The 144,179-nt window shown below is 40.4% G+C and overlaps 1 non-coding gene and 1 pseudogene across 1 annotated transcript; both read left to right on the top strand.

Annotated features, from left to right (window-relative positions):
• Nucleotides 1-8,821: 8,821 nt before the first annotated feature.
• On the top strand, nt 8,822-8,928 carry LOC131250320 (small nucleolar RNA R71). The gene has a single exon (XR_009173243.1). It is a non-coding gene; the product is annotated as a small nucleolar RNA R71 (small nucleolar RNA).
• Nucleotides 8,929-71,329: 62,401 nt separating this feature from the next.
• Nucleotides 71,330-137,686, top strand: LOC131249657 (uncharacterized; annotated as a pseudogene).
• Nucleotides 137,687-144,179: the final 6,493 nt, after the last annotated feature.

Raw genomic sequence — 144,179 nt, 5'->3', positions numbered from 1 at the left:
AGTGAAAACTTCCTCACATTGCTTAGTCCACTCATATGGTGCATCCTTTTGAAGTAGATTACATAGCGGATGAGAGAGGTGACTAAAGTCCTTTATAACTCTCCTGTAAAACCTGATGTGTTCTTGGGTGAAGGTAGGTTAGAGATAAGGTGAATCTTAGCCTTATCTACCTCAATTCCCTTGGATGAGATGATATATCTAAGGACAATTTCCTTACAAACCATGAAATGATACTTCTCCCAATTCAGTACTAAGTTCTTTTCCTCACATCGCTTCAACACATTTTTTTTCAAAATTTCCAAGCATTCATTGAAGGATGGACTAAAAACTGAGAAATTGTCCATGAAGACCTCTAAATATTGTCCCACCATATCAAAAAAAATACGCATCATACATCGCTGAAAGGCAGCGGGAGCATTATATAGTCTAAATGGCATCCTTTGGTAAGCAAAGGTGCTAAAAGGACATGTGAACGTGGTCTTTTCTTAATCTTCAAGGGACATCTTAATCTAATTGTAGTCCGAATATCCGTTAAGGAAACAGTAATAGGAATGACCAGCTAACCTTTCTAAAATTTGATCAATGAAGGGCAAAGGAAAGTTGTCCTTACTCATGACGGATTCAGCTTCCTGTAGTCAATGCACATTCTCCAACTAGTAGTAACTCTAGTTAGCACGAGTTCATTATTGGCATTGGTTATGATGGTGATTCCGGACTTCTTAAGAACCACCTGAGTGGGACTCACCCATTAGCTATCGGATACTGGGTATATGATACCTACATCCAATAGCTTAAGAACCTCGGCCTTAACCACTTCCTTCATGTTTGCATTTAGTCTACGTTGTGGTTATCGGGAGGTCTTTGCATTTCCTCAAGATGAATGTAGTGAGTACAAATCAAAGGGTCAATTCCTTTGAGGTCTGCAATCGACTATCCAAGAGCTCTTTTGTGATCAATGAGAGTAGAGATGAGCATACTCACCTATTCTTGCTCAAGGTGAGAAGAAATCACCACTAGGTATGTCTCATCTTGACCTAAATAGACATATTTCAAATCAGAGAGTAAAGGTTCTAGGTCAAGCTTCGGTGCCTTGAGGTTAGACAGTAGAGGCACTACATAAATTTAGGATAATTCTTTGAATTGTGGCCTCCGTCGGTTAACTTCAAATACCGGCATGGTATCCAGCATGGTCCCCATCTCCCTAATAATGTCATTAACAAAATCATGGGAGTGGGCCAAGCATGTATTTAGAGGGTTAGAGGATAAGGTCAGTAGTGCTCTATCTTCCACGAAAGAATCGATCAAGTTAACATCATGAGCATCATCATCATCCTCTACCTATTTACCCGTATTGAAAAAAAATATTTAACTCCAATGTCATATTTTCAAAAGAAAAACTTATGACTCTATTCCTGTAATTAATGATTGCATTTGATGTGGTATGGAATGGGCGACCAAGAATGACAGGAATTTGAGTGCTCATGTCCACGATGGGTTGAGTATCCAAGATGATAAAATCTACCAGGTATTAAAATTTGTCAACTTAAACTAACACATCCTCAATTATCCGTCTTGGTACATGAACTGAGCGATCGACAAGTTATAATGTGGTTCGGGTGGGTTTTAATTCACCTAGACCCAGTTGTTCGTAGACCGAGTATGGGATCAGATTCACACTCGCTCCTAAGTTAAGAAGTGCATGCTCAATCCAGTAGTTCCCAATTACACAAGCGATGGTCGGGCTACCAGGATCTTTGCACTTTTGTGGCACATCTTGCTTTAAATGGCACTCACTTTTCTATCAGAAAATTTTTATTTTTGAAACTTTGCTACCTCTTAGTCATACACAAGTCTTTCAGAAATTTAGCATATGAAGGTATTTATTTTACGGCATCAAGTAGAGGTGTAAAGCCCATATCCTAGTCCGTATCATTCATTAGACTCTCATAATCCTCCCTGTCGAATTTCGGTGACCCGCGACCTGTATAAGGCATTTGCGTGTGACCCTAAGTCGCATCCCTTAGATTTGAGTCGACTCAACTCAAGACTTGTACCCTAATGACCGTGTTATCACCGCGGTTCGAACGCCGTAACTTGTGCACCGATGCGGTACCCAGGTCAGGAGTTGTGGGCCCGTGAATATCTGGAGGACACGCTGCGCTTTACGAATTTTGAGAGATTTCAGAGAATCTCTACCCACCTTTCACATCAATCAATTAAGTACACATCCCATCAATAGCCCATGCTTTCTTTCTCCCTAAGACAAGCAACCTATCCTCTCCAAAGTTAACTCTCATGTCACTCACACCCGTCACTCAAACCCAACACTCCATCCCATCTCCCTTATAACCCATTCTCTCTTTCTCATTCTCTACCCATTCCCCAAGCAACCAAGGACAGTGACCATCTAAGCATTCCAAGGAGAGAAAAAAGCCAAGTGTGTGGACCACTTCCTACCCCAAATCTTACAATCCAACCCTTTAATCTTCGTCATCTTCCATCAAAGAATAAGCCTAGGAGCTAAGAAAGCTAATGGACCAAGAAGTAGTGGAATCGGTGGGTGATCCTAGGACTTTGATCATGAGATAAGTGGGGCCTATCGGTCGATGGTAGGGATCCCACTTTGGGCCCTAAGTGTGGCCAATGGCCCACCTTGATGCATATATGAATTCCATGATGGAGCCATTCTCCATGGACACCATCATGATGTTTACCTTGTTTCCAGTGTAAGAAGGTCATTTAGGCCTTGTATTGTTGGTGGGAAAAGGATTTCCACCATTGATCCTTATGATTTAAGGGCCCACATGTGGTGGGACCCATTTGATGTATACATTGTATGATAGAGAGGAGCTCATAATGGTGGAGCTCCTCTCCACCGCACGTCTTTGTCTCTCTCTCTCTCACTTTCTTCCCTATTTGATGGCCCACCTAATTTATGCATGACAAATCCAGACCGTCCACATGGTGAGACCAACCCAGTCATGGGCCCACAGGCAGGCCAGGCCCAGCTTCTGGCTGTTGTCCAGCAGGCCTGGACGCTGTGGAAAACATAAATATCTGCTTGATTTAATGGGTGGGCCATGTACACATGGACCCCACCCTAATATATGTGTTGTATCTCCACTGTCCACACCGTCTAGCAGGTGGGACGGTGGGACCCATGATGTATGTGTTCTTCCAACCGTCCATATGCAACGGTGTAGATCAACAACACGTCTAGATTGCTGATCGCCTGAACGTAGGCAGCAAGGTCAGCCTGACCTTCAAGCTGGTGGGCCACACACCATGTGGCCCCCATCCTGATGTAAGTGTTGTATTCTCACCGTTTAGCATTCTAGACGGTGGGACCCAACTAATGGATGTGTTGGATCTGCACCGTCCAGCCTGCTGTTAGGCTTGGAGGGAAGGAAATACAAATATTAGCTTAATTTAATCAAGTGGGCCATGTGTACGTGGACCCCACTTGATGTATGCATCTATCTATGTTGTCTATTGTCCAGAGCCCACATGATGCAGGTGTTATATTCACACCGTCCATCTTTTCATCTGCAGGGCTCACCCTGCACGTGGCCCCACATTGATGTATATGTTGTACATCCTCACCGTCCAGTGTAGGTATAGTGGGGCCCTGTTGCACTCGTATGACATCCACACCGTCTAGCTTGAGACGTGTGATCCACCGTGATATATGTATTATATCTACACCGTCCATCTGTGTGGACCTCACCTGATGTATGTGCTTTACCGTCACCATCCATCTGACGGTGGGACATACCATGATGTATGCTTTGATCCACACCGTCTGCCATCCTGTAGCAGGAAGGTGTGCCCCACCAGGATATATGTTTTAATCCACACCGTCCACTGTCCATCTGTGGGACAGTGAGACCCACCTTTGATGTATGTCTAAATCCACACTGTCCAGCAGCCTGATCAGGGTGCTGCTGGATAGCAAGGATTAACGCCCACCATTAAAATTTTTAGTAGGACCACTTGTTGTTGAGGTAAGGCCCACTTGCTGTTGATGTGAGGTCCATTTGCTGCTAATATGTGGCCCATTGTGATGTATATGAGGCCCATGAGATGCGGCCCATTATGATGTATATGATGCCCATGAGATGCGGCCCATTGTGATGTATATAAGCCCATGAGATATGGCCCATTGTGATGTATATGAGGCCCATGAGATGCGGCCCATTATGATGTATATGATGCCCATGAGATGCGGCCCATTGTGATGTATATAAGCCCATGAGATATGGCCCATTGTGATGTATATGAGGCCCATGAGATGCGGCCCATTGTGATGTATATGAGGCCTATGAGATGCGGCCCATTGTGATGTATATAAGCCCATGAGATACGACCCATTGTGATGCATATGAGGCCCATGAGATGCGGCCCATTATGATGAATATGAGGCTCATGAGATGCGGCCATTGTGATGTATATAAGCCCATATGATGAGGCCCACAAGATGCGGCCCATTGTGATGTATATAAGCCCATATGATGAGGGCCCATGAGAGGTATGTGAGGCCCTTGTATGAAGCCCAATGTGGTGTATATGAGGCCCATGTGATGAGGCCCAATATGATGTATATGAGGCCCTTGTGTGAGGCCCATCATGATGTATATGAGGCCCTTGAATGAGGCCCAATTGTGATGTATGATTCCACCATGATGTATGTGATGATATTTATGTAGCCGATCCATTTTATAGCTAGTATAAGGGTTGTGGGCCCCATTGTAGTTAGATTCTATGTTCCAATGAGCTACACCTTGGGAGCAATGGTGGTTAAATATCCACGTTGTAAATGGTAGTTAAATGTCCACCGTTGGGAACCATCTTAGGGCCCACCATGAAGCCCATCTCCCCATCCTCTCTATTACCCCAGCCTTGAGTAGAGTCCCACCATAATGTATGTGTTATTTATACGCTGTTCATGCACTCTCCCAGATCTCATAGGGTCGTGGGCCCCATTAAGGGTCAGATCCAAATCCCAAGTGGACCGCACTATAGGAATGGTGGTGGTTAAACATCCATCGTTGAAAATCATACCTTGTAGCGCCCACTGTTATATCTAAATTTCAACCCATCTTCCCTTATTGGGCTATCCCAAATCATTGGGCCCCCATTAATGTAGAGGTAACCACCTTCTCTTACTGGGCTTACCCAAACTGTTGGGCCCCAGTGATGCTAGTACTTTCCCACCATGCCTTGTAGGATTGTCCAAACCTTGGAGCCTGCATTATGTTCATACCGGGCCTTCTATAAAAATGTGATCCACCTAGATTCATGTTTCGCCTAAGTTTAGTGACCATACCAAGGCTCAATTAGGAGTTGAGTGGGCTGCCTAATCTGTTAGAAGGACACATAGTCTTAGATGTATAGACCCCACCAAAGCCCACCTTATATCATATCGGGCCCCCATAGGAAAGCCTAATTATTACATGATAGAGGGGGTGAGGAAGCCCACTTGTTATATTTAGGCTCGTCCTCTTATCTCACCTTATTGTATACCTGCTTGACTCACCCCGTGAGATGTGTCCTACCTTTATAATGAGTTGCTAGGATATCGATGTCATGTATGTATCATCCACACCATCCATTTACCTTTTTGGACGAGTGTGAGGCCCATCCTTGAAGTTAGTGTATCACCTAAGTCATCCATTATTTGTAGGAGAGTGTATCATCACCCCTTGTCGTAGATGGAAGAATATGTGGTATCAAATTTTATATATCCACTGTTGAAGCTTATTTGGGTTCATGCGTTAGATCCACCATCCTTTTAGAGGACCACGCCTTAGGATATATGATGTATTAGTAGCTTGATAAGGTTAGGATAGTCTAACATTGGCCATTCCATATAGACTGCTTCATACCTAGTGGGGCATATCGTTCCGCTCCTACTCTTTGTATGTGATATACCGGTTAGGGCCAGTTATTGTCTACTGCATCTGATAATCATGTTAGTGTACTTAGTCTAGTAGGACACACTGATAACATGCTTAGTATTACATCATGATACATGCCCATATGCATCATTTGTATGACTGTTATGAGGAATGATTGATCATAGCATATGTCATTGGGTTGAGATGTTCAGGGGACTCCTTATGAGATGGAGTTGCCCCACATGATCGTGAAGGTTTGATGCATGACTAGATGGTATGACTCATGCATCCCACATTTTGTGTGGCATGATCACTTTGTGCCCTAGCGACATTAAGGTTGTGGCCTCCACATGCATATCGTGGATGGTCAGATGGGACACCGAAAAATATTTGGGACTGTGTATGGGCACGTTTGATGTCCATGGGTAAAAGCCCTTAAACCCTCGAGGTCAAGGGATGCTCCAACGTCTAGACCGAGTGGATACATGAGTGCTCGAGTACCGAATACCAGTAGTCGGCGTCTCCTACTGTGTTGTGGTCGGTTGTGAAGGCGGTGTGGCCTTATCCGCTTAAGTGAGGGTGGCTGTAACCTAGGATGAGTTTGACCAGCTCGCAAATGGGTCTAATATCGACGAGTCGGGTAGGTATTGGTAGACTACTAGCTAGGTGAGTAATGAGGCCTTTTCCTCTCACTGGGTTGTGCAGCTAGGGAGGTGGCAGCGAGTGTGGAGTGTACTAGACCCTAGTGATAATCGCAGAGATATACGGTTCTGATATTGTGACACCCTATCTCTATTACACATGTGGGCGGACGCTGATGTGGGCGAGGCCTAAGGGCCTATGTGAGCCACCGTGGTTGGTAGGCTACTGTGCATGCAGTGGGGCAGAACATTGTCCCACACTAGAAGCGTTGTGGTGGCTATATATGAAATTATTGAGAAGGAGTTGCATACTTAATATTTGACTCATTCATCCATTCATTCACTATCCACTCGGGCCGGTGGTGCATAACCAAATCATTATGTGTACCTTCGCAATGGCCAAAATTTTGGTTGGGCACGTGACCAACTTGAGATCAGGAGTTTACCACATTGAGTCTAGCTATCTAAATTTAGGTATGGGACTAGTTTGGATAGAAGTTCCTTGTGATGGACCCCACAGCTTGCGATACTATGTATTATCATCCCGACTTCATACTCCAGTTTGGTCATTTCTTTCATACCACATTTAGTTTACTATGCTTCTGTATTGCCTAGCCTCAATAAGGTTGACGGTATTATGGACTCGCCAGGATCTACATATTGCATTACATCCGTAGCATATGGCATTTGGGTTGCTATGTTTCTGCATTTATATAACCTAGATGAGACTAATGGTATTCGTGGCTTGTCAAGAATTGCATATTGTATTACATCCTCGGCATCTGATATTTGGCTCACTATGACTCCACATTGCATAGCCGATCTGCATTGCATACTCTGATATTGAATGACTTATAGACTTGCCAGTATTCCGCTTACGCACATGCTTTGCACACACACATTCACCACCCTCTAAGCTTCGTAGTAAGCTTATGCATGACCGTTGCGTACAAGTGACGTTAGGTCATAACAGCGTTGAGATAGGAGCAAGTGCCAGAGCATTGAAGTTTTGTTTCATACATATGTATTTTTCCCTTTTCAGCATTGTACTCAAATGATTTTTTTTAGTAGATATGTGGTGATGATGTTGTTTGTGACTAGGGTATGCTTGTGGTTATGCTCCTTTACAAAAAAATTCACACTAAAAATCCTCCTTGTATGATCCCAGGATCGAAATCTGGCGTATGGCGCTGGAAGCCAAGAATGGGGTAATAAGGAGGCTGACGGCGCCAGATTCGACGATTGGGAATTCTATGAGCCCGGTTTTCGAGTTTGGGGTGTGACAAGAGGAATATTGACCTTCACTTGTTTCAACTCCTCTAGAATGTCCTGAGAATTAGAAAGAGGTTTTGGTGTAACCAACTGTTGGGAAAATAGTGAAATCAGCTTGCCTTGAAGTTCCGGTTCTAATTCTTGTGAAGCAATGCTTAGTTTATCATCATTGTCCTCTTCCGGTTCCTTAGGCTTTTTAGCCCTAACCAGAATAGTTTTGTCAATGGTCTTCCCACTCCTAATAGCATTGATAGATTTAGATTGCTCAATTTGGTTTGAAGAGCTTAGATCGCTTATCTTATATTTACAGTTTCGTATTAGGGAGAGGTTGAGCCAGAAGCATCCCCTTATTTATAACCGTAACATGTGAATCCATCTTTTAAATAAATTTTGTAAGTTCTCGTATTGCTTGAGTTAGCTTCTAAGTTTATGTGGAATTTTGAACCGGTTCTTCTTGAGGTTTCACTTGATTTGGAATTTGATTAAAGAAACCTTGAGGGGTAACAGTTTATCCATTCCTCTAATTGAAGTTTGGATGATTTCTCCAATTAGGATTGTATGTATTGGAGGTAAGTCAATTGAAAGGTCTTTGGTAATTATTCATGGCATTGGATTGCTCATTCAATACCTCTTGAAAGGCAAGTATTGTTGGACAATTTTCAGTTGTGTGAATGTTGCAAGCACAAATACCGCAAACAGTTTCCTTAGCCATATCCTTCTTTAGTTCCATAGCCTGAAATTTCCTTATGAGATTAGACACTTTAGCATTGATATCATCATCCTCATTCAAAAGGTACAATCCACCCCTCTACTTTGATTGAGTGGGCCTAGAAGTGGTGCTTGATTTTGGGTAAGTGTCCCATGATTGTGCGTTTTCAACAAGTCTATCCAAATAGTCCCACACATCATCGGTATTTTTTTCATGAATTCCCTATTGCACATTGTCTCAACCAATTGGCCATGGAAGATATCAATCCATCATAGAAAAAGTGTGTAATGCTCCATGTTTCAAAACCGTGTTGTGGGCATGAACTGACAAGATCCTTGAACCACTCCCAACATTGGAAGAATGTTTCATCCTCCTTTTGGGCAAAGTTCATAATTAACTTTCTAAGGGTTTTCGTTTTATGATGTGGAAAAAATTTCTTTATAAACTCCTTTATCATGTCATTTAATGTGCCAATAGATCTAGGATGTAGTGAATGCAACCACGTCTTAGCTTTCTCTTTCAAAGTAAAGGGAAAGAGTTTCAGTCTGACCGTGTCTTCAGACACGTTTAGAAAATATAAAGTGGCTATAATCTCATCAAGCTCTTTTAAGTGCAGATATGGACTTTCAGATTCAAGTCCATGGAATTTTGGAACGAGTTGGATCACCCTTGGCTTAATATCTATGTGTCCCATATTTTCTGGAAAAACCATACATGAGGGCCTGCTCACCCTCGCCGGTTGTAAATAATCTCACAAAGTACGAGGCGAGGGTGCTTGATGCACCTCATTCTCATCCTGGACTTCCTCAACCCTAAGTTGAGGCTGTCTTCTCAGTTGATTAATCGGTTGATTTGTAACCATCACTTTAATTAACTCTGAGGATCTCGAGTGGTGTCTAATCCTGTGATGGATAGATAACCCCTCAACGTCCTTCTTCACTCAAAAGACGCCGAGTGTTATCACAGACCCACTTGGGCATGAAACACTCTCAGCCCTCAATTTCAAATTTCAACCTAAACCTAAAAGAGAAATGCAATAGAAATCTAGAAATAAAAAGAGAGGGAATTAGAAAGAAGTTACCAACTTAGAAGTTCCTAATTAAAATCCTACAAAATAAAACGAAACAAGTTAGTTTCTAAAAATAGATATTCTAAAATTAAAAAGTTCTTAAAAATAAAAATAAAAAGTAAACTAGTTTCTCAAAAGGAAAATTTCTAAAAACAGAAAATATAAAGTTTCTAAAAACTAATAGGAAAGTTCTAAACCTAGAATTAGAAAGTAAGTTAGTTTCTAAAAGTAAAAGAAATCCTATAATTAGAAAGTTTCTAAAAACAGAAAACAAACCCTAATCTAAAAATAGAAAATAGAAAAACCACAATCTTAACCTAATTCTAAGACTAGCTAATCTCAAAAATCACAATCGTTAATCCTCGGCAATGACGCCAAAAACTTGTTCACAACCCCAACTGTAGGGTCGTGATGTAGTAATAATCTCGGTGGGACTGAAGTCGAATCCACCGGGACTAATCTCGTGTGTCTTTTGAAAGCAACTAGAACTATCACTAGAAGAAGATGAAAACCTAAATATAGAATATTTAAGAGAGTAATTGTAAGAAATTTAATGAAAAACTTAAGGAATTCAAAGGTGGGAACTAGGGTTTCCAAGGATCCACTTGTAAAGATTAAGGAGATTTATGCTTGATTGAAGGACATAACTGGAATCAGAACCCTATCTTATCCAATTGGTAGATATCTTAGTAAAACCAAATTTGAACTTCCTTTAAACTAATTCTCAATGGATGAGAGATGTGAGAACTGGAAGTGTCATGCCTCAAACTCGGAAACAGGGCTCATAGAATTCCCAATCACTGAATCCGCTGTCGACAGCCTCCGTAGTACTCAATTCTCGGCTTCCAGCGCCCATATGTTAGATTCCGATTTTGGAATCCTACAAGGACTTTCAATGTGCATTTTTTTTGTAAAAGAGCATAACCACAAGCATAACCAAGTCACAAACGACAACATTAACACCACATATCCACTAAAACATTCGAGTAAAATGCTGAAAGGAAAATACATAAATAACAAAATATCCAAAGTGATCTACCACAAGCTCCTGCCTCAATGCTACTGCGACCTAACGTCACCTGCACGCAACGGTCATGCATAAGCTTATAGAAAGCTTAGAGGGTGGTGTAAGTGTGTGTGCAAGATAAGTGTCAAACACACAAATATCAGAGTAAGCAGAAATATTGGTAAATCCATAAGTCATGCAATATCAGAGTATGCAATGCAATATACAATTTCCTGATGAACCACGATTACCATCAGCCTTATATAGGCCATATAAATGCAGAAATATAACAACCCAATTGCCATATGCCATGAATGTAATGCAATATGCAGATCCTGGCGAGTCCATAATACCATCAACTTTATTCAGGATATGCAATACAGAAGCATTGTAAGGCCCGTATCATAGTCTGTACCGTTCCTTAGGATCCTGTAGTCCTCCGGGTCAAATTCTGGCAACCCGTGATGCGTAAATAGCATTTACATATGACCTTAAGTCGCATCCTATATATCTAGGTCGATACAACTCAAAACTTGTACCCTAGTGACTACGCCATCGCCGTAGTTTCAACACCGTGTCTCATACGTCGATGCGATACCTAGGCCAGGAGTTGTGGGCCCACGTTTATTTCAAGAAAAATGCCACATGTTGCGAATCCCAAGAGAATCTCTACTACCCATCACATCAATCAATCAATCACAAGTACATAACCCATCCCTCTCTTACACAAGCCTTACCCAAAGTCAACTCTCTCTCTCTCCACCTATCCCTCTCTCATCCAAAATTTAACTAAGCCCATACCCTCTATGTCATTTTCTTACAACATCCATTCCTTCCATCCTTTTCATCCCATCACCCTCTCTATCTATCTCATTCCATCCCAAGCTTCCATGAGAGAAAAAAAATTCTAAGGAGAGAAGAACTCAAGAGAAGGCCCACTCCCTAGTACCCAATCTCCCATCCTAGCCATCTAACCTTCATCATCCACTCTTAAAGAGCTAGCTTAGGAGCCAAGGAGTCTAAGGAGCTAAAGAAGGAGTGATATAGGTGGGTGATTTTAGGATATCAATCATTGATTTTCATTTGAGGGCCCACTTATGATGGGACCCATTTTGATGTATGTGTTGTAATTAAAGAGGGGCCCATAGTGGCGAGGTCCCTCCACTACACCGACCCTCTCTCTCTCTCTCTTTTCCTTTTGTATGGTGATGATGATGATGAGGTGTGTGGCCCACCTGGTGTGTGTGTGTATGTATGGCCTACCATGATGTGTTATATCCATGCCATCTACCTGTGAGGCCCATCTTGCTGGACTGTCCAGTGGACGGGCTTGCTGCCCGACCATCTGGACAAGCCCGGATGAAGATAAAACGTAAATATCAGCTTGTCCCAGAGCTGGTGGGTCCCACACATGTGGACCCACCAATGATGCATGTTCCTTACATCTACACCATCTGCCAGCGTCCAGACCCTGGACGCTAGACCTTTTCAAAAAAAATAATAAAAATATAAATATAAGTAATATATTATTGTATTATATATATAAACATATGATATATATATATATATATATGTATATGGTGGGCCCCACGTGAGACTCACCTTCCTGGAAGTGATTGGTTGGTGCGTCTCACACCGGCTATATAGTTGTTGTAGTGACATGTGTGGGTCTCATCCACACCGTCCATCCATTTTCTGGATGAGTGGGGCCCACCTTGCTGATGTGTTGTATATCCTAACCAACCATTCATCTCGACGTGGCCCCCCACTCTAGCTATATAGCTATTGTTGACGTCAGCAGTTATGTGGGTTTGATCTAAGATATGTGTTATATCTGAGTCGTCCATCTGCTAGACATTGGGCCAGCAGCCCAGTAGTACAGTAGCTGGATAACTACTGTATTGATGATAACAAGTTATGTAGGTCCCTCCATGATGTATACGTTGATCCGCACTATCCACGTAAGGCCCGTATCCTAGTCCGTACCATTCTGTAGGTTTTCACGATCCTCCTGGTCTAATTCTGACAACTTGCGACCTATAATCAGCATTTGCGCGTGACCTTAAGTCGCATCTAAAAGATCTAAGTCGGCTCGACTTGAAACTTTTATCTAGCGACCATGCGGTTGCCACAGTTTTAACGCCGCGTCTTACGTGTCGAAGCGATACCCAGGCCAGGAGATGTGGGCCTGCATTTATTTCTAGAAAATGTCGCGCATTTGCAAAATGTAAGAGAATTTCTACCAAACATCACATCAATCAAAGTACACAACCCATCAAGTCACATACTCTATCCCATCCCTAAGTACACAACCTATCCCCAAAGTCAACTCTGTCTCTCTCTCCACGCATCCCTTCCTTACACCCATCACCTATCACTCCACCCATCAACTGTCACTCCTCTTTCTCATTTCTCACTCTTTCCAAGCAACTCCTAAGAGAGAGCCAACGTCCAAGCATCCAAAGGGAGAAAGGAGAAGCTAGGTGTGGCCCACTTCCTACCCCCAAAATCCTCATCTCAACCCTTCAATCCTCATCACCATCCATCAAAGGGAGAGCTTAGGAGCTTAGCATTCCAAGGAGCCAAGAAGGAGCGAAATCGGTGGGTGATCCACCGTTGATTTCATTTGAGGGGCCACTTGTGGTGGGACCCATATTGATGTATCATGTACATGGAGGAGCTCATAGTGGCGGAGCTCCTCCCATCTCCACCATTTTTCCTCTCTCTCTCCTTCCCTCTCTTTGTGATGATGTGTGTGGCCCACCTGTGATATGGTATGTTGATCCAGACTGTCCAGCAGGTGGGACGGCCTTGCTGTCCACCCTGTTGGATTGTCGGTCTGGTTGGGCCGTTTGGATGGTTAGAAAACACCAATATCCGCTTGATCTTTAACTGTGTGGACCCCACTGTGATGCATGTATTTGATCCACGTCGTCCATCCTCAGGATTATGATCCAGCAGGCCAGATGGGCCTTGATCAACTGCACTTACTGCTGTCCAGTAGCAGGCATTGCTGCCAGGTAAAACACAAATATTAGCTTGATTTAGATCAGGGGGGCCACGTGTATGTGGGACCCACCTCTAATGTATGTCTTTCATCCATGACTGGCCACCTTGTGGGGACCACAATGATGTAAGTGCTTCAAATCCAGACCGTCCGTCTAGGGCTTGGACGAGAGGCCACCATGGTGTAAGTGTCTCATTCATGCTGTCTGTCGGTGGATCCCATCCACGTGGCCCACCATCTTGCAAGTGTGAGGTCTATACCATCTGCAAGTATAGGTGGTGTGGGCCTACCTTGATGCATGTGAGAGATCCACATCATCTAATCTCTGGAAGTGTGGACCATGCCAATATGTATGTCTTTCATGCACCGTCCAGACCCTTAGACGGTGGAACTCTCCGTAGATATATGCGTTTCTGTAATGCCCTGAAATTCGGGACTCGAGCATAACTCAGCTCCCGAGTTCCAAAACATCACTTATGCAACATATTTCATGATGGATGTACGTTGTCTGTATTAGTGCATAAAACATGGAATAGATTAAGCCAAAGTGCAAATATAATTCAGGGATAAGTGAAGAAAGCAATGGAAGACTTAAAGAAATATATGTGTACATGTGCAAATTCCTGAAATACATACACATACCAGGTCGTAATGTAAGTGTTGCTATCAAAATTATAAGTATCAAATTACATCATTTAATTCCCAAAAGAAATCCTAGCATCTCGCGCATCAGAACAAGGCTCACTAGAACCCATCTGGAAACTGCATAAAAGAGAAAGCAACCTCATCATCCTCGATCTTCCGCTCTGCCTCAGAAGTCGCATCAACATCTGCAACATCAGCAACTAAGATAGAGTCTGGTGGGTGTTTAACACCGCCCCAGAACGTGGGAGTGAGTGATCAACTCAGTGGAACAATAAAGCAAAGGTCAACATGTTATCAGTTCAATCACGCAGCAATGATAAAGCAGAACAATTAAACAAGTCCTAAGTACTCTTATTAATGCAAGGATGTAAGCAGAATGATGCGTGCCCTTGTGTGTACACCCTCAACGTCTTCATCTTACATTACGCATGACATCGCCTCAAAGTGCGCCACATCTACAAAGCACATGCAAATGCTATGCATGAACATGATTACCAGGTTGTTATTAGTCCTTTTCATATAGCAGGATTGGGAAGCTAAGGTACCTTCCTCATATCACCATCCAAACAATAATCCATTCTAGGGTCGTCAGTCCTAGACATCTCATACGATCATATGGTTTTAGGTCGTTTACAAAGGGCTCGTCACTAATCAATGCACGCCTATCATACCTTCGTTACTACACCAAGGCTCGTCACCTCAATGCGGTATCTAGGCATGCTCGAGGTCACTACAAAGGGCTCGTCACCAATCAATGTAGGCCGACAGCGCGAATATAGTGTCCCATACCACCATAATCGGCTCACGAGTTTGGTTGCTCACTGGTCACTACGGGGAGGCTCGTCACCCTAGCGTAGGCCGACAGCTCGACCACGGTGTCCCATACCACCATGTTCGGCTCATGAGTCTTAGCGAATCGAGGTAGCATGGTTATCAGGATTTCATTGGTGAGTTCGGGACCCTAGATTAAAACAAGGGCGTCCATATATAGTGAACATACATCGGACAATCAGGTTACTTGACGAACTCGACTAGCACGAGCGCACATTGGGTTGAATGACATAAAGTGCGCAAACACTCCGCGTGGCCAAACCACTGCCGACAACTCTAATACGGCTCGGGTTCGTCTAATCACGTCCTACGTGGCGAAAGCAATCTCAGCCACGAACTTAAGGCCGATTACCGATTTCCTGGACTATTCATAGTCCCAAACACATTACCCTACAACAGGTATTCATATCTACCATTTAGAATAGTAATGGAACATAAACTCAAGTCGTGAAGAATGTGAGTACTTGAAGAATAACAACTTAACATGAATGTAAGCATAAATAAAGCTTGAATTTAAACAACAAGGAATGTAACTTACATGAAGGAAATCATACACACTAGTGGGAGAGTTGGGAATAGCTTCTCAACGCTCATACTAGGTTGATATATCACACTTTAGATCATTCAGACATTTCTACAAACACTTAGAATACATAATACAACATACATGACGTATGTTGAAATACACGCATTTGGACAATTCCTTTTGCCAAGGAGTTATCGCACATACATCTAGCATACATACACGACAAATAATCATGGCAAACGCAGGTTCATATTTTATACGCATACGGTACTTTATACATACACATAGAATACACAAATCTCAATATAACATATGCATATCAGGAACACAAAATAAACATAACATTTGGCATGTGAAATCTCATCCATAACAAGAATAAATCATTCCCTAGCATTAAAAGCCTTGAAAACCATAACCTATACAATTAAAGTCCGCACCTTAAGCCAGAAAAGAACACCGAACTGATTTCAGACGATACGTCTTCGTCAACGGCGACAGGATAGCCTAAGGCAATAATAGAAATGAGCTACAACAACCCAAAGACTAATCTAAGCTCTAACACAGATTAGGGTTAGGTTAAGTTACCCAAAGATGAACTCAGAATCGCCGGAATAACGATTCAAAAGTGAAGGTTCAAGGATGAAGAAGAACAGGAAAGAATCTAAGATGATTCACCAACTTCTCTCTCACTTTCTCTCTCTTTTCCACTCTCTCTTAGCTAGGGTTAGGAAATTCGTATGGAAAAGAGAGCTAGGGTTTTAAGGTCTATAAATAGGCCTAACATCGATGAAAATAACCCCAGGGCCAAGGTATACTTAGGGTGTAACCAAAACAAGCCTCTCTCGATCCAACGAAGCACTTCTAGTGAGCCTATTACCACGAAAGGTCGGACTTAAGCTCACTGACCATGGATCTAGGTCAAGCTGAGTTTTCGTACCGACCGGATCTTCAGATCAGCCGTGGCGGACCACACTCAATTCAACGGTCACAAAATCTCGATCAGGTCCACAAGCACAAGGACATGCCGGGGCCACCTTTCCTGATTAAAGGTGAAATTGGGTCAGAATCCAACGGTCAGATAGCTTAAAATCGTCGCGCAAGCAACGCGACTCAGATTTCATAAAAGCTTAATAAATTTCCAACCGTTCTCACACTTCACTCCGGACTCAATCAAATCGACCCAGAACATCATCTGGACTTGATTTTTGAGGTGATGACCAAGCCCAACATGGTGACCTCAATAGCCTAAGATCATCGCTATCGGACTTTCGACGCACGGTCCAGTTCCGATCCAGATCTTCCAAAAATTTCCAAGAACAACTGGATTTAGCGATGGATCCTAGATTTCAGAGTAACATAGCACTAACTAATCTACAGGTTTTGAGTCATGCAGATACAATTAAAAGTGATTGATGCAAATTTCATAAACAATCGAGTATAGCGCTAATCACCCCAAAAAGCTACTAAGGAAAGAATAGAGGTAGTACTTGGGTCTTGGCACAAAATTTTCAGGGTCATAACAATCTACCCCCCTTAAAGAAAATTTCATCCTCGAAATTCATACCTTCTCATATTCCTCAAGGATCTGAGGGTAGCTCTTTCTAACCTCAGCTTCAGATTCCCAAGTAGCCTCCTTCTCACTATGATGCGTCCATAGCACCTTCACAAGAGGGATAACCTTGTTACGCAATACCTGCTCCTTCCTGTCGAGAATACGCGTCGGTTGCAGTACATAAGTGGCATCCTCACTCAACTGCACCTACTCCCAACTGATAATATGCAAAGGATCAGGAACGTACTTCTTCAGCATAGAAACATGAAATACGTTATGCACGCCCGCAAGAGGTGTGGGCAAAGCAAGGCGGTATGCTACCACTCCCACTCGATCCAGAACTTGAAATGGACCAATAAACCTCGGCGTCAGCTTTCCCTTCTTACCGAACCGCAGAACTCCCTTCATAAGAGAGACCTTCAGAAATACATGGTCTCCAACCTCAAACTCAAGTGGTCGATGCCTCGTATCAGCATAACTCTTCTGCCTACGCTGGGCTGTCAGAAGTCGACGTCAAATGATGTCAACTTGCTCTAAAGTCGCCTGCGCCAACTCTGGGCCAACCAAACTATGCTCACCAACTTCTGCCCAGCAATGCGGTGCTCTACACCGGTGACCATACAACGCCTCATAGGGAGCCATGCCGATACTCGCCTGGAAACTGTTATTATATGCGAACTCTGCATACTGAAGACAATCATCCCAACTATCCTTGAAATCCAAAACACAAGCTCGCAACATGTCTTCTAGGACCTGATTCACGCGTTCCGTCTGCCCATCTGTTTGCAGATGAAACGCAGTGCTCAACTTCAGTTTCACACCCATCGCTTCCTGAATACAAGTCCAGAAGATAGATGTGAAACGTGTGTCTCTATCAGACACAATCTCCAGGGGAACTCCATGCAGACGTACTATTTCCTTGATATACAGCCTAGCCAACTCGTCTGTCGAGTTTGTGACTCTGATCGGTAAGAAGTGAGCCGACTTCGTCAATCGGTCGACTATCACCCAAATAGAGTCATATCTCTTCCTCGTTCTCGGCAACCCAGAAATAAAATCCATAGAGATGAAGTCACCCTTCCATTCTGCTATGGGCATGGGCTGCAGCAACCCAGGAGGTCAGCGATGCTTTGCCTTGACCTGCTGGCACATGAGACAATGAGAAACAAATTCAGCAATATAGACCTTCATATTGTCCCACCAATAAGATTTTCTCATATCCTAATACATCTTCGTGCTACCTGTATGCATCGCAAGCTTAAAACTATGGGCTAACTCGAGAACCTCCCATCTCAAGTCAGGGATGTCAGGAACACATAACCGGCCATGAAATCGTAGGCCCCCATCAGAACTAACACTCTAGTCAGAGTTCTTATCTGTACCAACCCGCTTTCTCATCTTCACTAAAAGCTCATCATCTGCCTGAGCTGCAACGATCTTCTCGTCGACAAGGGGCTGTACACGAATGTGTGCAATAACCTCATACGGTTCTTCCACCGTAAGCTTCTGCTCAAAGTCTCGCACAAACTCTAACATATCCCACTCTGCTATCATCAGCGGACCCGCAAACTCAATAGCCTTCTTGCGACTCAACGCATCTGCCACAAGGTTCACCTTGCCCGGATGGTAAGAAACATCGAACTTAAAGTCCTTTAATGTTTTCATCCATCGACGCTGCCTCATATTCAAATCACGCTGCGTGAAAATATACTTAAGGCTCTTGTGGTCACAAAAAGAGCTCGAACTCCTCACCATAGAGGTAATGTCTCTAGAGCTTTAATGCGAAAATGACAGCTGCTAACTCCAGGTCGTGCGTAGGGTAATTCTCTTCGTGCTTCCTCAACCGCCGCGAAGCATAGGCAATCACCCTGTCCTTCTGCATAAGGACACAACCCAGACCAACGTGAGAGGTGTCAGTATATATAATATACTTAACCCCTTGCTCTGGCAATACTAGCACAGGGGCGGACGTCAACTTGTCCTTCAACTCTTGAAAAGCTAACTCCGCCCTCTCATTCCAAGCAAACTTCAAATCTTTCCGTGTCAACTGCGACAACGGTCTGGCAATCTTCGAGAAGTCTTGAATGAAGCGTCGATAATAGCCTGCAAGACCCAGAAAACTCCTTACCTCAGTAATTGAACCAGGCTGCTACCAGTCCTGCACTGCAGCTACCTTGGCAAGATCGACGGCTATCCCTTCCTTGGACGCCACATGTCCCAGGAACTTGACTTCCTCTTTTCAGAAATCACACTTCTTGAACTGCGCAAAAAGCTGATTCTTCCTAAGAGTATCCAAAACCGCTCTTAGGTGCTCCTCATGTTCTTCCCGACTCGCCGAATATATCAAGATGTCATCGATAAAGACAATGACGAATCGAAACAAGAATGGCCGAAACACCCTGTTCATCAGATCCATGAAAACGGCCAGTGCATTTGTCAAACCGAACGACATCACAAGGAACTCATAGTGACCAAAGCTAGTCCTGAAAGTGGTCTTCTACACGTCCACATCCCTGACGCGCAACTGATGATACCCTGACTGTAGATCAACCTTCGAAAAGTACCGTGACCCCTTCAATTGATCAAACAGATCATCAATCCTAAGCAAAGGGTACTTATTCTTCACAGTTACCAAATTCAACCTGCGATAATCAATACATAATCACAAGGAACCATCCTTCTTCTTCACAAACAAAACAGGTGCCCTCCAAGGAGACACACTAGACCGAATAAAATCCAAATTCAATAAACCATCTATCTGCTTCCTCAACTCCTCCATTTCACTCGGAAGCATACGATAGGTGGGTAAAGAAATGGGCGCCGCACCAGGCATGAGATCGATAACAAAATCAATCTCGCGCTGAGGAGGTAATCCAGGAATCACCTCAAGTACATCTTCAAACTCTCAAACTACCGGCGTGCTAACTAATGCCGATTCAGCCATACTCTCCAACAGAGAAGTATAATAATCAAGACGAAGAGGGTAACTGACCTGAATTGGGAAAGTAACTGTCTCGCCCTCAGGTCCATGGATTGTCACTGATCTTGCTTCACAATCAATCTCTGCTCGCATCTTCGTGACCCAATCCATACCCATAATAACATCGTAATGATAAAGAGGTGCGACAAAGAAAGGCCAACAACAAGCATTCCATTTAATCAAAATTGTCGCAATACAAGTAGTGCAGCATTACATGAATCACGACAGGAAAAGCATGAGAATTACAACATCTAACACTTCAAACAACCATAACAACTACAAACAACTCCAACTACAAAGCCAACAATGGCTACACATAGAAAGAAATAATAAAGAAAGCAAAAGACGACCACAACGACAACTACTCGTCGAAATCAGGAGATGGAGACGGGGTACCCTTATCTTGCAAGCAACACAGGATAGACTTCAGAGTTCGAGTCACCTTCTTAAATTTATGCTTCACAAGGCCTCAAAGATCCATGATATCCTGGCGTAGAACAACCTGCCCTTCTTCAAGCCGATCAATACAGGCATCCCTGGCAGCCTGATCTGTGCTCCGATCTGGTGCCATAGGAGGAGAGCTCTCACTCGTATCCTGTACCTCTACCTCTTCCTCGTCCTGCTCTGTTTCTTCCTCAATCTTAGTACCACCTTCAACATAACTCTTATCCTCATCACTTTCTGACTCATCCTCACTCTCTGAGGCTTGTCGACAAGGACCAATCTCCATCTGCTTAAGGGTCGTCAGGTTAATATGATGAACAGGAACCGGCTTCTCTGCTCCAAGCCTATAGCCAAACTCATGTGCAAGCTTACAAATGAGGTGGCTAAAAGGAAGCGATTAGGTCCTCCTAGTCGAACGAGCGATGAGAATAATCTGACGCAAGATGTACGTCAGCACACTCAACTTCACTTCTTGCCCCACCTGATATAGAAAATCTACCATCAGGCGCGTACACTCGCTGCGATTGCTCTACCTTAGATATACATTGAACGTACACATGTGGTGAAGAAAATGGAAGTTGTTCGTCATGTTGGTAGCCAGAAGACTGCTATTAGGCTACCATTCGACCAGACGACCACACAGGAATCCGGTGCGACGATCCCTCTCGCGCATACTGTTCAAATTCTTCTCACTGGCATACACCTCACCAAGTGGCATATTCAGGAGTCGGGATATCAAAGCGATGTTGACCATAGCTTCCCGACCACTACCATAAGGAATCTTGAACTGCAGAGGCTCCAGTGAAGGATCACGAATATTGGCATAAAAAGCTCAAACAGTACTAGCATTCGCACGATACTCGGCTTCAAACAAGGGACTCCAGCTAGCCCTTTCAGGCGCTCCAACAACAGAAACTCGCCAAACAGCCGCGGATCAACATGAGCCTCAAAAAGGACTCTACGGCCTTCATAGACTCCATGCGACAACTCCGCCAACAAGGTTCTACCAATGGGAGCTCGAGGATCGAGGTCCCGCTTGGTTTGGAATTCATGAGTGGTGGACGTGCTTGCGGTGGCACCTCTCGGCCTCCTTGCACGAGTTGGGCGGCTAGGCCCGGCTTCATCCACGGGTGCTCTCTTCTTCCCCATCAAAGAAAGAAGGGTAGAAATGGAAAAGATGGCCGTGATAAACTCAAAGAGGGCCATGAGAAATGAGAGAAAGAGAGAAATAGGAAGAATGGGAAGCTTCCACACACTTGAGATCCCAAAAGAGAATGTGAGAGCCCAAATGAGAAGGAAAGAAAGGATAAACAGCAATGGGGGTGAGGGTTTTGAGATGGGTGGATAGGGTTTGCATGAAAATGGAAGAAGAAGAAGATTTGGAGAAGATTTGAAAGAGTTTGGAGAAGAACTTGAAGGAAAAGAGAGCTTGGGAGGGAAGTTTGTGAAGGAAGTAGGGCTTAGAAGGTGTTTAAACCAACGAACCATGGAAGGGTGGGCCACACTAGGCCATATAAATGTCGGCCCGAGCCGGCCCACCTGGCCTGGCTCGCTGATTGGCGAGGCCTCGCTGAGCCGGTGATGGCATCGCCGGTCTCTGGACCATCCAGTGATGCCTCACCGTTTTGGCGAGGTCCTCCTAGTCCCCCATGCTCAAAATGATGTGGGTCCCCCCGGGCCCCACTGGGAATGCCCCGATTGGTCCCTTTGCTTGGTTCGACGCCTATCAGGCCATTCGGGCAGAAATCTGATACAAATAAAGATTTCTTGAAGATTTAAGGGTTAAGATGGGATGATAGACCATCTAAACTCATTAATAGATGGTCTAGGAAAAGTTTCGGGTTGCTGTGTGTGATCAGGAGAGAGCACAAACTTGATCTCAGCGATCATTTTTAGGAAACTCTCACCAATAGAAGCAACGGAACACAAACACACAATCTACGATAAACTTATATATGGCCCATGTGACGAGGCCCATTATGATGTATATGTGGCCCATGAGTGAGGCCTAATGTGATACATATTGTAACACCCTGAAATTCGAGGGTCGAGCATAACTCAGCTCTCGAGTTCCAAAACATCACTTATGCAACATATTTGATGATTGATGTATGTTGTCTGTATTAGTGCATAAAACATGGAATAGATTAAGCCAAAGTGCAAATATAATTCAGGGATAAGTGAAGAAAGTAAGCGGAAGACTTAAAGAAATATATGTGTACATGTGCAAATCCCTGAAATACATACACATACCAGGTTGTAATGTAAGTGTCGCTATCAAAATTACAAGTATCAAATTACATCATTTAATTCTCAAAAGAAATCCCAGCATCTCGCGCATCAAAACAAGGCTCACTAGAACACGTCTGAAAACTGCATAAAAGAGAAAGCAACCTCATCATCCTCGATCTCCCGCTCTGCCTCAGAAGTCGCATAAACATCTGCAACATCAGCAACTAAGACAGAGTCTGGTGGGTGTTTAACACCGCCCCAGAACGTGGGAGTGAGTGATCAACTCAGTGGAACAATAAAGCAAAGGTTAACATGTTATCAGTTCAATCACGCAGTAATGATAAAGCAGAACAATTAAACAAGTCCTAAGTACTCTTATTAATGCAAGGATGTATGCAGAATGATGCGTGCCCTTGCGCGTACACCCTCAACGTCTTCATCTTACGTTACGCATGACATCACCTCAAAGTGCGCCACATCCTCAAAGCACATGCAAATGCGGTGCATGAACATGATTACTAGGTTGTTATTAGTCCTTTTCATACAGCAAGATTCGGAAGCTAAGGTACCTTCCTCATATCACCATCCAAACAGTGATCCATTCTAGGGTTGTTAGTCCTAGACATCTCATACGATCATATGATTTTAGGTCGTTTGCAAAGGGCTCGTCACTAATCAATGCACGCCTATCATACCTTTGTTACTACACCAAGGCTCGTCACCTCAATGCGGTATCTAGGCATACTCGAGGTCACTACAAAGGGCTCGTCACCAATCAATGTAGGCCGACAGCGCGAATATAGTGTCCCATACCACCATAATCGGCTCATGAGTTTGATTGCTCACTGGTCACTACGGGGAGGCTCGTCACCCCAGCGTAGGCTGACAGCTCAACCACGGTATCTCATACCACCATGTCCGGCTCATAAGTCTTAGTGGATCGAGGTAGCATGGTTATCAGGATTTCATTGGTGAGTTCGGGACCCTAGATTCAAACAAGGGCGTCCATACATGGTGAACATACATCGGACAATCGGGTTACTTGACGAACTCGACTAGCATGAGTGCACGTTGGGTTGAATGACATAGAGTGCGCAAACACTCCGCATGGCTAAACCACTGCCGACAACTCTAATACGGTTCGGGTTCGTCTAATCACGTCCTACGTGGCGAAAGCAATCATAGCCACGAACTTGAGGCCGCTTACCGATTTCCTGGACATTCATAGTCCCAAACACATTACCTTACAACAGGTATTCATATCTACCATTTAGAATAGTAATGGAACATAAACTCAAGTCGTGAAGCATGTGAGTACTTGAAGAATAACAACTTAACATGAATGTAAGCATAAATAAAGCTTGAATTTAAACAACAAGGAATGTAACTTACATGAAGGAAATCATACACACTAGTGGGAGAGTTGGGAATCGCTTCTCAACGCCCATACTAGGTTGATATATCACACTTTAGATCATTTAGACATTTCTACGAACACTTAGAATACATAATACAACATACATGACGTATGTTGAAATACACGCATTTGGACAATTCCTTTTGCCAAGGAGTTGTCGCACATACATCTAGCATACATACACGACAAATAATCATGGCAAACGTAGGTTCATATTTTATACGCATACGGTACTTTATATATACACATAGAATACACAAATCTCAATATAACATATGCATATTAGGAACACAAAATAAACATAACATTTGGCATGTGAAATCTCATCCATAACATGAATAAATCATTCCCAGGCATTGAAAGCCTTAAAAACCATAACCTATACAATTAATGTTCGCACCTTAAGCCAGAAAAGAACACCGAACTGATTTCAGACGATATGTCTTCGTCAACGGCGACAGGATAACCTAAGGCAAGAATAGAAATGAGCTACAACAACCCAAAGACTAATCTAAGCTCTAACACAGATTAGGGTTAGGTTAACTTATCCAAAGATGAACTCAGAATCGCCGGAATAACGATTCAAAAGTGAAGGTTCAAGGATGAAGAAGAACAGGAAAGAATCTAAGATGATTCACCAACTTCTCTCTCACTTTCTCTCTCTTTTCCACTCTCTCTCTTAGCTAGGGTTAGGAAATTCGTATGGAAAAGAGAGCTAGGGTTTTAAGGTCTATAAATAGGCCTAACATTTATGAAAATAACCCCAGGGCCAAGGTATACTTAGGGTATAACCAAAACAAGCCTCTCTCGATCCAACGAAGCACTTCTGGTGGGCCTATTACCACGAAAGGTCGGACTTAAGCTCACTAACCATGGATCTAGGTCAAACTGAGTTTTCGTACTAACCGGATCTTCAGATCAGCCATGGCAGACCACACTCAATTCAACGGTCACAGAATCTCGATCAGGGGCCACCTTTCCTGATCAGAGGGTGAAATTGGGTCAGAATCCAACGGTCAGATAGCTTAAAATCATCGCGCAAGCGACACGACTCAGATTTCATAAAAGCTTAATAAATTTCCAACCATTCTCACACTCTTCACTCTGGACTCAATCAAATTGACCCAGAACATCATCTGGACTTGATTTTTGTGGTGATAACCAAGCCCAACATGGTGACCGCAATAGCCTAAGATCATCGCTATCAGACTTTCGACGCGTGGTCCAGGTCCGATCCAGATCTTCCAAAAATTTCCAAGAACAACTGGATTTAGCGATGGATCCCAGATTTCAGAGTAACATAGCGCTAACTAATCTACAGGTTTTGAGTCATGCAGATATAATTTAAAGTGATTGATGCAAATTTCACAAGCAATCGAGTATAGTGCTAATCACCCCAAAAAGCTACTAAGGAAAGAATAGAGGTAGTACTCGGGTCTTGGCACAAAATTTTCAGGGTCATAACAGTTTCAAACCAACCATTTGAATTGGACGTGGGCCCACCCCACATGTGTGGCACGAGTGGGGGGTGGGACCCACCTTAATGTATTGATTTTATATCTACACTGTCCACTAGATTGGGTTGGTGGGACACCTACCATGATGTATGTATTTTATACATACTGTCCATCCATTTTTCATGGTGTGGGGCCCACCCTGCACATGTGAAATTGTGGTAATGACCACTTTGGTTGAAGTGGGAATATGCCAATATGTGTTAGAGGGGGGTGAATAGGACTTTTTAATATTTTATGGTAATTTAAAAGCCTATCAAACTTACCTTGAGAAAATATGCATATATCAGGATTTCTTGAAACTATAATGGCTTCTAAGCCAAATAGAGGATCCAGTCATAATACTATTTGAAAGATGAACAAGATGCAAATTATAGTTTGCGATGGATGTGACTGTGTGTGAGGTATGATCTCAAATAAACAAATACAAAAGCATTTAGGGAAATTACACAAGTAATCAAAGAAAGTATCAATCTCAAACATAATTACCTTTATAGTCGTTTGATTACTTGTCTACTCCACTTCTGGTGGATGCACTCAACCCTTGAGTGTACCGAATCTCACTAAAGGAGGTTTCACAATAGGTTCACCTCAAACTGGAGGTTTTAAATCAGGTTCAACTCTAACCAGTACAACCTATACTTAGGCTAATACAACATGTCTACACGACACAGTTTATGCTCCCATGAGCAAGGGTTAACACACAACACCCGACTTTTATGCCACACAGGCCAACGATCCACACAAGGAACCTCACCTGTTTATGCTCCCATGAGCAAGGGTCAACACAAAGTACCCAAGTTTTAGACCACACAGGTCAATGACCTACACAAGGATGTAAGAGTTTATGCTCTTCATAGACCAAGGGTCAACACAAAGCACCCAAGTTTTAGACCACACAGGTCAAAGACCTACACAAGGTCCTAAGAGTTTATGCTCTCCACAAAGTAAGGGTCAACACGAAGCACCCCCATGTACACTCCCGCCAGAGGCCTCTTATGAGGACTTGAAAGGGGTGGGAAATACCTTAGACCCAATCCTACAGAAGGAATGATCACAAGGGTCCTTTGGCTTACAGATAAGTAGATGAGCCCCATTCAGCAAGTTGATGAAGATCTCCTCTTTTGATGATGAAGAATCTTCATCTGCCTTAAACCGCAACTCAGAAGATGTACCAATATAAGGCGACGGGTTGGGTCAAGGTTATGATGAAATCCTACTCTATTAAATGTTTTCTTATAAGTGAGATAGAGTGATTCCAATTATCTATGCATTCAAGGCATCCCAGCTTAATAATTTTCCATTAAGATGGTAGCTATAGGATCCTTGAATGTGGAAGTTCATTCCCCAATCCACTCTATTGAATGTCAATGATGAGGGTGGATTAGAGGATGAACTCCCATGAGAGAAAAGGCTTAGGGCATATGATCTGGGGTTAAACACACTAAAGTACTCTCTATTTTCTCTACCAACAACCAAGGGCAAGCTCTCATTAAATAGGAAAAAGGTTCCAACGGATATAAAACGGTCACATTTTTTACAGAGTTCGATATCATCGAGCGTATACTCTTGATAGAATCAATTAGCCGCTCGATGACATGAGCTCAACTGTCAAATGCTTTTGAAACCCTTTTCCAACTGGTCGAGGAAATCGAACGTGCATTGATGTCATCGGATTTCGAACTCTGATTTCATCGACACGATGTTTGATTCCTCAACATTTGAAAATGTGAGAGCCCTTGCCTTTGAAATATTTCAGGTCTAAAATATGATTGAGCCTCACTCGATATCATTAGAATTTGAATGTCGATGATATCAATGACAATGTCGATTTATCAATAATTCTAAGGAATTTTCTTATAATCTTACTAGAAAGTTTATGTCCACTTTTGATGACATCGACCTTGCTTTGATATGATCGAAATTTGAATATTGATTTTATCGAGTGACTCTCGATCCAAGAAAAAATAACCTGAAAACTTGCTGGATAGATTTATGTCCCAATCCATTATTATTGAAGGTCTACCAATATCATTGAGATTTGAATTCTGAGGATATCGAGGAGCTCTTCGATATATCGAAAATCATAAGATTTACCTTAGAAGAATTTTGGACATAAACAGACCAGATGTCGATTTTATCGAGTCGGCTCGATGGACTCGAGATTCAGATTTCGATGATATCGATGAGTCCATCGATTCATCGATAATTCAGTCAAGATATCTTTATGGTTGCTAGACATCTTAGGTCCTCATTTTGATAAGATCGAGTGTGCTTCAAGGACATCGAAATAGGGCGATTTCATCGAACCCCTTGTCGATAAATTGACAAAGGCACAAAACTTAAGGATTTTTCTGAATGTGAAAAAGGTTTTCTAACCAAAAACCCTAACATGTTCTATTCAATTTTAAGGGTTTGATATACCTGGCACTTTTGGGACATGGGATGTGAGGCTAAGATTTACCTGTGACGAGTTCGGGCACACATCCTATTGAGGCAGATGCTTGATCAATCTTCCTATGGGGCTCCTCTGTCAAGCTTAGTCAACAGTCATGCTAATTGACAAACCAGGGCACTTTCAATCCCCCCCCCCCCCCCTTTGCCAATTACGTGACAAAACACCAATACACCCTAGAACAACTTCTAGACAAACACCCTAAATTGTGTGTACATGAACTTTACATAATTTTATAAGGCTATGTAGTTTATACACACAGATGACTATGTGATTCAGTAGATGCTCCCCCTAACAACAATCTCTCCCTATCTTCTTGCAGCTGCTCCCCCTAACACCTGTGCCGCCATTCACAAACACATACAATTTTGGCCACAAGGGTGTGGGATTTGTTCTTCCCCTTTTTGTCAGTCATTGGCAAAGGATAATATAATAACAGATATTAACTGAAGTTGAAGTATATGGGAGAACCAAAATTCAGATAGCATAAGCAGAATAGATAGATGTGGAAGAACATCTCTTTGTAGAAAGCATTTATGCATATTAGGGCAAGGAGATCAGTGATTTGAATAGACCCTAGTAGTATGGATATAAAGAGTAAACATCAAAAATCAGTTAAGGAATATGCAGGAGAGAAGATACACGATTGATATTATCATTCAAGATAGACCAGAGAGCATACCAAATAAGCATGGCAGTAAATATTTATGAATTATAAATAGCCATGAAGCATATTATCCAAAGTATGTACTGCCTAAGGTTTACAATAGTATAACATCCATCCCAAACCAAAATAAAATCCAAGCCCATCCATAGGCACCCAAAAACAAACACAAGTATCTAGCCCATCCGCGGGCATAAAATGAAGTATGTTCCTCACTCAGAGGATATCTCAACCAAAAAGGATCTTGCCAGACTTTGCAAGTTAGTAATTCATAACATACACTCCTACGATCGTAGGGCATTTAAAATGATATTTATGTCCTAAGCACTCCATGGATACTCTAGGTATGTGCTGAAAGAAAGGACACACTACAGATTATGAAGAATTTATTTTGTAGTACGTTACAAAGCCATCACCATGTGCTTAATCTCTGAAAGACAGGCTTCACAGTTGTCAATTTGTTTCATCATCTGAGATTGTCCATCTAGAAGATGTTGCACAATGTCTTATTCTGTGACAGCCTTAATGATATTGATGAAGTCAGGGCTGTGCACAGGATTGCCCTTGCCTGAGGTTGGATTGGTTGTACCACCACGAAACATGTTGTCAATGATATTCAAGTTGCAAATGTCTTTGTAATTGAACTAGGCACAAGGGTGAGGGAGATCATCAGTAGGAGGTAGCCTAATCTGACGGTAAAGCTTGGACATAAGGCATGAAAATGGAAGCGTAGTGATATATTCTTCTTTAGTCCCACGAATTAACTGTTGTAGAAGAAGAGTGGGTAGACACACTTGAATGCCTTGATGAACATCATACAGAATGTTGAGAATGTATGGAGAAAGCTTGTTGCCAGAAACTTCACAGGGATAGACATTTGTGCAGAAGATGCTGTGAAGAATTTTATAGACGGGATTGAGATGCTTAACATGAAGAACATTCTTTGCATTTCTGGGTATTGTAACACCGTTACATAATGCTCGAGTAACTTCTCCCCATACTCTAAAACCGTTCATATTCCGTTCCGTTAAAGGTATCCCAGTGATTTTTACACCAACTAAATGACTTATCAGTCCAGGGGTGATGTGAAATTATGGTAAAGACTGCTTTAGTTGAAGTAGGAATATGCTAATATGTCCTAAAGGGGGGTGAATAGGATTTTTTAAAAGTTTTATGGTTTATTTAAAATCCTATTACACTAATCCTAACAATAGGCACATATTAGGATTACTCAAGGGTAACTCTACTAGCTTCCAAGCCTGGTAGAGGATCCAATCACAAACTATTTAAGAAGTAAACAATATGCAAACTAGTTTATGATGGATATGACTGTGTAAGTGTGTGAGGTGTGATCACAGACATTCAAATATGAAAATATTAAAGTAAATCACACAAACAAAAGAATAGCAATCTCATAACACAGTCATTTTTATAATGGTTCTACTACTTGTTTACTCCACTCCCGATAACCGCACTAAGCCCTTGAGTATACCGGATTTCACTAAGGAGGTTTCACAGTGGTTCACCTCAAACCTAAGTTTTAAATCAGGTTCACCTTCAACCTTTACAAACTACACTAAGGCTGACTATTTATGCTCTCTGAGAAAGGGTCAACACATAACACTCGATTTTAGGCACACTGGCCAAGGATCCAAACAAGGAACCTCTGTTTATGCTCCCACGAGCAAGGGTCAACACAACGCACCTAGTTTTAGGCACACTGGGCAAGGATCCACATAAGGAACCTGACTGTTTATACTCTTCATAGAGCAAGGGTCAACACAACGTACCCACCACATACACTCCCGCCGGAGGCCTCCTACGAGGGCATGCAAGAGTGAGAAACACCTTAGACCTAATCTTAAAAAGGAATGATCACAAGTGTCCTCTGGACTCTAATAACTTATAAATAAGTGGATGAGTCCCATTCAGCACGTTGATGACAATCTCCTCCTTGTTGGTGAAGAATCTTTTGCTTCCTTGATCCATAACACAGATGATGTACCAATACATGACTTCGGGTTGGGTCAAGGTCAAGATGGAATCCTACTATATTAAATGTTTTCCTATAAGGAAGATAGAGTGATTCCAGTCATCTATGCATTCAAGGCATCCTAACTTAATGATTTTCCATTAATGTAGTAGCTGGAGGATCCTTGAATGCAGAAGTTCATTCCCCAATCTACTCTATTGAATATCAATGATGAGGGTGGATTGGAGGATGAACTCCCATAGGAGAAAGGGCTTTGGGTATATGATCTAAGGTAAAACACTTAAAAGCACGCTCTTCTTCCTCTGCCAGTGACAATAAACAACCTCTCTTTATATAAGCAAAAGGTTCCAACAGATATAAAATAGTCACATTTATGACAGAGTTCGATATCATCGAGCAGGGTCGATATCATCGAGCATATACTCTCGATTGCATCTACTTGCCGCTCGATGACACAAACTTAAATGTCATATGCTTTTGAACCCTTTTGCCAGCTGGTCGATGGAATCGAAACACATGTCGATGTCATCAGATTTTGAACTCCGATATCATCGAAGAGAGGATCGATTCTCGATACTTTAAAAAATGAGAGAGACTTGCTATGAAATATTTCAGGTTTACAAGGATGATCGAGGGACCTTCGAGACCATCGGAATTTGAATGTCGATGATATCGATAGATGTGTCGAGGTATCGATAAATCCAAGGGATTTTCGTTTAAGCTTGCTGGACAGTTTCTGTCCCTGTTCGATGCCATCGAAACCGTACTAATATCATTGATATTTGAAAATCGATTCTATCGAGTGACCCTCGATCATAAATAAACTATCCTGAAATAATTACTAAAAGACTAGGCGCCCATGATCGATAACATTGCGGGCCTTCCGATATCATTGATATTTGAATTTCAATGGTATCGAGAAGCGCATCGATATATCGATGCACATGTGATTTTCTTAAGTAAAAACAAGGGCACCGGAGATCTGTCTGTTGATATTATCTAGTTACCTTCGTTGGACTCGAGATTCAAATATTGATCATATCGATAGGTATATCGATACATTGATAAATCCGTCCAAACGTATATGTGGTTGCTAGATGTATTTTGTCCTCATATCGATGATATCGTTTAAGCATCGAGGACATTGACAGCACAGGTCAATCATATCGAGATGTGTATCGATAAAATCGACAAAGCAATAAAACTTAGAGAATTTTCTAATTTTTGAAAAGGTTTTCTTAACTTAATAACCCTATGATGTTCTAGTTTGTTTTAAGGGTTTTATATACCTGGTGTTTTGAGACATGGGATATGAGGATTAGATTTACCTGTGGCGAGCTTTCACACATCTAGTTGAGGTAAACGCTTTGAATTGATCTTCCTATGAGGCTCTACAGTCTAGCTGACTCAACACTCATGCTAATTGACAAACCAGGGCACTTTCAATCTCCTCCTTTGTCAATTACGTGACAAAATACCAAAATACCCTAGAACAGCTTCATACTGACATCCTAAATTGTGTGCACAGACACTTTACACAATTTTACAATTTAATCTAGTGGGCACACACATAATCATTCAGAAGGATTCAGAAGCTGCTCCCCCTATATGCAAACTCTCCCTCGCTTGGTGTGACTGCTCCCCCTAACACCTGCAGCACCATTCAAGCAGATATACAATTTTCCATTCTGGGTGTTTGAACTCTTCTCCCCCTTTTTGTCAGTCATTAACAAAGTTATAGCAGTTGATATTGACTGAAGTTTGAAGTATTGGGAATAACTAATTTTTAGAGGAATATGCATAAAACAGATAGATGTATAATGGTCAAATTAGTTTAAGCAGACATCATTTTCAGAAACTATGAATGCAATCAGATTACATAAAGCAATGATAGAAGCAGATAAAATAATGATCAAAATATCATATGCTTTTCACACCACAAACTTGATGAACCAGGAGATCTCAAAACATAATTATGGCAGTAAAATTATAAGCTGGCATATTTAAGAAAATATCCAATACTTATACCGTCCCAGATAGCAGTAAACTTCATGGGCCCCCAACACCGAAGTATATTCTTTACTTAGAGGATATAAAAAAAAATCACACTTGGTAAATTAGTAATGCATAACACACATATATATGAGTGAAGAGCATTCAAAAAGACTTTTTTATGCCCTTAACATTTCAGGGAGACTCTAGGTATGTGATGCATTAGTCATACGTTAGACAATCAAAAACCTTTACTGTGCTAGTAAGGCATCGAAAATTTGTTGAGTAGCATGTTGCTAAGTTACCAGCATGGTTTTAATCTCCAATAGATAGGCTTCATAGTCATCTAGGCGCTTCATTATGTAGGATTGTCTCTCAAGAAAATCCTAGATAGTATCATGTTCGGGGACAGCTTGAATGTTCTCAACAGAGACGAGACAGAGTATAGGATATCCTTTGTCTAAGCTTGAATCGATTTTTCCCCCACGAGGTGCATTGGCAATGATTTTATGGATATCTTCTAGATAGAACCAGGCACACGGGTGTGGGATATCATTAGTAGGAGGCAGCCCAAATTGACAAGATAGTTTGGATATAAGACATGGAAATGGTAGTATAGTGATGGATTCATCTAAAGGCACCTAAATTAATTATTGTAGAATAAGAGTGGGTAGGCAGATGTGAATACTAAGATGAACATCATACAAAACATTTAACATGTATGGAGAAAGCATGTTACTAGAGACTTCACAGGGATAGACATTTGTGCTGAAAATGCTGTGAAGAATTTTGTATGCAGGATTAAGATATTTAACATGAAGGATATTCTTTGCATTTCTTGGTATAGTAGCACCATCTCACAATGCTTGAGTAACTTCACCCCATACACCAAGACCATTCATATGTCGTTCTGATATAGGTGTTCTAGTGACCTCTACCCCAATCAATCGGCTTATCAGTCTAGGAGTGATGTGCTCGGTCCGATTTGTGACAACTACTGAAACAATTGGAGGATTATTTTTGACATTGTAGATTAGACTCAAAAACTGATGCACCAGATTATGTGAAATCCTCCACCAAGATTCATGACATTCCTCCATACAATCAGTTCTAAGAGATTAATGATCCCAAAAGGTGTAATGCTCTTCCTTTGAACTGACCATTCTACCACAAGGTTTAGGTTGAAAAGTGGAGATGAGCCAGTTGCTTTATTCTTTCCTTTCTTGCTCTTCATTGAGGGTTGTTGTGGAAGAAGCAAATTTTTAGACATTTTTGTTTGACTATTCCAAGATCAACTAGTGAGTGCCTTTTTTCATTCTTTCATTTTTAATTGTCCAGTAACCGACGATATCATCGATCATTGTCTCGTTGACATTGGGGTACCTTATTGATACTTTCAATGAAGATCAGAAGGAAGTTCAACCGTCCCGATGATTCAGCTTTTCGAGATATCTTCGATGGTATCGATTCTTAGTCGATTCAATCGAACTGTTCACTCGATTTATCGATAGGTGTCTTAAAGGTGAATGTTTTCAGTTTTCAGCATTTAGACAATTTTTCATGTATACTAGTAGTATATCTATGTATACACAGTAAAATTTTGTACAATCAATGCACACATTAAAATTATAAACATTTGAATGTTTAAATACAAAAGATTGAGGTGAGGAACCTTAGATATTTCATTTAGAGCTCAGTAAAAATTTCATCATTTCAGCAAATGTCCAGATCTAGATGCATGACCTGGACTTGTTTTTCATGCTCAGTACTTCTAGGCATCAGTCCTTTCTTTGCCTCTGATAATGTAGTAGTGGTTGTTTGTGCGATGACCCTTCATTATAGATTTTCCTGATTGGTTTAGGATTTTGCATTCTTGTCTGTTGAATTTGACCACATGCCTATTATCGCAGATTTGAGATATGCTTAGGAGATTATGTGCCAAACCTTTTATGCAGAAAGCATTCTCATTTTTAAGCAAATTAATCCCTTTTATGACTCCCTGTCCAATTACTTTAGCAATGGTTCCATCTCCATAGGTGACTATCCCATTATAAAGATTCTTATAGTTTGAAAGAAGGGACTTGTCACTTGTGACATGTCTTGAGCAACCACTATCTAGGTACCACTTAGTGTCATTGCTTGTTAAGTGATTTGAGTGAGTAGTAAGACAATTTTTCTTTTCTTTAATTACCCACTTTGTGACAGGATTCTTACTTATAATAGATTTAGTTTCCTTATTTGATTCAACTACTTGATTAGTTTCTGTGTTGCTACTGGAGGCATCGGATTTTTCAAGTATTTATGTTCCATACTTAGTTTTTGCTCTAGTTTTCTCATATCCTAAGCCATTTTTGTTATTTCCAGATTTCCCCATACCTAAAAGTTTTTCTAACTTCTCACCACTCTGGGAAAACTTACAGTTTAGCTTGGCAATTTTTCTGGACTCTTCTAGATCAACCAGGAGTGTATGATTTTCATTTGCATGTTTTTATCTTTTAATTGCTTAAACTGTTTATTTATTTTTTCGAACTTGGATTTAAGGAAGGAGTTAATTCTCTCAAGTTTATCATTATCTGAGTGATATTGCTGTAAATCATTGATTAGATGTGTATTAATTTCTAAGGTTTTATCCAAATCTTTTTGCAGCAATTCTTTTTTGTTCTCAGATATTCCAAGTCTTTTAACTACTTTGATGCTAAGGATATAAAGTTGATTGTAAGCTTCTTGTAGTTGATTTTGATCTTCTTCTTCTTCCTTTTCCATTTTCTCATTATCTGACGAAAGTGATTTAGTGGCTTGTTGTTCTTTCTCGCTCTTAGATTCACTGGGGATGATTGGAGTAGTGGAGACCATAAGAATTTTCAAAGATTTCTGTTCTCCATCACTCTCTGAGTCACCAGATTCTGAGTTTGACTCTTCTGTATCATCCCATGTGGCAGCCATTGCCTTGCCCTTAGTTTTTCTGTTTGGGCATTCAGTAGATAGGTGTCCATACTTCTAACAAGTATAGCATTGTGGTTCTTTGGTCTTTCTACCAAATTTGCCTGCAAAGGGTTTGTTGTCCACCTTTCTACCTTTGGAGGGATGGCCATGATTTTTCTGAAAGAATTTCCTAAATCGTTGTGCCAGCAAAGCCATTCTCTCATCTTCGTCATCTTTTTCATTCCACTGTCCTCATTTGTTGTTTTCTTTGAAAATTTTAGGACAATTGTTTTGGATTTAGGGATCTGTTTAAAGTGTAGTTCAAAAGTTTGTAGGGAACCTACTAATTCTTCTACTTTCATTTCATCAGTATTCCTACACTCTTCAATGGTTGTTACTTTGGGATTAAACCATTTCGGCAGTGGTCTCAGTATTTTCCTACAGATTTTAGGAACCAGAACTTTTTCTCCCAATCCACCCATGGAGTTGCAAATGATATTCAACTTTGTGAAAAACTCCATAAAGGTCTCATGCTCTTCTATTCTGAGACTTTCAAACTGTGAAGTAAGAAGTTGTAGTTTGGATCTCTTCATAGTGCTTGTGCCTTCATGGGTCATTTCCAATAGATCCCATGCTTCTTTGGATGTCCCACACATACTTATTTGATTGAATATATCTTGGGACATGGCACAGTAGATGGCGTTCATAGCTTTAGCTTTAGCTATCTGTCTTTCTTTATCGAACGTCGTCCACTTTTCTTTGGATTTGGGTTTTAAGATGGTTGTGCCACTGTTAAGTAAAATTTGTTCAATTGGTGGCACAGTATGCGTAATTTGAGCCATCAAAAACTGGAGGCCTAGTGACTAATGAGCCCTCTCCTTTGGCCATATTCCCAACTTTAGTCAAGATCACTCTCTAGGCGGTGAATCCCTTAAAGAGAAACCCTCCTTGATACCAATTGAAATTGCGGTAAAGACCGCTTTAGTTGAAGTAGGAATATGCAAATATGTCCTAGAGGGGATGAATAGGATTTTTTTAAAGTTTTATGGTTTATTTAAAATCCTATTACACTAATCCTAACAACAGGCACATATTAGGATTACTCAAGGGTAACTCTACTGGCTTCCAAGCCTGGTAGAGGATCCAATCACAAACTATTTAAGAAGTAAACAATATGCAAACTAGTTTATGATGGATATGACTGTGTAAGTGTGTGAGGTGTGATCACAGATATTTAGATATGAAAATATTAAAGTAAATCACACAAACAAAAGAATAGCAATCTCAAAACACAGTCATTTTTATAGTGGTTCGACTACTTGTCTACTCCACTCCCGGTAACCGCACTCAACCCTTAAGTGTACCGTATTTCACTAAGGAGGTTTCACAGCGGTTCACCTCAAACCTAAGGTTTTAAATTAGGTTCACCTTCAACCTTTATAACCTACACTGAGGCTGACTGTTTACGCTCCCTGAGTAAGGGTCAACACATAACACCCATTTTTAGGCACACTGGGCAAGGATCCACACAAGGAACCTCTGTTTATTCTCCCACGAGCAAGGGTCAACACAATGCACCTGGTTTTAAGCACATTGGCCAAGGATCCTGACAATGAACCTAACTATTTATGCTCTCCACAGAGCATGGGTCAATACAGCGCACCCACCACATACACTCCCACCGGAGGCCTCCTACGAGGGCTTGCAAGGGTGAGAAACACCTTAGACCTAATCTTAAAAAGGAATGATCACAAGTGTCCTCTGGACTCTAATAACTTACAAATAAGTGGATGAGTCCCATTCAGCAGGTTGATGAAGATCTCCTCCTTGTTGATGAAGAATCTTCTGCTTTCTTGATCCACAACACAGATGATGTACCAATACACGGCTTCGGGTTGGGTCAAGGTCAAGACGGAATCCTACTCTATTAAATGTTTTCCTATAAGGAAGATAGAGTGATTCCAGTCATCTATGCATTCAAGTCATCCCAACTTAATGATTTGTCATTAAGGTAGTAGCTGGAGGATCCTTGAATGCGGAAGTTTATTCCCCAATTCACTCTATTGAATATCAATGATGAGGGTGGATTGGAGGATGAACTCCCATGAGAGAAAGGGCTTTGGGTATATGATCTAAGGTAAAACACTCAAAAGCACTATGTTCTTTCTTTGCCAGCAACAATAAACAAGTTCTCTTTATATAGGTAAAAGTTTCCAACAGATATAAAACGGTCACATTTATGACAAAGTTCGATACCATCGAGTAGGGTTGATATCATCGAGCGTATACTCTCGATTACATCAACTTGCCGATCGATGACACAAACTCAAATGTCATGCGCTTTTGAACTCATTTGCCAACTGGTCGATGGAATTGAAACACATGTTGATGTCATCGGATTTCAAACTCCGATATCATTGAAGAGAGGATCGATTCATCGATACTTTAAAAAATGAGAGAGACTTGCTATGAAATATTTCAGGTTTACAAGGATGATCGAGGGACCTTCGAGATCATCGAAATTTGAATGTCGATGATATCAATAAATGTGTCGAGGCATCGATAAATCCAAGGGATTTTCTTTTAAGCTTGCTGAACAGTTTCTGTCCCTTATCGATGTCATCGAAACTGTACCGATATCATCGATATTTGAATATCGATTCTATCAAGTGACCCTCGATCATAGGTAAACTATCCTGAAATAATTGCTGGAAGACTAGGCGCACATGATCGATAACATTGCGAGCCTTCCGATATCATCGATATTTAAATTTCGATGGTATCGAGAAGGGCTTCGATATATCGATTCACATATGATTTTCTTAAGTAAAAACAGGAGCATCGGAGATCCGTCTGTTGATATTATCAAGTCACCTTCGATGGACTCAAGATTCAAATATTGATGATATCGATAGGTATATCGATACATCGATAAATCCGTCTAAAGGTATATGTGGTTGCTGGACGTATTTTGTCCTCATATTAATGATATCGTTTAGGCATTGAGGACATCGATAGCACAGGTTGATCATATCGAGATGTGTATCGATAAAATCAACAAAGCTAGAAAACTTAGAGAATTTTCTGATTTTTAAAAAAGTTTTCTTAACTTAATAACCCTATGATGTTTTAGTTTGTTTTAAGGGTTTTATATCCTTGCTGTTTTGAGACATGAGATGTGAGGCTTAGATTTACCTGTGGCAAGCTTGGACACATCTGATTGAGGCAGGCGCTTTGAATTGATCATCTTATGAGGCTCTGCAGTCTAGCTGACTCAACACTCACGCTAATTGACAAACCAGGGCACTTTTATGATGTGCTCAGTCCTATTTATGACAGTGACTGAAATGAGTGGGGGATTATTTTCAACATTGTAGATTAAGTTCAGAAACTGATGTACAAGATCATACTGAAATCCTCCTCCAAAATTCATGATATTGCTCCACCCAATTAGTTCCAAGAGATTGATGATCCCAAAGGGTTCAATGCACTTACTATGAATAGCTCATTCTACCACGATTTCTATGTCTGAAAATGAAGATGAGGCAGTTGTACTTTTCATACCTTTCTTGCACTCAGTTGAGGAACTTTGTAGGGGAACCAGAACTTTGTCTTTAGACATTTTTGCTTTGAATGAAAGGAACTTGGATTCTAGATATTGACAACTAGCTAAGATAAGGAAAAATGTTCTAAGAGATGCAACACCAAAATGAGATGGACAAATGAAACTCTTTTTTCGTGCGCCTGACTTTTATAGAGTGGTGACCTTTAATATCATCGAACAAGGTTTCGATGAGATCGATAGGGTAGACCAATCGTCCCGACATTTCAGATTCTCCAAAGGTCATCGATGGAATCAATGCAGTGCCTATGAGATCGACATATTGTTTGGTTCAATGATACACTTATTGAGGAGAAGAATTTTATCACTAGTTTTTCAAAAATCTTGTATATCTTCAAATATTTTCATGTCAGCTTCAGTACACATATCAAGATTTGCACAAAAGTTGTGCCATCCAAAATCATAAACATCAGAATGTAAAAGAAAATTTGAGGTGTAGAGACCTCAGATGTATCATGAGAATCAACAAAATTGCATCATTTTAATAGCCATCTAGATCTAGATGCTTGACTTGGGTATACTTTTCAAGCTCAGTCATTGCTAAGCATATGGAATAACCTTTCCAATGCCAATGATGACATACCAGTGATCACTGGTGCGAAGACCTTCCATAATTGATTTTCCTGATAGATCCAGAATCTTGCACTTTTGTTTGTCAAAGATGACTACATATTGGTTGTCACATATTTGAGAGATGCTTAAAAGATTATGAGTTAATCCTTTTATGCAAAGAGCATTCTCATGTTTAAGCAATTCCATTCCTTTTGTGTTTCCACATTCTATTACCTTAGCAGTGCTTCCATCTCCATAGCTAACTATCATCAAGTTTTGAATATTTGTGAGGAGGTACCAGTGACATGTTTGGAGCAGCCGCTATCCAGGTACCACTTAGCATCATTGCCAGTTATATGATTTGAGTGGACATCAAGGCAATTATTCTTCTCTTTCACTACCCATTTTGTGACAGAATTTCTTACTTGGGTAGTCTGTGTTCCATTAATTAGGTTGGGTAATTGAATCATGTTTCCTTAACTTACAAATTCATTAGTTTTCTGATTTAATTTAGCCACCTGAGTCAATAATTCCTTCATTCTGAGTGGTGATGAATGTGTATTATTTCTAGCCATATTTTTAGGCGGACTCTTAACATTTTGTATTCTACTAGTTGGTCTGTATCTACCAGTATGATTTTGACCAGAATTGAGTTGAGTCCACCTAGGAGATATGCATTCAAATTTGTAATGGCCATAATCTATACATAAATTACAGACAGTTGTTTTTGTTTTACTTCCTGATGTAGCTGATTTTTCTAATATTGATGTTGTATTTCTGAATTTTGCTTTGGACTTGTCATATCCTAAACCACTCTTGTCTTTCTCAGGTCTTCCCATCCCCAAGAGTTTCTCTAATTTTTCACTACTTTGGGAGAATTTGTAACTCAGTTTGATTGACTTCCTAGAGTGTTCTACATCAAACCTAAGTGTGTGATTTTCATTCTTTATATGCTCAATTTCTTCCTCTTTCTCAGTTTCCTTATTATCTGATGAAAATGATTCAGTGGCCTAAGGTTCTTCAACGTTCCCAGTTTCAATGGGAATGTTTGAAGCAATAGAGACCATAAGAGTTTTCAGAGATTTTCAATCTTCATCGCGATCTGAGTCACCAGATTCAGAGTTTGACTCTTCAGTATCATCTCATGTGACAGCCATCGCTTTTCCTTTGGTTTTCCTATTTGGACATTCAGTGGACAGGTGTCCAAACTTTTGATAGGTATAGCATTGTGGTTCCTTGGTCTTTTTACCAGATTTACTTGTATGATGTTTGTTGTCCAGCTGTCTTCCTTTAAATGGTCGGCCAAGATTTATGTGAAAGAATTTTCTGAACCGTTGTGCCAACAAAGCCACTTCCTCATCTTCATTCTCCCTTTCACTTTCATCTTCCTCATTTGTAGTTTTCTTTGAAGTTTTGAGGATAGTATTTTTAGGTTTAGGAAATTGTTTGAAAAGTAGTTCAAATGTTTGTAGGGAACCTACTAGTTCTTCTACTTTCATTTCATCCATGTTTCTACATTCTTTAATCGTTGTTACTTTTGAATTGAATTGTTCTGGTAGTGATCTCAGTATTTTCCTATAGATTTTTGGGACCGAAACTTTTTCACCCAATCCACCCATGGAGTTGCAAATGATGTTCAGTTTTGTGAAAAACTCCATGAAGGTCTCATGCTCTTCCATTATGAGACTTTCAAACTATGATGTTAGGACTTACAATTTGGATCTCCTCACAATGCTTGTTCCTTCACGGGTTATTTCCAACAAGTCCCATGCTTCTTTGGCTATCCCACACATACTGATTTGATTAAAAACTTCTTGGCTTCGGAGGTTTGTTTTTCTTGATCGAATGTTGTCCACATCTCTTTGGCTTTTGGTTTAGTGATAGTTATGCCATTTTCAAGTACGATTTGATCAGTTGGTGGCACATATCCGCTTTCAACTATATCCCAAACATCATGATCTAAAGATCTCAAAAAGTAATGCATTCTAGCCTTCCAGTATGGATAACTTGATCCATCAAATACAAGCAGTAATGATAAAGCAATCATAACAATCACTTCCTACTTACTCTTTTTAATGCATGAATGGGGTGCAAGTAATGATGCATGCCCTCACATCAATGCCCCCTCACACGTTACTCCGACCACCTATTTCGCATATAACAACACTTCCTCAACTGTGCGACTCTAACACCTTTTTAGTACATCCTAACTAATGCAGTGTGATGCATGGTTGTGTTAGCCAGGTAATTTATTAAGCTCATTCATACAGTAAGTTTAGGAAGCTAGGGTACCTCCCTTTATATTATTGACCCAAATCGAACATTTATCATTAGACAATTGTAGTGGTCTTACTCCTTTGTTTTGGATCCATCTAGGTTCGTTATTCCTAGTTAAATGCATAAGATAGGCAAGTTGTAAGAAGTTATGCTCGCGGTCACTACGGGGAGGCTCGTCACCCTAGTGTTGGCTGATAGCACAACCACAGTGTCCTATGCCACCATGCCAGGCTCATGAGTCTTAGTTGCTCACTGGTCACTATGGGGAGGCTCATCACCCCAGCGTAGGCCAACAGCTCAGACACGATGTCCCATACCACTATGCTCGGCTCATGAGTCTTAGCGGATCATGGTACTGTGGTTAAAGTGGATCTTTACATTGGTGAGGGGTACCTTAGATTCAAGTAGTCACGTCCATACATGGTAAACACACAATAGATCAATCGGTTCATTAGGTAAGCCCGATTGTTATGGGCGCATGCTAACTTAATCAACATGGAGCGTATAAGTGCCCCTCATGGCCTAGCCATTATCGACAATCATTATGCGACTCGGATTCATTGAGTTTAGCCAAGGTGAAGAGACTAATTTGGCCACCTAAACAAGGTCTTTTACCGATTGCCTAGGCTATGTTTGTAGCCTCAATCCTACTCAAATGTGGTGAACAACCACGTGTAATAATTATCCCAACAAACAATCCATGTGGATTTCTCATGTGGGCATTTCATCAAACACATAGACCATGTTAATACAACATGCATTTATCAATTGATTTCAAGAGGAAATTATACATATGCATAAGACAATAAAAATCTTATCTTAATACTCCTAGTAAATACAAATCATCAATAAATTTTTCATTTAGATAATTTATCAAACACATAGACTATGATAGTTACAACATATGTTTTATCAGTTCTTTATATCGAGAGATCTATATGCATATGACAATAATGAATCCTAGATTAGAAATCATGGCAAGCACCAATCACTTTCCATTGCTCATTTAAACATTTCAATAAACACATAGGGTGCATCATTTATTTATCACAGTTCATAGGTGTATCTCATACAGAAATCAACACATTTAAGACAATATGGTAGCAATCAAGACAGACATAAATTATCAGTTGTCATGAAAGCATTGATAAACCATAACCTAAGCATTTATAATCCGCACCTTTCGTTCATACGCTCGACTCGGACTCAGTCCAAATTCTACGTTTCCAAAAATGGAATGTCGGGCACGTAAATGATGAAAAACTACCCAGGAGTTCTAATTTGATATTAGGGTTGGTATTTCTTACCTGAAATCATAGCCGAAAGAGGTTTAATAGCGCAACAGGGCGGTGATTTGGCACGTGGATTCATGGGAGAAGATTGCTGTCGCGATGTCCTAAAATTTCTCCTCTCTTTCCTCTTTTCTCCTCTCTCTCCCTCTAGGGTTTGTGAAATTCGGATATGGGAGAGAGGGGATGAAATAAAGGCTATTTATAGCCTCAAATGTGATGCAAATGGCCCCAGGGCTACTTTATACATGGTTTATACCCTGTGGGCGACCATTTCCAACGAACAGGGCTCATAGGGAGGCCCATGACTCATCTACGTTATAGGGTATGCTCCCTGACAAGGGATCCATGCTAAGACATGATTTTGATGTGATCAGATAAGCCGATCGATCATGGAGAACCTATGTCAGATCAACGGTCATAGGTGTCCAATCGGGGCCACGGTTATACGAATATGTGCAGGGAAATTTCTTTTCCCCATGGGTGAAGTTTAGTCACAAACTAACCGTCTGAATTATTCAACTTTGCGTGAGAGTGAATGATCTAATTCACTTAAGTTTCAGTTCATTTTTCTAAAGATATTTGCGCTTCTCACGCTCTTAACTCACAGCTTAAGTTCGGCATTTTTAGACATTATCTGGGCTTGATTCCCACGATGGTTGTTAAGCCCAACAGGACAGATATAGTCCTATAGCTTCATGGTCATCGGACCCCCGGCGTGTGGTCTAGGTTCGTTATAGAGTTTTAATGTACTCCCGAGAGCGACAGGCCCTTGTGATTTCTCCTAGGTTTTCAGATACCAGTGAGCCAGCAATACTCTTGATTCTAGGCCTTCCCATTTGTAAAAATGGTGGCCCAAGCTTAATCCATGGATTACTTAGCTAAATTCCATCAAAGTTATATAACTGGATGCTGTCCTTGGGTTGTTCTACCTGAGGTTGTACTCAATCTTTATACAAATTTTTCCAAGACGTTACGCATATTCTTCTATCTACGACAAGGGGTGATGATGTATTAAGGAATGGATAGCCCAGATGATACACTAATGTCCAAGATGGACCTTACACTTGTCTCAACAAAAGAGATGGATGGTGTGGATGATATGTACATGTCACGAGGTCCTAGTAAATGGGTACAAGGGTAGGATAGACCTCTTGTGGTGAGTCAAGTGGGTATATGACAAGGTGAGTTCACAAGGCGAGTTAACAGGGTGAACAATTGGGCTTCTTAAATCTCTATATTATGTAATAAACTGGGCTTTCCTATGGGAAGCTCGATACGTACATAAAGTGGGTTTGATGGAGTTCATACGTCTAGGACTATGTGTCCTCCTAACGGATTGGGTAGCCTGCTCAACTCCCAAGTGGACCTTGGCTATGGTCGCTAAACTTAAGTAAAACATGAATCTAGATGGGTTGCATTTCTATGAAAGGCCTAGTATGAACATAATGCGGGCTCTAAGGTTTGGACAACCCTGCAGGGCATGGTGGGAGGGTACTAACATCAATGGGACCCAACAGTTTGGGTTAGCTCAATAAGAGAGACGGGTAGTACTAACATCAATGGGGCCCAATGATTTGGGATAGCTCAATTAAGGGAAGATGGTATTAGGCTTAACAATAGGCCCTAGGAAGATTTACAATAGTGGACCTTTAACCACCATTGTTCCTACAATGCAGCCCATTAGGGGATTGAGATATAACTCACGATGGGGTCCACGGCCCTTATACAAATCTGGAAAAAGGGATGGAGAGCATTGTATATAATACATACAGCTAGGTGGGTCTCACAAGGCAGCCCCACGGGAAAATGGGTATTATTATCCTCGGTGGGGGCCTAACAGTTTGGCTTAGCCCACTAGGGTATCGGCAGAAATGGGCTTAATAATGGGCCCTATGAAACTTTACAATGGTGGACATTTAACCAACAATGTCCTAGGTGCGGTCCATTTTGGATTGGAAAACAGAATCACTATGAGGCCCTCGGCTTTCCAAATATCTAAAAGATAGATGGATAGAGTGTACACATAACATGCTCATCATGGTGGGCCACACGCACCATGTCACGCCCCAAACTCAGAAATCGGGCTCACAAAATTTTCGATCGCCGAATCCGGCACTAACAGCCTCTTTAGAACCCCATTCTCGGCTCCCGGCACTCATTGGCCAGGTTCTGATCCTGGGATGCTACGAGGAGGATTTTCAACATTAGTTTGATTCATAATAAGCATAACCGAAGGCATAACCCACAAACAACAACCAAAAACTCCATCACATTTTCACTATGATAAAAAAATTTACAAGTGCAAAGCACATAAAGGGAAATATAATGATGATAGACAAAAGCTCCAAGATGATCTACTAAGCGTTCCTGCCTCAGCGCTGCTGCGATCTAACGTCACCTGCACGCAATGGTTGTGCATAAGCTTATGGAAAGCTTAGAGGGTGGTGAAAGTATGTGCATAATGTAGTAATACAATTATGTAATATCAGAGTAATGCGAAATATACTAATGAATCCATGAATGTTATACCAAGGCCATGCGGTGCAAGGCATGAATGATGTCGGCCATACTAAGGTCATGCAATACGAGATGCAGATGTAAGCACACGAATCCTCATCTAAGTTCACTTATCAATACAACTCAACTCTGGAATATCACCAGGGTCTAGTACACTCCAAACCAGATTGTCGCCCCATTGTAGGTAACAAAGTGAGTGGAAGAGACCTCACTATCCGTCTACCAATATCGGGCCTGACTCGTCGATAGTGGACCCATTCCTCGAGCTGGTCAAACTCAGCCTAGCTTTGCCCCCTGCACTCAGGTAGGAAAGGCTGCACCCACTTCCAACTGACCATGACATAGTGTAAAAAGTGACCTTCTAGTAATCGGCACTCTGCGCTCATGCACCCACTCGGTCTAGACCTTGGAGCAACCTCCTGGTACCATAAGGGTTTAGGGACTTTCACCCAGGGATATCTCTAGCACCCCATGTATAACAAGATTTCAGGTATCCAATCCTTCCAATCACAATATGCCTGTGGAGGCTATGGCCCTGATGTCGCTAGGGCGTACAGTATACATGGCACATAATGCGAGATACATGAATCACGCAATCTAGTCATACATCAATCATGCGGGTACCACGCACTCATGTGGGCATCTCCCTTTTTCACGGAGTCCCATAACAATCTGCCCATTGACATGTGTTATGATCAATCACTCATCTCATCACAAGCATGCAGATGATGTGTATGGGCATGTATTATGATGTTATGTTGTCATATACTCATAATCGGTATTGATAACCGGCATTGGCCTCGATAATTGACATATAAACAAGGCGGGGTCCATAAATGAATAGTCGATCATCCATAGCATAAAGATCGGCACTCAACCATGGTTATATCAAATCTGATAGCATGGAGTCATTCATCTACGGTAAATGGGGCCCACTTATTTGGGTTAACCCCCTAAGGGAATGATGAGAATGAGCCTAACAAGGCCAAGGGAAGGTCACAATGTGAACATCCAACCATCATTGTCCATTAATGTGGACATCTAACCAACATTGCTCTCAAGGAGTAGCCTACATAGGGCCAAACATATAGTAGGCCCATGGCCTCACGTACAATCACAATGGGCCTCATTTATGTCACATAGGCCTTGTCATATGGCCAACATACATCACATCGGGCCTCGAATACACAACAGGTGGGCCTCGCACCTGGGCCTCAAATATATCATATGGACCTCGAATACATCACAATGGGCTCACCCATGGGCCTCGAATACATCTTAACGGGCCTCTTATGTCAAGCGGGCCACATCACATGGGCCGCATTATATGGACCACCCCAACGGGCTTCATGTACATCAAATAGGCCGCACTAATGGGCCTCATGTATATCAAATCGGGCCCACCCTTATGTATATTTGAGATCTAACCTATTCATAAGTTAACATAGAGATAAATGAAGTGAAAACAATATCAGCTTAATTGGAAACTACCATGGCCCTTAGAAGTTTGAACGGTGGATGTCACTGTCCCCATTAAATTTTGGTGGTGGGGGTCCGCTATATAGCTACCGTACATGCAGCTAATGCTGCTTAAAGAACAACAGAGGTGGGTCCCACGTAGGGCCCACCATCATATACATATATATAATATATAAAATGTATAATATATATAACATATAAAATACAATATATATATATATATATATGTTAACGTCCAGGCCCTTGGACGGCCTGGACAGTCACATACATCAAGGAGGGTCCCACCGTCCAAGGACAGTGGACACTACACATACATGATGGTGTGGCCCAACCCAATGGATGGACGGTGTGGATGGGTCCCATGGACCCCCACCATTTGTTCACATTTCACGTTTATCCACCCCCGCACTAGAGAATCGATGCCAAGACCTTCGTGTTAGTACTTTCACTTAGTCTACCATTTGAGCTATGGATCTAGGTCCCACTATTTGGGCGGTCTAGATCTCACGTGGGACCCATAGAAGTGCTGACGTCAATACGGTAACTAGAAGCTGCCTGCTTCAATAGAGCAAGTGGGTCCCACGTAGGGCCCACCATCATATGTATATATTGTATAGTATATATATATATATATATTAATATAATATATATTTTTATAATTTTTTTGCTGGTTAGTACACTCCACCGTCAGTGCATACTACACTGTCAGTTCACACTTCACTGGCTAGCCACGTCTAACGTCCTTAGATGCTGGACAGTTTGGATACAACACAGGCATCGTGGTGTGTCCCACATAGACGTGGCCCACCAAATTTGGATCAATCTGATATTTGTGTTTCTCCTACATCCAGGCCCACCCTAAGACAGTTAGCAAGGTGGGCCCTACAGATGGGACAGCGTGGATCATACATCACAGTGGGGTCCATAATACATGAGAAAAAGAGAGAAAGAGAGAGAGAGAGGAGAGAGAGAGAGATTTCGGTGGTGATGGAGAGGCCCCGCCACTATGGGCCCCTCTTGTTACAAAGCGTACATCAAGGCGGGTCCTACATATATGGACCCTTAAATAAAAAAAATGAAAGACGAAAATCCAAGATCTCCCACCAGCTTCTTCTTGCTCCCTTGGCTTCCTTTGCTCCTTAGCTTCGAGCCCAACGAAAGATGATGGAGTTTTGATGGTTGAGATGGGAGATGAGAGGGTTAGGAAGTGGGCCACACACAAAGCTCTCTTGGAGGTTTGAAAGAGCTTGGATGTGTGATCTTTTTTCTTGCTTGGGAAAGTGAGTTTGAGAAATGAGAGAGAGAGGGTTGTAAAGAGAGAGAGAGAGAGAGAGAGAGAGAGATGGGTGATGGAGTGATGGATGTGGTGAGTGATGGGTGTGTAAGAACTTTGTTGACTTTAGGGGTAGATGGTGTAGGAAGGGTATGGGGTGTGTAAGAAATTCTTGACTTATGGGGTTGCTTGGGGATGAGTGTGAGGTGATGGTGTACTTAACATGTACTTGGCTTTTGATGGGATTGATTGATTGATGGATGTGACATTGGGTAGAGATTCTCTCAGAATTGCAAATGCGCAGCGTTTTCCTCGAACTGAATGCGGGCCCACATCTCCTAGTCAGGGTATCAGATCGGCGCGCGAGACGCGGCATCGAAACCGTGGCAACGACATGGTCACTAAGGTATAAGTCTTGGGTTGAGTCAACCCAGGTTCGCAGGGCTCGGCTTAGGATTGGCGCAAACATCGAATAAAGGTCGAAGGTTGTCGGAATTCGACCGGAAAGACTGTGGAAGCCTATAGAACGGTATGGTCTAGGATACCGGTCTTACACATCACAATTGGGCTTTATATACATCACATTGGGCCTCACATAAGGGCCTCACATATATCTCAATGGGCCTCGCTCAAGGGCCTCATACACATCACACTGGGCCTCTCATGTACATCACATTGGGCCATATCTGGGCCCTAAATACATCTCAAAGGGCCACATCCCATGGGCCTTAAATACGTTGCATCGGGCCTTGTCCATGGGCCATAAATACATCACAATAAGCCTCTCGCACGGGCCTTATATACATCATAATGGGCTGTATCACATGGGCCTCACACGTGGGCCCCATTTACATCACATTGGGCCCTGCATACACTGCGGTGGGCCCTGTAGATAGATAAAATAGGTATATTAAGGTGGGGCCAGTGGCTGGGCAGACCCCTGCCTGCTGGATTGGCCCACCAGGTTCAGGCCCTAAAATGATCTGAAAAACTGCATGGGCAGTGTGGATGAAACACTCATCAAGGTGGGTTCCCACTGTCCACATGGCTAGACGGTGTGGATATACAGCACATACATTACAGTGGGCCACACCGTCACATGCTTGGATGGTGTGGATAGAACACTTACATTAGGGTGGGGTCCCACGTGCTGCAAACAGCACATACATCAAGTGGACCCCACGTACTGGAAACAATGTAAACATCAAGTGGGTCCCACTGTCCATGCATGTGGACGGTATGGATAAAAATCAAGGTGGGTCCCACCTGAAATTTAGATCTATTTCATTCTCTTAGTAATGCCTTAAAATGATCTTCAAATGAATGGATGGTATAGATACACACAAGCCTCATGATCGGGCCCATAGTACTTACTGACGTAATACAGTAGTTATGCTACTCATGGGGTGCACGGATGGACGGTCTAGATTTAACACATCTCATGATCAAACCCAAAGAACTGCTGACGTCAATCCATTAGCTATCTGGTTGGTTGGTCCCCACCGAGATGGAAGGTATGGATGTAAAATACATATATCACAGTGGGCTCCATCCAGATGGATGGATGGCATGGATGGAATCCACGTATTAGGTGGGTCAGCACCGTCCAGATGGATGGATGGCGCCGATAAAACCCATACATCGTAGTGGGGTCCACACGTCCCACGTCCTGAAAATGGACGGACGGTGTGGCAACAAAATACATACATCAATGTAAGCCCCACCTCCACACGTGTAACAGATGTGGGGTGGGTCCCACATCCTGAAAATGGATGGACGGTATGAATATAACACCTATATCATGGTGGTGTCCCAACAAACCATTAAAAACTAAAAGTATTCCTTATAATCTAACTAGAATCAAAGAGAGTTCAATATAAACATGAATCAAGGTAATAAAAACATCCCATCACGCTACAAGCTTTAGCTCTTAGCCCTAGCTAAGAGGTTTAGCCAACCATAAACATGATTAAACTAGAATCTCTTAATAAAAGTACAAAATCAACAAAGGAAAATGGAAGAAAAACTCTTGGCAACGACTTCTCCACGCTTTTGCTCCACTCCTCAAACCCTAGATGATACCTAGGAGCGCCTTAGAGACTCCTATTTATAGTTTTGTAGCACCTCCTTTCGCACCAACTTGGAAAAATCTAGAAACTGCCTCAAATTTATGCAGCTTTGATATATCGAAGATTGGTCCAGAATTGTCTAGTGAGTTTAGCCTAGAATCATGAATTTCTCGATTAATCAAAGGGTCTTTGATATGTCATTTGATATTATCTACAGGTATTCGATATATCAAAGGTCATTCTGGCAGTTTTTCAAAACTAGACTTTTCTAGCCCCAGAATATGTTTTCAAGACAGTTTTTAGGATTTCTTTTCTTCACTTCAAATCTTCGATTTTCTTCCTTCATCACTTACTTTCCTTAGATCTTTGGCATGTGAATTCTTCAATCTCGATCTCCTAAGATCCATCCCTTGCCTTTGTGATTCTTGAGTATTAAATCCATGCTTTTAGCACCCTTTTCAATCTAAGCTCTTAAATTCACCTTGCAACACAAACATGAGTAAAATAGAACATTAACCATTATCATGTTCATAAAACCAAGATCTAAGTGGGTGATAATATGTAATATTTGACCCTCAACACCTTCTCCACTCACACGCCAACATCCCAACGTCCAAGGAGGGGAGAGAGAGAGAGAGAGAGAGAGAGAGAGAGAGAGAGAGAAAGAGAGAGAGAAGGAGAAGCCTAGATGCCTATCATCCTCTTTCTTCTTCACATGTGTGGTGTCTCCCTCTTCCTCAAACGTTATCATGATTTATGTAAAAGCTTTCTGTTCACAACCTCAAGTGTATCGCGATGTAGTAATAACTCGGTGAGATTGAGGTCGAATCCACAGGGATTAAACTTGTACATATTATAAAAAGAACTAAAAGAAGATCTAAACCTAAATCTAGAATAAAAGAGAGTGATAGTGAATGATGTTGATTAAAACTATTAATTGAAAGGTAGGATCTAGGGTACTAAGGATCCACTTTTAGCTATTAAGATGTTACCTTACTTGATTCAAGAAACACAATTGGAATTAGAATCCTATCATATCCAATTGGAAGATTAAATCAAATCTTTGAACTTTTCATTAACCTAATCCTCAATGAAAGAGTATTGTGATGATTGGAAGGGATTCCATCATCCTACCATGCATAGGGGACAATGGTGAACAATAGTGAAAAGGAGAGCTTAAGAAGTCCTAGAGGCGGGGTGAATAGGACTATGCCAAATAAAAATTAAAGTGCTAAAATAATAAATAAATCAAAAATATCAATCACACTAGTATTGAAAAATTGATTCAAACTAGTTCGTAGAACAACCTTATTTCATGAATGTCTGTATGAATTAAGATCACAAACCAAGCAAGAGAAAATAAAGTTATCTATTACAAACATTCACCACTTTTATATAAATAAAATTACAAACATTCTCTATAAATGCAAAAAGTAAACATTCACAAAACGTCAAGAATTATAGTGGTTTAGTGTGTACAACAACTGTTCTCAAACAGCCACACCTACTCCACTCCCAATAATCACTATCCACGTGATATTGGCTTTCACTATACATAAGGTTTACTTAGAGTCACCTTAAAACTTGATATAGTTGTGATTTTAAAGCACTATCACAAACAAAAAACCCTTTACTAAGATTTTTTGGTTATCTCAGGAAAACCAACAAATAAGATTTTCTGACTATCTCAATAAAACCAAAATATTCAAGGTAGAATATACTTATCTTCTCCTTTGAAGATGTAACTGTCGATATAGTCGTAAAACCGCTTCTCTTGTAGTAGATTTGTTTAATGTTCAGTCATATAAATAAGGGTTCAAGGTTTTAGATTGATTTTAAATAAATTCAAACCAAAGGCTACTTATTTGAATTCCTTAAGATCTCAAAGAAGAGTATTTACTCTCTTTACAAAAAAAAAATTCAAAGTATAAGAGATCAAGGAGTTAAAACAAATAAGCTATTAAAATTTTTTAAATACCGTGTAATAACTTGAGTATAATAGGAGCTTCTGTCTTTCTTGATGATGGATTTGATGTACTTGAATTGTATTTTTAGATTGAAAGAAAGATTCTATTTATAAGCAGAAAAGTTGTTGCGTCGACTTGTTTAAGAACCAAATTCCATTCCAACAAATTTTCAAATTTGAGTGCGATAGGATAAAATAGAATTTGACTAGTCGAAGGCCCTGCTTGACTGGTCGAGGACCCTGTTCGACAGGTCGAAGAAGTAATGGAAAAAATCATTTTTCTGCATTTTAAACTAGGACTAGTCAAAAATTTCTTAGACTAGTCGAGCCACAACTTAGATTAGTCGAACCTTAGCTTAGACTAGTCGAACTTAAGCCTAACATAAGTAAACAAACTTATTTAAGTTATGTTTTGAAAGTACCTAAGCCTATGGTCTTTCTAGAGTTTGTTATACCTGAAAAGACTAAACTTTGAAGTAGATTGGATGCTTGAACTTCATGGAACTTGTTCTTCTACTTGATTCTTCAATAGAGCTTGTAGTTAATGATAGAACTTGGTCTTCTACTAGAACTTTAGTATAACTTGAACTCATTCATCTTAAACTTCAGTAAAGTCTTGAACTTTCCATTTTGATCCACTAAAGTAAAGTCTTGAACTTTCCATCTTGATCCACATTAGACGGACCACTTCATAAGTTGTTTTGTCTAAACAATATTTGACACACAAAGGTTTGCTTTAAACAATATAGCACTTACAATCTCCCCCTTTGTCAAATTCATGACAAAACACTTATTATTACAACAACTAGAATGACATCTTGGATTCTTGATTCCATATTCTAGAAGATTTGTTGCAACTTTATTGAATGTGCAAAAAATGTATTACTCCCCCTTAATGTAACCTTTCCCCTATATTATGACATACGCATTTTTCTATTCCAATGCCAATGCATACTTCAAGCATATATAATCATCAACATTCATCAACATTCATATTATGCACATCAACATTCATTCATTTTACTTAGTAATAAGCAATCATCTCCCCCTTTTGTCACATTATGACAAAGGAAAGAATAATAATTCAATTAACCATATCAAAATCAGTAAGATCAAGAGATATGCATATAAACATGTCAAGTAAAGGGAGTTATCAAAAAGTCATCAATAAGCACTAAAAGAGAGTAGATTTTGAGAGTGATCATCAAGTACACACACAAAGTTAAAGTTATGCAAACCAAATGTATTTAAAAATGTAAAGTAGACTAGTCAGATCTAGAGGAAGATGGAGGAGGTATGGAAGGATTAATATAGTGAAGTCCCTTAGTAATGTAATGAAAGTACTTTCACATGTATTTCATAGAAGATTTGTGACTTTCTGTCAAATTGTCTTCGGATACCTTCAACTCAACAACTTTCTCTTCCAATGATCTGACCCACTCATTAACCTAGGAAGGTTGATAGTTTGGATCAGCTGCATCATCCCACTCATCAAGGTCGGCAAATATGTTGTCCATGGATGTGTCCTCTGGTATAGGGGTGTCTTTTTATTCTTCTCCTTCATCTCACAAGCCAGGAAGGAACGCCAAGTTCATTTTATGTATATTTGAATTATCAAAGGGTAATTCTGACTCTGATGCCTCATCGTAGGAATGACAACATTGCAATAAAGAGTAATGCAAGTCATGAGATAAGTGAAAGGAATCGACCCATGACCAGGATGGATACGAAATTGGATAATCAAATAACACATCAAAGAATGAAGACAAATAGGAATACCAAACACAACAAAGTGAAGGACACGATTCATGAAGGGAGTAAATTCAGACTTATTCCCAAATCGTGGATAGACATTGGACGTAAATATGCAATGTAAGACTCTGTATTTAGGAAGCATCTAGTTAGCATGGATGACATTGCTAGAACTTGTAAGTGCTATAGTTTATATCCCTATCTGTTGTCAAATTTGTGATGACAAAATCATTGTTATGTTATATATAACTTGCTTAAGTGAAGCTCTTTCAAGGATCAACATTCATGAACAAGCTAAGCTCACAACAAGCAAAGCTCACAAGACAAGACTCAAGATCTTGAATGAAAGAACTGCTCACAAGACAAGACTCAAGCTGCAAGACTTCAAGAAGAGTTCAAGGCAGTTTGTACACTTTCAAGATTGAGCTACATCAAGGTTTGATCTACATCAAGACTTCAAGGCTCATACTTCAAGGTCTCTTGTTCCTAATGTTTCAATGTCCATAATTCATGGTTGAGGTTTGATTGACCATAGGTTGACCTTAGAAGTAGGTCATTTCGGATACTTAAACCGAATGTTTATTTTACATGTGATTGGTCTGTTCTTCGACTAGTCCTAGGCCTTGCTTCGACCAGTCTAAGAAAATCCTCGATCAGTCGTGAGTTTGTTACAAATTCTGGATAAAATCTGTTAGCCTTCGACTAGTCCAGGAATCTGTTCGACCAGTCGTAGAAACAGTGTCGACTGCTCTTCGACCAGTCGTACAATCTTCGACTCGAAGTCCAGCGAAGATTTGCAGGACCTACGACCAGTCGAAGGAAACCTACGACCTGTCGTAGGTGACCTACGACCAGTCGTAGGAAAGCTTCGACCAGTCGTAGAATGGTCAGAGCATATCCCGCCGGATTTTTTAAATATCTGTTAGTGCTTCGACTAGTCGAAGAGCACTCTAGACCAGTCGAAGACCCGATCTTCTCACGTATAAATAGTGCACGAATTTCAGAAGAAATTATCGAATTAATTAAAGTATTCAAGTCAATCTTCGTCGAACTTCTGAGAGATAATTCTGTGTTCCATCTAAGCTAAGTGTGCTTATTTAATATTCTCTTTCCTTAGCTTTATTTAATTGATTTTGTTTCTGTTATTCCAACAGATTTGATAAGAGGAATTGTTATTCCCTTTCTTTGGATTCAAAATCAATTAAGGCAAGCCTTATTTGGTTTAATTTAAAATCTATTAGAATTAGAACCATTGTAATCGAGTACTGGACATTGAACTTGGACATTCAATCATCTACTTTGATTTGGTTCTACCGGGCTGCTACAATGAAGGAGATATTTAGGTATTTTACATATTGTAAATTCCTTTCTATTATTTTGGTTTCTTTCAAGATTTGCCAGAAAAATCTTGTTATATTGGTTACCTGAGGAAAGCCAGGAAAACTCAGAAGTGGAGTTTTTTTAATTGTGTAAGCCCACATACAAAGACACAATTGTAAGGGTTTTGGGTGAACCTGGAAAAACCTATTTTTAGTGAACGCTAATATCCCCTGTGTGAGGATATTAGGAGTGGAGTAGCTTTTTGTGTGGCTGTTGTTTAACAGTTGGTGAACACACAGGCGAACCACTATAAACCCTTGTGTTTGATTGATTTATTCTTCTAATTTTTAATTATTCTTTTGTGGGATGTATGTATGGTGGTGAATGTTGTAATTATTTAATTCAAGCTTTGTGAGAATGTTGTAATAGTTTAGAATTTATTTTCTGCTATTCCTTTATCGCTTGATTTTCAATTTCATTTGAAAGTTGTTCCAGCAAGGTTGCCCTGCCATTTTTATGGTGTATGGCTGTCCCTAGAACAATACATTTTTAATTACAAGTTATTTCAATTCAGTTTATATTTATTATTGTATTCCTCTTCGGTTTGAGACTTGATACAAAGATCTTTCTAGAAATAAGGTTGTCCTACCATAAACTCTGTTTTTGGTGTAAGGTTGTCCTTAGAACAACGTTTGTATCAACCTCTCAAGATCTGAATTTTGAGGTTATTTTAATTTACTACATTGTGATTTACTTTGGCTATCATATTCATTTTAATTCCGCTGTTATAAGTTTTAATTTGGCACTGTCCTATTCACCCCCCCTCTAGGACATATAGCTTGGCCTTTTCAAGTAGTATCAAAGCCTAATAGCTCTTTTTTATTCTTGGATTTAATTCCTGAGCTAACGATTTAAGCTATTTAAGATGTCAAATTTTGATAGCCTTTCAGTCACTAGGCCTCCACCCTTTGATGGCTCCAACTATGCCTATTGGAAAGCCAAAATGAGGATCTTCCTCAAATCAATGGATGAAAATGTGTGGCAAGCCACAGTGACTGGATGGAATCCTCCTATCATGGAAGTTACTGGGGTTGATGGTTCAAAATCAATGAAAGTAACACCATATTACCAATGGACCACTCTTAAAAAAAGTGAGAGTAGTGCAAATGCTAAAGCACTAAATGCAATTACTTGCGCACTATCACCGGATGAGTTCAAAAGAATCATTTCCTGTGATACTGCAAAGCAAGCTTGGGATATATTAGAAATGACACACGAGGGTACTACAATTGTCAAAAAATCTAAAGTCCAACTCCTCACAACCAGATTTGAAGAAATTCATATGGAGGAAAATGAAATGTTTATGGACTTTTACACTAGATTGAATGACATTGTAAACTCAATGTGGGGTCTTGGCGATAAAATCCCAGAAAGTAAAGTGTGTGCAAAAATACTACGCTCACTTCCTGAACGGTTCAATTCTAAAGTAACCGCGATCCAGGAACTTCGTGATACGGATAATATGAGGGTAGAAAAACTAGTTGGTTCGCTACAAATCTACGAGTTAAACTTTAAAGCTCCTAAAGGAAAATCTATCGCACTAAAATCTTCTAAATGTAATTCAGAAGAAAATTCTGATTCAGAAGATGATATGGCTCTTTTAGCTAAAAAATTTTACAAGATTTTCAAAAGCAAGAAAAGGGTTGATTTTCAAAAATCAAATGACAAAAAGAAGTTTAGACCCAAATCTCGAAAATCTTTGAAAGATAGTCAATGTTACAACTGTCTAGAATATGGGCACTTAGCAAATAGATGTCCTAAAAGGGACAAACCCAAGAAGAAGGGTATGTTGGCTACATGGGATGAATCATCCGATTCTGAAGGTTCTTCTGAATCGGAAGATTCTTAAACTGAGTCGGGCAATGAGGTTAAAGCTCTTATGACTCTAGCCAAATTCACATTTTCGGATAATGACTCTACAAGTGAAGAAAATCGAATAGTGAATGTGAAAATGAAGATGATCTTCAAGACGCTTACAATGCCCTATATAAGGAAAGTTGTAAAATTGTTATCAAACTTAAACTTCCAAAAGAAAAGTTTTCTAAACTCAAAAATTATTTTGATTCACTTGTCTTAGAAAAATCACAAATTTGATTGTTTTGAAAAATCAAAATGCGATTTGGAATTCAAAAACTCACTAATTGTTGATTTAAAATCTGAATTGAGAAACTTAAAACTGAAGTATCTTCTCTTCCGAGTCTAAAGGACACATGGAAATATGCCCAAGGTGATCCAAAGTTAGAGAAACTTTTATCCGGATCAAGAAAATGTGGCGATCGATCTGGGTTGGGCTATGATAAAAATTTACCTCCTAAACAAAAGTATACTCCTCCTATGTTTGTTAAAGGAGAGTCCTCAAACTCAAAAGGGAAAAGTACTTATCAAGATTTTTCTAAAAATTCAAAAACTTATCAAAAACCTAGAAACGGCCATGTCACTTTAATCCGAAACGAAATCCACTAGCTGAAAAGATAGTTGATTTACTCAAGGAGCTCTTAAAATCTAACTCTATAGGTCATTCCTACAAATGTACACAAAAGAAGACCAACTATGTTCCTAAACCCAAAACATTATGAAATGGGTTCCTAAAGTCACCGCTTGGTTGCTCACACCGCTTTCAAAGCAACAAGTCATTCAAAGTGGTACCTAGACAGTGGATGCTCCAGGCATATGACAGGTGACAAAGCTTTATTCACCGATCTGAAAGATATGACTGATGGTTCAGTCACATTTGGTGATGGTAGCAACTGCAAGATTATAGGCCAAGGTACGGTTCAAATTTTTAATCTTCCTGTGTTTAAAAATGTTTTATACGTTGAAGGCCTAAAGCACAACTTGCTTAGTATATCACAAATATGTGATAATAACCATAATGTTTGGTTTTCTAATCAAAGCTATGAAATACTAAACAATAAGGGTTCTGTAATATTAACTGGACATAGAACGTCTGAAAATTGCTATATTATTAGTGAATCCAGCTCATCTAATCAAACATGTTACATGGTCCATACAGACGAGACTGATTTATGGCACAAACGTCTTGGATATGTACATTATCGAAATTTATATCGATTGAGCAAACGAGAACTTGTAAGAGGTTTACCCAAACTTCAGAAATTAGATAAAATATGTGGTGAGTGCCAGATAGGCAAACAAACAAAGAACTCACACAAAAAGGTGAATTCAAATACCACATCAAGACCACTCGAACTTCTCCACATGGATCTGATAGGACCTACCAGAACGGAAAGTCGTGGTGGTAAAAAGTATATCCTGGTAATAGTTGATGACTTTACCAGATTCACTTGGGTAGTCTTCTTAAGGGATAAATCTGAAACCCTTGAAGAAGTAAGAAAAGTTCTCAAAATGATTCAAACTGAAAAATCTTCTCAAATCAGTAAAATTCGTAGTGATCATGGATCTGAATTTGAGAATAGCAATTTTGAGAAGTTCTGTACCGACCAAGGAATTTTACATGAATTCTCTGCTCCCAAAACTCCACAACAAAATGGAATTGTTGAAAGAAAGAATAGGGTGCTTCAAGAAATGGCTAATGTCATGTTGAATAGCATGAAGCTCTCTAAAAATCTTTGGGCTGAAGCAGTCAACACAGCTTGCTATATTATTAACCGTGTCTACACTAGCAAAGATAAAAATAAAACGGCTTACGAATGGTGGTTCAATAAAAAGCCTACTGTTAAATACTTTCGAGTTTTTGGCAGCAAGTGCTATATTTTACGTGATCATGAAAATTTGGGAAAATTCGATACAAAGAGTGATGAAGGGATCTTTCTAGGATATTCCTTAAACAGTCGAGCTTATAGGGTCCTAAATAAAAGGACTGGGGTGATTCAAGAATCCATTAATGTTGTCATTGATGATCATTTAAACACACCAATTTCTAATTCAGATAATGATGAAGTACTAATCATTGATAAACCCGATACTTCATCGAATCAGATTGATTCTGAGTTGAGGACTGTTAAAGATCATCCAACTACACAAATTCTTGGAAACCCTCTCACCGGTGTTCGCACCCGTAGACAACTTGAGGATATATGTAATTATGTATGTTTTACATCCCAAATTGAACCATCTAACGTAAAAGAAGCTCTGGCTGATGAGAACTGGATCGTTGCGATGCAAGATGAACTCAACCAATTCGTAAGAAATGATGTTTGGTATCTCGTACCAAGACCTAAAGATAAACACATCATTGGAACAAAATGGATTTTCAAAAATAAGTCTGACGAATGTGGAAATATAATTAGAAACAAGGCTAGACTGGTGGTACAAGGTTATACTCAAATTGAAGGGATTGATTTCGATGAAACCTTTGCACCAGTAGCACGTCTTGAATCTATCAGACTATTTATATCCATTGCATGTTTTAGAAAGATAAAGATCTATCAGATGGATGTGAAAAGTACTTTTCTAAATGACGATCTACATGAAGAAGTCTATGTTGAACAGCCAATGGGTTTTGAAGATTCCAAAAATACTAATCATGTATATCGGCTTAAAAAGGCACTTTATGGATTAAAACAAGCACCTAGGGCATGGTATGAGAAACTAACGAAATTTCTTTTAAGTCATAATTTTCAAATGGGATCTGTTGATAAAACTCTGTTTGTTAAGAAACATAATGATCATATCTTAATGGTGCAGATTTATGTTGATGATATTATTTATGGATCAACTTGTACTGACTTGACTACTGAGTTTGCAGATTTGATGAAATCACAATTCGAAATGAGCATGGTTGGGGAATTGACTTATTTCCTTGGATTGCAAGTAAAGCAACAACCTGAAGGAATATTCATTTCTCAATCTAAGTATGCTTTGAATCTAATCAAGTGATTTGGATTTGAGAATGGCAAGAATTTCAATACTCCTATGAGTACTACCCTGAAACTGTCAAAAGACTCTAATGGTAAAAATGTTGACTCAAAACTTTATCGGAGTATGATTGGTAGTTTGTTATATTTAACTGCTAGTAGACCTGATATTTCTCTAAGTGTTGGTATTTGCGCAAGATATCAATCTGATCCAAAAGAATCTCACTTGATTGCTATCAAGCGAATTATTAGATATGTCGCAAGTACTGTAAATCTTGGTCTCTGGTATCCTCATGAAACCAATGTCCAATTAGCTGGGTACTCGGATGCAGAAAAGGATGGTAATCTAGATGATAGAAAATCAACCAGTGGTGGTTGTTTTTACATTGGAAATTGTCTAGTTTCCTGGTTTAGTAAGAAACAAAATTCTATATCACTTTCAACAGCTGAAGCTGAGTATATCGCAGCTGGTAATGCATGTACACAGCTTGTTTGGATGCAACGAATGCTAAGTGATTATGGAATTAAACAGGATTCTATGTTATTACATTGTGATAATTCCAGTGCGATAAATATTTCAAAAAATCCTATTCAGCATTCTCGTACTAAGCATATTAACATTAGATTTCATTATATAAGGGAATTAGTAGAAGAAAAAGTTATATCTCTAGAATATATTCCTACTGAAGATCAACGAGCTGATATTTTCACAAAACCTCTCGATAATAGCATGTTCAAAAAGATGAAATTTGATCTTGGCATGTGCATTTTAAATTGATAATTTATGCCTTCTTGTATTATAGTGTATATATTTGCTAGATTGAATTCCAATTTTTGTTTATATTGCAAGAAAATTGAATTTTTTGGGGTTTATTCGACCAGTCGTGAGTATACACGACCAGTCGTACTATGACCGGTCGTAAATACCCACGACCAGTCGTGGAACACGGGTTTCACTTCAAATTAGAGATTTTTCACTTTCTTCCTCATTTCTTCTTTCTTCTCCTTGGAGCTAAACTTCGACTCATCGAACCCATCCTTCAAGTCCTTCAAGGTTAGTATTCTAAATCCCATTTTTCTTGCAGATTTGTGTTAAGATTGTTTCCTTTTCTCTCTTGAAGCTTTCTATTTTGAAAATCTTTGAGATTTGGGGTTTAGATTTTGAAAAATCTGTTTTGAGCAAACCCACTTCTCAATCCTTTGCAACTTCCTATTTTCTTTAAATCCTTGTTGCAAATGGCTTCTAGAGGTAGAAAAACTACTTCACGTGGTCCTTCTTCTTCCTCCAGATCGACCGCTATCTCTAAGCGTCATCTTCTTGTTCCGAATGATGATCCATCATATGTTAAGGATATTAGATCTCGTAATGTTATTGTTGAGCATACTGTTGATGTTAATCACATTGCTCCTTTTGACATCCTTCCTATGCTTGAAGCTGTAGGTTGGGTTAACTTATTGCATTGGGGTGGGCCTGCATACCGGTCCATTGCCCAATCCATGTTTACATGTATTAGTGCATTTTCACGGGATAATTTAACTTTTCAAATTTCTACTAGAGAAGGGCCATTTGACATTGATCGTCATTTAATTTTAGCCCTTATGGAAATTCCTATGAATGATGAGGGTATTCCTATCCATAATTTAACCGATAAACCCTCAATGGATGAAAAACGCATGCTCACTAGAGACTTGTGCAATATGGATGTTCAATGGACTCAAAAAGGGAATGCGCTCCCCACAAGGTATTTGTTACCCAAATATAGAATTCTCCATAGAATCTTTGTGTCTAATCTGTATCCTCGTTCGGGTAATAAATCTGACTTGACTTCGTTTATGGTTCGTGTTATCCATGCTATCTCAAATGGTACTCAGATTTGTTTGTCATCCTTAATCTGTCATTTCATTATTCAGTTTCGACTCCATCCTGGTCATAGTGACATTCCTTTTGCCTATTTTATGACTGTATTGGCTACTCATATGTTAGTCGATATGCCTGTTGATGAGGCACCTATCCATCATCTGATCTTCAACAATACAAATATCAATAAGATGAAGTTGGATCTGCTTCCTGAACAAGGTGGTGGTGGTGGTGGTGGTCCTGAAGAAGCTGGTGTTGACATTAATATGGATGACATTTTTGAGGAACTGGATTCTGACTCAACAAATGATCCAGATTTTGTACTATCTGATGTTGATGCACGTTTGAGTGCATTAGAGGGTAAAGTTAAGGATATTAATGTTAAGTTGGAAAACATGTCTGTTGCTCATGATTTACAATTCAAGTACATGCGCAAATATCTTAGGCGCTTGAACAAAGGCATGCACTAACTTGATCCCTCTATTCCTGCTCCGTCATCAAGTTCTAGTTCTGACTAGTTTTTATGAGACTTCTGGTCTGTAATAACTTTATTACTTAGCACTTGTTTGCTTGAGTTTGAGTTGGATTTTATGCTGGATATTTGTTCTTGATGTAATATTTATTCTGGATATATGTGATGCTATCTTGAGTATCTCTATGACTCTTTTGCTATACTCTCTTACTTCCTCATGTTTCCTCTCATGACTTCCTTTATTTAGTTCTCCTTTGTCATATTGTGACAGAAAGGGGGAGAATGGTTTGTTCTTAATGTGATTATGAGAGGAGTAGCATTGATTATGTTACTCAGGGGGAGTGGGGAGTCAAGGGGAGTATATGTTTGATCTTGAGTATATGTTTGATCTTGTTGAATGAAACTGGTTGAAACTGGTTGAATGTTGAATATTGAATATTGATTTGCAGCTATTAACTAGTTGTTTTACTCTTGTTTATCTTGATTACGTGTTTTGTCACTAATTTGACAAAGGGGGAGATTGTAAGTGCGATAGTTTATATCCCTGTCTGTTGTCAAATTTGTGATGACAAAATCACTATTATGTTATATATAACTTGCTTAAGTGAAGCTCTTTCAAGGATCAACATTCATGAACAAGCTAAGCTCACAATAAGCAAAGCTCGCAAGACAAGACTCAAGATCTTGAATGAAAGAACTGCTCACAAGACAAGACTCAAGCTGCAAGACTTCAAGAAGAGTTCAAGGCAGTTTGTACACTTTCAAGATTAAGCTACATCAAGGTTTGATCTACATCAAGACTTCAAGGCTCATACTTCAAGGTCTCTTGTTCCTAATGTTTCAATGTCCATACTTCATGGTTGAGGTTTGATTAACCATAGGTTGACCTTAGAAGTAGGTCATTTCGGATACATAAACCGAATGTTTATTTTACATGTGATTGGTCTGTTCTTCGACTAGTCCTAGGCCTTCTTCGACTAGTCCTAGACTTGCTTCGACCAGTCTAAGAAAATCCTCGATCAGTCGTGAGTTTGTTACAAATTCCGGATAAAATCTGTTAGCCTTCGACTAGTCCAGGAATCTGTTCGACCAGTCGTAAAAACAGTGTCGACTGCTCTTCGACCAGTCGTACAATCTTTGACTCGAAGTCCAGCGAAGATTTGCAGGACCTACGACCAGTCGAAGGAAACCTATGACCTGTCGTAGGTGACCTACGACCAGTCGTAGGAAAGCTTCGACCAGTCGTAGAATGGTCAGAGCATATCCTGCCGGATTTTTCAAATATTTGTTAGTGCTTCGACTAGTCGAAGAGCACTCTAGACCAGTCGAAGACCCGATCTTCTCACCTATAAATAATGCACGAATCTCAGAAGAAATTATCAAATTAATTAAAGTATTCAAGCCAATCTTCGTCGAACTTCTGAGAGATAATTTTGTGCTCCATCTAAGCTAAGTGTGCTTATTTAATATTCTCTTTCCTTAGCTTTATTTAATTGATTTTGTTTCTGTTATTCCAATCTGATTTGATAAGAGGAATTGTTATTCCCTTTCTTTGGAATCAAAATCAATTAAGGCAAGCCCTATTTGGTTTAATTTAAAATCTATTAGAATTAGAACCATTGTAATCGAGTACTGGACATTGAACTTGGACATTCAATCATCTACTTTGATTTGGTTCTACCGGGCTGCTACAACGAAGGAGATATTCAGGTATTTTACATATTGTAAATTCCTTTCTATTATTTTGGTTTCTTTCAAGATTTGCCAGAAAAATCTTGTTATATTGGTTATCTGAGGAAAGCCAGGAAAACTCAGAAGTGGGGTTTTTTTAATTGTGTAAGCCCACATACAAAGACACAATTGTAAGGGTTTTGGGTGAACCTGGGAAAACCTATTTTTAGTGAACGCTAATATCCCTTGTGTGAGGATATTAGGAGTGGAGTAGCTTTTTGTGTGGCTGTTGTTTAACAGTTGGTGAACACACAGGCGAACCACTATAAACCCTTGTGTTTGATTGATTTATTCTTCTAATTTTTAATTATTCTTTTGTGGGATGTATGTATGGTGGTGAATGTTATAATTATTTAATTCAAGCTTTGTGAGAATGTTGTAATAGTTTAGAATTTATTTTCTGATATTCCTTTATCGCTTGATTTTCAATTTCATTTGAAAGTTGTTCCAGCAAGGTTGCCCTGCCATTTTTATGGTGTATGGCTGTCCCTAGAACAATACATTTTTAATTATAAGTTATTTCAATTCATTTTATATTTATTATTGTATTCCTCTTCGGTTTGAGACTTGATACAAAGATCTTTCTAGGAATAAGGTTGTCCTACCATAAACTCTATTTTTGGTGTAAGGTTGTCCTTAGAACAACGTTTGTATCAACCTCTCAAGATCTGAATTTTGAGGTTATTTTAATTTACTGCATTATGATTTACTTTGGCTATCATATTCATTTTAATTCCGCTGTTATAAGTTTTAATTTGGCACTGTCCTATTCACCCCCCCTCTAGGACATATAGCTTGGCCTTTTCAGAACTCCATTCAGCGTCAAAGCGACATAATTTACAAGTGATCGCCCATCGCTCATTATGTGTCATTTTCTCAGTGAGAGTGGCAATGGGAATGCCATCAATAGCGATTGTTATATCTAGCAAACCTGAAATCAGGTGGCGATTAATGGGGACTATCCCTTCTGAAAAATTAAATGTAAATGTCAGATTTTAAAGAGACATGTCACTTATGGACGTGTATATGCCTTGCTCTATGGAGCGGTAAGCCATTCTGCCCTAATCGAGAATATTTTCCTAACCTATAGTAGTAAGGATAGACAAAAGTTAAAATGGTGCAATGTGGTCTACATTAACAGTCCTTTCAATAATAAATTTCCTATTGTGGAAATCCCTAACATGCTTCGAATCTTCTTCGGGAGATCTTAGGGTTCTCACCCTAATGGGAGTCGAACTGGAGGAGGAGTTACTAGGGCCCTTGCGAGTAGCTTTCCTCTTAGTATGATGCTCCATTTAGATATTGCAAAAGAGAAGATTAAAGAAGATAGATGAGTTGAGACTAGATCAGATTTTTGCTCAAAACCCACTTTAAAAAGGTAGTAAATCACCAATACACCACAAATAGAAGATAAACTAACAAAAAGGAACCCAAATCTAGAAGGAAAATGGAAATAGATTAGTTACAATGAAGATTTGGAGATCGGTTAGTCGAGAGAAGCACCGGCTACTCAAGGAAGAATGTGTAAATGTAACGTCTCGAAAAAAATTCGTACAAGGACCCGAGTACCACCTCAGGCAGGAATCCCTGAAGACCGTATATTGTGGAAATTAGATGAAAATTAATTAAGTACTAAACTAAATGGTCAGTGAAATTAGTTTGGACCACTTTTTATACAAACTGCAAGACCCAAAACCATTGGAATTGCTAACTCAACATTACCTAAAAACCTAGGAGAACTCTCAAAACCTAGTTGCTCTCGGGAGCACATTGAAACTCCATATCGGACCTGGACAGCGCGTCGAAAGTCCGATTACTGTGAAACTATAAGGTTATGACTGTCATACTGGGCTTGACAAGCATCGCGAGAATCGAGCCTAAATAGTATCCAGAAACGCACAACTTGACCCCGAAGCAAGCTGTGTGAGAAATGCGAATATCTTTAGAAAATTATCTCAAACTTAAGTGAATTGGACCATTTGCTTATAGGGAAAATTGAAGACTTTAGATCATCAGATTCTGGCCAAACTATACCCTTGGATCATGAAAATTTTCATACACAGGTTAGTGTACTTGTGGCCCTGATCCATTGACGATGACTGTTGAACTATTACCGGTCCTCCACGGTTGATCTATAAATCTGATTAGACCAAAACCTTAACCTAGCTTAGATCCATGGTCAGGGAACTTACTCTATGACATAGGTGAGTAATAGGTCTCCAGATGAGTCCCGTTTGCCTGAAATAGATGCCTTTTGGCTATAACCTAAGTATACCATGGCCCTGGGGCCATTGACATCACTTCTGAGCCTAAATAAGGCCCTTAAATTACCCCATTCCCATCACATACGAATTTTCTCTAACCCTAGGAGAGATAAGAGAGAGAAGGAGAGAAAGAGTGGAGATCGAAGGGAGATCCTTAGAATTTGCTGCAGTACTTCTGTTCTGCTACTCCATGCATAGGATCGCCTTTACGTCCAGTTACTCAACTCATTTCAACTTCATTTTGGATAAGAAATCCTAACCCTAATTCTGTTTTAGGGATTCAAATAGAGGAAATGATGAAATAGCTAACCTATCTCTTGATTTAGGTAGCCGTTGTGCTGTAGACGAGGTCGTAGTGTACGAACCGACAAAAGGAGCGAACTATAAATGTTTAGGTTATGGTTTTCAAGGCTTTTAATGTTAGTAATGGTTTATGTCTGACTTAATTGCTGTCATATTATCCTAGTTATGATGTATTCAGTAAATTATACATGTGTGTGAATTATGTGAATATAAAATGCATTCCATGTGTTTGTTGAAATGTTTGAATGAAGGTGAAATTATGATTTATGCTTACCATGATTATCAATATAGAATACATGTGTGTTGTGTGTATGACAACTCCTTCATGAAAGGATTTACCAAAATATATACTATAACTAATTTAGTTTGTGTATATAGTATTATGTAGTCTAAGTGTTTGATAAAATGTTTGAATGAGAAAGTGTTTAATAAATTGCTTCCAACAAGGGTATTAAGATAGGATTCTCAACTACCTTGTCCACAGTTATAGTTTCTTTCATGTAAAGTAAATTGTTACTACGTGATTTATGGTTGAAATGCACATGTATAATATGTTCAATATGTTTAATAAAATGGTCAATGGAAATTATTCTTGAATTGTTCGTCAAATGCTATTATGATTAACATATGTGGCTGCCTATTACATTTGAGTATGATTGGGACTACTACGTAGTCCAGGCAATCGGTAACGGTTCCTGAGAAGGTGGTCGAACTAGTTTCACCACATTAGATGGGTTCGATGAATCCAAGCCATACGGTGATTGTCGACAGTGGTTACGCCACTCGACACGGTCTATGCCGACTAATTTAACATGCGCTTGTACCAATTGTACTTGTCAATTAACCCAATTGGCTTATTATATGTTTACCATGTATAGACACTACTATTTGAATCTAAGGTACCACTTACCAATGTAAAGCCCGTTTAACCATTGTACCAAGATCCGTTAAGACTCATGAGCTGGACATAGTGGTTTATGGGACACCGTGATCGAGCTGTCGGCCTACGCTGGGGTGATGAGCCTCCCCGTAGTGACCAGTGAGCAACCCAAACTCATGAGCTGAATATGGTGGTATATGGGACACCGTATTCGATCTGTCGGCCTATGTTTAAGTGACGAGACTCCTATAGTGACCTCGAGTATAAATTTTAGGCCTGCGCTGAGGTGACAAGCCTCCACATAATGACCTCGAGTGTAAACTCGTGAACTTACCTATCCACTGCTTTTCATCAGGGTGATGCCCTACAACTTGCCTATCGTATGTGATTAACTAGGATTGATGACCCTAAATGGATCATTGTTTGGGTAAGTGATATAAAGGGAGGTACCTTAGCTTCCCGAATTTGTTGTGTGAATAAGCCTAATAAATTACTTGGCTAACGCGACCATGTACTACATTGCATGTGCTTTGGTGAGGAAGCACACATTTAGGGAGTTTGCCATGCGCGACCGTGAGATGAAGTCACTGAGGGAGTGCAGGCGAGGGCATGCATCATTACACATATCATTCTTGCATTAGCAAGAGTTCTTAGGACATGATTGTTGTATTGCTTTATAATTACTGCTTGACTGAATTGATAACATGTTAACCTTTGCCTTATAGTACCACTGAGTTGCTCACTCACTCCCACTCTGGGACGGTGTTTTAAAGCACTAAGCAGACTTTGATGTAGATGCAGGTAGTGATGCTACTTACATGATGAAGACGAACTTCCTGGATGAGGAGGAGGAATTCTCCTATATTCAGCTATCATGCGGGTCTCTGTAGACCTTGTTCTGATTTGATGGGATTACAGGGATACATGGATTAGTTAGACAATTACATTTTGAAATTTTGTAAATTTTGGAACAAACACTTGTATACATTTAGCATGGAACAAATTCATACTCCGGATGGCGAAACACTTTTATGTTATAATTCAAGTACTTAAGTCTTCCACTTGCTTAATTTAGAGTATGATATGTTATTTTAGAATAATCTCACTCATGTTTCATGCACTAATATGGACAACATTTAAACATCATTATCTATGTCGCATAAGTGATGCATTAGATCTCGGGAGTTGAGCCTTTGCTCGACCCTCAGAATTCAGCGCATTACAAGTTGGTATTAGAGCATGATTTGGATTAAACTGGACCTGGATTATGGTAACATGACGTACCTTGACGTACTTTGACTTAGGAGGGGGCAAAAAAAATGTAGAAATGAATGTAGGATTCCCAGTTTCACCGATGGACGAAACTGACAGCTGAAATACACCCCGTATGTGTATAAGATCATGTGAAACGACCCCCGACGCTTTCTAGATCGTCAATCGACGGGTTGGGACGATAATTTGGTGAATCCAATGCTTAAAACATGCCAAAAAAGCATGAATACGTGCGAGTTAGAACCCGAAAGCACCTCAAATGGGTGTGGGGGGCCACACCGTTTTCGGTATCTCGGGAGGGGGTGGCCACCGCCCTAGGGCAGAGCCACCGCCGGAGGTCCAGAGAGGGGGCGGTGGCACCCCCCGGTCAGCAGCGCACCGCCCGCCTTCATAGCGCCTGGGCAATGGCACCGCCCGGCCAGTTGGGCCATAACACACGTGTGGGACCACCCTACCATCCCTTTAAACCCTTTTTGGGGTTGTTTTGACCCATTGCATGCCTCGTTCACTCCATTTTCACTCCCAAACCCCCCAAACCTTCCTTTTCCTTTCAAATCCTTTCGTCCATATATTTCCAACCTTAAAATCTTCTTCCTTATTTGCCATTACTTCACTATTCCTCAATTTCATCTCCCCATCTTCACTATTTCCACCCCTTTGACCACAAAAGCCCTATGTGTGTCTCATAACTTTTCAAATCTTCTACCCATTACATCTACCCACCTCTATTGCCTTGAAACCATCATTTTTATCTTTCTATCTTCCTTATTTCCATTTATTGGGCACAACGGCCCTCCTTTTGTGTCTCAAAACCTTCAAAAACCCACCAACCCATCTCATCCTTCAAGCATTTCCACTTCTAATGGCTCTTTTTGAGTTTGTCGCCGCCATCTTCTCAATCTCTACACTCCTCTCTCTTATGGGAAGGAAGAGAGTAGCCCCGGATGAGGCCGGGCCAACCCAACCACGCCATACTCGAAGAGGGCGGGCACCGAAGCCAATACAAGTGTTGAGCGTGAACAAAGGTCCAAGTGGGACCGTGATCCTTGAATTCTGTTAGAAAGATCGCTACTGCTAGACGTTAATCTCAGTAAGTTCCACAACCGAGGTCGTATTTGAAGCACACGTCGATGACAAGTTGTTTGGGACATATCCAGTCATCGACTTTCTCTTGGAAAATGGGTGGGGTCCCATTTGTGGGAAACACTCATGCTAGCAAAGGCATTATGCATGCCTTCTATTCCGACATTGTTGAAGCCTCTCTAGTTTACTATCCCTTTGGGAAGACAGGAGACTATAGTTGGCATGGACGATATTGCCCGCATTATGGGAGTTGAAAGAGGGGTGGTACACTCCAATGAGAAGAACTTCGCTAGTGAGTGAGAGAAAAGATGCCGCACACATTTCCTATGTAGCCAGCTCGAGCGTTAGAGGTGGGGAAATAGTCTCGGTTCATCCAAGATGACGAACGACTTCCGCCTGCTCCACCACATATGCACATATAATGTGTATCCTAGGTGGAGTAACCGCACCGAATGCACAAGGTTCATGGTGGACTTCTTGTATAGAGTTGGGCAAGGAGAGAAAGTATGCCTGCCTACTCTTATCCTATCCCAGATAATCAACACTGTGTAGTCTACTAGGGAAAGCTCCTTGCTAACTTTTTGTCGACTTGTTTACAAAATTGCCCGCCACTATAGTTTCAGACTCCATATGGATAACGTCGCCTAAATTCACATTATCAGCGAAAATATGCTCGACAACATGGGCATTGGCCTTAGGCGATGTCAAGCCCGACTCGAGGAGCAGAGCGATGATACAGAAGAAGAGAGTGAAGATGGTGAGGGAAGTGAAGGTGAGGAGGAAAGTGGTAACAGAGAAGAAGGAAGTGGAGAGGAAGGTAGTGAAGACGAGGGTAGTAATGAAGAGGGAGATCATGAAGAAGAAGAGGAGGCCCAAGACTCTGATAGAGGCCCTCCTGTCACACCTAAAGACTACCATGATCGGGCTACCTTAGAAGCCCGCATGGCTAGAATTGACGAGAATCATGCTGCCTTGAGACAGGAGGTCAGGGAGAGTCAGGCCTATTTGAAGAAGAAATGTAAGAAGATGTCTCGCACTCTGAAGGCTCTCTTGTGTTGTATGTAGGACAAGGGTGTTCCTCCACCATCACCAGAGTTGGACGACTAGTCATGTGTTGTAGTCGTCTTTGGGTTTTCCTTTTTCTTTTTTATTTTTTGATAGCCTTGATAGGCTTAGTGATAGGCTAGATTAGCTACCGTGAAACTTTTACTAAGTTAGCTCACATACATCTTATGTCGTGATATTTTATGTACTACTACATCATATCTATCATGGTAAATTTTTGTAATATGAAATGCATGGATCTTCTATTGAAATGAAATGTGTATGATGTTTAAAAGTGTGTGTGGTATTATCCTAAATCTTACACATGCTGCACCCTATGTTGTGTATAGGGAATGCCTCCGAAAGCCACTCGGAATACGACATGACTTGGACTTGGTAGATCGTTTGACAAGGCACCTCCCCTAAGTGATAGCCACACGAACCCCAATTTGGGCCTTGATTGTGACATTATGCCAGATTCACAGCTGGCCACTGGCCCCACTAATGGGCCAACACCTTTTGCACCGCCGATTCCAGAACAGAACCGTGCATCTACCTCGACACCACACATGCCTCAGGCAGCTCCTCCCCCTGATAGGTTGGAGCAGATGATGCTCCTAATGCAGCAACAGCAGCAGATTTGGACCATTATTGCGGGGGCCCTTGCCCAGAACATGAACGTGGTCACGCCTGCACTTCCTGTGCACCCGACTGGAAATATGAGTGTCGGTGGTCTTTTTGAGCGCTTCTGGCATCTCTAACCTCCCACCTTTGCAGGCACTCATAGACCTGAGGAGGCCGAATACTGGATCGACCGCATCTCTAAGATGCTGAAGCTGCTGCACTGCATTGAGGCAGAGAGGGTTGAGTTGGTTACATATATGTTCGAGAAGGAGGCTAGTCTATGGTGGGACAGCATCCTACAAACAGTTCCTATAGGACATGTGTGGATATGGGAAGCTTTTGAGACCCGCTTCCATGGGAAGTACTTCCCCCTCACTTACTGTAATGAGAAGGACGGAGAGTTTCTTCACCTCCAACAGGGAGGGATGACCGTGTCAAAATATGAGAATAAATTTACAGAGCTGCCCAGATATGCTCCTTTGATACTAGCAGACGAGCCGATGAGAATGCAGCGATTTTTTGATGGTCTGCGGCCCGATATCTGCATGAAGATGTGTTGCGCTAGCATTCCCAACTATGCTAAGCTAGTGAACATGTCCCTACGAGCTGAGCAGGATGGGGATAGACTGTCCTGTAAACGTGTGCCCATGAGCCCGAGGCCCCTATCAGACTTTTCGAATCTACCGTTCCTCGGCAAGAGGCCGTGTGCAGATTCACCTCTCAGGCTTATGCTCAATCGGCTCAGCAAAGGCGATCTAATTTATGGTGCACCTACTGTAAGAGGATGGGCCATACAGACACTTATTGCTTTACTAAGATGAGAGATAACAACTTCACACCTCCTCAGAAGATCAACCGTCAGATGCCACAAGCTATCTCACTCCACCTCTACGATCAGCGCCACCTGCATAGCCTTTCTATAGGCCAAATGTACCCCATAGTAGGCCACCTCAATGACCTATAGCACCGTAACCGATCTGTCCTCAACAGGCATGAGTACATGCGCTTGCCGCTGAAGCGTCTGAGTCAGTAGCTACAGTACCTTTAGCCTTCAAAGTCATTACCCACATCCAAGGTATACCAATTTTTCTGTTAGTGGGAACCGGGTCCACTATTTCGATGATATCATACTCTATGGTTAAGCATTTAGTTTTGAATACTACCCCTATGGTTAGGGTGAGAGTCATTGCAGTAATAGGAACCTTTACAGTTGCCATTAAGCTTTGTAAGGGTTGTTTGATAGACTTTGGAAGCAGAGTGGTGTCTGTTGACCTAATTGTCACTACTATATACCATTACGACGTCATCCTCGGCATGGATTGACTTACTAAAATGAAGGTCGAGATTGATTGCGAGACCCGACTAGTGACGGCACATGGGCCCAAAAACATGACCATCACTTTCACCGTTCAAGTCAGTTGCCCCTTCCGAGTTCTTTGTTATGCTTCCCTATTGAAAGATCGTGATGGTCTGACACATAGAAACACACCTGTGATTCAGGACTTTTGGAAAGTGTTTAAGACGATCCTTGGATTGCCTCCTCGGAGTGAGATCGACTTTACTATTGACCTTGTGCCTGGTGTGACACCCATTTCCTCACCCATGTATCGCATGCCTCCATGTGAAATGGAGGAATTAAGGAGACAGATTGATGATTTGTTGGATTCAGGTTTCATACAACCGAGTGTATCTCCTTGGAGAGCACCTGTGTTGTTTGTGAAGAAGAAGGATGGATCACTACGATTGTGTATTGATTATCGCAGGTTGAACCAAGTGACAGTCAAGAATAAGTATCCTTTGCCCAGGATAGATGATCTGTTTGACCAGTTGAAAGGGGCACAATATTTCTTAAAGATTGACTTACAGTCCGGGTACCATCAGTTGTGTGTCAGGGATGAAGACATGTAGAAGACGGTATTCAGAACCAGTTTTGGGCACTATGAGTTCCTCGTGATGTCGTTCGGACTTACGAACGCACCGACAGTGTTCATGGGCCTCATGAACAGGGTGTTTCTGCCGTACCTATATCGGTTCATCATCATATTTATAGATGACATTTTGATATACTCCAAGAGCCGAAAGGATCATGAAGAGCACCTATGAGTAGTCTTCGATACTCTCAGGAAGAACTAGTTATTTGCTCAGTACAAGAAATGTGACTTCTGGAAGGAAGAAGTCAAGTTCCTGGGACATGTGGTGTCTAAGGAAGGTATCGCGGTGGACCTTGCTAAGGTGATCGCAATTCAGGACAGGGATCAGCCCAGTTCGGTTACAGAAGTGAGGAGTTTTCTATGACTTACTTGCTACTATCACTGATTCATTAAAGAATTTTCCAAGATAGCCAGACCGTTGTCTCAGCTTACTCGAAAGGATCTTAAGTTTGCCTGGAATGAGAAGGAAAAAGCAGCCTTTCAGGAATTGAAGGATAAGTTGACGTCTGCACCCATGCTAGTATTGTTAAAGCAAGGGGTCAGATATACGATATACACTGGTGTGTCTCATATTGGTTTGGGTTGTGTTCTTATGCAGAAGGACAGAGTGATCGCTTATGCCTCGCGACAGTTGAAGAAGCATGAAGAAAACTACCCTACTCACGACCTGAAATTGGCAGTAATTATCTTTGCATTAAAGCTCTGGAGACATTACCTTTACGGAGAGGAGTTAGAGCTCTTTTGCGACCACAAGAGCCTTAGGTACATATTTACACAGAGAGAATTGAATATGAGGCAACACCGATGGATGGAAACCTTGAAAGACTTCAAGTTCGAGGTGTCCTACCATCCTGGCAAGGCCAACCTTGTGGCAGATGCATTGAGCCACAAGAAGACAATAGAATTTGTGGCTCTTCTGATGATTGAAGAATGGAACATGGTAGAATTTGTGCAACACTTCGAACAGAAGCTTATGATAGAGGAGTCGTTCGTGAGCATTATGCATATTTGTATATAGCTACTCATTGATGACCGGATCATTGTGGCTCAGAGACAAGATGAATGGTTGGTGAAGATGAGAAAATGAGCTAGTGATGATGAAGACTCTAAATGGAGAGTTGGTTCGGATGGGGTTTACGTTATCATGGCTGCCTATGCATCCCAAATCTTCTTGACTTGAGAAAGGAAGTTCTCGAAGCTACTCACAATTTGAAGATGGTGATGCATCCTGATAGTATAAAGATGTATTGAGATATGAAGCGTTTATACTAGTGGGACAACATGAAGGCCCACATAGCAGATTTTGTATCCCGTTGTCTCATGTGCTAAAAGGTCAAGGTCGAGCATCACCGACCTCCTGGTTTACTCCAGCCCATGCCCATAGCTGAATGGAAGTGGGACTTCATATCTATGGATTTCATTACCGGGTTACCGAGGACAAGGAGGGGACATGACTCCATTTGGGTGATTGTGGACCGATTGACGAAATCGGCTCATTTTCTCCCAATTAAAGTTTCAAACTCCGCGGATGATTTTGCCAAGCTGACATGGCTCCCTATGAAGCACTGTATGGGAGTCCATGTCGTGCACTGCATTGCTGGACAAAGGTTGGCATGAAGAGTTTGAATGGTTTAGATTTTGGTATAGGCAACCTCAGAGAAGATCGGCATTATTAGGCGTCAACTTCTTGCAGCACAGCAGATAGAAGAGTTATGTCGATACGAGACGGCGACTGCTAGAGTTTGAGGTTGGGGACCACGTGTTTCTAAAAGTTTCCCCAATGAAGGGAGTCCTTCGCTTTGGTAAGAGAGGGAAACTCAGATCAAGATTCATTGGCCCATTTCAGATTCTAAACCGAGTAGGTGTACCGCCTTGCTTTGTCCACACCACTCGCAGGCGTGCACAACGTATTTCATGTATCGATGCTAAAGAAATATGTTCATGATCCTACTGACATTATTAAGTGGGAGCAGGTGTAGCTGAGTGAAGATGTTACATGTGTACTGCGACTGACGCATATTCTAGACAGGAAGGAGCAAGTGCTATGCAATAAAGTGATTCCGCTTGTGAAGGTATTGTGGACTCACCACACTAAGGAAGAGGCTACTTCAGAAACAGAAGCCGAAGTTTGTAAGAACTACCCTCATATTCTTAGGGAGTATAAAAAGGTACTTATTTCAAGGATGAAATTTTTCTTTAAGGGGGTAGATTGTAATGTCTCAGAAAAATTCGTACAAAGACCCGAGTACCACCTTAGGCCAGAATCCCTAAAGACCGTATATTATGGAAATTAGACGAAAGTAATTAAGTACTAAACTAAATGATCGATGAAATTAGCTTGAACCATTTTTTATACGGATTGCAGGACCCAAAACCATTAGAATCGCTAAGTCAACATTAACTAAAAACTTAGGAGAACTCTCAAAACCCAGTTGCTCTCAGGAGCACATTGAAACTCCATATCGGACCTGGACCGCGCATCGAAAGTCTGATTTCGGCGAAACTATAAGGTTATGACAGCCATATTGGGCTTGACAAGCTTTGTGGGAATCGAGCCCAAATAGTATTCAAAAATGTACAACTTGAGCCCGGAGCAAGGTGTGTGAGAAACACGAATATCTTTAGAAAATGAACTCAAACTTAAGTGAATTGGACCATTCACTTACGGCCAAAATTGAAGACTTCGGACCGTCAGTTTCTGACCAAACTATACCATTGGATTATGAAAATTTCTCTGCACAGGTCAGTGTACTTGTGGCCCTGATCGAGTGACGATGACAGTTGAACTGATACGGGTCCTCCACGGTCGATCTACAAATCCGATCTGACCGAAACCTTAACCTGGCTTAGATCCATGGTAAGGGAACTTACTCCATGATGTAGGTGAGTAATGGGCCTCTAGATGAGTCCCATTTGCCCGAAACATATGCCTTTTGGCTATAACCTAAGTATACCATGGCCCTGGGGCCATTGACCTCACTTTTAAGCCTATATAAGGCCCTTAAATCACCATATTCCTATCCCATACGAATTTTCTCTAACCCTAGGAGAGAGAAGAGAGAGAAGGAGAGAAAAGAGTGGAGATCGAAGGGAGAACCTTGGAGTTTGCTGCAGTACTTTTGTTCTGCTACTCCACGCATCGAATCGCATTTACGTCTAGTTACTCAACTCGTTTCAACTTCGCTTTGGGTAAGAAATCCTAACCCTAATTCTGTTTTAGGGATTCAAATAGAGGAAATGATGAAATAGCTAACCTATCTCGTGGTTTAGGTAGCCGTTGTGCTGTAGACGGGGTCGTAGTGTACGAACCGAGTTTGTAACGGGCGTACCGATGAAAGGTGCAGATTATAAATGTTTAGGTTATAGTTTTCAAGGCTTTTAATATCAGTAACGGTTTATATCTAACTTGATTGCTGCCATTTGATCCTATATCAATAATACAAAGGGAAATACAATATCAATAACAGAAACTCCAAAAGATAGCTATACGCTCCAATCTCAATGATGTTGCTCAACTACAACTTCACCCTAGCGTCACCTACATGTATTTATCGTGCATAAGCTTATAGAAAGATTAGAGGGTGGTGAAAGTGTGTGCGCACGGTAGAAATGCAAGTATGCAATATCAGAGTAATGTGGAAATGCTGGTAAGTCCATGAATACCATCAGCCGTACCAAGGCTATGCAATGCAAGGCATGAATGTTATCGGCTATACCAAGGCCATGCGATGCGAGGCATGAATGTTATCGGCTATACCAAGACTATGTGATGCAAGGCCTACATAGTCAATGTCATGAGTAAGACACAACTCAAGCATACCAATCCGCACCATATATCATTAGAGTTGATGTTTTATTTAAACCAACCTGATTTAAATGATTTTAAACTCGCAAGCATACGAATCAGATGTAGATATGGTATGTATTACGAGATCGTTCCCACGAGGACTGATTGTCACAATTCAAAATTAAAGACTCTTCTTAACTAATCCAACAAATATTTGAGATAGTAATTGAGTAAACTAAACAAAAATCAATGGAAAAATAACCGAGAATAATGAGAAAAATTCAATCAAGGAGAAGACTAGGACTTTCGAATCCACCTCTAATTATCATAAACCTTGTTCTACCTGTTGATTCACCCTAATTCAGATTGATATCAAAATAAATAAAGCGCACTCTATGTCCTTAGTCGGGTACACAGAATGTATAATTCCTTAAAGCATATAGATCACATCTTTCCATCCTTGGTCAAGCATGGAGAGATGTAAATTCCTGTTTCTTCCTCTATAGGAACCTGTTCTTGGTCAGACACAAGCACCTAGAATAATTTTCCAAACAACATCCATAACTAGACTTTGGTTGAGCTCTTAGAATAGAAGAGTACGGAAATTCTAGTCAAGTACATTAGAGAAAGAAACAAATCAATCAAGTTAAGATTAAATCAACAAACATGGATCATTCAAGTTGGAGGCTTCATCTCAGCCCTAGCTAAGGAATTTAGCTATCCATGTGATTAATTAGAAAGTAAGAAAAATAACATTAATGAAAGGAAAACATCCTTCTCTCTTTTCTTCTCTTTTTCTTCTCTTTTCTTCTCTTTCTCTTCTCTGGATCTGTTCCCTAGCTCTCCTCCCCTCTTGTCTACGTTTTTCATCTCTTTTTATAGCTATTGGAGTGGCTGGAATGGAGAAAATCGGGTTTGGAAAGCTGTTATATGCGCAACGAAAGCCCTTTTCGCAGCAAACTTCTGTACCTGCATAAGTCCCTCATTCTTTGCATTTTATCAGTAAAATCAACGTCTCTTGGGACGTTTTTGGCTGGTCTATATGATGGACGGATCAGATCTTCCATCTGATCGACGAGGGTGGGCCACAACCGCCCGGAAGTCCATTTTTCGTGGACGTGCGTAAGCCTTCGCACGTCCAGCGCTGTGATGCTCGGTGGGCCCCACATAAGCATTTTTGGGGAAATCCAAGCCGTCCACTGGATGCACGACGAATTTTCGGTCAGATATGGATGGTTTTAAACATCCATTGACGCGACCCATAGAAGGAATTACAATAAAATCAATTTTGAACGTCACAAGACAGTCCACTTGTGGCCTCTGTATCTCACACGTGTGCACGTATGGGCACAAACTGTAAACATGGTTTTGTAGCTCTTGAACCCTTCTACACAATGAACGGTCTGGATTAGACGTACATGCTATGGGTGGGGCCCACAGAGGTCCGTAAAAACGGACTTTCCGTCCGTTACACCACCAGAAACGGAAACATCCTTTTTTTTATAGGGTGGCAGTCGGGTCAGCGCTGCTGATCGACTTAGTTCGTTCGGTGCACGGGCAGTGCACATGTGAACTATGCACATGTCACACAAGGTGGGGTCCACTGTGATGCTGTCGAGAAATCCAATCCGTCCATCCTATTGCTCATCTTATTTAAACCGTCTAAGTCAACTTTGAAGTATATCCAGATTGTAGGTGGGCCTCAAATTGGAGATTAATGGGTTGATGTGTCCGTTGGCCCACTTCTCGAGATATCCAATGGTTGAAATTTAATATGTATAGTTTATTTATGGCCTCCAGGCCATGTATGAAATTTTGAGTCAATCGGATGGCGGAAACCATGTGATCTTGCATTTTGGACCATTTTCGGGCCTTTTTAACGTGAACGGCTTGATTTCCTCGGGTCCCTGGCATGTAAATTCTTCAGTCTTAGTTCTCTGGAGTGCGTCTCTTGCTCTGGTGACTTTGGAGTGTCAAATCCATGCTTGTAATACTCTTTTTCCATCAACGCTCCTGATTTCATCCTGCAACAAAAATATAATTAAAATACTCTGTTAAGCATTATCATGTACGTAAAATCATGCAATAATTAGGGTTTGATATGCAATATTCGACCCTTATCAACAGTTTTCTTTGTAAAATCACCTGGGTCTAGTACACTCTACACTAGATTGCCGCCCACTAGATGCACAACCATGCAAGTGAAAGAGACCTCACTATCCACTTACCAATATTGGCCCAGCCCATCGATAGCGGATCCGTTTATGAGCTAGTCAGACTCAGCCTAGAATTGCCCCCTACTCTCATGCAAATAAGGCCACACCCCCTTCTAACCGACCACGATACAGTGGGAAACACAGCATACTGGTATACTACCCTCATGCGCTCATGTATCCACTCAGTCTTGACGTTGGAGTCATCCTCTGGTACCATCAAGTTTATGCATTTTCACCTAGGGACATCAATGGCATCCCGATGCTAGTAATAGTATTACCGGTGTCTAATCCTGCCATCCACGATATGCTTGTAGAGGCTATGGCCTTGATGTCGCTAGGGCATACAGAAATCATATCACACAAATATAAGATGCATGAATCATACTATCCAGTCATGCAGTAATCCTGTGCGTACCGTGCACTCATGTAGGCAACTCCTCCTATCAAGGAGTCCCATAATAATTCACCCAATGGCATGTGTTATGATCAATCACTCCTTATATTAAGTATACATAGATGCGCATGGGCATGGATCGTGAAGCTATACTAAGCATGTTATATGATGATGATGTACTCTCCTCGTATCAAGGATGGGCCTAGATGGCCTACTCATATTAAGAATGGGCCTAACGATCATGGGGGCCCAACGATTTGATTTAGCCCACTAAAGGGAGATGAGAATGGGCCTAACAATGGGCCCTAGGGAGAGTTACAATGTGGACATTTAACCATCATTGCTCTTATAATGTGAACATCAAACCATCATTACTCCTAAGGCACGACCCATCATAAACATCATTACATACATCATGGTGGAATCACACATCACATAGGTCCTTATATACATCACTTTGGGCCTCACACAAGGGCCTCACATGCATCGCCTTGGGCCTCACTCATGGGCCTCACATGCATCACATTGGGCCTCATACAAGGGCCTCATATACATCGCATTGGGCCACATCCCATGGGCCTCAAATATATCATAATGGGCCACGTCTCATGGGCCTCGAATACATCACAATGGGCCACATCTATGGGCCTCTCATACATCATATCGGGCCTCACTCATACATCACATTGGGCCTCACCATCTGGGCCTCACATACATCACACTGGGCCTCACTCATGGGCCTCATATGCATCACATCGGGCTGCATCACATGGGCCGCCACAATGGGCCTCATATACATCAAGTGAGACCCACCGTCCTAGTTGGACGGTGTGGATAAAACATTATTATTATATCTACAGCATTCATCTATTTTTAGAGATCATTTTAGAGCATTACCCAAAAAAAGAACCATATCGGAATATCATCTGGACCGCACCACAAATAGTAATGGAGAAAATGATTTCACCGTTAAACAATTCATTGGGCCCACCATAACGTTTATTTTCCATCCAATTTGATCGTAAGGTCGAAAAGACCTGAATTAAGAGGAAAATAAATTTCATATTGATCCAAAACTTTTGTGACACCAAACGAGTTTCAATGGTAAACGTTCAATCCTCCACTGGTTTTGCAGTGTGGTCCACTTAATAGATAGATCTGTCTTATTTCCATCTGAAGTCGTAAGAGGAACTTACAAAGTGGATGGACAATTTGGATCCAACACATACCTCCTAATCAAACCCACAGAATTGCTGACATTAACACAACAGTTATCTGCTTCTAGTGGGGTGCACAAATGGATAGTCTGGATTTAGAATACATGCATGGAGGTGGGTCCCATGTCCGTATATTGGACGGACGGTTAGATATAACACCACCTCATCATCAGACCCAGAAATTGTTGACATCCTGAAGGATAGTCTGGATATAACACATACCTCTGATCAGGTCCACAAAACTTCTGACGTCCATATGGGTGGACGATAGGGATATAACACGTACCTCTTGATTAGGCTCACAGAACTTTGCTGACGTCAATCCAGCAGCTGTAAGGCTGGTGGGGCCCATGTAGATGGACGGTGTTGATAAAAGAGATGCATCACGGTGTAACCCACCGTTGGATGGTTTGGATAAAACCCATACATCACATGGGTCTCATCAAAGGACAGTTTGGATATACACATATCTCATGGTGGGGCCCACCATCCTAGTCAATGGACAGTGTGGATGTTCATCAAATGGGTCCACACGAGTGGCCCACCTTCTTAGCATCAAGTTGATATTTGTGTTTTTCCCTTTGCCGTTCAGGCATGTTGGACATCCTCTGGATGGATGGCCTGGGTGGACACCAGCACTTGGCGGGTCCCACGTGTACATGGCCCACCTAGTTTGGATCTAGCTGATATTTGTGTTTTTACTTCATCCAAGCCTGTCTAAATGGACAAGTAGCGAGGTGAGGCCCAACACATGGACAGTCTAGATCAGGTGAGCCACATTCCATCACCAAGAAAGAGAGAGAGAGATAGAGAGAGAGAGAAATAGAGAATCATGTGATGGAGAGAGCTCTTCCACTATGAGCTCCCTTCTATGATACAATCCATACATCAAGATGGGTCCCAAATAGGATCCATACCATCAATCGGTAGGCCCCACTTGGTCCATCACAAAAACTGAAATCTAATCCTACAAAACACCCACTGATGGTCCTCTTCTTTAGCTCCTTGGAATCCTTAGCTCATAAGTTCTCTCTTTAAGGGTGGATGATGAAAGTTGAAGGGTTGAGATGAGAGATTGGGTGGTAAGGATTGGACATTGATCTTTTCTCTCCTTAGAGCTTTTCTCTCATGGAAGCTTGGAAATGGTAGAGAAATGAGAGAGGGATGGAGTTGTAAGAAAGATAGGATGAGAGGGATGGGTGTGTATAAGAAAAGGGATGGGTGGAGAGAGAGAGAGAGAGAGTTGACTTTGGGAATAGGTTGTGTAAGAGGGGAATGGGCTAGGTAAGGGTTGAGATGGGATGTGTACTTGATTGATTGATGTGATGTTTGGGTAGTGATTCTCTCGGAATTCGTAACATGCGGCGTTTTCCTAAAAAAATATGGGCTCACAACTCCTGGACAAGACGCGGCGTTGGAACTGCGGCAATGGCACGACCACTAGGGTACAAGTCTCGGGTCCAGTCGACTCAGATATATAGGATGCGACTTAGGGTTGTGTGTAAATACTGGCTACAGGTCGAAGGTCACCGGAATTCGACGGGGAGGATCGTGGGAATCTAAGGAACAGTACGGTCTAAGATACGAGCCTTACAACCATCACTGAAAGTAACTGAGTCATCATTTACTTCTTTGAAGTTGGTGAATATCACTTTATCACCTATCATATGTCTTGAACATCCACAATCCAGGTACCATTTCGAATAGCTAGTGGATTTGAAGGCTTTATGGGCAATAAGACATGTAACCTCTGGAACCCATTTCATTATGGTTCTAGGTTTAGGAATTCCATTGGATTTTCTTTGTTTTTAGGAATTGAAATTTCTCCACTTTCTATTAACTCTGATTCCATTTAAGTTGGATTTTAGAAGCTCTTTGAGTAAGTCCACAATTTTTTCGGCTAAAGGTGATTTATTATATCTTTAATGTCTATGGTTGATTTCATTTGAGTTATTTTTAGGAACTTGAAGAGGTTTTGAATTTTTGAAATCATTTCAACGAAAATTTCTATAGTTTGAGGATTCTCCTCTTACAAATGTAGGAGGTGTATCTTTATTTTTTAAGGAATCATTCTTGATATAGCCCAGACCTGACTTGTCACCACATTTTCTGGATGAGGTTAACAAATTTTTCAGTTTTGGGTCTCCGTAGATATATCTCCAAGTATTCTTAGAACTCAAAAGAGAAGAAACTTTGAGTTTTAGTTTCTCATTTTCAGTTCTGAGTTTTTGTAATTCTGAGGTTTTGAAATTTAAGTCTAGTTTTATTTTTTCAAAACAATCTCACAGATGAGATTTTTCTAAAACATTGTTTTCAAGTTCTTCTTTTAATTTAACATAGTTCTCTCTTTGACTTTTGAGTTTGACAGCAATTTTATAACTTTTCCTATCTAAGGCATTGTAGGCGTCTTGTAGATCATCTTTATTTTCAATTTTAGGGTCACTCCTGAGATTTTCGTAATCAAATATGTTACAGCTACTTTGGCTATAGTCATAAGGGCTTCTACATCATTTGTATTTTCTTGTTCCTATTCATTAGACTCAGAAGAACTTTCAGAGCCAGATGATTCATCCCAAGTAGCTATCATGCCCTTTCTTTTTGACTTTCCCTTTTAGGACATTTATTCGCCAAGTGCCCATATTCATGACAGTTAAAAGATTAACTGTCCTTTATTTTAGATCTCTAAAACTTAGATTTTCCTTTTCTTTTGTCAGGTGATTTTTGAAAATCTGATCTTTTCTTGTTTTTGAAAATTCTATAAAATTTCTTGGCTAGTAATGTCATATCATCTTCTGTATCTTTAAAATAAGAATTAGTAAAATTTTCTTTTAAAACAGATTTAGAAGATTTAAGAGTAATAGACTTACCTTTAGGAGCTTTAAAATTTAACTAATATGTTTGGAGAGAGCCAACTAACTCCTCAACGTTCATATTATTAGTATCTCTTAATTCTTGAATGGCAGTGACCTTAGAGTTGAATCTATCAGGAAGAGATCGCAATATTTTTGCACAGACCTTGCTTTCTGGGATTCCATCTCCTAGACCATATGTGAAATTTACTATATCACTTAGTTTTATATAGAAGTCCATGAATGTTTCATTTTCTTCCATACGAATCTCCTCAAATCTAGTAGTGAGGAGTTGAACTTTTGATTTCTTGACTATAGTAGTTCCTTCATGTGTCATTTCAAGAATATCCCAAGCTTGTTTAACTATATTACATGAAAAAATTCTTTTGAATTCATTAGGCGATAGAGCACAGGTTTACGGCATTTAAGGCCTTAGAATTAACACTGCTTTCACTTTTTTGAGATCCAATCCATAAGTAAAAAGTAATTTCTCTCATAGAATTGGTGCCATCTTCGGCTATTACCTTAGTCATAGGAGGTTTCCATTTGGTTATAGTGGCTTGCCACATGCTCTCATCTAAGGATTTTAGAAAAATCCTCATTATCTTTCCAATATGCATAGTTGTTGAGACTTAAATATTGCATAATTTCTCCCATTTATATCTTGGTTTTATGAACATGAATCAGCTAATGTTTTATTTTTCTCACGTTTTTGTTGTAAGGTGAATTTAAGATCTTGGATTGAAAAGGGTGTTAAAAGCATGGATTTGATGCTTAAGAATCACCAAGCCAAGGGATGGATCTTAAGATACCAAGATTGAAGAATTCACATTCCAAAGATCCAAGAAAACTAAGTGAGGAATGAAGAGAATCAAAGATTTGAAGTGAAGATTCCTAAAATCATCCTAAAATGTGTATTCTGAAACTCTAAAGTCTATTTTAAGAAACTGCACAGAGTGAAGTCTATTTTAGCAAACTGTGTAAATTTGAGGCGGTTTCTAGAGTTTTCCAACTTGGTGTAAAAGTTGGAGTTCCCCACTTATAAATAGAGCTTCTTAGGGTATTCCTAAGCATCATTCAAGGCATTCCAAAGCAAGATCTAGGGTTTTTAAAGAGTTTTATTTAGAGTTTTTGGAAAGTTTCATAGTTTTAATTTGTTTTTCTTTATAAGCTTTTTATTTTTTCCTTGTTGCTTTTTATTTCTGCAATTTAATTATGTTTTTTTAAGTTCCCTCTACCCCAAGCTAGAAGGGAAGGACATTGGTTTATTGTTTTTATAGTTATGATGATTGATTATTTTAATGATGAGAAGAATGGTGTATGCATGTTATCTATTATTTAGGTTTAGTTTTTTATCCTAATGTGAGATCTATATGTTTCCATCCTATGAGATCCATATTAGTGGATAGGCTTACCCTGGATTAATTAGATTTTTTTAGAAAGAAGAGGTTCTCAACCTGATACATTTCTTTGATATTCATTATCTTATAGATATGAATTCTTAAAATCACTGGCGCTTGAGAATATAAATCAATGGTGCAAATCCATGATTTTCTAATCTTTTATATCATTTATTTAAAATGTTTAAATTACTTTATTTTCCAATTAGTCTGACCATAGTGTTTAGATTCTAGTTGTGTTATCCAAGTCATCATGATTTTGGAACATTAACCTATGTGTGGAACTTTGAAGCTTGGGTGTTTTTTAATTTAGTTGAATTACATCTATTCAAAACTCTCAAAATCAAATCATCAGTTTAGTTTTTATTACTTAGTTTGTTTGGATTTAATTTTCTCCTTCTTATAATTCATCTCCCTGTGGGATCGACCCTGTATTCATGGGATATTACTTACGAACTTTTGCACTTGGAAGCAAGCAATCAAGTTTTTGGCACCGTTGTCGTGAAGGGACTGAGATAGATTAGATCTGTGCAAGACAGCTAAGGTAAGTTCTTTTCTAAGGTAAGTTCCCTTTTAAACCTTCCAAAATTTTTGTAGATTTTCTATTTTTCTTTGAATGTAAATTCAGTTGGGTCTTTCAACCACTAACTGTGACATAAGGTTGCCCTGCTTGTGATTTTATCACCTAGGTATTATGGTTATCCTATAGTTGTTGTTTGATCACAGAGATCATCCACTGAATCTATTTTCCAGCTTAGCATAATTTAATTTCTGCTTTAGTTTTACTTTTGTTGATTTATTTTTTATTTTTACTTTGTGGTTTGAACCCTTATGGTAGGTCTACCGCTTGGGTTGTTGATTTATTTTGCTTTGTAGATTGAACCCTCATGGTTAGCTCTGAAGCCTAGGTTGTTGGTTTATTTTGCTTTGTGGATGAATCCTCATGGTCGGCTTTGCCACCTAGGTTGTTGGTTAAGTTTTTATTTTTATTTTAAGTATCATACTTGCTATTTGAGTTAGTGGTATTTGTTGTGTGGTGTGGATGGTTTATGTCCCGTTGGAATAGAAATCAAAACAATTGACTCTCTTCCGAAGGCAAACTAGTTCCAGGCCTTGATCATTTACTTAGAAGAGGCACTTAACATCACTTGGATTCCATGGTAGACCCAGTTGATAATCCAAATCCAAATCTGCCAGATCCAACTATAAATCAAATCAAAGAAATTCAATGTAATCCTCCTCTTGAGGATGAGAATGAAGTTCATATGAATGAGTTAAACCAACCACAGACTTTACGTGAACGTCTACACCCTGAGAGATCAACTTTACCATCTTGCATAGTGTTCTCTGTTCACATAAGGAACATTTATTTTAAACTAGGTGTGATTCAATTGATTCCTAAATTTCATGGCTTGAATTCTAAAAACCCCTACTTGCACCTCAAGGACTTTGAGGAAGTGATTGCAACATTACAAGTAAACAACGGTAATAGATATGTACTCAAACTTAGGTTATTCTCATTTTCTCTAAAGGATTGGGCTAAAGCATGGCTCAACTATCTAAGACCTAATACCATTACTACATGGTAAGCCTTAAGTAGAGAGTTTTTTAAAAAAGTTCTTTCCCGAGCATAAAACAAATGTAATAAAACAAGAAATCATGTTATCCTCCCAAAAGGGGAATGAACTATTTTTCCAAGCTTGGGAGCACTTTAAAGACCTTCTACTTACTTGTCCGCATCATGGTTATGAACCATGGCACGTGATTGATGCGTTCCAAAAGGTGTTCACCATGGATACTTGTCAGTTCATAGAGATGATGTGTGGTGGAACCTTCCTTGACAAAGATCATAATGAGGCTTGGGATTTTCTAGACATGTTAGCAAAGAATATGCAAACATGGGATATCTCTATTAAACCAGACCAAACTAGACCCATTCCTACAGAGAAAACGGGGATGTATGTCCTAAGAGAGGAAGAGGACCTTAATGCAAAATTCACTACATTAGCAGGTCGAAGCCTTAGAAATTAGGAAGGTTGATGTGGTTAAAGAAAACACTTCCTTAGGTAATTTTTATAACATTTTTGGTAGTGCAGACCATGACACAAAGGAATGTCCAATAATCCCAGTTGTACAAAATATCACGCATGAGCATGAGCAAGCAAATGTTATAACTACTAAAGGTCAGTTGTGCAACTAATGGGAAACACGTACAATCCAAATTGGTCTAACCATCCTAATCTTAGTTGGAGGAATGAACCAGAAATTAATGCACCCAATGCACCTCAAGACCCTCCATAAAACTTCTTTGGGGTACCTAACAATGCACCATATGTGCCCCCACCAAAGCGATCATCTGTGGAGGATGCATTGACTACATTCATGAACTCTTAAGCTCAAATGAATCAGTATCTAATCTAATCAAATCAGGAATTAAAAACAATTGTGGCTAGGATTGAGACTCAACTAAATTCTAGGAAAAAAGGAACCCTTCCTTCTCAACCTGTACCAAAACCCCAGAAATACACATTTCATTGGAGACTCAAATCCAAGCGAGCTACATCATAAACAAGCCAAGGCCATCATTACCTTGAGAAGAAGAAAAGAGGTTGATAACAAGATAATGCAATCGGTAGAAATACTGGAGGATGAGCCACCATCTTAAGGAATGATGAACCAACTATGGTTCAAGAGCCGCAACAATAAAAGGATAAAGAGACTAAGTCACATGAGCCTCCAGTTTCGTTCCCATCTAGACATCGGAATCTGACTATCCTCATGAAATATCAAGAGGTGTTGGATGTGCTCCAAAAGATTACTGTCAATATTCCTTTACTTGATGAAATTAGATAAATTTCATCATATACTAAATATCTCAAGGACACGTGCACTCTAAAGAGGAAATTAAGTGTGCACAAAAAGGCCTTCCTTATTGAGAAAGTGAGCGCTATCATTCAAAGGGTCGTGCCCAAATACAAAGACCCAAGAAGTCCCATAATTCCTTATATTATTAGGAATTTCCAAATTGAGCATGCTTTGCTAGATTTGGGTGCAAGTGTTAACTTAGTACCTTATTCGGTTTACAAACAAATGGGGTTAGGCGAGCTTAAACCAACCACGATTACACTCCAACTCGCTAACCGCTCCATTAAGGTACCAAGGAGAATTTTAGAGGACGTGCTTGTCCAAGTGGAGAAATTTTACTTCCCCATGGATTTTATTGTACTAGACACTAAACCTTATGTAAACGCTGGCGCTCAAGTTCCCATCATTTTAGGCCGCCCATTCCTAGCAACTTCAAATGCAATCATAAATTGCAGGAATGGGATGATAAACTTGTCTTTTGGTAACATAACTCTGGAGCTAAATATTTTCAATCTATGTAAGCAGACCATTGACAATAATGAGATCCATGAGCTGAATTTCATGGACTGCTTGATAGAATAAGAGGACTTGGAACATAGTCTGACTAAGGAATTGATTCAAGTCTTTGGGAACTTAAAAAATTCTTATTTAGAAAAAGTGCTTGCTGAAATTTACGATGATAATGAGAGCACTACCACCCAGGACATTGGTATATACCAATGGAGACTGCGCACTCGAATCCTATCTATCGAGGACTCGCGACCTCTGTCATCACCAACTAATATTCCAAAGCTTGATTTAAAACCACTACCAAATGAGCTTAAGTATGTATACTTAGGTGAAAATAAAACTTATCCTATGGTGATGTCTTCTTTTCTAGACAAGGATCAAGAGATTAAATTGTTAAATGTTCTAAGGGACCACAAAGGAGCCTTGGGCTAGACCATTTCTAACATCAAGGGTATAAGCCCTTCCGTATGCACCCATTGGATCCACCTCGATAAGGATGCCAAACCAATTAGACAACCTTAAAGGCGTCTCAATCCAAACATGATGGAAGTTGTAAAAAACAAGGTGATCAAATTGTTAGATGTGGGAATCATCTACCCAATATCCGATAGTGTTTGGGTGAGTCCAACTAAAGTAGTCTCAAAGAAATACGGAATAACTATCGTGCAGAATTCTAATAATGAACTCATACCAACATGTGTCACCATAGGTTGGAGTATTTGCATTGACTATTGAAAATTGAACCAAGTCACAAAGAATGACCATTTCCCTCTATCATTCATTGATCAATTTTTAGAGAGGGTAGCAGGTCACTCCTATAGTTTTCTTGATGGATATTCTGGATATAACCAAATAGAGATAGCACTGGAAGACCAAGAGAAAACTACATTCACTTGTTCATTTGGCACGTTTTCTTTTTAACGGATGCCATTTGGATTCTGCAATGCACTAGCAACTTTCCAACAATGCATATTAAGTATTTTTTTCAAATATGGTTGGAAAGTTTCTTGAGATTTTCATGGATGACTTTTCTGTATTTGAGAGTAGTTTTGAGGAATGCCTCAACAATTTATCTCTTATCTTGTCTAGATGTGAAGAGAAACACCTTGTCTTAAATTGGAAGAAATGTCATTTCATGGTTTAAAAAGGAATTATTTTAGGCTATGTTATCTCTAAAAATAGAATCGAGGTAGATCGCTCAAAACTGGACATTATAGTTAATCTACCTATCCCCTAAACTGTTAGAGATATTAGATCACTTCTAGGGCACGCTAGTTTTTATAGAAGATTCATCAAGGAGTTTAGTACCATTATTAGACTCTTGACTAATCTTCTCTAAAAGGATATCCCATTTAAGTGGACAGATGAGTGTGCAAGTGCCTTTAATAAAATTAAATCATCCCTTACCACTACACCTATCATGCATCCACCAGATTGGACGCTTCCTTTTGAACTAATGTGCGATGCAAGTGATTATGTCATATGGGTTGTTTTGGGCCAAATGAAGGATAAACGACCATACGTTATTCACTATGCAAGTAAAACTCTAAATTCAGCCCAAGTGAACTACTCAACAACTGAAAAAGAGTTACTTGCTTTGGATAAGTTTAGGTCCTACTTGCTGGGATCTAAAGTGATCAATTTCACGAACCACTCGGGTCTGAAATATTTTCTATCTAAGAAGGATGCAAAGCCGAGACTTTTGAGATGGATCCTCCTACTCCAAGAATTTCACTTAGAGATAAAAGATAAGAAATGAGTAGAAAACGTAGTGGCCGATCACCTTTCCAGATTGGTGGTAGATAATTCCACTGAGGAGATGCACATCCAGGACACTTTCCTTAATGAACAATTATTTACGATCTCCAAATTGCCTTGGTATGAGAATATAGTGAACTATCTTGTGACAGGAAAAATGTCATATTATTGGAAGTCACAAGATATGAAGTGTTTTAAAACCGAGGTTAGGAACTTCTTCTGGGATGACCCGTATTTATATAAATATGGGACTAATCAGATTTTGAAACGTTGTGTCCCAGAGGATGAAGTTCAGAGTGTTATTTCCTTTTACCACATGGAAACATGTGGTGGCCATTTTTCTGCTAAGAAAGTCATTACAAAAATCCTACAGTGTAGTTTTTACTGGCTCACCATGTTTAAAGAGACCCATGCTTTTTGTGTTGCTTTTAATAGATGTCAAAGATTACGAAGAGTGTCCCAGCGCAATATGATGCTTTTATCCCCTATTTTACCATTGAAGATTTTGTATTGCTGAGGTATTGATTTTATAGGCCCATTTCCATCTTCTTTTAGATTTCTTTATATATTGGTTAGTGTGGACTATGTTTCAAAGTGGATTGAGGCAGTTCCAAGTAGGACCAATGACAACAAAGTGTATATATATATTTTTAGATTTGGAACTCCAAAAGCCATCATTAGTGATGGTGGGTCTCACTTTTGTAATATGACATTTGAGGCTTTGATGAAGAAATATGGCATCAAGCATAAATTGAGCACCCATACCACCCACAAACGAGTGGGTAAGCTAAGATTTCTAATTGGAAAATCAAACACATTTTGGAGAAAACTATAAGGCCAGATAGGAAGGATTGGTCCCTCAGACTATCCGACTTTTTATGGGCTTATAGGACTGCCTATAAGACCCTGATTGGAATGTCCCCATACAGATTGGTGTATGGGAAGGCTTTCCATTTGCCTGTGGAATTGGAACATAGAGCATACTGGGCAATAAAGAAGTTAAACTTTGACATGGACCAAGCAAGTGAACAATGAAAATTAGAGTTGAATGAATTAGAGGAGCTGAGGGGAGACTCCTGTAAAAATTCTAAAATATATAAAGAGAGGATCAAAGCTTTTCATGACAAAAACATCCTGAGGAAGAATTTTAAACCTCAGTAAAAGGTCCTATTGTACAATTCCCGTCTCCAATTCTTTCCAGGAAAGTTGAGATCAAGATGGACAGACCTCTTCATTGTGAAGAATGTTTATACTCATGGGATTGTTGAAATTAAGAATCCACGTATTAGCAATGTGTACAAGGTTAATTATCAGAAATTGAAGCCTTATGTGGAAAACTTTCACTTGGGAGAGGAGTTCATCCCTCTTCATGGGCCAGAATATGCGAATTGATGCTCCTAGTCTGACAGACCATTTGTGTAGGATTTGTATCATATTCAAATATTTTTTTAGTGTCACCTAGCAAGTTAGTTCTTCATGGCAGATACTATCCACTTTTTCTTTTATTTTATTGTTCTCTGCATTACATGTATCGTTACATTAGGGATAATGTAGATTTTAGGTTGGGGGTGTGGATAGTCATCCATGTGAATTGAGTTTTTTTTTTTTAAGGTTTATGGAAAATATTTTCAAAATTTTCAAATTTTTTATACAAGAATGTGAACATGATATTATGCGAATTCCAAAGGTAAATTTAATATTTATTCTAAATCGATAGTAGTTAGAATTCTGATAACTAAGAATTATATACTTGAGTTCAATTATCTAATCAGTAGTTTAAAGTGAGTTGTAATTTGATGTACTGAATTCACAATACACCCTAGTTAACTAAGTAAGGAATATGATACGTGAACTAGAATAACAAATTTTGATTCAAACAAGGTTGCATGAACTAGTACCATTGACATATGCTTAAAAGAGAGAATATTGAAGAAAAAAAAAGTGATAGAAAAAGAAAATTTTATCATAAAGCATGAATGCAATGACCATAACAATCGTGTCGGTAATTCAGAGTAAGGATACCTAAGTATCCATTACTATTACCATTACAAGTACGATACCTTAGGTTATGAAGTAAACTCGGTCAGAATCTTCATCTAAGGGTGGTCTATAATAATGAGGATATGATGATAAAAGAAGAAATGACATGAAGAAAATGAGATTATTAGAGATTTCATATTCTTGGGATCATTGAAAGGAGTTAGGATAGGATACATGCATATTTCTCAAAGTTAGACTAGTGTCACCGAGGACCTAAGTATATTGGATCATAACTATTCTAAATTTTAATTATGTCTCTGAACTCAAGAATGTAATGGATTAGGAAATTGAGATTCTAACTAACTTCAGACTTAGGATAAGAATTGTTTTATTTTAGAATTCATATGATAAATGGAGGCATAATTGTATAAATTTCTGAGTGTTGAATTATTTTTCATGTTTTTAATATTTATGGGTAACATTTCTGAAAACCCTCATGAGACTATAACTCGTCCACTAGGGGAAACCTAGGGGTTTAAAGGCTTATTACATATACTAAATGCAATCGAGATTACCTGCGAAAGTGATGTATTTAGAATTTTTTTCATTTTAATTTTATTTCTAGAATTAGTTTTTATTTTTATTTTTGTTTTTCTTCACTTTTTTGCCCGGGACTAGCAAAATGCTAGTTGGGGGGTGTGTTGAGACTCAAATATCGCATAATTTCCCCCATTTATATCTTGTTTTTATGAACATGAATCAGCTTAATGTTCTATATTTCTTATGTTTGTGTTGTAAGGTGAATTTAAGAGCTTGGATTGAAAAGGGTGCTAAAAGTATGGATTTGATGCTCAAGAATCACCAAGCCAAGGGATGGATCTTAGGAGACCAAGATTGAAGAATTCACATGTTAAAAATCCATGAAAACTAAGTGAGGAATGAAGAGAATCAAATATTTAAAGTGAAGAATTCTAAAATTGTCCTGAAAAGCGTATTCTGAAACTCTGAAGTCTATTTTAGGAAACTGCGCAAAGTGAAGTCTATTTTAGCAAACTGCGTAGATTTGAGGCGGTTTCTATAGTTTTCTAACTTGATGTAAAAGTTAGAGTTTCCCACTTGTAAACAGGGCTTCCCAGGGCATTCCTAAGCATCATTCAAGACATTCCAAAGCAAGATCTAGAGTTTTTAAAGAGTTTTATCTATGATTTTTAGAAAGTTTCATAATTTTAATTTATTTTTCTTTACAAGCTTTTCATTTTTTTCTTGTTGCTTTTTATTTTTGAAATTTAAATATGTTTTTCTAAGTTCCCTCTAGCCCAAGTTAGAAGGAAAGCACATTGGTTTAATGTTTTCATAGTTATGATGATTGATTATTTTAATGATAAGAAGAATAGTGTATGCATGTTATCTATTGTTTAGGTTTAGTTTTTTATCCTAATGTGAGATCCATATGTTTTTATCATATGAGATCCACATTGATGGATAGGCTTACCCTTGATCAATTAGATTTCCTAGATAGGAGAAGTTCTCAACTTGCTATATTTATTTGATATTCATTATCTTATAGATATGAATTCTTAAAATCACTAGCGCTTGAGAATTTATATCAATGGTGCAAATCCATGATTTTCTTATCTTTTATATCATTTATTTAAAATGTTTAAATTGCTTTATTTTTTTATTATACCAACCATAGTGCTCGGATCATAGTTGTATTATCCAAGTTATCATGATTTTGGAATATTAACCTATGTGTGGAACTTTGAAGCTTAGGTGTTGTTTTAATTTAGTTAAATTATATCCATTCAAAACTCCCAAAATTAAATCATCAGTTTGTTTTGCATTTGATTTTCTCCTTCTCGCAATTCATCTCCCTGTGGGATCAACCATGTATTCATGGGATATTACTTACAAACCTTTGCACTTGGAAGCAAACAATCAATAGTCAGAGCCATCAAAAGGTGGTGGCCTAATAATAGACAAGCTATCAAAATTTAATATCATAAAAGCTCTAAATCTTTTAACTCAAGGAATTTAATCCAAAAAAAAAAATGAGCAACTTAGCTCTGATACCACTTGAAAAGGCGAGCTTAAAAAGTCCTTGGGTGGGGGGGGAGGGTGAATAGGACTATGCTAAATAAAAATTAAAGTGCTGAAATAATAAATAAATAAATAATCTCAATCGCACTAATATTAAAAAACTGATTCAAACTAGTTCGTAGGACAACCTTCACCCAAACTAAGTTTAGGTAAGACAACCTTATTTCACTAACATTTGTAAGAATCAAGATATCAAACCAAACAAGAGAAAATAAAGATATCTATTACAAACATTCATCACTTTTACATAAATAAAATTACAAATATTCTTCACAAATGTAAAAAGTAAAAATTCACCATGACACCAAGAATTATAGTGGTTCGGTGTGTACAACAACTGTTCTCAAACAACCACACCTACTCCACTCATAATAATCACTATCCATGTGGTATTGGCTTTCACTATAAATAAGGTTTTCTCAGGGTCACCTTAAAATCTAATGCAGTTATGATTTTAAAGGGCTATCACAAATAAAAACCCCTTATTGAGATTTTTCGACTATTTCAGGAAAACCAACAAATGAGATTTTCTGGCTATCTCAATAAAACCAAAATATTGAAAGCAGAATATACTTATCTTCTCCTCTGAAGATGTAACAGTCGATGTAGCCGTAGAACCGCTTCTCTTGTACTAGATTTGTTCAATGTTCAATCATATAGACAAGGGTTCAAGGTTCTAGATTGATTTTAAATAAATTCAAACCAAAGGCTACTTGTTTGAATTTCTTAAGATCTCAGAAAAGAGTATTTACTCTTTTTATAAAATACAATTCAAAGCATAAGAGATTAAGGAATTAAAACAAATAAGCTATTAAAAATTTCTAAGTACCATACAATAGCTTGAGTATAATAAGGGCTTCTATCTCTTTTGATGATGGATTTGATGTACTGAATGCCGTTAAACAAATACCTTCATATGCCAAATTTCTTGAAGACTTATATATAACCAAAAGATGACAAAATATTCAAAAGATAATCTTCTTAACAGAAAAAGTGAGTGCCATCTTAAAGCAAGATGTGCCACAAAAGTACAAACATCATAGTAGCCCAACCATTACTTGTGTAATTGAGAACTATCGGATTGAGAATGCACTGCTTGACTTAGGAGCGAGTGTATATCTAATTCCTTACTCGGTCTACGAACAACTGGGTCTAGGTGAATTAAAACCCACTTGGACCACATTACAACTTGCCGATCGTCCAGTCCATGTACTGAAAGGAATAATTGAGGATTTGTTGTCCAGGTTGACAAATTCTACTACCAAGTAGATTTTATCGTCTTGGATATTCAACCCATCGTGGACATGAGCACTCAAATTTCAGTCATTCTTGGTTGCCCATTCGTTACCACATCAAATGCAATAATTAATTGTAGGAATGAAGTGATAAATTTGTGTTTTGAAAATTTGACATTGGAGCTCAATATTATTATTAATATGAGTAAACAGGCAAAGGATGATGATGATGCCCATGATATTAACATGATTAATTCTTTCATGGAAGATAAAACTCTTCTGACCTTATCCTCTGACCCTCTACATGTATGTTTCGCACACTCCGCCAATTTGAATGATGATATAATTAGGTAGATGGATTTCATGCTTAATACTGCACCAGTACTTAAAGTTAACCGATGGAGGCCACAATTTGAGGAATTGCCCCAAACTAATGTAGTGTCTCTACCGTCTAGCTTCAAAGCACCGAAGCTTAACCTAAAACTTTTACCCTATGATTTGAAATATGTCTATTTAAGATAAGATGAGAATACCCGGTGGTGATTTATTCTCACCTTAAGCAAGAACAAGAGAGCATGCTTATCTCTACTCTCATTGAGCATAAAGGACCCCTTGGATGGTCGATTGCGGACCTCAAGGGAATTAACTCTTTGATTTGTACTCACCGCATTTATCTAGATGATAATGCGAAGACCTTTCGGCAACTACAACATAGATTAAATCTAAATATGAAGGAAGTGGTTAAGGCTGAGGTACTTAAACTATTGGATGTGAGTATCATATACCCTATATCCGATAGTCAATGGGTGAGTCCAACTCAGGTGGTTCCTAAGAAATCTGAAATCACCATCGTAGCCAAGGCCAACAATGAACTCATGCCAACTAGAGTTACTAATGGTTGGAGAATGTGCATTGACCACAAGAAACTGAATACTATTACGAGGAAGGACCACTTTCCTTTGCCCTTCATTGATCAAATTTGAAAAGGCTAGCTGGTCACTCATACTATTACTTCCTTAATAGGTAATCAGGCTACAGCAAATAGAAATAGCTCTTAAAGATCAAGAAAAGACCACATTCACATGCCCCTTTGGCACCTTTGCTTACTGAAGAATGTCATTCGGACTGTGTAATTCCCCCACCACTTTTCAGCGATGCATAATGAGTATTTTTTCTGACATGGTAGGGCAATATCTAGAGGTCTTCATGGACAACTTCTCTGTCTTTTGTCCATCCTTCAGTGATTTTTTGGAGAATCTTAAATGTGTGCTGAAGTGATATGAGAAAAAGAATTTTAGTACTAAATTGGGAGAAGTGTCATTTCATGGTTCATAAGGGAATTGTTCTTAGACATATCACTCGTCCAACGAAATTGAGGTAGATAAAGCTAAATTTGATCTTATCTCTACCCTACCTCCACTTAAGAGCATACGAGACGTTCAATCCTTATTAGGACACACAAGGTTTCACAGAAGATTCATAAAGGACTTTAGTCACCTCTCTCGCCCTTTATCTAATCTACTTCAAAAGGATATACCATATGAGTGGACTGAGTAATGCTAAGAAGCTTTCTTTAAGCTCAAGGGCATGTTAACTACCGCACCTATCATGCAACCACCCGATTGGAGCATTCCTTATGAACTTATGCGTGATGTGTCTGACTATGTTATTGGGGCGGTGTTAAGCCATAGAAAAGAAAAGAAGCCCTACATTATTCATTATGCAAGTATAACTCTAAATCCTGCCCAACTAAATTACTCTACTATGGAAAATGAACACTTGTTTATAGTATTCGCTTTGGACAATTTTAGATCCTATTTGAATGTATCTAAGATCATCATCCACACCGATCATGCGGTGCTTAAGTACCTTCTTTCTAAGAATGATGATAAGCCCCGTCTAATAAGATGGATCCTCCTACTTCAGGAATTTAATTTGGAAATAAAAGATAAAAAGAGAGTAGAAAATGCAATGGCTGACCATCATTTGAGACTTGACCTCCCTGTTTCCCTTGAGATGGCACCTATAAACGAGATGTTCCTTAAGGAACAATTGTTTAAAGTTTCTCACTCACCTTGGTTTGCTGATATTGCTAATTATCTTGCCACAAGTTTCACGCCAACACATTGGATTGCATAAAATAAGAAGAAATTCTTTGCCGAGGTACAAAAATTCTTCTAAGATGATCCATATTTATTTAAATATTGCCCAAACCAGATTCTAAGGAGATGTGTGCCAGACAATAAACACCAAAGTGCCATCTCCTTCTGTCGCTCTCATGCCTGTGGTGGTCACTTTTCTAGTAAAAAGACCACGTCCAAAATTCTGTTATGCGGCTTTTACTGGCCCACTATATTCAAGGACACTCATGAGTTTTGCAAAGCTTGTAAGCATTGTTAAAAATTGGGAGCATTATCCCATCAAAGTATAATACATTTGAACCCCATTCTCATCATTGAAACATTTGATGTTGGGTTATCGATTTCATGAGACCATTCCCCTAATCATTTGGGAATTTATATATTTTGATAGTAGTAGACTATGTCACTAAATGGCTCGAAGCGATCCTGTGCTAAAATAATGACCATTAAACAGTCATTAAAGTCTTAAAAGAAAACATCCTTTTCCGGTTCAAAATGCCTCAGGCCATCATTAGTGATGGAGGCTCACATTTGTGTAATACGCCATTTGCGAACTTAATGAAGAAATATGACATCTCTCACAAGGTGAGCACCTCATACCACCCACAAACAAGTGGGCAAGTTGAGATTTTTAATAGGGAGATTAAATACATTTTAAAGAAAACGGTTAACCCTGATCGTAAGGATTGGTCAATCCGCTTGACCGATACTTTATGGGCTTATCGTACCGCATTTAAGGCCCCTATTGGAATGTCTCCTTTTAGACTTGTTTATTGGAAAGCTTGCCACTTTCCTGTGGAATTGGAACATAGAGCCTATTGGGCTATTAAAAATCTAAACTTTGATTTGGACAGCGTGGGCTCGCTGCGTAAACTTTAGTTAAATGAACTTGAAGAGATCTGAATGACACATACGAGAACTCGAGAATTTATAAGAATAGGATGAAGGTGTTCCATGACAAGAACATCCTTTAGAAATCATTCTTGAGTGGACAAAAAGTTCTTTTGTACAATTCCTAGTTACATCTTTTTCTGTGTAAACTCCGATCTCGTTAAACCAACCCTTTCAATGTTATTAATGTCTTATCCTCATGGGGCTGTTGAGATAACAAATCCAAACAATGGCAATGTTTTTAAAGTAAATGGACATCGTTTAAAGCTATTTGTTGAGAAATTTGGTTCAGAGGACATGTTGTCACGCCCCGAACTTAGAAATTAGGCTCACAAAACTTTCGATCACGGAATCCAATGTCGACAGCCTCCATAGTACCCCATTCTCGGCTCCCAGCGCCCATACACCAGGTTCCAATCCCGAGATCCTACATGGAGGATTTTCCAACATACATTATCTCGTAAGAAGCATAACCACAAGTATACCCAAATCACAAAGGCAACATCATCATCACATATCCACTAATATAAACAGTTGAATACAGTGCTCAAAGGGAAATACGTATATAAAAAATTGAAGCTCCAAGAGACAATTGCACGCTCCAAACTCAACGCTGCTGCGACCTAGCGCCACCTGCACACATCTATCATGCATAAGCTTATAGAAAGCTTAGAGGGTGGTGTAAGTGTGTGCGATGCATGTGCCAGGCATATAGATATCAAAGTAAGTGGAAATACTGGCAATCCATAAATCGTATGATATCAGAATAATGCGGAAACATGCTAGTAAGTCCATAAATATTATCAACCTTATCCAGGCCATGCGATGCAAAAACATAATATGCCAAATATCATATACTGAGAAGCAGTGCAATATACAAATCCTGATGAGTCCACAAATACCATCAAGATCATCTAGGCCATATAAATGCAGAAACATAACAACCCCAAATGTTGTATACTGTGGATGCAATATGCGGTACGAATGTAATGACCAAGTTGGAGTGTGAAGTCGAGATGATAGTACATAGTATCGCAGGCTATGGGGTTCATCACAAGGGACTTCTATCCAAACCAGTCTTATACCTAAATTTAGATAGCCAGACTGAATGTGGTAAACTCTTGATCTCAGGTTGGTCGCGCACCCCAACCGAAATCCTAGTCATTGCGAAGATATAAATAATAATTAGTTGTGCACCACCAGCACGAGTGGATAGTGAATGAATGAATGAATATGCAACTCCTATTCAATAAGTCCACATTTCAGTACCGTACATCTCTGGGATCATCATCGGGGTCTATTACACTTTATGCCAGCTTACCGCCCTTATTCGAGTGCACAACTAGGTAAGTAGAAGAGATCTCACTATCCACCTATTAATATCGGGCCCAGCTCATTGATACGGACCCATTCCTCAAGCTAGTCAAACTCAACCTAGATATTGCCCCCTCACTAAGGCGGGTAAGGTCACACCCCCTCCCAACCGACCACGACACAGTGGGAGACGCGGCCTACTGGTATACGACCCTATGCGCTCATATATATCCACTCAGTCTCAACATTGGGGTGTCTTCTGGCCACAAAAGTTTAGGAATTTTTACCCATGGACATCTATGACGCCCATATGCTAGAACCAAACATTTTTGGTGTCCCATCTGACCATCCATGATATACCTGTAGAGGTTACGGCCCTGATATCGCTAGGGCATACAGTAGTCATATCACAAAATGCGTAGTGCATGACTTATATAATCTAGTTATATATCAATCCTTCGCATACCGTGTGCTCATGTGGGATGACTCCGCCTATCAGGGAGTCCCATAAATAACATGCACTATGACATATGCAATGGCCAACCACATCTCATAACAATCATGCAGATGATGTGCATGGGCATGTATCATGATGCTATGCTGTCACATACTCATAATCAGTATCGATAATCGACACCAATAATTAACATTGATAATCGGCCTCGATAATCATCATCAGCCTCGATAATTGGCATCAATAATTATCATTGATTATCGGTCTCGATAATCGGCCTTAACAATCAGCCTCAATAATCGGCCTTGACATTCGGCCTCGTTAATTGGCCTCGACATTTGACCTCGATAATCAGCTTAACAAAGGGCCTAAGGGAAGGTCACAATGTGGACATTTAACTAACATCGCTCCCAAGGAGTGACCCTCATAGGACCAAACATATAATGGGCCCATGACCTCACATAAAGGCCTCATATATAACATAATGGGCTGCATACAATCTCAATGGGCCTCATACAATCATAATGGGTCTTATACAATCACAATGGGCCTTACACAAGGGTCTCATACACCATAATGTGCTGCATCAAATGGGCCGCATCACACAGGCCTATATACATCACAATGGGCCGCATCACGGTGGGTCATATACAAATCTCAATGGGCTAAATACATCACAATGGGCCTCATGCCTGGGCCCCAAATACATCACAATGGGCCTCATATATATCAAGTGGGCTGCATCACACGGGTCGCACCAATGGGCCTCATATATATATATTAAAATGGGCCTGCCAGCGTCATGGACTATGTTCATACAAAACATACATCAAAGGTGGGACCCACCAAACTTACTAACTTCAATACAGCAGCTATATAGCTGAGAGTGATACCAGCCAATCAGCTCCCAGGTGGGTCCACACATGTGGGACCCACCAGCTTTGGATGAACGGTGTTGATAAAACACATACTGGACGGTGTGATATAGAATACATGCATCAAGGTGGCCCCACCCAGTAGGACGTCCATGCAGATGGACGGTTGGAATATAACACATATATCACGAGGGGCCCCATAGATAGATGATGTGGATATAACAAATACATTATTGTGGTCGCTACAGAATTTGCTGACGTAATACAGGTGGGACCCACAGAACTTGTTGATGTTAATACAGCAGCTAGATAGCTGGTGTGAGGTACACTAGCCAATCCTCTATCTCATCAGGTGGGTTCCACGTGGGGCCCACCACATATGATATATATATATATATATGCATATATACATATATACATATATATATAATTACATTATTAATATTATATTTTATTATATTATATATTATTTTATTTATTTTGTATAAGTTTTTTTTTGAAAAGGGCGTCTAGTGTCAAGACCTGGACGCTGGACAGACGGCTGGATTAGAATAAATTCATCAAGGTGGGTCCCACTTACCATGGACGAAGCAGATATACAACATATCATCAAGGTGGGTCCCATCCCACACGTGCAGCACGTGTGGGGTGGGCCCCATGTAAGCTGAAATGGATGGACGATATGCATAAGCACATACATTACAATGGGATCCATTCCATCGTCCAGGGCAGATGGACGTAGTGGATATAGAATAAATGCACTAAGGTGGGTCCCACTCGCTACACGTGTCACACATGTGGGGTGGGCCCATGTCCAGCCAGGTGGACAACTGGTGTTACACAGACATCATAGTGTGTCCCACCATCGGACGAACGGTCAAGATATAACCCATACCTCATGACTGGGGTCCACACGTCCCAAAAGATGGACTGCTGAGATCATGCGTGACCCATAGAACTGGATGACTTTAATGCAGCGACTAAATAAGAGGTGGTCCCCCACCATTGGACGGCTTAGATAAAATGTATAAATCAGAGGTGGGTCCATACGCCTGTGCAGCGTGGATCAAGTGGGCCACACGCCAACACTCAAAGAAAGAGATAGACGTGAGAAGGGGAGGGACCCCGCCACTATGGATCCTCCCTATACAATGCATACATCAAGATGGGTCCCACCATATGTGGGCCCTCAAATATACAAAATCAACAATTTAATATACTATGAACACCCACCGTTTGATCTTGGACTCCTCTTTCCACTGATACCTTCTAGTGCTCCAAGGGATGAATTTCAATGGTTGAGATGATCCTTGGAGGGTGGGATTGGGTGGTAGGATGGTGGGCCACTCTTTGCTCTTTCTCATGGAGAGCTTGGACATCCTCTCTCATGGTTGGGTTGCTTGGGAGTGAAGAGAGAGATGAGAGAGAGAGAGATGTGATGTAAGGGATGGGTGATGGATGGAGAGAGAGAGAGAGAGAGAGAGTTGACTTTAGGGTACTTGTGTAAGAGAGAGGTAAGGGTAGGGTATGGGTTACTTGTACTTGACTTGAGGTATAATGTGTACTTAATTGATGGGATTGATTTGAAAGGTTCTCTTCGGTTTTGCAAATGCATGACATTTTTCTTGAAACGAATGCGGACCCACATCTCCTGGCTTGGGTATTGTATCGGCATGCGAGACACTGCGTCAGAACTGTGGCAACAGCACGGTCGCAAGGATACAAGTCCCGGGTTGAGCCAACTTTGGAATACGGGATGTAACTCAGGATTACGCGTAAATACCGATTATAGGTCGTGGGTTACCAGAATTCGACAGGGAGGACCGCGGAATCCTACGGAACGGTATGGTCTAGGATACGAACCTTATAGCTCTCCCCTCCTAATAAAAATTTTATCCTCGAAATTTAAACTACAACACAACAAATACATAACTCATAAGGGAGGGAAATCCTTTCACTATAGATATAATCAGAACATAACATACCAACATAATCAAACACCTAAGAGATGAGAATAATGCTCATAAATCTCAGGCCTCATCAGAACTATGATAACCCTATTAATCCTCGGATCTCGGTCAGAAATGATTAATACTGGAATACTATGCAGCCTCACAATCTCAACGGTAGGGAGCTATGTCAGAAAGTCTCTAAGTTATTCAAACTTGGGGATCTAATCATTTTAAGTTCTCAACAATCATATAGAGTAAGGGAGTTATCAGTAGGTATGTGATGTTACCCTCAGGTATTCCCAAGTTATGCTCTGATATCAACTTCTGTCAGACTCCAAACTCGAAAACTGGGCTTACAAAATTCCCAATCACCGAATCCAGTGCCGACAGCCTCCTTTGTACCCCATTCTCAGCTCCTAGTGCCCATACACCAGGTTCCAATCCTGGGATCCTACATGGAGGATTTTTTAGTGTACATTATCTCGTAAGAAGCATAACCATAAGTATACACAAATCACAAAGGCGACATCATCATCACATATCCACCAATATAAACAATTGAATACAGTACTGAAAGGGAAATACATATATCAAAAATCGAAACTCCAGGAGACAGCTGCACGCTCCAAGCTTAACACTACTATGACTTAACACTACCTACACATATCTATCGTGCATAGGTTTATAGAAAGCTTAGAGTGTGGTGTAAGTGTGTGCGATGCACGTGTTAAGCATATAGATATCAGAGTAAGTGAAAATACTGGCAATCCATAAATCGTACAATATCAGAATAATGCGAAAACATACTGATAAGTTGTCACGCATCAAACCCGAAAATCGGATTCACAGGAATCCCAATCACAAACCCGGTGCCGACAACCTCCGTAGTACCCCATTCTCGGCCCCCAGTATACATACGCCAGGTTTCGATCCTGGGATCCTACAAGGAGGATTTTTCAACATACATTTGTCTCATAAGAAGCATAACCACAAGTACACACAAATCATAAAGGCAACATCATCATCACATATCCACTAATATAATCGTTTGGATACAATGCAGAAAGGAAAATACATATTTTTCGAAATCAAAGCTCCAGAGGATAGCTGCACACTCCAAGCTCAACGCTGCTGCAACCTAATGCCACCCGCATGCATCTATCATGCATAAGCTTACAAAAGCTTAGAGGGTGGTGGAAGTGTGTGCACAAGGTAAGTGCCAAGTATACCATAAAGCCCATAAATCATACATCATCGGAATAAGTGAAAATACTGACAAGACATGAATCATATAATATCCAAGTAAGCGAAAATATACTGGTAAGTCCATGAGTGCTATCAGCTGTACCAAGGCCATGCGATGCAAAACATAATAAGAAAATAACAATGCTGAGGATGCAATATGTAAATCCTGATGAGTCACGAATACCATCAACCTCGTGCAAAAACATAGTAACCTGAAATGTTAAGTACTGCAAAAGCAATGTAATATGTGGTGCGAATGAAATGACCATGCTGGATGTGAAGTCGAGATGATAATACGAAGTATCACAGGCTATGGGGTCCATCACAAGAGACTTCTATCCAAACCAGTCCCATACCTAAATTTGGATAGTCAGACACAATGTGGTAAACTCCTGATCTCAGGTTAGTCGTGCGCCCAACCGAAATTCTAGCCATGCAATGGTACACATAATAAATAGTTACGCACCACCAGCCCGAGTGGATAGTGAATGAATGAATGAATGGTTATGCAATTCCTACTCAATAAGTCCACATATCAGTACAGTTGCTCTTTGAAAAAATCACCGGGGTCTATTACACTCCACTCCGACTGCCTCCTCCCTAACTGCATAGCCCAGCAAGCGGAATAGACCTCACTATCCGCCTGACCAGTAGTCTGCCAATACCTACCCGGATCATCGATAGCGGACCCATTTACGAGCTGATCATACTCAGCCTAGCTTATAGCCCCCTCACTCGGGCGGATAAGGCCACACCTCCTCCCAACCGACCATGACACAGTGGGAGATGTGGCCTACTGGTATTCGGCACTTGGATGCTCATGTTCCACTCAGTCTAGACGTTGGGGCTACTCCTGGCCTCGGAGGTTCTGGGATTTTCACCCAAGGACATCCTAAGTGCCCATAGTGCTTGAACCAAATATTTTCGGTGTCCCATTTGGCCATCCACAATGTGTCTGTGGAGGCCACGACCCTGATGTCGCTAGGGTGTATAATGATCAAGTCACATATATGCGAGATGCATGAGTCACACTATCCAGTCATGCAGCAATCCTGCACGTATAGCGCGATGATGTGGGCACTCTGTCTCATAAGGAGTCCCGTAAATAGTCTGCCCAATGGTGTATGCAATGATCAGTCACTACTCATATCAAGCATACATATGGTGCATATGGCATGAGTCATGGAATTATACTAAGCATGTTGTAAAGTAATGAACTATCCTTACAATGCAAATGGGCCTAGACAGCCAACACATAACAAGTATGGGCCTATCAATGGGCACTAGGGAGAGTTATAATGCGGACATTTAACTAACATTAATCTTACAATGTGGATGTCAAACCAACATTGCTCCCAAGGCATGGCCCGCCATAAATGTCATTACATCACCCATAGTGGAATCACACAATGCAATAGACCTTGTATACATCCCAATGGGCCTCGACTCATGGGCCTCAAATACATCAAATGGGCCTCATCATATAGTCCTTATATATGCCAAGGTGGGCCTCAACAACGGGCCTCATACACATCACGGTGGGCCTCAATAATGAGCCTTGGATACATCACAATGGGTCTCAACCCATGGGCCCCAAATACATCACAATGGGCCTCAACCCATGGGCCCTAATACATCACAATGGGCCTTAACCCATGAGCCATAATACATCACAATGGGCCTCAACCCATGGGCCCTAATACATCAAATGGGCCACATCATATGAGCCTCATATACATCAAGTGGGCCTCAACAACGGGCCATAAACATATCAAAGGTGGGCCTCACAGATGGACTATAAACATATCAAAGGTGGGCCACACAGTTGGGCCTCAAATGCACCGTCCACATGGACGATGTATAGAATACATACATTAAAGGGGACCCACATCGCAAGATGAAACACATACATCTGAAGTGGATCCTACACATACATATTGGGCCTCTTACTGGGCCTCAAATACATCTCAATGGGTTGGGCCCTGCTCATTCTAAATGGGCCCATCTATGAACAACTTGGATAAAACACGCACATCACGTGGGGGCCACGTGAATGGAAGGTGTGAATACAAAATACATACATTTAGGTGGGCCACACCAATTTGTAGTTCACAACTTCAACCCATTCATAAGTTAACATATTGATAGATGAAGTGACGATAAATATCAGCTTACTAGAAATTTACTGTGGCCCTTAAAAAATTTTGAATGATGGATGTCACAGTCTCCACTATTTACAATGGTGGGGCCACTTGAACTTTAGATCTGACTCGTTCTTTAGCTCTTGTCATAAAATAAGCTTTCAAATTGGTTGGACGGTTTGGATGCAACACATGAACCATGGTGGGTCCCGTAGATGGATGGCGAAGGTGAAACAGGTGGGGCCCACATAGCTTGGTGATGTCACATACACCAGCTATATAGCTGGTGTACGGCACGCTAACCATTCTGCTTCATAAGGTGGGTCCATATGTGTGGCCCACTATAACATTTATTTTCCATCCAATGTGTTGGTAAGGTTATATAGACCTGGCCCACTGTAATGTTTACTTTCCACCCAACCTGTTGGTACTGTCACATAGACTTAGGGCCCACCACAATGTTTATTTACAATCCAACCCGTTAACGGGGTTACACTGACCTGGGTGAAAAGGAAAAAAAACAAATTTCATGCTAACCCAAAATGTCTGGACCACAAATAGGGTCATAATGGTGGACATTTAATTAACACTGCTTCCTTGATGTGGGCCCACTAGATAAATGGCTGGATGGCGTGGATAGGACACGTACATCATGGTGGGTCCCACCATCCAAACAGTGGATGGTGTGGACATAACACATGCACCCCGGTGGTTTCCACCATCCACAGCCGTGGACGGTGTGAGTAAAACACATACATCAATGGTGAGTTCCATGTGGGGCCCACCATAACGTTTATATACCATCCAATCCATTGATAAGGTCACATGGACCCAGATGAAGAGGGAAAATAAATTTCACGCTGATCCAAAACTTCTGGGATACCCAAAAGGGTTCAAAGGCAAACGTTCAGTCACACTGTTGCCTGTGACATGGGCCAATTGAGTTTCCAATATGGCTGATTCTTGGGGTGGCCCACTGCCCTGAGGGGGCCTACAAAATGGACGGTGTGGATATATAAAACACACATCCTGGTGGGGCCCACAACTAGGACAGTAGTCTTGCTAACCGTCCGCCAAAACGTAGCAATGTTCTGCTACTGCTGACGCAGCAGCAGGCGCTGCCTGTGTTGTTTTTTTATTTTTATTTTTTTCTTTTAAAACTCATTTTTTCGAGGTTTTTCCGTCGTGGGGCCCACACCAGGGGAATCCACCCTACCCATTGGATTCTGCGGCTCAAGACAAACCAAATGAGCCCAATATTCGCTATATTTTTTACGCATCAAAACAACAGGGTAGATTTCAATGGTAGACACACTGTTTGCTATGCTATGGCCCGCCTGAGAGTCAGATTAACCTCATTTTTCAGCTCAACGCCTAAAATGGTATGGGGAAAAGGATGGACGGCGCAGATTGGATTTTTACATCGAGGTGGGGCCTACATGGATAGCCCTCTCCAAAGCTTGAGAATCAAGCTAATATTTCTTTTTCCTTTCACGTTCAGCATCCCTGAACACTGGACAGTTTGAGCATAACACATGTAAAAAGGTGGGCCTTGCTCAAGTGGGCCACCAAATAGCTGGGTGGTGTGGAACAACATATATACAAGTGGGCCCCGCCTACAAATCACTTACATTAAATACATGCTTTATGGTGGGGTCCATTTGGGTGGGCCACATGGACATATCACACAACAATAAAAAAACTGAAAGAGAGGGAGAGAGAGAAAGAAAAGGTGGGACATACGTGTGATGGAGGGACCCCGACATTATGGGCCCTCCCTTGCATGATTTAAAACATACAACAAGTGTGTCCCATTTCATATGGGCCCACCAATCAAAATCAACAGTGGAGATCCTTTCTCCACTGAAATAGAAGGTCTAGATGACCCCTTTTTAAGCTAGAAAATAAACATCATGATGGGGTCCATGGAGAATGGCCCCATCATGGAATGATCATGAAGATCAAGGTGGGCCATCGGCCACATCTTAGGGTCCAAAGTGAGATCCATACCATCGATCGGTAGGCCCCACTTGGGCCATCACAAAAATATGAAAACTAGCCTATAGAAGCACCCGCCGTTTGATCTTCTCAGTCCGTTGGAAAGCCGGTCTCCTTGTGCTTCACTTTGATGGAGAGAATGAGAAATGAAGGGCTAGGATGATGAATTTTTGGGATGTAAAGGTGGGCCACCAAAATCACTTTTTTTCTCACTTGGGATGGCTTGGACGTCCATTTTTTTCTCTCTTTGGTTGCTTGGAAATTGTGTAGAGAAAGAGAGAGAGAGAGAGAGAGAGAGAGAGAGAGAGAGAGGATGTAAGGAGAGAGAGTGATGGGTGATGGAGTGATGGATGTGAGGTGAGTGATGGGTTGACTTTGGTGGTTGCTTAACTTGTGGAGAAAGAAAGCATGGGTGCTCTTGTACTTAACATGAGGTGATGGATTGATTGATTGATTGATTGATGGGACATGTTGTAGAGATTCTCTTGGAATTACAACGCGCGGTGTTTTCTTCGAAATAAACGCCGGCCCACATCTTCCGGCCAGGGTATCGCATCGGTGCGTGAGTCGCGACATTGGAACCACGGCGACGGTGCGGTTGCAATGATATAAGTCTCGGATTAAGCCAACTCAAGTCTACAGGATACGGCTTAGGGTTGTGCGCAAACATTGATCATGGGTCGCAGGTTGCCAGAATTCGACGGGAAGATCGCGGGAGTCGATGGAACAGTACGGACTAGGATACGGGTCTTACATAAGTCCATAAATATCATCAGCCTTATCCAGGCTATACGATATAAAAACATAATAAGTAAAATATCATATACTGAGAATGCAGTGCAATATACAAATCCTGATGAGTCCACAAATACCGTTAGGATCATCTAGGCCATATAAATGTAGAAACATAGCAACCCCAAATGACGTATGTCGCAGACATAGTATGTGGTGCGAATGTAATGACCAAGCTAGAGTGTGAAGTTAAGATGATAGTACCTAGTATTGAAGGCTATGGGGTTCATCACAAGGGACTTCTATCCAAACCAGTCTCGTACCTAAATTTGGATAGTCAGACTCAACGTGGTAAACTCCTGATCTCAGGTTGGTCGCGCGCCCCAACCGAAATCTTGGCCATTGCAAAGATGCAAATAATAATTAGTTGTGCACCATCAACACAAGCGGATAGTGAATGAATGAATTAATGAATGAATGAGTATGCAACTCCTACTTACTAAGTCCACATATCATTATTGTACATCTCTGGGATCATCACCTAGGTCTATTACACTCTATGTCAGCTTATTGTCCCTATCCTAGCGCACAACTAGGTAAATAGAAGAGATCTCACTATCGACCTGCCAATATCGGGCCCGGCTCGTCGATAGCAGACCCATTCCTCAAGCTAGTCAAACTCAACCTTGATATTCCCCCCTCACTCAGGCAGGTAGGTCATACCCCCTCCCAACCGACCACGACACAGTGGGAGATGTGGCCTACTGGTATACAGCCCTCATGCGCTCATATATATCCACTTGATCTCGACATTGGGGCGTCTCCTAGCCATGGTAGTTTCAGAATTTTCAGCCAGGGACATCTATAGCGCTCTTATGCTAGAACCAAACATTTTTCGTGTCCCATCTCATCATCCACGATATGCCTGTGGAGGCTACGTCCCTGATATCACTAGGGTGTACAGTAGTCATATTACAAAATATGTGATGCATGAGTCATACAATCCAGTCATACATCAATCCTATGCATACCATATGCCTATGTGGGACGATTCTGCCTATTAGGGAGTCCCATAAACAACCTACCCTATGACATATGCAATGGTCAATCACATCTCATAACAATCATGCAGATGATGAGTATGAGTATGTATCATGATGCTATGTTGTCACATACTCATAATCGGTATCGATAACCGGCACTGATAATCAACATCGATAATTGGCCTCAATAATCGACATCGATAATCAGCATCGGCCTCGATAATCGGCACCGATAATCATCATCGATAATCGGTCTCAGTAATCAGCCTCGACAATTGTCCTCGACATTCAGCTTCGACATTCGGCCTCGACAATCGGCCTCGACATTCGGCCTCGATAATCGACCTAAAAAAGGGCCTAAGGGAAGGTCACAATGTAGACATTTAACCATCATTTTCCATCAATGTGGACATTTAATAAACATCTCTCCCAAGGAGTGACCCTCATAGGACCAAACATAAAGTGGGCTCATAACCTCACACAAAGGCCTCATACACAACATAATGGGCCGCATACAATCTCAATGGGCCTCATACAATCATAATGGGCCTTATACAATCATGATGGGCCTTACATAAAGGTCTCATATACCACAGTGGGCCGCATCACATGGGCCTAATACACATCACATGGGCCAATATACATCACAATGGGCCGCATCATGGTGGGCCACATACATCACAATGGGCCGCATCATGGTGGGCTATATACAATCTCAATAGGCCAAATACATCACAATGGGCCTCACACTTGAGCCCCAAATACATCACAATGGGCCTCATTACATCACATCGGGCATCATCATATGGACCTCATATACATCAAGTGGGCCGCATCACATGGGTCACACCAATGGGCCTCATATATATATCGAAATGGGCCTGCCAGTGTCCTGGACTATGTTCATACAAAACATACATCAAAGGTGGGACCCACCAGCTTTCTAACTTTAATATAACAACTATATAGCTGAGAGCAGTACCAGCCAATCAGCTCCCATGTGGGTCCACATGTGTGGGACCCACCAGCTTTGGATGAACAGTGTTAATAAAACACATACATCATGGTGCCCCAGCAGCACTGTCCAAAGATGGATGGTGTGATATAGAATACATGCATCAAGGTAGCCCCACCCAGCAAGACGTCCATGCAGATGGATGGTTGGAATGTAACACATATATCACGAGGGGCCCCATAGATGGACGATGTGGATTACAACACATCATCTAGGTGGGTGACGTGGAGGGTGTAGATATAACAAATACACTACTGTGGTCCCCATAGAATTTGCTGATGTAATACAGGTGGGACCCATAGAACTTGTTGAAGTCAATACAACAGCTATATAGCTGGTGTGAGGTACACCAGCCAGTCCTCTATCTCATCAGGTGGGTTCCACCACATATGATATATATATATATATATAATATTATATTATTAATATTATATTTTATTAGATTATATATTATTTTATTTATTTTTATTTATTTTTGAAGAGGGGGTCCATCGTCCAGACCTGGACACTAGACGGACGGCTGGATTAGAATACATTCACCTAGGTGGGTCCCACCTACCATGGACAGAGCGAATATACAACGCATCATCAAGGTGGGTCCTATCCCACACATGCAGCACGTGTGGGGTGGGCCCTACGTAAGCTGAAATGGATGGACAGTGTGCGTAAGCACATACATTACAGTGGGATCCATTCCACCATCCAGGGCAGATGGACGTAGTGGATATAGAATAAATGCATTAAGGTGGGTCCCACCCGCCACGCGTGTCACATGTGTGGGGTGGGCCCACGTCCAACCAGGTGGATGGCTGGTGTTACACATACATCATAGTGAGTCCCACCATCGGATGAACGGTCGAGATATAACCCATACCTATGACTGGGGTCCACACATCCCAAAAGATGGACGGCTAAGATCATGCGGGACCCACAGAACTGGATGACATCAATACAACAACTATATAGGAGGTGGTCTCCACCGTTAGATGACTTGGATGAAATGTATAAATCAGAGGTGGGTCCACATGGCTATGCAGGGTAGATCAAGTGGGCCACATGCCAACACGCAAAGAAAGAGAGAGATGTGAGAAGGGGAGGGACCTCACCACTATGGACCCTCCCTATACAATGTATACATCAAGATGGGTCCCACCATATGTGGGCCCTCAAATATACGAAATCAGTAATTTAATATGCTATGAACACCCACCATTAGATCTTGGACTACTCTTTCCACTGATGTGTTCTAGAGCTCCAAGGGATGAATTTCAATGGTTGACGTGATCTTTGGAGGGTGGGATTGGGTGGTAGGATGGTGGGCCACACCTAGCTCTTTCTCATGGAGAGCTTGGACGTCCTCTCTCATGGTGGGGTTGCTTGAGAGTGAAGAGAGAGATGTGATGTAAGGGATGGGTGATGGATGGAGAGAGAGAGAGAGAGTTGACTTTAGGGTAATTATGTAAAAGAGAGGTAAGGGTAGGGTATGGGTTGCTTGTACTTGACTTAAGTTGTGATGTGTACTTGATTGATGGGTTTGATTTGAAAGGTTCTCTTCAGTTTTACAAATGTGCGGCGTTTTCTTTGAAATGAACACGGGCCCACATCTCCTGGCCTCAGTATCGTATCGGCGTGCAAGACACGACGTCGGAACCACGACGATGGCACAGTTGCAAGGATACAAGTCCCGGGTTGAGCCAACTCTAGAATATGGGATACGACTCTGGGTTACGCACGAATGTCGATTACAGGTCACGAGTTGCCGAAATTCGACCGGGTGGAAGCTTATGGAATGGTACGGTATAGGATACAGGCCTTACACATCTCCATGCCTTTAACTGATCATGGATATCAGGATTGATCTCCTAGTCTGATGTAGGTATAGTTAGGTTTATTACTTTTATAAGATTTAGGACTAGGGTAGTTTGCTTTCAGTTTGTTATTTTTATTTTGTATTAACCCATTTTATGCTGATATTCATGGAAAAGCTTCAAATTTCCTTCCTCCAGGTATTATCTTTCCATTACTATTCCCTTTCTTTTCATAGGCTCATATGCAATACATGTTTATAACTTTTACATTGAGGTCAATGTAGATTTTAGGTTGGGGGTGTGGATTAGGTAAACTAATTAGTATTTTGTTTAGTTTTGAGCAGAAATTGTGAAATTTTTGAATTTTTCAAACTAAAACTTTTTAGGAAGCAATAGTTTATGTAATTAAGAATGCCTTGAGTAGGATAATAAGATGAAAATTGAATATTAAATTGTTGGAGTTTGATCACCTGAGTAAATTATCACCTAAGGCTCTTGAATGATTAAGAGAAAATTTGTAAATCATATTAATCTAAATAACAAAACACATTCACGTTGTTTCCTTGGGATATGCTAGGATTTCTGATGGGTAGCATGTGAATCATTTATAGATGTTGAGAATTGAGTCTGGGGAATTTATCCACCTTAAAAGTTGAAAAACCAGTTAAAAAATAGGAGATCGATAAAAGGACCATGATTTGAGGAATGACAACATCTTTGAGGAAAATGAAAAAGATCTCTAAAAAGGATGTAATGTCTAAAGAAAAATGAATAGGAGTAACCGTCGATATAAAATCAAAAACTGGAAAAAGAAGGAGAAGGGGATAAGTTCGGAATCAGTACTTGAATTTTTAAACTACTCTTGATATGATGAACATGGCTAACATTATGAAATGATAATGTTCTTATGGGGAGTAAGTTGATATTTTCCAAGCACATTAGAAAATTTTGATATATAAATTTAAAACCAATAAAGAACCTATTTGATTGATTTCTTATGAGATTCAGCTCTAGGTTTTCAAAATCTTACTTTCTTATCTTAACTCTATTCATTCATACTTGATTGCACAAAAGATTGTTTTCTGAAAAAGGTTTTGAACTTTAAAGATGGAAGATTATTTTATGTATATTTTTGCTCAAGACTAGCAAAATATTGGTTGGGGAGTGTGTTGAGACTCAAATAATGCATATTTTTTTCCATTTATATCTTGATTTTATGAACATGATAAGGCTTAATGGTATATTTTATACATGTTTGTGTTGCAAGATGAGTTTAAGAGATTAGATTGAAAAGAATGCTAAAAGCATGGATTTAATGTTCAAGAATCACCAAGCCAAAGGTTGGATCTTAGAAGAACAAAAATGAAGAATTTACATGCCAAAGATCCAAGAAAACCAAGTAAGGAATGGAGAGATTCAAAGACTTGAAGTGAAGAAAAGGAACCCTAAAAATTTGCCTGCTTCGACTAGTCTAAGCCCTCCTATGACCAATCTAAGCTTTGCCTCAACTAGTCGAAGAAACTTCGACTCGAACTCCAGCAACATGGACTTTTAAATTTGCATGATCCTCAACCAATCAAAGGTGACCCTCGACCAGTCGAAGGTTGTCCTTGACTAGCTGAGGGTTACGTAGATGTTGCACGGACTGCGTAAATTTAAGGCGGTTTCTGGATTTTTCCAACTCAGTGTGAAAGTTAGAGTTGCACAACTATAAATAGGAGTTCCTAAGATGTTCCTAGGCATCTTCTTGGGTTTAAGGAGTACAGTAAAAACATGGAGAGCTGCCGCCAAGAGTCTTTCTTCTTCTTCCATAGTTTATTTTTATGCTTTTCTAAAGAGTTCTTAGTTCAATCATGTCTATGCATGGTTGGCTAAACCTCTTAACTAGGACTAAGAGGTGAAGCTTGTAGCGTGATTGGGATGTTTTCTTTGCTCTGATTCATGTTTTTATTGGACTTGATGGATTCTAATTCTTATTTAAGGAATATTTTTAGTTTTCAATGGTTTGTTGTGACAAATTACAATAGATCTATAATTGTTTGGAATATCTTCTTTTCTTGATTTGAGATTATGAAATTAGTAAGACTTATTGTTCACCATCATCCCTTGGGTATGGTAGGGTGATGGAATCCTTCCTAATCTTCACAATTCTCATTTGATTAGTTGTGGGATTGGTATATCCAGTTGTTTGCCATTGTCTCCTAGACATGGTTGGATGATGGAATCACTTCCAATCCTCATAATTCTCATCCATTGAGATTAGGTTCATGAGAAGTTCAGACATTCAATTATCTCTCTTATCCTATTGGATAGGATAGGACTCCAATTCCAGTTTGATTGCCTGAATCAAGCAAGGTAGCATCCCGGGAAGCTACAAGTGGATCCTTGGCACCCTAGTTCCTTTTAATTGATAGTTTTCAACTTAATCATAATTATTCACATTATTCTAGATTTCTTTTATCCTAGTTGTAATTTTAGTTAAATTCATATGCGTACAAGTTTAGTCCCTATGGATTCGACCTTAGTCTCACCAAGATTATTACTACATCACAACCCTACATTTTGGGTAGTGAACAAATTGCTCCCAACATTGGAAGAAGGTTTCATCCTCTTTTTGTATAAAATTCATGATTGTTTTCCTTAAGGTATTTATTTTATGATAGGGAAAGAACTTTTTAAGGAACTCCCTTGTCATCTCTGCTCACGTGCTAATGGACCTTGGTCTTAAGTAATATAACCATGACTTAGCCTTTTCTTTCAAAGAGAAAGGAAATAATTTCAGTTTAACTATGTCTTCAAACACGTTTAGGAAGCGCAATGTAGATATGATCTTATCAAACTCTTTCATATCTAAGTATGGACTTTCAGATTATAGTCCATGAAACTTTAGGAGGAGTTGAATTAACCCTAGTTTAATATTCATAGTTCCTACATTCAATGGGAATATCATGTAAGAAGGTGTACTCACCCCCGCCGGTTGTAAATAATCTCGTAGAGTACAAGGCGGGGTTGCATTAAGCACCTCATTCTCATCTTAAACTTCCTGAATTAGAGGTTGAGGTTGATTTGTAGTCATAACTTTGATTCATTGAGATGATCTCAAGTGGTGTCTAATCCGGTGATGGATAGGCAACCCTTTGACTAATCCTCATTCACTTGAGAGACATCGAGTGTTGTCATGAACTCACTTAGGCATGAAACACTTTCAGCCCTCAAGTAATTAAACAACTAACCTTAAAAGAAAACTCAATAAAATAAAACAAATAAGAGATCTAGAAAAGATAAGAGAGGTTGGAGAGAAGTTACCCGATTAGGGTTACTATGTTGGGATCCTACAAAACAGAAAACACTACCCGTTTCTAAAAGCAATTTCAGAAAAAATCTTAACCTAAAGACATAACAGAAAAATAAATTCTAATCTTAACCTAATTCTAATACTAATTAATCTCAGAAAAGTACAACTATAGTCCCTGGCAACGGCACCAAAAACTTATTCATAACCCCAAGTGTAGGGTCGGGATGTAGTAATAACTTGTGAGAACGAGGTCAAATCCACGGGAACTAAACTTGTACGTATTATGAAAAGAACTAGAAGAATATTTAAATTTGAATTCTTGAATAAAATAGAGTAATTGTGAATAATGTTTAAACCATCAATTAAAGGTGAGAACTAGGGTGTCAAAGATCCACTTGTAGCTGTCAAGATGCTACCTTACTTGATTTAAGGAACACAATTGGAATTGAAGTCTTATTCTATCCAATTGGAAGATAAAACAATTTAAATCAAATCTAAACTTTTCATTGACCTAATTCTCAATGGAGGAGAATTGTAATGATTGGAAGGGATTTCATTACCCTACCATGCCCAGAAAATGATGATGAACAACAGGATTGACTAATCTCACATTTTCAAAACAGGAAAAGAAGATATTCAATGCTATCACAACATCTATTGTAATTTGAGTCACAATAAATCATAGAAAACTAAAAATATTCCTTTAATATCAAATTAGAAATCAAGGAAGTTTAATAAGAACAATAATCAAGGTAGGATAATTATCTAAACATGCTACAAGCTTTACCTCTTAGCCCTAGCTAAGAGGTTTAGTCAACCATAGACATGATTGAAACCAAATCTCTTAGACAAAGCATGAAAAATAAACTAGGAAAAAGGAAAAACTCTTTGGCGGTTGCTCCACCCATGTGTATGCTCTTTGAGACCTTTTCAAACCCTACAAGATGCTTTGGAGCATCCTAAAAGTCCTATTTATAGTTGTAGAAGTCCAACTTTTACACCAAGTTAGAAAAATCTAGAAACTGTCTCAAATTTACACACTCTGCGTAGTTTCCCAAAATATGCTCCGAGTTTAAACCACCTCAAATTTACGAACTCTGCGCAGTTTTTAAAAATAGAGTCAGAGTTTTAGAATGTGCTTTTTCAGGACAATTTTAGGAATGTGTTTGCTTTCAGGACAATTTCAGGATTCCTTTTATTCACTTCAAATCTTCGATTCTCTTCATTCATCACTTGGTTTTCTTGGATCTTTGGCATGTGAATTCTTCATTAATGACTTTCAAATATCTAAATCTTCATTTAGTAATTTTTTGAGTATAAATCTTCCTTTTGGCATCAATTTCACCTTTAAGCTCTCAAAATCACCTCGCACATGAAAACATGCATAATTAAATTGATTAAACATTATCATATTTATAAAACCAAGGTATAAATAGGGGGAAATATGCAATATTTCACACTCAATAGTAAACACTCGAGTTTTTGAAAAATGAGTATTGTACTCGGGTTTCGGGAACCAGGGTGTTACAACTAACCCAATGGAAAGTTTAGAATATGTTTTAACTAATCTATCATCCAACTAGATAGGATAGGACTTTGATTCTAGTTATGTTTGTTAATCCATTTGTAGCTATTAAGATGCTACCTTGCTTGCTGCTCTAGTTTCTCTTTGATTAATGATAGTTTATTCATAATTGATCTCTTTTATACAAAATTCTAGTTTAGTTATTATTCTAGTTCTAGTTCTAGTTTATTTTAGAATACGTACAAGTAAGTCACTATCGATGCGACCTGGGTCTCGCCGAGTTATTACTATAACATAACCCTGCACTTGGGGTTGCCAACATGAATCCAGAAAGCTGACATTACTGCTAGAAGGAAGGTGTTGGCCGGATGTATGTGCGATGTGAGTTTGATGCATTCATAGATTCATGCCTGCCTCTATATATCACCATGTTGTGCTTCAAAGCGAGTGAACTAGTCGGCCTAACCGTTCATTAGTTTCGGCCATGCTCTCAGAGATTTAAATGCGTTGGAGAGATTTGGGGAGTTTTTAGATTGAACTAGGACTTTAGTGGGACACTTCAGGAAACTTGGTTCGATCTCACACAGTTGTTTGTAAGTGACTGCAAGGGACTAAGTGCCAACAATGCATTATCTAGTTTAATCAGAGTATTGAATAGGATGTCATTGACTACTCCTGACAATAAAACATTATCTTTGATGAATGATTCTAGATGGAAAGTTGGAGCAAAAGAAGAAGATGGAACCATTGAGAGGAGAAAAATTAAAAGAGGGATTTCAATGCAAGAGAGAAGAAGCAAATGTGAAGAAAGAGAAACACCGACTTAAAGTCTTGTTTATGTATTAACCACGATACATGCACATTAATGAAATGATAATTATGACTCATCGTACGATCTAATTATATAGAACATGTCACATGGACAGCTTAAAAGGGTGAGGCAAATGATATCTTTTAAAAGAAAGTGGTCAGGTAGAATCAATGGGGAATTAACACATGGAACAATGATTGATTGTATTTATTGCATTAGGCAATAGAACAACGTCAATTTCATTTTTTCTAAAGGTGATGCGACATGGGGGGCAATGTTGTACCCTATTTTCTGGCCATTCTAAAAAAAAGCCAATAGGAAGGTGACATGTGAAAGACCCGTATCCTAGCCAATATCGTTCCATAGACCTCTACGGTTCTTCCGGTCAAATTTCGGTGACCTGCAATCTATTATCAGCGATTGCACACGATCTTAAGCTAAGTCCTACATATCGGGGTCAACTCGACCTGAGACTTATACCAGCACGACCGCGCCGTCACCACAGTTCCGACGCCGCCTCTCGCACGCCAAGGCGATACCTAGGCCAGTAGATGTGGGCTTGCGTTCAGTTCGAGGAAAACACCACGTGTTGCGAATTCTAAGAGAATCTCTACAATATGTCCCATCAATCACATCAATCATAATTCAAGTACATCCCATCACAAGCCATCACTCACCCATACCTCTCTCTTCACCAAGTCAACAACACCCATACCTAACCATTCCCTTCTTATTAAAAGTCAAAAGAAACCATACCCTCCATCCCATCTCCCTTACAACAACCCATCCACTCTTTCATTTTCTCACTCCATCCCAAGCACCAAAGGAGAGCCAACGTCCAAGCCTCCTATGAGAGAGTCAAGTGTGGCCCACTCCTTACCACCTTCCTACCTCCCATCCCCACCATCCAAAGTTCATCTCGACCGTTGGGATCGTTCCATTGGAGCTCTAGAGGCTATAGGCAGAAGAAGGAAGAGGAGATCAAAGGTGGGTGATTTTTGTATGATTTTGATGATTTAATAGCCCATTGTGGTGGGACCCATCTTGATGTATGTGTTGTGATCATATAAGGGGCCCATAGTGGCGGGGTCCCTCCGCTACCCCGATCTCTCTCCCTCTCTATATCTTGTTTTCCCATCTAGTGGCCCATCTAGTGGCCCACCTTGATGCATGATCTTATTCACGTCATTTATCATTTGGATAGGTCCTCGTGAAGGAAAATACAAATATCACCTTGATCTCGGACCTGTGGCCCACTGGACGTGGGACCACCATGAAGTATGTGATTCATCTACATCATCCATCTGGACAAATGGTGGAACGCCATTGGGATGTGTGGTTTAAATCCACACTGTCCGTCCAAGCATCCAGAGGTCTGAACGCTGGGCTCTTTTCCAATATAATATAATATTATAAATATATATAGTATGTTATATATTATAATATGTTATATATAATATTATATATGCATTAGTGGGCCACGTGTGTGTGGGATCCACCATGAGGTATGTGTTGTATCCTAACCGTCCCTCCATTGGAAGCGGACCCCGCTATCATACACATGTGGCGCCCACATGGATGTAGCGCACGTGGGTATCACCCACCATGATGTATGGGTCTTACCCCCACTGTCCGTCCACTTCATGGATGTGGGACCCACCCATCTGGAGCGGATTGGCTGGTGTACCCCACCATAATGTAAGGGTCTCATCCACACCATCCAGCATGCTGGACGGGTGGGACCCACCTTCTATCAAAAGCAGGTTGGTTGGCCTACCACACAACAGCTATATAGATGTTGTATTGATGTCACCCATTGTGGTGGGCCCCACATGCGGTACATGTTTCATCTAAACCGTCCACCCAATGGCCAGCTCATCTTAAGGCCTGAGACGAGAAATGAAGCAGATTCACATCTCTAATGGGCCACGTACGTGGACCCCACTATGATGCATGTGTTGTATCCATACCATCCTACCATTTTAAGAGATCATTTTATGGCATGAGAGAAAGAATGAGTTAGATCTATGGCTCAAGTAGACCCCACCATTGAAAATAGTAGGTGCAGTGATATCCACCGTTCAAAACTTCTAAGGGGCCGAGTAGTTTTTGATCAAGTTGATGTTTTTGTTTTCACTTCATCTATCACTATGTTAATCTATGATTAAGCTGGATCTCAAAATACATCACAGTGGGCCACACCGTGATCTAGCTGTTGATCAGGTGGTCCACACCAACAAACGACAAGGATTGAACGGCTACTAATAAGTATGAAATTTCTTTTCCTCTTAATCTAGGTCTTTGTGACCTTGTGTATAGATTGGATGGAAAATAAATGATATGGTAGGGTCCACCTTGGTGTATGAGCTGCACATTCATGTTGTTCATCTGGTCGGCCCATTTGGGAGGTGCAAGCCCACCTGCTATATGGCTCAGCGTGATGTATGTGAGGCCCAGATGGAGAGGCCTATTGTGATGTATGTTGGGCCCATGAGTGAGGCCTGATGTGATGTATAAAAGGCCCATTATGATGTATTCGTGGCCTATGGGTAAGGCCATTGTGATATGTATTAGGCCCATTAGTGCAGCCCATTGATGTAGCCCAGTTGATATGTATGAAGCCCATTGGGAGGCCCGTGGACACGGTCCACTTGATCAATATACGGCCCATTGGTGTGACCCATGGGCGTGGTCCACTTGATGTATATGAGGCCCACTGGTGTGGCCCATATGATGTATATTAGGCCTTTGTGTGAGGCCATGGGCCCACTTTATGTTTGGCTTTATGTGGGCCACTGTTAGGGAGTAATGTTGGTTAAATGTCCACATTGTGACCTTCCCTTAGGCCGATTGTCAAGGCTGATCCTGATTGTCATGGCCGATTGCCGATTAGCGATGGAGGTCGATTATTAGGACCGATGCCAATTAGCGATTGCGCCGATTACCATAACCGATTGTCGATTAGCGATCGAGACCGATCATCATGACCGATTTTTTATTCCGATTGACATGACCGATTTACGAATTCTGATTATCGATCGATTCCGATTGTCATGACCGATTATCGATTCCAATTGACATGACCAATTTACCAATTCTAATTATCAATCAATTCCGATTGTCATGACTAATTGCTAATTTCGATTGATGTGACCAATTTGTCGATTCTAATTATTGATCAATTTTGATTATCGTGACCGATTGTCGATTCCTATTGACGTGACTGATTTACTGATTCTGATTATTGATCGATTCCGATTGTCGTGACCAATTACCGATTCCGATTGACGTGACCGATTTGTCGATTCTGACTATCGATCGATTCAGATTATCGAGGCCAATTCTAATTTGTTGAGGACAATTGTATAGGCCAATTTCGATTGTCGAGGCCGAGTATCGAGGCCGATTCTGATTTGCCAAGACCGATTGTATAGGCCAATTTTGATTATCGAGGCTAATTTCGATTACCAAGGTAGATTGCCGAGACCTATATGATGTATATGCAACCTGTAGTTGAGACCCATTATGATATGTATTCGGCCTGTGTGATGTATATGCAGCATGTGTTTAAGGTTTAATGTGATGAATAGGAGGTCTATGTGATAGGGCCCATTGTGATGTATTTGAGGCTCATGGGTAAGGCCCATCGTGATGTATTCGTGGCCTATGGGTAAGGTTCATTGTGATATGTATTAGGCCCATGATGCATGGCCCATTTGATGTATTCGAAACCCATGTGTAGGGTCCACATGTCATGTATTTGAGGCCCATGAGCAGGGCCTACATGTTATGTATATGTGGCCCCTGAGTAAGGCCCATTGTGTTGTATATTAGGCCTTTATGTGAGGCCGTGGGCCCATTATATATTTGGCTCGACGTGGGCCATTCCTTGGGGGGTAATATTAGTTAAATGTCCACATTGTCGAGACCGATTGTTGATGCCAGTTATTGATACCAATTATGAGTATGTGACAGCATAACATTATGATACATGCTCATACGCATCATCTGCATGTTTATTGTGAGATGTGATTGACCTTTGCCTATGTCATAGTACAGATGGTTTATGAGACTCCCTAATAGGTGGAGTTATCCCACATAAGCGCATGGCATGCGCAGGATTGATACATGATTAGACTACATGACTCATGCATCTTACATTGTGCGATTGTGATTACTGTACGCCCTAGTGACATCAAGGCCGTGACCTCCATAGGCATGTCTTAGATGGCCATATAGGACACCAAAAATGTTTGGTTCAAGCATCTGGGCACTTTGGATATCCGTAGGTGAAAGTCCCTAAACTTTCGAGGCCAGGAGACGCCCCAACATCGAGACCGAGTGGATACAAGAGCGCCCGACTACCGAAAACCAAGAGGCTGCGTCTCCCACTCTTTCATGGTTGGTTGGGAGGGGGTGTGGCCTTACCCGCTCGAGAGTAGGGGACATTTCTAGGCTAAGTTTGAACAGCTCGTGAATGTGTCCGCTATCGACATGCCAGGTAGATATTGGTAGACTACTAGCCAGGCGGATAGTGAGGTCTCTTTCACTTGCATGGTCACATGTCAATGGGCGGCAATTTGCATGTAAAGTGTACTAAACCCTGGTGATGATCCCAGAGATGTACAGTACTGATTTGTGGAGCAGAAGTTGCATACTCATTCATTCACTATCTACTTGGGCTGGTGGTGTGCAACTATTCATTACGTGTACCTTCACAATGGCCAGGATTTCAGTTGGGGTGCGCGACTAACCTGAGATCAGGAGTTTACCATATTGAGTCTAACTATCCAAATAAGGTATGAGACTGGTTTGGATAGAAGTCCTTTATAATGGACTCCATAGCCTGCGATACTATGTACTGTCATCCCGATTTCATACTCCAGCATGGTCATTCCATTTGCACCGCATATTGCATTACATCTGTGGTATATGTCATTTTAGGTTGTTATGTTTCTGTATTCATATGACTTAGATGAGGCTGATGGTATTCGTAGCTCTTCAGAATTGCATAGGGTATTATATCATCGGTATCTGATATTTGACTCACTACGTCTCCGCATTGTATAACTGACCTACATTACCTTCTCAGTATATGACATTGGCTTGTTATATCTTTTCATCGCATATCCTGAATTAAGTTGATGATATTTTTATAAGACTTGTCAGTACTATTGCTTACTCTGATATTGTATGGTTCGTGGACTTACCAGTATTTTCATTTACTCTGATTTTACATTCTGAGCACACATATACTGCTCACACACTTACACTACCCTCTAAGCTTTCTGTAAGCTTATGCATGGTAGATGTGTGTAGGTGACGCTAGGACGTAGTCGTAGCTGAGCAGGAACAGGATCGTGCAGCCGAGCCTTGTGAAGATTTTTATTATATGCATGTATTTTTCCCTTTCAGCATTGTACTGAAATGATTATATTATTGGATATGTGGTGATGATGTTGTTCTTGTGATTTGGGTATACTTGTGGTTATTCTTCTTATGAGACAAATTCATATTGCAAATCCTCCTTGTAGGATCCTATGATCGAAAACTGGCGTATAGGCGCTGAGAGCCGAGAATGGGGTGCTACGGAGGCTGTCAGCATTGGATTCGATGATCGGAAATTTTGTGAGCCCGGTTTCTGAGTTTGGGGGCGTGATAGAAGTTAGTATCAGAGCATAACTTGGAAATACCTGAGGATAACATCACATATCTACTGATAGCTACCCTACACTGTATGATTATTGAGGACCTAGAATGATTAGGTCCCCAAGTTCGAATAATTTAGAAACTTCCAGATATCGCTCCCTATTGTGTGTGCATTTGAGAGTGCTCAAGGATAATAGGCCCTTCTTCCTTCATGTAGGACATGACACCCAAGCAAGTAACCCGAGCGGCTTTTGCTTCCCTGCATGAGGATGCCGCTCTTCTACCCGAGACCGGTGCAGATCCGATAGAACTCATCGATGCCTCCTAGTTACAGCAGATGTTGCAGGCTGTGACGGCCACCCTTCAGGGGTAGGGCAGGCACCTCATTGTTTCACCAGCCCGAGCAGAGCAGGCGTGCGCGAGCGCCCTTCTTCGAGAGTTCCGATAACTCAATCCCCGCGTTTTCAGGGCGAGCCAGATCCAACTGCAGCTGAGAGATAACACTCTGATGTGGAGAAGATTTTTTATATTATGACATGTACAACCTAGCATTGGGTCCGGTTGGCAGTATTTCTTCTCTAGGGTGAGGTGGAACACTAGTGGACCTTCGTTACTCGTGTTGCAGGGCCCGATTTCGTCTGGACATGGAAGGATTTTGTAGACCTGATTCAAGCAGCAATACTTCCCCGACCACATTCGTCGGCAGTGAGTGTTAGATTTCGAGACCTTAGTGCAGGGCGACATGTCTATGGCACAGTATGCAGCCGTTTCATAGCACTATCGAGGATCGCACTGTATTTTATTGATGATGAGGAGCGAAATGCCCGCTGTTTTAAGAATGGCTAACGTTTTGGCCTCAGGAGCCGTGTCGTCGGACATATGCTCCCGACCTTTGAGCAGGTAGTTCTGAGGGCCCAGATTTACGAGGCAGAATGGAATGATTCGTAGAGGGCTTGTCACCACAGAGGAAACTGGAAGAGGAATACCCCCATCTAGTAGTTCCTAGCAGCAACAGCGTAGACGGCCGTAAAGGCACAGGAACCGTCCATCCTTTCGAGCTCCAACAGCACCTTCGACACCACTATAGGGACCGTTCACGGGCGTTTACTTCAGATGTGGTGAGATGGGGCAACACAAGCGTGAGTGCCTCCATATTTTTAGCATCAACGACCTCTTTAGGGGAGGACATGCGCCTCCCCAGCAGACCTAGGGCATGTCTTACGCGGCTCAGCAGGACCCTCAATCGGAAGGAGGAGTCGCGACTATTTGCACAACCAGGCCTAGGGCTGCAAGCTATCCCAGTTTCGACTGTTTCTAATCCAGGGTCTAAGGTTCAATAGGGGTCACCATAGTATTGGTGAGGCGTCGTGGGGGCGTGAGGTTGAGATTAGAGAGAGTTACTTTCATCCTTTTGTAAATTGATTGTGCCTTGACATATATATATATGATGATGATGCTCCCTCTTCCCTTGTCTGTACTGTAAATTTCAAGGATGAAATTTTTATTAGGAGGGAAGAGCTATAAGATCCGTATCCTAGCCAGTATCGTTCCGTAGACCTCCGCGGTTCTCCCAGTCAAATTCTAACGACCTACAATCTGTTATCAGCGATTGCGCGCGATCTTAAGCCGAGTCCTGCATATCGGGGTCTGCTCAACCCGAGACTTGTACCAGCGTGACCGCGTCATCGCCGTGATTCTGGCACCGCCTCTCACTTGCCGAGGTGATACCTAGGCCAGGAGATGTGGGCCCACGTTCATTTCGAGGAAAGCACCATGTGTTGCGAATTTTGAGAGAATCTTTACATGTCCCATCAATCACATCAATCATAAGTCAAGTACATCCCATCATAAGCCATCACTCACATATAGACCTCTCTTCACTAAGTCAACAACACCCATACCTAACCATTGCCTTCTTATCAAAGGTCAAAAGAAACCATACCCTCCATCCCATCTCCCTTATAACAACCCATCCTCTCTTTCATTTTCTCACTCCATCCCAAGCACAAAGGGAGAGCCAACGTCCAAGCCTCCTATGAGAGAGTCATGTGTGGCCAACTCCTTACCACCTTCCTTCCTCCCATCCCCACCATCCAAAGTTCATCTCGATCGTTAGGATCGTTCCATTGGAGCTCTAAAGGCTATAAGCGGAAGAAGGAACAGGAGAGCAAAGGTGGATGATTTTTGTATGATTTTGATGATTTAATGGCCCATTTGTGGTCGGACCCATCTTGATGTATGTGTTGTGATCATATGAGAGGCCCATAGTGACGGGGTCCCTCCCCTACTCCGATCTCTCTCCCTCTCTATATGTTGCTTTCCCATCTAGTGGCCCATCTAGTGGCCCACCTTAATACATGATCTTATTCATGTCGTTCATCATTTGGATAGGTCCTCATGAAGGAAAATACAAATATTACCTTGATCCCGAACGTGTGCCCCACTGGCCGTGGGACCACCATGAAGTATGTGATTCATCCACATCGTCCATCTGGATAGATGGTGGAACGCCACTGGGATGTGTGGTTTAAATCCACACCATCCGTCCAAGCGTTCAGAAGGTTTGGATGCTGGGCTCTTTTCTAATAATATAATATTATATATATAGTATATTATATATTATAATATGTTATATATAATATTATAATATTATAATATGTTATATGTAATATTATATATGCATTGGTGGGCCACGTGTGTGTGGGATCCACCATGAGGTATGTGTTGTAGCCCAACTGTCCCTCCATTGGATACAGACCCCACTATGGTACACGTGTGGGGCCTACATGGATGTAGTGCACGTGGGTATCATCCACCGTGATGTATGGGTCTTACCCCCACTGTCCGTCCACTTCATGGACGTGGGACCCACCCATCTGGAGTGGATTGGTTGGTGTAGCTGACATCAACTAGTTTTGTGGACCCCATCGTAATGTAATGGTTTCATCTACACCGTCCAGCACGCTTGACGGGTGGGACCCACCTTCTATCAAAAGCAGGTTGACTGGCCTACCACACAACAGTTATATAGCTGTTGTATTGACGTCACCCATTATGGTGGGTCCCACATGCGGTATGTGTTTCATCTAAGCCGTCTACCCAATGGCCAGTTCATCTTAAGGCCTGAGACGAGAAATGAAGCAGATTCACGTCTCTAGTGGGCCACATACGTGGACCCCACCATGATGCATGTGTTGTATCCATATTGTCCCACCATTTTAAGAGATCATTTTATGGCATGAGAGAAAGAATGAGTCAAATCTATGGCTCAAGTAGACCCCACCATTGAAAATAGTAGGTGCAGTGATATCCACCGTTTAAAACTTCTAAGGGGCCACAGTAGTTTTTGAATAAGTCAATGTTTTTTGTTTTCACTTCATCTATCACTATGTTAATCTATGATTAGGCTGGATCTTAAAATACATCACGGTGGGCCACACTGTGATCTAGCTGTTGATCAGGTGGTCCACACCAACAAACAGCAAGGATTGAACGCCTACCGATAAGTATGAAATTTCTTTTCCTCTTAATCTAGGTCTTTGTACCTTGTGTACAGATTGGATGGAAAATAAACGATATGGTAGGGTCCACCTTGGTGTATGAGCTGTACATTCATGTTGTTCATCTGGTGGGCCCATTTGGGAGGTGTAGGCCCACCTATTATATGGCTCAGCGTGATGTATGTGAGGCTCAGATGGAGAGGCCCATTGTGATGTATGTTGGGCCCATGAGTGAGGCCCGATGTGATATATACAGGGCCCATTATGATGCATTCATGGCCTATGGGCAAGGCCATTGTGATATGTATTAGGCCCATTCGTGCAGCCCATTGATGTAGCCCAGTTGATATGTATGAAGCCCATAGGAGAGGTCCGTGAACACGGTCCACTTGATGAATATAAGGCCCATTGGTGTGGCCCATGGACATGGTCTACTTGATGTATATGAGGCCCACTGGTGCAGCGCATGTGATGTATATTAGGCTTTTGTGTGAGGCCATAGGCCCACTTTATGTTTGGCTTTATGTCGACCACTGCTTGGGAGTAATGTTGGTTAAATGTCCACATTGATGGGTGATGATGGTTAAATGTCCACATTGTGACCTTCCCTTAGGTCAATTGTCAAGGTTGATCCCGATTATTGTGGCCGATTACCGATTAGTGATCGAGGCCAATTATCATGACCGATTGTCAATTAGCGATCGAGGCCGATTATCGTGGCCGATTGCCGATTAGCGATCGAGGCCGATCATCATGATCAATTACCAATTTCGATTGACGTGACCGATTTGCTGATTCTGATTATCAATTAATTCCAATTGTAGTGATCGATTGCCGATTCCGATTAACGTGACCGATTTACCGATTCTGATTATCGATCGATTTAGATTGTCATGACCGATTGCCAATTCCAATTGACGTGACCGATTTTTCGATTCTGATTATCGATCGATTCCGATTGTCATAACCAATTACTAATTCCTATTTACGTGACCGATTTGCCGATTCTAATTATCGACTGATTACGATTATCGTGACCGATTGCCGATTTTGATTAACGTGATCGATTGCCGATTCTGATTATCGATCGATTCTGATTGTCGAGGCTGAGTATCAAGGCCGATTCTGATTTGTCGAGGCCGATTGTATAGGCCAATTTCGATTGTCGAGGGTGAGTATCGAGGCCAATTTTAATTTGCCGAGACCGATTATATAGGCTGATTTTGATTGTCGAGGCCAATTTCGATTACCAAGGCCAATTGTTGAGACTTATATGATGTATATGTGACCCATAAATGAGATCCATTGTGATGTGTATTCAGCCTGTGTGATGTATATGCAGCCCGTGTTTATGGTCTAATGTGATGAATAAGTGGTCAATCTGATAGGGCCCATTGTGATGTATTTAAGGCTCATAGGTAAGGCCCATCGTGATGTATTCGTGGCATATGGGCAAGGCTCATTGTGATATGTATTAGGCCCATGATGCATGGCCCATTTGATGTATTCGAGACCCATGTGTAGGGCCCACATGTCATGTATTTAAGGCCCATGAGTAGGGTCCACATGTTGTGTATATATGGCCCTTGAGTAAGGCCCATTATGTTGTATATTAGGGCTTTGTGTGAGGTCGTGGGCCCATTATATGTTTGGCTCTATGTGGGCCATTCCTTAGGGGCAATGTTGGTTAAATGTCCACATTATCGAGGCTGATTGTCAATGCCAGTTATTGATACCGATTATGAGTATGTGACAGCATAACATCATGATACATGCCCATACGCATCATCTACATGTTTATTGTGAGATGTGATTGACCCTCGCATATGTCATAGTACAAATGGTTCATGAGACTCCCTGATAGGTGGAGTTATCCCACATAAGCGCATGGTATGCGTAGGATTGATTCATGATTGGACTACATGACTCATGCATATTACATTGTGTGATTGTGATTACTGTACGCCCTAGTGACATCAGGGCTGTGACCTCCACAGGCATGTCGTGGATGGTCAGATGGGACACCAGAAATGTTTGGTTCAAACATCTGGGCACTTTGGATGTCCGTGGGTGAAAGTCCCTAAGCCTTCGAAGCCAGGAGATGCCCCAACGTCGAGACCGAGTGGATACATGAGCACCCGAGTGCCGAATACCAGGAGGCAATGTCTCCCACTCTGTCATGGTCGGTTGAGAGGGGGTATGGCCTTACCCACTCGAGAGTAGGGGGCATAGCCAGCTGAGTTTAACCAGCTTATGAATGGGTTCACTATCGACATGTCGGGTAGATATTGGCTGACTACTTGCTAGGCGGATAGTGAGATCTCTTCCACTTGCATGGTCAAGCGTCAGTGGGCGGCGATTTGCATGTACAGTGTACTAGACCCCGGTGAAAATTTCAAATATGTACAGTACTAATTTGTGGAGCACGAGTTGTATACTCATTCATTCATTCATTTATTCATTTACTATCCACTCGGGCTGGTGGTGCGCAGCTATTCATTACGTGTACCTTTGCAATGGCTAGGATTTCAGTTGGGGCGTAGGACTAACTTGAGATTAAGAGTTTACCCATTGAGTCTGACTATCCAAATAAGGTATGAGACTGGTTTGGATAAAAGTCCTTTGTGATGGACTCCATAGCCTGCGATACTACGTACTATCATCCCGATTTCGCACTCCAACATGGTCATTCCATTCGCACCACATATTGCATTACATCCGCGGCATATGGCATTTTGGGTTGTTATTTTTCTGCATTCATATGACTTAAATGAGGCTAATGGCATTTGTAGCTCTTTAGAATTGCATAGGGTATTGTATCATCGGTATCTGATATTTGACTCATTATGTCTCCGCATTGTATAACTGACCTACATTACCTTCTCAGTATATGACATTGGCTTATTATGTCTTTTCATCGCATATCCTAGATTAGGTTGATGATATTTTTATAGGACTTGTTAGTACTACTGCTTACTCTGATATTGTATGGTTCGTAGACTTACCAGTATTTCCATTTACTCTGATATTACATTCTGAGCATGCATATATTGCTCACACACTTACACCACCCTCTAAGCTTTCTATAAGCTTATGCACGATAGATGCGTGCAGGTGACGCTAGGACGTAGTCGTAGCTGAGCAGGAGCAGGAGTGTGCAGCCGAGCCTTGTGAAGATTTTTATTATATGCATGTAATTTTCCCTTTCAGCATTGTACTGAAATGATTATATTAGTGGATATGTGGTGATGATGTTGTTCTTGTGATTTGAGTATACTTGTGGTTATGCTTCTTACGAGACAAATTCATATTGCAAATCCTCCTTGTAGGATCCCAGGATTGGAAACTAGCGTATAGGCACTTGGAGCCGAGAATAGGGTGCTACAGAGGTTGTCAAAACTGGATTCGGTGATCGAGAATTTTGTGAGCCCGGTTTCCGAGTTTGGGGGCATGACAACATGTGGCATTGTATGATAAATAGGAGGTGGATGAAAAGATCTTTAAGATACATGGAGCACTTTTACAGAATCATAACTGACATAAGTCTAATTTTACAAGTTAGTGGATGGTCAATGGAATGATGTGGTCGAGTTACTAAAAAGTTTAACAAACAAAAAGAGAAACGCGATCGAGCAATTCGAGATATAAAAGGCGACCGAGATTAACAAAGCTTTGGCGACATAAGAGGAACAATCACAAATAAGAAACATAACAAAAAGAATCTACAAAAGGGTTATTATTATTATTATTATTATTGTTGTTATTACTGCTATAACCGTTGTAGTAATGGAAGAAGGATCTGGAAGAATAAGCTGCAAGAAAATTCTATATATAGTAGAAGAATTCAACAGAATAAAGGATCTTACACCAATCAAACTGAACAAACTTATCAATTTACTTTATCTCAGCTTATCTTAGGAGTAGCGATAATTCTTAGCTATAATTTTTTAGTTGTAATTCAAATTTATGTTCATGTGCTTGATTTGATCTCTATCCAATATCACACATTTTTTCAAGAGATGCATTTTTATAGTTACTCCTGATGGCTGATTGTGATTATTCTAAAATTCCTTTATTGTGTAAGGCATAAATCAACCCATCTTTAGTAGAGGACCTCACCCTCCGATTATTACTTGATTGTTATAAAATTCTGCAAGTGATTCAGTAAGCGACCAATCTTCTCAGAATTTGGTCATATACATTTATATTGGATGTATATGCTTATTTCAGTTCTTCAGGTCGAAGTTGATCGATTTGGATCACTTTATCAATTTTGGCATACCCATGCACACTACAAGTGAACAAACCAAAGTGTCATAGTGCGAGTAACCAAATTTCAAATGGTGGAAATGATCCAATTTAAGTGATTTAATTTGTTGTGTATCAACCACACAAGTTGAGACCTGTTGTATAAATTGAATAATAGTGAGAAAATGACCACTGTAGACAAAACCTTTTATCCAGTGGTTTTTATGAAGGAATACAAACTTATGTTACCAACTTAGACTAGCACGTGCAGACAACAAATTTGAGGACAAAACTACCCCTCCTTTTCATTTTTCAATGCTACATCGTTTCCTCTCCCTCCCTTCCCTCGCTCCATTTTTGAAAAAAAAAAAGATGAAAACTCCACCACTACATCTATTGCTTGGATCACACCACCCTCTAACTGGATACTATCCTCTCTATTCATCAGCATTAGGGCGTTTTTCTGAAAATGGTCCCTCCACGAAAGAAAGAACGCACTACGGGTATAATGTAGTACATTTACGTAAATGGTGTAAATTTTTCGTGGGCCATTGAACTACTAGATGAAGCTTGCATCTTGGTTTTCGGTTCATCCATGCAAAAATCATCCTATGAACCTGATGGATTACAAGTAAAACATCATTGTGGGGCCATAACAAGGTTTCTATGGTGGAACCACTGTTTCCTGTGGTGTGATCCACTTGATATTTCGATATGCCACCATTTTGGGCTGAAACCCTTACTTTAGATGGAAAAATGGATGAACGTCGTGGATAGTCCACATACATTCAAGGTGGGCCCAACTCAGTTTTATTTATTATTGTTATTATTATTTTTTTACTATTAAGTTTTTTTTGGGTTAGCTTGTTAGTACACACCCATGTCAATACACACACTCCATGTTAGCCACCCTCACTAGGGATCTATACCCAGACCTCAAGTGTTGACACGAGGTATCTCTACTCAGTTTGCCAATTGAGCTATGAATCTGGGTGTGCTCAACTCAGTTAACTCAACACTATAAGTGCATACTGAGAAAACTATAAATCCAAATTGCGAGAGGTATTGGTCCATTTGACCAACTTCTTAGTTCATGATTGGTGAAATTCCCTACGCAATTCATAAATTTGACGGAGACATCATAAAAATATGATAGGGAACTTCCACGAATTCATGTAATGTAACGAAAAATTTTATCAACTGCTTGGTCAATTTCATCGAAGAGAATTTCATGTAAATCTCGGTCAATTTAATTAACTGCTCGGTCAAATTCACCAAAGAGCAAATTGTTAGGGTAGGTCAATTACATTTAAAGTTTATTCCAATTCATGTTAGCGTCACCCAATTTCAAGCATGCCTCGCTCAAATTCATGTTTCCCTTGCTTAATTTCTCGGTTGCCTCCTTAAATTTTTACGTTGCCTTGCTCAATTCCTAGGTTATCTCGCTCAATTCCTAGGTTACCTCGCTCAATTGATAGGTTGCCTCGCTCAATTCTTAGGTTGCCTCGCTCAATTTCTAGATTCCCTTGCTCAATTCCTAGGTTGCCTCGCTCAATTTCTAGCTTCCCTCACTCAAATCCTAGGTTGCCTCGCTCAATTTCTAACTTCCCTCGCTCAAATTCTAGGTTGCCTAGATCAATTTCTAGATTGCCTCGCTCAAATCTTAGGTTGTTTTGCTTAATTTCTAGGTTCCCTCACACAATTTATAGCTTCCCTTACCTCGTTCAAATCCTAGTTTGCCTCACTAAATTTCTAGGTTCCCTCATTGAATTTCTATGTTGCCTCACTTAATTCATAGGTTCCCTCGCTCAATCCCTATGTTGCCTCGCTCAATTCCTAGGTTGCCTCATTCAAATCATAAGTTGCCTTACTCAATTTCTAGGTTCCCTCACTCAATTTGTAGCTTCCCTCGCTCAAATCCTAGGTTGCCTCGCTGAATTTCTAGGTTCTCTCGCTGAATTTCTACGTTGCCTCGCTCAATTCCTAGGTTCCCTCGCTCAATTCTACGTTGCCTCGCTCAATTTCTAGCTTTCTTCGCTCAATTTCTAGCTTTCCTTGCTCAATTCTTAGGTTACCTCGTTGAATTCCTATGTTGCCTCGCTCAATTTCTAGCTTCCCTCACTCAATTTCTACCTTCCCTCGCTCAATTCCTATGTTACCTCGCTAAATTCTTATGTTGCCTCACTCAATTCCTACGTTGCCTCACTCAATTCTTAGGTTCCCTCGCTCAATTTCTAGCTTTCCTCGCTTAATTTCTAGCTTGCCTCGCATAATTTCTAGCTTCCTTCGCTCAATTCCTAGGTTACCTTGCTCAATTTCTAGCTTTCCTCACTCACTTTCTAGGTTCCCTCGCTCAATTCCTAGGTTACCTCGCTGAATTCCTACGTTGCCTCACTCAATTCCTAGGTTGCCTCGCTCAATTTCTAGGTTCCTTTGCTCAATTTCTAACTTTCCTCACTGAAATCCTAGGTTGCCTCGCTCAATTCCTAAGTTCCCTTGTTGAATTTCTAGGTTGCCTAGCTCAATTCTTCGGTTCCCTCGCTCAATTCTTCGGTTCCCTCGCTGAATTCCTCGATTTCCTCGCTCATTTTCTAAGTTCCCTCGCTCAAATTCTCGGTTCCCTCGTTCAATTTCTAGGTTGCCTCGCTCAATTACTACGTTTCCTCGCTCTATTCCTAGGTTCCCTTGCTGAATTCTTAGGTTCCTTCGCTGAATTACTAAGTTTCCTTGCTCATTTTCGAGGTTTCCTCGCTCAATTTCTAGCTTTCCTCGCTCAAATCCTAGGTTGCCTCGTTTAATTTCAACCTTCTATCGCTCAATTCCTAGGTTACCTTGCTGAATTCCTACGTTGCCTCGCTCAACTCCTACGTTGCCTCGCTTAATTTCTAAGTTCCGTCGCTCAATTTCTAGCTTTCCTCGCTCAAATCCTAGGTTGCCTAGCTCAATTTCTAGCTTCCCTCGCTCAAATTCTACCTTTCCTCGCTCAATTCCTAGGTTACCTCGCTGAATTCCTACGTTGCCTCGCTCAATTTCTAGGTTCCCTCGCTCATTGTCATGGTTCCGTTGCTGAATTTCTTAGTTGCCTCGCTTAATTTCTAGGTTTTTCGCTCATTTTCACCTTGTCTTGCTTAATTTTTTAGGTTGCCTCACTCAGTTTCATCTTGCCTCGCTGTATTTAATGCTTGCCTTGCTGAATTTCATGTTTCCCTCACTCATTTTCTAATTTGTCTCGCTCAATTTTTAGTTTGCTTCGCTCAATTTCAACTATGTTTAATTTTTTGCATTATGATTCTTTAAGTAGTGAAATTTGCTTTAAATATATTTTTCATTATAAGTTTGTACATGACGATTCTTGTTCTCAATTCCCAAACCCATCCTCTAAGTGTTCATTGAGATGGTGGTTCGACATGGTGAAGGGTGGATTAGAGAAGCATGATACTCGGCTAAGTCTATTCAAGCAACCCCCATTTTCCTTCTTGTAGCACCTCTCATCCTTTCGATTTATAGGGGCTCTATTTCACCTTCTTCTTGTAAGATATAAAGGTGATCTTATATTTGAGATACGGGGGACACGGTTGCAATTCACAAAGATGGACTTCACCCTCATAACAAGGCTTAAGACTAGTGAGCTTACAATACCAAAAAAGCATCCCATTAGTAGTACATTAATGGACAAATACTTCAGAGAATATCCAGTTTTTAAGAAGCATTTATTAGATGTGTTTAATAAATTAGTTGACACCAATAAGCATGAGGATGTCGTGAAGGTTGCTCTACTTATGTGTGTAGAGTGTTTTGTTAGGGGAACCGAATCGAAAATTGTGTAACATGGATTATATGTACCTAGTAGACTCCATAGAAGATTTCTATAACTATCATTGGGGTAGTTTGGCCTACAATACAATATCACAAGGGGTCACAGCTGCTATGATGGCATCAGGTGCAGTTCGCTACAATGTATGTGGTTGTCTTTCCTTTGGAGGTAAGAACTCTTTCTTTATTCTACATGATTATATTCAAGTGTGGATTTTTATCCTCATGCAATTTCTTTAAAACAGATATGGGCTGTAGAGAGATTACCGGCCCTATGAGAGTGTGTTATTTCGTTTGTTACCTCGCAAATTCCACGCTTCATTCGATATCGAGGCTGGCAGGGTTGGAGGTATAACAAAATATATGCAATTTTTGAGAGTGAAGCTGTAAGTATATGCATTTCTCTGCCGTTCACTTTGCTTGATTTGACACTTACACTCCGTATATTAACATCAATCTGGATTCTTTTGCAGACTATTTTAATAAAGAACTTGGAACCCACCCTACTAGAATGGAAAACAGACATCGTTTGCTTGCTCCGTGGTAGTTTTCAAGTGAGATATTATGAGCGTTTAATTAAAATGAAATGTTGTTTAATTCACCGTTAAAAGTTTTCCGACTCTTATATGTGCATTGATACATTTTGTAGGTCATCGAAACCCAGGAATTGAGCGATGAGGGTAACGAGAATGATGATGAGGGTGAGGAGGGATCAGCGGAAAGTGATGAAAAAGGCGTACAGGGAGAGGGATCAGGGGGGAATATAGTGAAACCAACTCTTTTAATGGATGAATTTAAGGTTGGGATAGATGAGTTGAAAAAGGAGAGAGAGGAGTTGAAGAAGGAGAGGGATGAGCTGAGGAAGAGAAGGAAGAGTTGAGAAAGAGAGAACAGAGGCTCGATGAGAGGGAGGCATTGTTGAAAGAGAAAGAATTGTTAAAGATGGAGAGAGCAGAACTGAACGAGAGAGCGCAGTTGAAGAAAGAGAAGGAATTGTTTTTCATCATGAATGAGGAGTTGAATAGGCGGATGTGTGAGTTGTTGAGAGAAACTGAAAACTTAGCGAAAGAGAGGGAGGCCTTAAAGAATGAGAAAGAATATTTCTATATACAGAGGGCACAGTTTATGAGGCATGAGGACGAGGAGTTGAAGAAGAAAGTGGAGATTGAGGATATGGAAGAAAAAGAACAGGGAAATGTGGAGTTGGAGGTGCAATCGTATGGTATGGCGGAGCGTAATCTATTGGATGAAGCACCCATTTCTCCTCCTGTTTATGTCAGGAGAACTAAAAGGGTACTGAAGCCATCCTATTATATGGTTTCTCCATTCTTGTCCCTGTCTTCGATCGATACAACCCCGAATGTGGTGAGGCGACCCGAGGAAGCCGTAAAATTTCATACATCTCCGATACCATTTCATCTATAGATGGATCCATTAAGGATGTTATCGACGGATGAACTCAAAGAACTAGAAAACTACTATGAAGCAAATAAGGAGACGGGAGAGGCTTCATGGTTCAAGTCTATATGGGTAGATGACGCATGGTTTGATAACGTGGTAAGCATTCGTATGAGAGTGTCTATATACATTGACTTTCATATAGTTATATCTTTTAATCGATTATTGTTAAATCATATTATCTTGTGGAGTAGGCTATCAATAAATATGTTGACTTCCTAGAAGGAAAGGTAGTTTGATTATGCAATTGAATATCCCCAAGATTGCAAGTTCCGTCCCACCTATTTTATGGTAAATATTTACTTCGAAGTATCACTAACCTGTTTTTTCAATTAATTTGTGTTTTTTCTACTTTTATTGATCTTTGATTACGTTTGTTACAGCCATGCCTTCAAACTAGTATGCCGACTCTAAGGGCGTATCGGGACTCGAAGTCTACTTCAGAACATGCAACGTTGGTAGGTATGATGAAAAATGTCATTGCAATTGCCAAGCAACGGGGTAAATCATAGTCCAAGAAGATTTGGTATAGTGAACGGGTAATGCATTCGTCACATAACATCAAAATAGGTCGTAATGTGTCTTTTGATCATGTTTTTTAACTGATAGCCTACTTCTTAAACATGAACAACTTTATGTACCCGTCAACCATGATAACTGTCATTGGTTCTTGATGGTCCTATATCCAAGACAACGGGAGAACATTATTATCAATAGCTTAGTGTCAAATCCTCTCCTAAAGTACAAACAGATGATCAATTTGATGATGGAGGCGCTCTCGATTCTCTTCCATGCTACTGGAGACATCACCACAATGCAATGGTTTTGACTATGGCATATTTGTAATAAAATTCATCGATATACTGTGCAACAGTCGCACCTTGGAGGGAATAGACATACAAAAATTAACTATACATTGGAGGAAGTCGATAGCGTATGATTGTTTGTTTGTAAGATGTAAATGATACTTGTCGTAGGCATGAGATGAAAAGGATAATTTTGTAGAATATTGTATTATATATAGTATTGTATATACCCAGCACAATTTGTACTTCAAGAAAATTTATAATGAATTAAATTTCATAACGTGTAAATGTTTCCGTCACTCAACTTTCATGCTTGCTTTGTTCAACTTCTAATTTGCCCCGCCTAATTTCAAGTTTCCCTATCTCACCTCATACTTACCCCCGCTCAATTCCTATGTTGTCTTACTTAATTTCTACGTTGCCTCGCTTAATTTGTAGGTTGCCTCGCTCAATTGCTAGGTTCCCTCACTCAATTTATATGTTGCCTTACTCAATTTCTAGCTTCCCTCACTCAATTCCTAGGTTGCCTAGCTCGATTCATAGGTTGCCTCGCTCAATTTTTAAGTTGCCTCGCTCAATTCCTAGGTTCCTTCTAGCTTCTCTCACTCAATTCCTATGTTGCCTCACTCAATTTCTAACTTCCCTCACTCAAATCCTAGGTTCCCTCACTCAATTCCTAGGTTGTCTTGCTCAATTTTCAAGGTGCCTTGCTGAACTTCTAGCTTCCCTCGCTCAATTCCTAGGCTATCTCGCTCAATTCATAGGTTCCCTCGCTGAATTTCTAGCTTCCCTCGCTCAATTCCTAGGCTGTCTCGCTCAATTCATAGGTTCCCTCGTTGAATTTCTAGCTTCCCTCGCTTAATTTCTAGCTTCACTCGCTGAATTTTTAACTTCCCTTGCTCAATTTCTACCTTCCCTCGCTCAATTCCTAGGTTACCTCGCTGAATTTCTAGGTTCCCTCAATAAATTTCTACGTTGCCTCGCTCAATTCATAAGTTCCCTCACTCAATTCCTATGTTGCCTCACTCAATTCCTAGGTTGCCTCGCTCAATTTCTTGGTTCCCTTGCTCAATTTCTAGCTTTCCTCGCTCAAATCCTAGGTTGCCTCGCTCAATTTCTACCTTCCCTCACTCAATTCCTAGGTTACCTCGCTCAACTTCTAGATTCCCTCGCTCAATTTCCAGCTTTCCTCGCTCAAATCCTAAGTTGCCTCACTCAATTTCTAGCTTCCCTCGCTCAATTCCTAAGTTACCTCACTGAATTCTTACGTTGCCTCGTTCAATTCCCACGTTGCCTCACTCAATTTCTAGCTTCCCTCGTTCAATTTCTACCTTCCCTCGTTCAATTCTCAGGTTACCTCATTGAATTCCTAGGTTGCCTCGCTCAATTCCTAGGTTGCCTCGCTCAATTTCTAGGTTCTCTTGCTCAATTTTTAGCTTGCCTCGCTCAATTTCTATGTTGCCTCGCTCAATTCATACGTTGCCTCGCTCAATTTTTAGGTTCCCTCGCTCAATTTCTAGCTTTCCTCGCTCAAATCCTAGGTTGCCTCGCTTAATTTTTACCTTCCCTCGCTCAATTCCTAGGTTGCCTTGTTCAATTTGTAGGTTGCCTCACTCAAATACTATGTTCCCTTGCTTAATTTCTAGCTTCTCTCACTCAATTCCTAAGTTGCCTCGCTCAATTCATAGGTTCCCTCACTCAAATTCTAGCTTCCCTCGCTCAATTCGTAGGTTGCCTCGCTCAATTCCTAGGTTCCCTCGCTCAATTTTTAGCTTCTTCGCTGAATTTCTAACTTCCCTTGCTCAATTTTTAGGTTGTCTCGCTCAATTGCGAGGTCCCTCGCTCAATTTTTAGCTTGCCTCGCTCAATTCCTAGGTTCCCTCGCTCAATTCCTAGGTTGTCTTGCTCAATTGCGAGGTTCCCTCGCTCAATTTTTATCTTACCTCATTCAATTCTTATGTTGCCTCACTCAATTCCTAGGAGTGTGTGGTCCTGATTTTGGATAAGATTTTAAATGCACCTTTGGCTAGGGTATAACCCTTTTAGACTGTTCTAAGCTTTAAGATTATAGTCAATATGCCACATGGCTTAGTCCGATTCATAACATGCTTGGAATACTGTTATTTCAGTAATTTTTTAAGCCTATTGCAAACTAATCGAATGGGTTAAGTTGTTGTGCCAATTTGAACCTAACCTTTTGTTGGAAGGCTGCTTCCACTGTGCTGGTTCTAGTTGCACTAACTTTTAGCTGGTTATATTGGAATCTGAGTTATCTCACAGGTGGATGGTTGCTTATGCCCAACTATTGGCTGTTCTAACTTTAGGCAGAGACATAGTTTTTAACTACCACTAATTAAAAAGCATACTTTAACTAGTACTAAAATACATACTTTGCATGTTGTTGCTCGCATTATTAGTAAATCTTATGTTTCCTTATCTTTCATTTATACAATCTATATCCATGATTAGCTGAGTTTTCTTATTTTATTTGTTTAGTTGAATGAGCATGCTTGTCCTGCCATCAATTCATTTCCTCAGTGTCTCACATGGTTAGTTGGTTTTGATGCCTTAGGGGTTGTTTGGATGTGTGGAACTCCCCACTTAAGTTCAATGGAATCTGATGGGGCCCACAGAGCACCGAACACCAGCCATTGGCTGGTGGCAGGGGGAGTAGCCAATCCGTTTCATGTAGTATATCCACACCGTCCATCTGTTTTTCTATCTAATTTAAGGGGTTAAGCCCCAAATTGAAGCATATCAAAATATCAAGTGGATCATACCACGGGAAATAGTGGGCATAATGATTTTCTAGTTTGCCCCGCTTAATTTCATGTTTGCCCCATTGATTTTCTAGTTTGCCCTGCTCAATTTCATATTTGCCAGAAGTGTATGGGTGGATATATAACATACTTTGTAATTTTGGTGGATGATGAAATGAATTTATACTTTGTCCCACTGTATTTTTAGTTTGTCTTGCTCAATTTCCAGTTTGGCCAGCTCAATTTCCGGTTTGGCCCACTCAATTTTCAGTTTGTCCCCCTCAATTTCCAGTTTGTCCCGCTCGATTTTCAGTTTGGCCAGCTCAATTTCCAGTTTGTCCCGCTCAATTTCTAGTTTGTCTCGCTTAATTTTCAGTTTGTCCCCCTCAATTTCTAGTTTGGCCCGCTCAATTTCCAGTTTGACCCCCTCAATTTCAAGTTTGGCTCGCTCAATTTCCAGTTTGGCCCACTCAATTTCCAGTTTGGCCCCCTCAATTTCAAGTTTGGCCCGCTCAATTTCCAGTTTGGCCCACTCAAAATCACTGTTCGTCATCTCATCTGCCAATGATCGTGACCCTTTAATTGGAAAGAAAATAATATAATTAGAATTTCCAACAACATTCTCCAAATCCCTGATGTAAGTCGCAGTGACAACATGGATATCTCCAAAGTGTAGAACACATCTAATAAGTATAAAGTAGAAAACATGCCTCTCAAAGCAATGTGCTTATTGCAACAAACATTTCAAGCATCACTCAAAGCATTCCTTAGAAGATCCACAAAATATTCTTTTGGGACACCTCCATAGTTTAGTAGTGAAATTAAAGTCTTATTTAGGTACGTTTTCCATGTATTTCACGATCATTTCCCTTCACTTCATAGTCAATCCTGACTATTCCGTTTCATTTCACGGTCATTTCCATGCATTTCATGGTCAATTTGCTTCACTTCACGGTCATTTCCATGCATTTCACGGTCAATTCCGTTTGGATTCACGGTCATTTCCATGCATTTCATGGTCAATTCCCTTCAACTTCACGGTCATTTCCACGCATTTCACTGTCAATTCGCTTTACTTCACGATCATTCCCGACGATTCCGTGTTGATGATATTCTTGTTATATGAATAAAGAAAAAAAATGAAAAAAAGAGATAATTTTTTTTATATGCTTATATATACATATTTATATAAATATATGTTAGAGAAAAATGTAGGTAGAATAAAATTCTCCATGTAAAAAAATAAATAGAAAAATAAAATAAAATAAAATAAAAATCAGATAGGGATACAGTTATAGCTACGGTTATAATCCGTAGCCATAGATCGGGGTTGGAATCGTGAAATCCGCGATTGATCGTCGATCGGGACAGCAACTTGCGGTGGAATCACGGGACTCGCGATTGATCGCCGAACTACAGTTATTAAAAAGCAAGGGCTATAGTTGTGGCTACAGTTATAATTTGTAGCTATAGCAAACCGTAGCCATAGGTTCCTTTTTATTTATTTATTTATTTATTTGCTGTTGTAATCCCTACCACCTTTTGTGGGTCCCATCATGAGGTCTGTGTTATATCCAAACCGTCCATCTATTTGGTGAGCTCATATTAAGCTTGAGACGTAAAATAAGATAGATCTAACTATCAAGTGGACCACACTGTAAAAGGCAGTGAGGAATTGAACGTCTACCATTGAAACCCTTTTAGGGGTTACAAAAGTTTTGGATCATTATGAATTATTATTTTTTTTTCCTCTTCATCCAGGCCTTTGTGACCTTATGAATAGATTGGATGGAAAATAAATGTTATGGTGGCCCTACAAAATTTTTAATGGTGAAAATCAGTTTTCCGCTGCTCTTTGTGGTGTGGTCCAGTTGATCTTTGGATATTATTATTATTATTATTTTTTTTCCGGATAATGCTCCGAAATGATCTCCAAATATGGATGAACGTTGTGGATATAATAAATACATAGCTGTGGGGCCATGTAACTTTGATCTCTTATGAGTCGTTAATACAACTCTCGGTTGGAGGAGCGTCAGCGCTCGTCTTCGAAAGGAAGGGAGGGGTAGTTTCGTCCTCAAATTCGCTTTCCGCACGTGCTCGTCTAAGTTGGTAACTTAAGTTTCTATTCCTTCATAAAAACCGCTG

The sequence above is a fragment of the Magnolia sinica genome, chromosome 6 (genome assembly GCF_029962835.1).
Source record: "Magnolia sinica isolate HGM2019 chromosome 6, MsV1, whole genome shotgun sequence".
Taxonomy (NCBI): domain Eukaryota; kingdom Viridiplantae; phylum Streptophyta; class Magnoliopsida; order Magnoliales; family Magnoliaceae; genus Magnolia; species Magnolia sinica.
This window is presented reverse-complemented; position numbering and strand designations above follow the sequence as displayed.